Genomic DNA, 131,581 nt, shown 5'->3' with positions numbered 1-131,581 from the left:
CTGCTCTGGATCCTGGCTACTTTCCTATCGTCTCCTTCCTGGCCCCACTACCCAAAGCAAGCTTTAAATCATGCGGCGGGACTGAGAGCTTTCTCTGCGTCTGGCACCGATGTTCTCCCCCTCACCCCCCTGCAGGACAGACAGATTCACAGGGGCAGGTGCTGGAAGGACAGCAGTTCTGAAGGGACTCCAGAGCAGAAAAGGCTCTGTGCCCGCCAAGGGAACAGTCGCAGGCTTCAGGCCTCTGTAACCCCCAATTACTTCGGAGCCTGGATTAGAGGGGCAGAAAGGAGGATACCCTAGCATGGCTGGCGAAGTTGCCTGAGTTGAAGGCACTCTGCGATTCTCTGACAAACCCTTCGGATCTGTGAGACTCAGGAGCCTGGAGGAGCCAGTGTCCTGGGGGGATGAAAGGGCAGAGATGTAATGGGTTTTTACCCAAGCACTGATCCCGGAGAAGCCCTCCAGAGATTAAGATTTGCTACTTGGGCCTGAAATCCCCCTGCTACCCCCTGACCACATCAAAGGACATGGCTGTGGGGGATGCCTAATCCCATCAATGGAATCAAAGCTGGACAAGAAAGGAAATTCTGCAAATTTAGGGTAGCCACAGGCAGGATGCAAGACCGCAGTACACAAGAGAAGGGCGGCTACTGGGACTCTGGTCTTCTCAGTACACGGCCAGCACCCCGTCTCCACCGTGGTTCACACATGGACAAGGCAGCTCCCTCCCTCTTAGGGTGGCCCTACAGGAAAGCTGAGCACAGGGACGGGATGAAACCAGGCAGCGAGGCTGGTGCTGCCTCCAGGGCCAGCAGGGCACCCAGAGAAGGAAGGGACTCCCCCAAGTCTGCTGGCTCCATCTTTGCACGGGCTCCTGATGCCCCCTGCACCTCCCACCGGTGGAGAGAGGGGTAGGTTAAAACAAAACAAAACAAAAACCCAGCAGTGAAGAGTTTTAAATCTAATTGTTTTAAGTATTGGTGTCACCTGGTGTCCAGAGAGCAAAGAGCCACAAGAAACCTGGGCCCATGGACAGCATGGATCTCTCTCTCTCTCTCTCTCTCTCTCTCTCTCTCTCTCTCTCTCTCTCTCTCTCTCTCTCTCTCTCTCACTCATATTTAGCAATTTACCTCTATTCTCTTCTCTTGGCCCAAATAGTTTTATGAGGGAGAACCCCCCCCCCCCGCCCCAAACCCAGGAGTGAACCCTTTACATCAGGAAAACTCACTTGGGATCACAAGTTTTGTCAGCGTGTGGAACCTCTTTCAATTCCCCACTGCCCACGCAGACTTCCACGTGTAATTTCCTCCCTGGGGGCCTGTTTCCTCACTGACAAGTCGGGAAGTGTTTCCCTCTGTGACTCCCCCCCAGCTTGACTAGATCCAGCGGCAGGAAGGGTCATTGGTGACCCCATCCACACAATATTGCTGCTGACCTGGAAGTTTCTGAATGACTTTCTATGGTAGGTTGTTTGGAAGGTTCTAGAATTCTTGATGGAAGGCCAAGCCTTTGGCCAGAGTTCTACCAGTCTCTTCTTTGCTCTTGCCATTTAAGACCGATTTTTTTTTTTAATGATACTGGGAATGGAACCGAGGGTCTCATGATAAAACAGGTGCCCTAGCACTGAGCTCTATCTTTGTCTCTTAAGACAGTTTTTTAAATTTTCTTGAGACAGGGTCTTGGTAAATTGCATAGATTGGCCTTGAACAATTTTTTTATAGCCCAGGCAGTCTTGAACATTGGATCTTTCAGCTTCAGCTTTCGAGTAAATTGGGATTATGAGCCTGGGCCACTAGGCTTCCTGGAGGCCTGGCTTGATTCTTGCCTTTATTACCGCCCCCCCCCATGCTGTCTGTGTGTGTGTGTGTGTGTGTGTGTGTGTGTGTGTGTGTGTGTGTGTGTGGTGTTGGTCATTGTGACCTATTACCTTGTAGGAAGGGTATGCAACCATCCATGAAACTACCCTTTATCAGAACCACCTGGTCTAAAGTCCAGCTCACATTCAATAATCTATGGGGGACAGTCTTTGCCTCTGTCCACACCTGCTTCCTACCCTCTGGGCCTCTGCAGCCTTTGCCAGTGTGTCTGTGTCTCTTCCTTGGCTAGAGTGGCTGATTCTGGTGATTTTGGTAACTACCTACCTAGTTTGGTAACTACCTTGAGGTCCCTATTGAGTAGAGGTGTCTATCAGACAAGCAGAACTGGCAAAGACATGGATGCAAGAGTCAAGTAACAGTATCCAGAGCTTTTCTAAGAAGTATTCTGTTTCTCCTGGAGAGGGCTAAATTTGGGGACCGGAGGCGAAGCCTGGGTGGTAGAGTGCTTGTCAAACATGCACAAAGCCCTGGGATGGATCCCCAACCCCATATAAAACCAGGCATCGTGCTGATGTATCCATGTGCCTTTAATCCCAGTGCTGGAGAGATGGAGACAGAAGGGTCATGAGTTCAAGACTAGCCTCGGAGACATGAATCTCTGACTTGAAAAACAAACCACAAAAGACTTTGGGTAACCTTGAAACAAATCACTTCTCTTGTCATTTCTGAGGCTATAAAATAGCCCAATTGGCTAATAGCTTTAGGTTAACTTTTGTCTCCAAGGATGGGCTTGGACCTTCAGAGTCTGACTATAAACATCTGTAGAGAAGAAGTGTTTATATCTTTATTCAAAAATATATTTGTCCTGTAGTTTGTGGGAGTTGGGGAGTCGTATGAGAGGGGAAGAAGAGTACCTCTGCCTGCTTACACAGACCCTGGCTCATCATATTTGAGTATCAAGGATGGACCGCATGAAGACGAGCATGATGGCATACACCTACAACTAGAAACGGACAGAGTTAGGAGAAAAACCCCACTGATTGACAGGAGCTCGAAAGATACATTTATTTTAAAATAGACAAACAAGCCGAGCGGTGGTGGCTCATGCCTTTAATCCCAGCACTCTAGAGGCAGAGGCAGGTGGATGTCTGTGAGTTTGAGGCAGGCCTGGTCTACAAAGAGAGTTCCAAGACTGCCTGGGTTGTTGCACAGAGAAATCCTGTCTGGAAAAAAAAAAAACAAAAATAAACAAGTAAAATAAAATGAGATGGCCAAACAGATGCAAAGAACATCGACCAGCACTTGGGAGGAAAAGGCAAGCCCATTGAGAGCGCAAAGCAGAGGAAGACCCTGAAGCAGAGAAAATGGCTACTTGTGTTTCTGTGGTGGCAACTCGGAGGGGACACATGAAAGAGCTTTGCCAGCCTCTGCTTAAAGTCTCTGAATGGACAGGGACCCCTTAGAACTCATTAACACATCCACCTGATTTGGGTAGTTTGGGAATCTGTATTTCTTCGTACAATAAAAGATTTGAGACTGTGTCTCTCCAGGGGCAGGATATTGGAGGACAGTTCACAGCCGGAGGCATGAAAGATACAGTTGCAAAATTCTGCTTTGTAGTCAAATAGTATTCTCTCACAGGAAGGAAGAGGCCTGGCAATGTATTGTATTGCTTAAAATCTCCTGGAGGTCAAGTTGCCCACACACTATCACCGCAAGTGGCTCTCGCACTGCAGTACTGATGCTGTGGTTTGTTCTAGACCCTGAATACATCTCAGAGAGGACCCGGCTGGGGACTCAGTGAGGGAGAAGAGAGCCTGCAGCTCTAGTCCTGCTATCGTGGAGGATTTTGACTGAATTGGGGGCGGCGGTGGCGGCGGCGGCAGGCGGGGCGGGGGTGGGTGGGATGTAGTTCTTACCATGGGCTAACAATGGCTAGACGTGGTGGTACAGAGGGCAGTCATAAAGAGGTTGTGGGTTCTTGAGGTCCCTTGCTTGGCCATAAAGAGGTTGTGGATGCTTGAGGTTCCTGGCTTGGCCCCAGCTCTGAGGTGGGAACTAAGAATCTCAGACCACAAGGCGTTAGGAAAAGACCCCTTCCTTTCCTTCCTTGACAGGGTCTCATGTAGCCCAGGCTGGCCTCAAACTTCCTATGTAGTTAAAGATGACCCTGAACTTGGGATATGCCTGCCTTTGCCTCCCCAGGGCTGTGATCACAGGCTTACACCATCATCATGCTGGGTTTTGGGGGTGCTAGGGATCAAATCCAGGGCTTTCTGCATGCTATGCGAGAACTCTGCCAAGAGTTCTATTCTTGGCCCTGGGAAGCATTTATCAGCTTCAGAATTTAGCAATGGAAGTAACGGAAGCCCAGGGACTATGAGGGATTCATGGAGGTCATGCCATAAAGTCAGCAAAGCTGTCTCCTTTCTACTCCTGCCCTGGCCTGCTAAGCCTCCAGCACCCCCAGGCCAGTCTGGACACAGCTAACTTAGAGGGTAACTGCAAGAATTCTGTTCCTAGCTGAGACTCTGCCTTGCTTAGCTAGCCTCTGACCTCACAGACTTTGGTCCGGGATCCACATTTGGCCCCTGCCGCTGGCCCTTCACCTTTGGGGAAGTACATGTTTCCCCAGTATCTGTGTGTTGACCTTTTCTGTACCTTGTACCTCTGCTATTGACTTTGATTTGTCTCATCCCTCCCCCCTGTGGGGCCAGAATTCTGTTTCAGCTACTGCAGAAGAGCCCAGTCCAGCCTGGGAGTGCTTTCTCACCAGGAATCCAGGAGGGGCGGGGGTACAGGCTACACCCAAGACCACAGGACTGCCCTCCATCCTATCCCTGATTTCTAGGCTGGCCGGCTATGGCCTTGTCAGAAACAAATCCTCTTTGTATTTAGTAACAATTTCATGAAGACACTGACGCCTTCCAAAGCCAAGTGTTTCTTCCACTTACTAGGACCTTACTGTAAATATCTAATATCCTCAGTTCACCCCATGGTCAGCTAAGCAACAAGACCTAGGGAATGGAATATGCTTTTAGCTGGGGAGGAATGGAAGGGAGGGGCAGAGGGAGGAGCGGGGAATGGAATATGTTTTCAGCTGGGGAGGAGTGGGGAGGAGGGGCAGAGGGAGGAGCCACATTAACAGAAGTATGGGATAGAAATGAAGGGGTGGAGCTCTATTCACGAAACTGCAGTAGTATGTTCAATGCTAAGTGTTAGAATTGAAAATTTCAGGTTCAGGCATAGTAACCCGTGTCTTTAATCCCAGCACTGAGGAGGCAGAGGTGGGCGGAGAGTTCAAGGTCAGCCTGGTCTACACAGGGAGTTCCAGGCTAGTTAGAGCTACATCGCTAGACAGTTAGACCCTGTCTCCAGACCAAAACCAAAACCAAAACAGACAAACAACAACAACAATTAGCTACCCTTTAGCAAAGTTTCGAAGAGAGACCTCGGTAATCCTGGCACTATACGGGAGACCCTATCCTAAAACAACAACAAACAAAATGAGACCAGGAACCTGAAGCACTGGGTGTCCTGTCACGTGATATCAGGCTGTTTACCTTACTGATGACTTGGGAGGGCCACAAATATCTTAGGAGTGCCACAACTATCTGGAACGAGATAGAGAAGAAGGTCAAGTTCCCCGGGGGACAGTGAGTGATTCAAGTTGGCTGGGTAGAGGACAAAGAGGCGACATGCGCGTTGTAGGTAAGGGACGCTCAAGAATGAAGGCACGTCTCTCTCCTTACGATCCCGGACCGCAGCTGAAGGCACGGGTACAGGAAGACTCCTGAACAAAAAAGACGGGAGAGCGAAATTTAAGCGAAAACCACGGGAATAACTAATAGAGCTCTGCCGCGAAGCGCAGGCACGGACGGGGTTCGAACCCGCGATCTTCGGTTTACGAGACCGACGCCTTACCACTTGGCCACCGCGCCTGACAGCCGAGCTAGTGGTAGAGGCTCTCAGTGGAGGGGAGGTGGTACGGGCGGGGAGACGGCTAGGCCCCGCCCCCTCGCTCAGGCCCCGCCCCTGCGCAAAGCCCGCCCACTGAGCGGCCGTGACTGACGCTCTCCCGGCCGCCTTCCGCCCGGCGTCTGGTTAGCCCGCGCCCGCGTTTCAGGGGTAGCGGCCGGTGGAGCGCTCGGAGGACGCGGAAAAGCCTCGGTTACCCCGGGGCCTTCCTCTTCCCCCTCCGCGTCCCTGAGCCCGGAAAGACCGCAGAGCTGGGCGTGGAGCCCGGCCCGTGAACGTCTGCGCGTCCCCGAGAGCTGGGGGCCCAGCCTGCCGACCGCGGGGACAGGGCGCGGCGCGGAGGCCCGGGGTGATTAACGGAGGCCAAGCAGGGGAGACCACCGAGATGGGGGGGTGGGGAAGAAAGGACACCAGAGGGAGACCCCGATTGGGGGACAACGGGACTTTAGTTGGGTGAGGCTTTGTTCAAGTCTATGAAAGGAATGGGTGAGGCTTTGGGGGGTGAGGGCGTACACCGCTGCCTACTTTTTATTGGTCTTGTACTTTGTAGACGTTTATATCGTCATTTATTGCTGGAGACAGAGGCTCGCGGAGCCCGCTGACTTAACACTCCATACCCGAGGATGGCAGTGAACTGAGGATCCTTCTTCCTCCGTCTCCCACGGGTTGGGACTTCAGGCGTGGGCCACTATGCCCGTTTTACCGGGTGCGGGGGATCGAACCCGGGGTTCCGTGTGTGCTATACTAGCACTGACGACTGAGCTACATCCCTAGTTTTATTATTTAAATATTTAATTTAAAAATTAGTTTAAAACATTTTAGAGGAAATTAGGAGCCTGGGTCGTGTGGCCACTGCATCTGTTCCGAGAGGGAGGAGAAGGCGGCCAGGCAGGGGGACAGAAGCCCTTCTCTTGGTGCGGGGCTGCGATGCCCACAGGGCAGTCAAAGGCCTCATTTACCAGCCTCCTTAAGTGCCCACCTGCAGTAGCACACCAGAGCCAGGCGAAGGAAACGCCTCCCCACCCAAGAGGGTTCCTGCTGTGGCGAGCGCTGCTATAATCAGTACGTTCACCCTTATTTATGGGTAGAACTTTTTTAAAAGTGTAAAACTGGGGAGATTTGTAAAAAAAAAAAAAAAGAAAAAAGAAAAACTAAGGATTTTTTTTATGGATGTGTATGTGTTAAAAATACAGGATTTATCATAACTATGTTAAGTTTACATATAGTGTTAACTGGACATTTGTACCTTGTACAACACAGATTTTTTTTTTTTTTGCGTTTGTTTTGGACTAAACCCTGGTTCAAGTACTCTACCACTGACATTTATCCCTAGCTCTCCACCATACACCTCTCTCTCTCTCTCTCTCTCTCTCTCTCTCTCTCTCTCTCTCTCTCTCTCTCTCTTTCTCTCTTGCATGTAATCATGTGCACCAAGTGTGTGCCTTGCACCAGTAGAGGTCAGAAAAGGGCGTGGATTCCCTGGAACTAGTTATGGATGGTTGTGAGCCACCACGTGGGTAAGTGCTAGGAAAAGAACCCGCCCGGGTCCTCTCCATGAGCAGTAAGTGCTTGTTTGTTTGTTTGTTTGTTTGTTTGTTTTTTGAGACAGGGTTTCTCTGTGTAGCTTTGCGCCTTTCCTGGAACTTGCTCTGTAGCCCAGGCTGGCCTCGAACTCACAGAGATCTGCCTGCATCTGCCTCCCGAGTGCTGGGACTAAAGGCGAGCGCCATCACCGTCCGGCTTAAGTGCTCTTAACCACTGAATCATCTCTCCAGGTCTTTTTATAATATTTGGAGGCAGAGTCTTGGTGAGTTGCCCAAGCTGGCATTCTCCAGCCTCAGGGCTTTGAACTCCCTCTAGAGCCCAGCAGTCCATGAACGTGTGATCCAGGCTACCCTACAGGGCAGGGTGGGCGGCTTCATTTTGCACAACAGAAACCCTGCCCGTTAGACACCATTCACCTTCTCCCTAGGTCCCCGCCAGCCATTGTTGCTGCTTCTAAGAGGTTGGCAACTTTAGACATGCCACATAAGAAGAATGATGTAGTATCTGGTGGGGACTGGCTTACTTCAGGCAGCTCCTCAACTTTCTTGTGACTTCCAAAAGGATGTCCTGGCTTTGTAAGGCTGGCCCTTATTCTCTAGTAGGCATATGCCACATTCTCCTTACCTTTCATTGCCTGGTGGACTGTTTTGGTTTGGTTTGGTTCTTTTCCCCTGACAGGGTTTCTTTGTGTAACAACCCGGCTGTCTTGGAACTAGCTTTGTAGACCAGACTGGCCTTGAACTCACAGAGACCAATCTGCTTCTGTCTCCCTAGTGCTGGGAGTAAAGGTGTACACCACTGCCACCACCAGGTTGTCAATAAACCAAAAAAGTGCTTGAGTGGGAAGAGTGTGCAAGTTGATTGAGATACTGCGTCAGTTCTTTTGGCTACACAGTAAGAAGCGGCACTCCGGGTTATGTAATCCTTCTATTTTTAATTTGTTGGGAGCCAGGGTCTCTGTGTAGCCTTGGTTGGCCTGGAACTCCCGATTTGTAGACCCGAGTGGCCTTGAACTCTTTGAGGTCTGCCTTCCTCTGCCTCTCAAATGCTGGACTAAAGGCGTGCTCCACCACACCGGGCTTATTTTTAAAGGAATCTGCACAGTTTCCGTAACGGCACCACCATTTGACATGCCCACCACTGTGCCCAAGGTTCTGATTTCTTCACCTCCTTGCCAGCCAGCGCTTGCCACTGCATCATCGTGTTGTTTTGGAGAGTGGCCATCTTCACAGATGTGCTGATGTCGATGTGGCATCGCTTCCTGGGCTTGCTGGCCATTTGTGTGTCTTTGGAGAAATGCCCGTTCAGGTCCTTTGTAAATTGGGCTGTTTATTCTTTTTGTTTGTTTCTGAGTTATAGTTTTAAAAACATCTCTTCTGGATATTAGCCCCCTTTCAATCTGTGCTGAGCTAATTTTTGTATCGGAAGAAAGGGGAGGATCCCGCCCAGGCAGCCTTCTAGGAACTCAGCAGTGAGAGTGAGGTGAGCCAGACACAGCCAGCAGGGAGGGCCTGGCAGCTGAACTCCGACTTGGGAAATGTGAACCATCCTCACTGTGAACCACAGGGGTAATAGAAGCACACCGACGGGGAGGTCACACTCAGCCCATGCGCCTTTACGGTAAGTACATACGGTAAGGCCATGACCAGGTGTTAGCCATTAACCCTGGCCCTGCGGGAATTAAAAATAGAACCAGTAGCTGTGCACGGTGTATGACTGTAATCCTACCCTCCGGAGGTTGAGGCAAAAGGATCAGAAATTCAAGACCAGCACGGGCTATTTGAGACTCTGAAAAAATGGAAACAGACTAGAGGTGGCTCAGTGAGGAGAGGCATCTGATGCCAGGCCTGATGACCTGAGTTCATAGGAGGAAGAGAGCCAACTCCTGCAAGCTGTTCTCTGGCCTCCACACACTCCATGGCATGCACACACCCACACACATGCACACAAATAAAAATGCAGTTTAAAAGGCTGCTTCACTTCCCACTGCTAAGGTTAGTTCCCAGGAGTGGGAAAGGCCAACTTGACCCCTTTTCCTTTGGTACTACAGCAACCTGACACTTTTCCCCAGTGGTCAAATTTCCCAGACACCACAAGGCTCCAAGTAAGCCTGCTGATGTTGGGGCAGGGACAGGGTGCAACGTGCAGCCTTGGGAGAGTTGGTGGCCACACTTCCAGACTCCTGAGATTGCTTTTCACACTGTGGTGAGCATAGTTTAGTCTCTCCCTGACTTTTCTACTTAATGGTATGGTATTCGTTCTCTTCCACTGCCTTTTTAAGAAAGGGTAGGGAGGAAGGAAGAAAGGAAGGAAGAAGTTAGGAAGGGTCTCATGAAGCCTCGAACTTCCGATTCTCCTGCTTGCTTCAGCCTCCCTGATGCCAGGATCACAGATGTGTACCACCATTCCTGTGGTGTGTACTTATCAACATACTTAAAGGGGGAAAGAAGGGCTCTCAAGAGACCCAGAGAAGGCTTCTAGAATCCTCTGCGAGTATCACCACAGCTGCTACAGGCTCTGGGAGTCTTTCCCCGAATGTGACCCTGCAGTGGCAGACAGGACTGCTCATGGAGCTCCTGGACAGCGCGAGCTCAGCTCGCTTGACATCAGGGACCGTTGTGCTCAGGTGGGTTCCTTTAGGGAAAGGTGCAGCTTCGGAGGGGGAGTCTGGGGAAAGCCTGGCAAGCACGTGCCTGTGTGTGCCTGCACCATGCACATGTAAGAACACACATGTGCACATGCTATACAAACACACCAAGGAATTAACCTCCAATACGTTAAAATTTGTATTTATTGGAGGAGGGTTGAGACAAGGACTCTCTGTGTAGCTTTGCTTGGCCTCAAACTCACTTTGTAGACTGCTGGCCTTGAACTCACAGAGAGTTGGCCTGCCTCCACCTCCCGGTGCTGGGATTAAAGTCATGACCACCATGCCAAGCTTAAAAAAAGAGAGAAAAGAAAAGAAAAGAAAGAAAGAGAGAAAGGAAGGAAGAAAGAAAGAAAAGAAAGAAAGGAGAAAGAAAGAAAGAAAGGAAGGAAGGAAGGAAGGAAGGAAGGAAGGAAGGAAGGAAGGAAGGAAGAAGGAAAGACCAGTTAAACACAAGAGTCATGTTTGTAAGTGTCATAGTTCCCAAAACTGCAACACCAAAGTCAACTTATAAACCTGGAACTCAGAACAAGAACCAGGGCTGAGCAGGGTGGAAGGACTGAGGGGAAACCCCTCACCCCACTCCCACTCTCTCCTGGGAGCTGCCAGCCTGGCTGGGTTGCACTGGGCCCATCATCCTTCCCAGACCTGTTCTCCCTGAGCCCCAGGGACAGTGTGCCAACTCCCCACTGTCGCTAAGGGTGCCGGCCCCCCCCCCCGCCACACCCTCTGTACAGCCCTGTTGGGGAGGGGTGCCCCAACTTCAGGGCTCCACATGTGCTCTGCCGTCTTAAAGCCTCTCCAGGACAGCTCTGCCTCTTAAGGCCTTCCCTCACAACAAGTCAAGTCCCGCTGTGATGATTCTCCTTATCAGCAGAGCCTGAATTCTGGGCAACTGTGGCAAGCTGGGTCCCTGGAGTGGTTCGGTGTCATCTGGTGGTGAGCCAACCTTCCAAAAGCACTTCAACACTACCTGGCACCCCCTCTGTACCCAGCTTCTGTGAGCTCTGTGATGTAGATAAAGCAAATCATAGACTGAAAAAATCACAGGGCTGGCGAGATGGCTCCATGGTTAAGAGCACTGGCAGTTTCTTCCAGAGGACCTGGGTTTGATTCTTAGCACCCACATGGTGGCTCACAACCATCCGTATGTATCTCTAGTTCCAGGGGACCCAACACCCACTTCTTCCCTCGGCAGGCTCCTGGCATGCACGTGGTACATATATATACACACATAGGCAAAAACACCCCTACACGTAAATGTCCTTTGAAAACTTTAATATGGGTATGTGTGTGCAACAGCACATGTGTACAGGTTAGAACAACTGTTCAGTCAGTTCTCTTTCCATGGACGTGGGTTCCAGGGACAGAACTCAGTTGTCAGGCTTGTGTGGCTAGTGCTTTACCCAATGAGCCTTATTGTTGACCTGGAAATATTTACAAGAAAAATCTGGGCTGTGAGGGTTGAAGAGATGGTTCAGTTAAGAGCATGTACTGCTCTTGCAGAGGACCCAAGTTCAGTTCCCAGCACCCACAAGCATTTGTTCCAGGGGATTTGACACCCTTTCCTGGACTCAGGAAGGCACATATGCATAATAATATTTTTAAGGTTGTATTTTTATTTTTTTATTTTTTGGTTTTTTTCAAGACAGGGTTTCTCTGTGAAGCTTTGCGCCTTTCCTGGATCTCACTCTGTAGACCAGGCTGGCCTCAAACTCACAGAGATCCACCTGGCTCTGCCTCCCAAGTGCTGGGATTAAAGGCGTACGCCACCACCGCCCAGCAAAGTTGTATTTTTAATTATATGTATGTGTGTGTGGATATGTGCATGAAAGAGACACTCAATCTCCTGTGAGCTGTCTGATATGGATGCTGGGAATTGAACCAGGTACTCGAAGAGCAACCAGTGCTCTTAACTGCTGAACCATCTCTCCAGCCTAACAGCATGTATGTAGCCTTTATCTGAGACTACGTGTGGCCTATAATCCCAGCACTTAGAAGGATCTCTGCAGGTTGAGAGCAAGCTGATTGGCATAGCAAGCTTCAGGCCAGCCAGGGCTATGCAGTGAGACCCTATCTCAAAACAAAATCCCTCTATCTGTACAGAACACATATAGACTCTTCTCTGTCATCATCCCCTAACATAACACCATTTATACAGTATTTACTTTGTATTATTAAAAGTGATCTGGGGCTGGAGATGGCTCAGCAGTTGAGAGTACTTGCTCTTCTTGCAGAGGACCCAGGTTTGGTTCCCAGCACCAACTTGGTGGCTCACAGCCATCCATAGACACATATAAGGTGCACATATATACATGCAGGCCAAACACCCATACACATAAATCTCTAAAAAGTAATCTAGGGCCGACGAGAAATCTCAAGCTGGTAGAGGCACTTGCCAGTAAGCCTGACAACCTGAGTTTGACTCCCAGGACCCATACAGTGGAGGCCTCCAACTTAAACAAGTTCTTATCTGACTTTTACACTCACCATGACATACCCTCCCCCAAATAAATGTAAGAAACTGTAAGGGAAAGTAATCCAGGAGACCTTAAATGTTTGGGAGGCCATGCTGGGTTACATGTAGTTCTCCACCATTTCATATGAGGGACTTTAGCACCTGCAGGCTTGGGTGTCTGCTGGGGGCCCTGGAACCCGGGAGAGGGTGGTATGAACTCCCCCGGAGCCTTACGATGTAGGTACAGGGCCTGGGTCAAAGCAGGATGAGGCCTCGCACCCCCACCCTCGCACCCCCACCCTCGCCCGCCCCCATGGTCTGGAAAGGGCTGAGCACTAAGCTGGACTTGAGGCACAACCACAAGATGGAAGAAGAAGGGGACATGAGAGGGAAAGGGGTCCCTTACCCCCAAATCTAGTTTGTAGTTCTTATTGTCTGCATGGAGAAAAATAAAATAAAAACTGACAGACGAGATTGTGGCAGAGAAGTTCCTTCTCTGAGAAATGATCTACAGATGGGTCTCCTGGCTTGCCTGTGTGGTCTGTGGACATTATCAGCATGCCCCTCTCCTTAAACCTGAGCAATGTGCTCCAGAAACCACTGCACCATTTGCAAACAGAATTCTGAAGATGAGAAAACAGTAAACCAGTTTGTGTATTTTACTTTCTTTAAACAACCTTTTGTTTGAAGTTGGATGTGGTGGCACACACCTTTAATCCCAGCACTATCAAGCCAGAGGCCAGCCTGGTCTACCTATGAGCTCCAAAACAAGAACTGTGTTGAGAGTCTCACTATGTAGACCATGCTGCCTGTGAACTCATAGAGATCCATCCACCTGCCTCTGTCTCCCAGTGGCTAAGACTGAAGACGTGCCACCATGCCCAGCCTACACCGAACCTACTTTGTAAATGACTCTGAGCACTGTGACTTTAAAAGCCACACAATCACTCACACAGCTACTGTTAAGCCCCAGAGGCCCATCCCCTTCCCTTTCCTCTGAATGTCCAGGCTGTCTCAGCGTGTTAAGACCTCTGATTGCCATCTCTACTTAATAAACCCAGCTCTGTCACACGGACTTATCCTGACATTCCTTTCCGCCCAGCAGTGAAGATGCTGGGATCACATGAGCGGAGGTCCAGAGGCAGCCAACTCCTCATGCTCCAGGGCCAGGGTCAGGCTGCCAGACCAGCCACATGGAAGGCGCCGGGTGAGCCACGGGTGGGTCCATCTCCATCTGCCGAGCTTCCTCCCACGCCTTCTAGCACTGTAGCGGAGGTGGTGACCCCTTCAGTGGGGGCGACTTTCAGAGACAATGTACCTGTAAACTGAACGTGGCCTTATTTGGGCCCATGCAGATGTAAATATAATTCCCATTAGGCTCACTGGATTATTTGAGCTCAAGTTTATTCAAGTCAACTTTTTGGGGTTGTCCTGTATCCGCGTCTGTCCGGAGGCTCCAGGTAGTAAGACAAGACTACACTGAGGGGATAACGCAGAACTTTCAAGTCTGCCCTTGACATTGGCTCTATGGGCCCAGGAGGCAGGTTCATCTGTCCAGCGCAGAGCTGTCTGTCCACCCCAGAGCACCTGAGTGCACAGGGCCTGCATGGGGGGAGGGGGGAGATATATGGGCCAATTACCTGGCCTGGGTGACCAGTGACACCCTTTCATCCTGGAATTTCAAAACACATATAGAAAAAAAGGTAGAAACCTTGGGTCCTGGAGCACACAATCCTAAGCTGCCTCGTGACCCATGGCACAGCAGAATTCATCTTAGGCAACTGAAAGGAGTTGAAGGGGGGACCTGAGCCCGGTCACAGGGGCTGACATGGGAGGAGCATGGCCCAGGGACCCCTTGAGCCCTGGAAGGCCCTTGCTGAGGAAGAACACTACTGCACGGGGGCAGTTTTCAATCACAGTCCTGAGGCTGGAATGAGGGAACATGGGAGCTTCTGGGAGCCCCATCTCCAGGCAAAGCAGGCCAGGGCTGACTGGAGCCAGGCCCCGCCTTATTCTTCCTCTAGGGGGCAGCACTAGCCACCTCAGTTATTGCATCCCTAAAGAGATGGTTTTTCCTAAGGGAGATGTCACCCCGAAGCCAGGACACATGCCTGCCTTTCTCCCTCCACCTCCTCCATCCTCTTTCCCATTCCCTGTTCCCCACAGAAGTTCACACAAGTCAGGAACAAAAAGCCAACTCTTTATTTACACTGCTCTGTACATTACAGGTCTCGGAAGGTGTCTGTACTAAAAGCCTGTTTCAGGAGAGAACAGGCTGGAGGCAAACAGTTCAGGCCTAGGACTCACCCCTTCCCCCTCCCTGGGGCCTAGAGCGGACGTTCCTTTCCAGGCCCAAAGCTAGGGCCATTCGCAATGACTGGCTTCTGGAGCAGAGCCCCAGATGCAATCCCTGGAAAATCAGAACCTGTGGCTTCTTTCACCTGGTCCCTAGAAGGCCCAGCCCCAGAGCATGAAAAGCTGAAGCCGGGAGCCAGCAGGCTGTGTGTCCTCAGCGCACGCTGTCCCATCCAGGTCCTGACATCAGTCTGGTGATTAATGGCACTCTGGCCTGAGCACCAGCAGGTAGGGAAGGGCTGGACAGGTGATCATAGCAGGCAGGACAGTAGCAAATGACTTCCTCCAGCACACGTGGGGGGAGACACCAGACACAGTGGCCCTAAACCCAAATGTATTGCAAGCACTGGAAACCACGTGGCTGGGGCTTCCTCCAGAAGAGCCATGCATGGAGCCTTGCAGACCTGCAACCTCCCTGCTGGGGCCAGGTGGTCCGTCTTCTATGAACATCCACATCCACACAGAAGAGGTTTGTGGGAGAAGCTGGTCTACACAAAGCTGCCCTTGTCTGGGACGCAGGGCTTCTAAACTAGCTGCAGGTACACGGTGACTACGTGGTTCCTATGCTGAAGACTGTAACAAAAGATCCTGTAGAAAAGTTACCAAGTCAACAGAGGCTGGGGGACCTATGGGGAAGCGGGCCTGACTGGGGGTGGGGGGTGGGGGTAAAGGGTCTGCCAGCTGGCCTCAGTGGAGGCACATGGTCGCACACATGAGTACACACAGGACTGGGGAAGACCGGTAAGGGGGTGTACAAAAGGGGCAGCGGGTAACAGAAACCTGTGTGGTGGCCACAAGGGGGGAAAGGCACAAGGACCCCAAACCATGCAGACAAAACCCAGCCTGTGCAGAACAGGGAAGCAGACAGTCCCGACAAGAACGAGGCTGAGCCGGCAGCAGACCTTAGGCCTGAAGGAGAGGTGGCCCGCGATGCTGCCCCCAGCTGGTAGCCCTCGGGCAGACATCCCTACATTACAGTCACAACGGGAAGAGGAAGGAGCCCACAAGGAAGGTACGGCAAAGACACCCAGCTCCTGGTGGATAGGGTGACAACGATTGTCACCTTGCTATGCTTTCAGAGACAGAGCCTTCTAGAAGTGCCTATTTTCTTAGCGGAGCAGCTAAAAGATGACAGAGCCACAGAGCTGTCCTGCCCTGAAGCTAAGGCAGGCTGTGATGCCAACTCCACTTTCCGGACACACCCATCACATGCACATTCCACATGGGAGTCAGGAGAGGGAGGTCCTGGGAAGGTTCGGCCACTCCAACCTGAGGCCCCTTGGTGAGAACATGTTAGTGATGCCAAGCTGAGGAGCCACCAAGAGGCATGTCCTTGGGCCCCGGGAGGGGTTGGGGGTAGGAGAAAGATTGGGGAGAAGGGGCAGTGTTGAAGCCCTAGAGCTTCACCTGGACTTACACAGAGTCACTGGGCATCTGTCAGGCTGGTCTGCTGACTGCCCTAAACCCTTCCCAGATCCCATCAGTCATGTCCAGAGACAGGCGTCCATTTGCCAACGCCCCACAGGAGAGTAAGTCCTCCTGCTTCCTGGGGCCTTGTAGTAGAGCCTCCACATCCCCTGGGAGCCAAATGTGTAACGACACCCCCTGGACCATCAGAACCAGTATGGATCACAACTCAGACTAGCCACAGGACCATCACCTCGAGTCTCCATGGTGTGAACTGGGTGCTGATTTGACACTGACCGGGAAGTCACTGGGACACCCTGACTCCAGTCAGACAAAACCCACAGGCAAGTGACCAGAGCACCTGAAGCTGCCCTCGGGGCCCAGCTCTCAACCATCTGCCCCCACTTTGCAAAGAGCCGATACCCAGGAGAAGCCGGAACCTGCTCTCTGTGACTCCAGGGGTCCCAGGCAGGGAGCCATTAAGGGACACAGACTTCCAGGCTAGTGAGGGCAGCAGGACTCTCTCCTGGGGCAAGGACCACTCAGTGGCACAATTACCAAAGCCAGCCAGCCATCTTCTGGTCACCTCAAAGGCAAGCTTCTCCAGCCCTGCTTGAGCTCGGAGACATTTCATGTGGCGTCTCTACCTGAGCCTCCACCTTGAACTGTGCATGGCCAGTGCCGGGGAGGACAAACGCCGACGAATGTGGTGACCCCCGCCACCAGTTCAACGGGACCTCAGAGTCGGTCCGATCCTCAACCTCCTTTCATGCCGGGGACGAAACCTCACACTAAGCACCCGACCACTGTGCTACATTCCCAAGCCTGCCATTGTATGTGTTTTCAGAACCTCCTCCCGTGACACCAGCACACCGACAAACTGGCAAACCCAGTCTCAGGCCCTGGTGTTCTGCTTGGTTCTTGAGTTTTGTGTTTTTAGTGTGTCAGAAATAAAATTTTAAAAATGCAATTTCCTGCCGGGCGGTGGTGGCGCACGCCTTTAATCCCAGCACTCAGGAGGCAGAGGCAGGTGGGTCTCTGTGAGTTCGAGGCCAGCCTGGGCTACAGAGTGAGTCCCAGGAAAGGCTCCAAAGCTACACAGAGAAACCCTGTCTCGAAAACAACAGCAATTTCCTCTGTAGAATCTCAAGGGAAGCTACCAGTTTAAAATCAAATCTAGCCGAGTCAACGCTAGAAGGAATCATGTGACACAGGAAGACATTAGCCCATTCTGTTTGACTTCTAATGGAATGTGAGGATGGTTTAGCATCACATAAAAAGGGCGTCCCCTGCATGGCCCCCAACCTGCTGGGATCTTGGCAAGTTACTGCTGACCCTTCCCCGAGGGAGCTGTCCAGTTTGGCAAATCCAACACCCCTTCACAGGACACTTAGCTAAATTAGTTATCACCTGGGGCATTCTTAGAACATTCCAAGGCCCGGGCCACACCTGTACCAACTGTTAGAACACGTAAGGATCAGAATATTAAAAAGCTCCCGAAGCATCAAGTACGTCATGGAACATCGCGATTCTAAAAGCTAAAACCACTTGTTTGTCTGTAATCCCAGCACTCTGGAGGCTAAGGCAGGAGGATGACCTTGAATTCCAGGGCAGCCAGAGCGACAGTGTAAGACCCTGTCTCAAAAAAGAAAACAAAAACCTACTGCCACCACTACAAGAGACAATAAACACGATCTTAGGCCAAGTGGACCAAGTTTTCGGAGTGTATTCTGGCTGAGGAAAGGAAGAAGGCTGGCTGAGCCTGAGGTGTGTTGTATGGAAGCCAGCCCCACCCTCGGAAGTTCCTCTTCCAGAGGCCTACAGCAAGGGTCCAGGTCCACGGGGCTTCCAGACTTGCCGTTTCCTCCAGGAGTCCATTCTTGCAGCCCACCGTTGGCCAAAAGCCTCCCCTTCCTGGCATTATGCTGTGACTCTGGCCTCTGTGGCCTTCTCTAGGAACTTACACACCGTGACACTGGAGGCCCACACAAGTTCAAGTACAGAACACTCATCCCCGAGGCAGCCCCTACAGACCAGGACCGAGACTCACCTGGCCTCTGCCACACTCCTTCCAGCGTGGCACCTAGACCAACCTCAAGTTTATCTTCCCTTCATGTCCTCAAGACTCCCCACCTAGCCTTTCTCTATTCCGTCTTCCCAGACCCCAGGGAATGCCCAGAGACCTGCGCCTCAAGTCAAGCCTTCCCCTCTTCCCGATGTGGCTCAGCCAGGCAGCCCAGGGCAAGGCAAACCACCCACCATCTACGCAGCACCAGACAGCTCTGTGCGCGTCATTAAAACGGATCTGAAAAGCCAAGGAAAGCAGAAGCGAGCCGACTGAAATCAGACTGGCCACAGCCCTGTCTCTGCCAAGCAGGGGACAGGCTCCGGTCCCCTCCCCTTTACCCTCAACTGCCCCCCCCTTCTGCTCACTAGCCTCCCCAACATGCCCAAACCTTCCTTCTTACACAAGATGTGCTTAAGAAAGCAAGCGGAAGGGAAGACTTAAGACCATCCACGTTTATCTGGGCTGGAGATAAGGAAGTCAATCACGAGCCATATAAGACTCAGATAAAATGCAACAGCCCAGATGCCTAGAACAAAAGATTGCATTCTTAAAAAATCCAGGGGAGGAAAGGGGGGCCTCCCACCATGTAGTCACAGAACGGAAGACCAAGGTTGCTCCACAATGTTCCCCCCCCCCCCACCAGGAAGTCTGCTAACAGAGGGACCAGATCCGGGTGTGTCTGAAAAACCGTAAGAAGGGGTGTGGCTACCTCCCCATAGGAGTCCAGACTCGGCCTTAGAAACACCTCCCTAGGCTTGCCCTCACCAAGGCACATCTGTCTTAAGATGCAGCCATGGGAACACGTCTCTTCCAGGCAATCGCTCCTTTTGGCCCCCAGTGTTAACACCTGTCTTGGGCTCTCCACCCTTCTTCTTGGCCTTTCTTCTACCCCCAAGTGAATGCTGTGTGTATTTCCTGTCTTCAAAACAAACTGAAGGCCAACCAGAAAGGGGAGGTAGGAAACCAAGGCTGGAAAGGGCACAGAAAACTCAAAGGACTCAACCCAGGGGCATGGACAGTGCACGCAGCTGCTCTGTAAACCCGAGTCCACTGGACTCCATCTACTTGTACCCCAAAGGCTACCCACAGGGGTCCCTGTTCCTCCCAACCCCCCTTCCTCCTCTTTGAGCTTAAAAAATCTGGGTTTGAAAGGACACCAAATTATGGAGAACGTAACAGTTTTGTCCCTACTCCGAGGTGGGTGGGGGGACCATCTCCTGAGAGCTTCCTCTAACCCTTATCCACAGAGGTAGAATCATTTCATCAGTATCCTAAATGAAAGCTTCCAGTCCTTGCTGTCAACTCCTGAGAGTGTTCCTCCCACATCCAGTTCCCCTCAGCCCCTCACAAAGGGGCCGCAAAGTGCACACACAGATTATCACGGGTTGTCACCCACAGCCATGGCCCCCAGCTCACTCCTTGTCTGTGTGTGTGGTCTCCCGCACATACCCTAGCACATACACACAGGGTGGCTGGAAGCACATTTACAGAGAGAGTGTGGGGTCCCGCCTGCATCTTCCTCCTCCGGCAGGCCTGTCCCTAGGTCCCAGGTCCAATGGCCGCTCTGCAGCCAACCCTGGCTCAGTGTTTGATCTCTAGGATGGAGGGGTTGTGGTCCAGTATAGCCAGGATAATCTTGTCCATGTACTGTCTCAGTCGGAAGTTGATCTCCTCCTGTTCCTTCAGGGCTTCCATTAGCTGAAGAGAACGAGAAAGGCGGGTCAGAGGATTGGGCCCAGGCTGGGCTTCCAGGGGGCCGGTGACCAATGACAGAGGGACCCCAGATCAGCCTGAAGGTAATTTCACTGACTTGGGGAAGGGCTAAAAGCCTGGGGGAATTTTCACAAAGATTGGGAACACTGGCCAGATGTACTTATAATCATAGCTCTGAGTCTGAGGTGGAGGCAAGATTCAGGTACACGGGGTCTCAGTTTCACATTAGAAGGCAGCTGAGTATTTTTGTACTGGAGGTAGAAAAGATGGCCTATAGTGCTGGGGAGCCGGGCTCCTTTCCCACCGCTAGCCGCGTGGTTATTTCTACATGTGACAGGGAAGTGTTTATGAAGCTGTGAGCTAAGAGACCAAGTACACACGTGTGCAAAAGTCAGTGTTTAAGACACTCTGGCCACCATCGGGTTAAGTCCCAGGAGGATCTCTGACTTGAGCTCCACTCTGAGCCAGGGCTCCCGAGGAAAGAGGGCTAAGCTCCGCCCTGCGCTGCCCCCTGCTCAGCTCTGCGGTTAATGTGACAGCAGTAGGCCTGAGGAGCATGAGGGCCAGGCCTTGGCCTGCCTCAGAGAGCCTGTGTGGCCTGGGGTTCATGGTGGTGGGGGCCGGGCCAGGACCCACAGGATGGGGACCAGTCACCAATGTGAGAGTGAGCCCGAGGGAACGAAGGGACAAGGCTACCTCATCGCGAGATGCTGTGTCGATTTCTGCAGCCAGAGACTGGGCTTTGGTCTGGGTGGCAAAGAGGTTCTTCGCCTCGTAGAGGCTGAGGCTCAGGATCTGCCCGTTCAAGTCGTCGTTCTGATCCCGCAGCTTGTGATTCTCCTGTGGCAGCGGATCGGAAGCAACCTGAGCTAAGGGAAGCACTGAGCCCGCTGGGATGCACCTCTCCCTGTCTGTGTCCTCAGACCACCGTCATCCTCCCTCAGGGCATCATCGCTAGACAAGGAGGCCTACAGGTGACGTGGCCTCTGCAGGGCCACGGAGGTCAGAGAACTGAGGCATGGCCCAGAGGTGTGGCATGCCACAGTCCTCAGTCAGAAGGGGGAATTGCAGCCCTGTTTGGGAGAACCAGGCCGTCTTTCCCCTCTCGGGTCCTGTGGGGAGCAACTGCCAGCTCAGCCGGCTGTCCTGATGGGATGTCCCATCCTCACCCAGGAGAGGACAGGACTGGACCTGGCTGAGGCAAGCGCCAATCTGGATTCTCTGCGCAGGAAGGAGGGCTGGTTTCCCTTGCTCCTCCTACAGCCAGGTTCCGGAACCTGCTTAGTGGGAGCTATTTCAAGACAGCTTGCCCCGGAAGGCAGCTGATGTGGAAGGCAGCGGACACAGGTGCCCCCTCAATTCTTGCTTATCGCTCACCCCAGGGACCTGGGAGCCCCTCCTGGGTGGGTGATGGGTTAGCTGTACCGCAGGAGATGGCCACTAGAACTTCTACTGGGCAAATGCGCTCAGGTGTGACCCATGCCCAGAATCTGGCCCACAGGCCTGCCTGACTTTGGGTTTCACCCCCTTCTGGAGCCACTGCCCTTCCTGATGCCATGCTTAACCCAGGCTGCAACCACAGAGTGATGGGACACTGTGAGAAGCCGAGTCTCAGGCCTTAGGCCCTATATGCCAGAGGCCCCAACCCAGCCAAGCCTGCATCTGCAGGGTGGAGATGGCTTCCTCACCCCATCCTCACCCAGGACAGGACAGAGACCCATGAGCCCAGGAACCGTTGGCTGTAACCTGAGGTAAGCTGCTTGCCTGAGTGTGGGATGGGATGGCGGGCCCTGGCAACCAGGTTACGGAGAAGAGCAGACAGGAGAGGAGGCCGGAGGTGTGGTGCCATGCATGGCTCCCTCCCCATCACTTCTTTTGGTTTCAGTAACAAAAACTTCATTTTCTAACGGGTAATTTTTTCCTACTGCTTCGGTATTTTCCTCTCAGAAAACACAAGTCTTAGAACTGGATCACGTGGTCCTTTCTCTTCTTGTCTCCTCCCAGTTCAAATGCCCACATCCTCTGGGATCTGCAGTTGGGGTCGACGCACTCAAGCCTGAGCACAACCTTCTTTGTGGTTCTGGCCCTCTTTCGGAAAATTGGCTCTGTCTGCCCACGGTAACCACTCTGCTTCCGATCATAGCGCCGCTTTCCTTGGGCGTACAGGGAATCCTTGCCCTTCTTAGACCGGGCCACTCTGTGTCCCTCCCTATGACTTCTAAACAGAGGCCCACATGGCTGACCCAGCCGCCTCTTCAAAGCCACTGGACAGTAGCTCTAGGGCCTACCTGCTTCAGACGCTTGACCTCATGCTCAAGTTCCACCTCTCGGGCTCTGGCGTTGAACTCGCCAAGGCCAGATGAGCTGCGGCCCCGACCTGGCCGCTCACAGTCCAGCTTGTACATCTGCAGGTGTTCCAGCTCCCTCCGCAGGTCCTCGATGAGCTGCAGGGGAGAGAAGAAGCCTGTTGGCTGCAGCAAGGTCACGGAGAGAAGGCCCGGGGGTCCCGGCCCGTGACTCACCTCCTGCGTTGCCTCCCGCTCCTTCTGGAACTCCAGGCGGTTCTGCCGCAGCTTGTCCATCATGCGCTTGTAAAGGTCCATCTCATCCTTGAGTCGCAGGCTGGTGTCCTCCAGACGGTCAGACATGCGCTGCCGTTCCTAGAGTCAGGCAGACCTCATCAGGGCAAGCGTGCCCAGAGGGTCCTCAAGCTCTGGAGGACCTTGGTGTGGTAAATGGACAGGCAGAGCCACCACCTTGGGGAGTGCCCTCCCAGAACATTCTAGAAACATAGCAGGAAATGCCCTGGGCCCCAGATGTCCTTCAGTGGTGTCAGGCAGAACCCGAGAAGAAGCTGTTAGCCCAAACACCCTCTTCAAAAAAAAAAAAAAAATCCACAATGTAAGGCATTTACAATATATAATACAGATTATTTTTTCACTGTAGAAAACTTGGAAATTTTGTAAATTCAGAAATGAAATTCATTATTCACTTTCCCTCCCTTTTTAATTAATTAAAACTTTTATTTTTATCTTTAAGACAAAACTCTCATGTACCCCAGGTTAGCCTCAAGGCTCATGATGTAGCAAAGGATGGCCCTGAACTCCTGATGCGCTTGCCCCCACCGCCTGAGTGCTAGGATGGCAAGTGTGTGTCACCAGACCCTGGCACTTCTGTTTTCTCTGTGGGGAAATACTTCAGCATCCCGGAGACGACAATCGGAAGGAAGGCCTCTGACCGCCATCACCTCTACGGACTCAACACCTTGCTGGGACCTGCTGCTCACCTCATCTAGTTTCTCTGTCTGTGACTTAAGCCGAGTCACTGTGGTCCTCAGATCCGTATTTTCTTCTTCTAACTGTTGCACCCTGGGAAAGAAAAACGGCAGATCTGAGGATCTAGAGTGGAAATGACCTTACAGAGACGGCAGCCAGTCTCCGCTTCCGGAAGAGAGAAATTACCAACCGCGAGAAAGGTTAAGACGATTCAGGCCCAGCATCCTTAACCCAAAAACCCAAACTGTTCCAAAATCCAAAACTTTTTGAGCAATGACATGATGGCACAAGCCAAAATCTCCATTATCAGGGAACTGTTTCATTTGCAAAATTATTAGCCAGGAGTGATGGTTCATGTCTTTAATCCTAGCACTCTACAGAGCGAGATCCAGGACAGGCACCAAAACTACAGAGAAACCCTGTCTCAAAAAAACAAACAAACAAAAACCAACCAAAACAAAACAACATATTCATGTATATATATCTTAGAGATAGGACCCTATCTAAACATGAAATTTCCTTTCTTCCTTTTTTCTTTTCTTTTTTTCCGAGACAGGGTTTCTCTGTGTAGCCCTGGCTATTCTGGGACTCGCTCTATCGACCAAGATGACTTTGAACTCAGAGATCCGCCTGCCTCTGCCTCCCCAGTGCTAGGATTAAAGGTGTGCGTCATCATCACATCACCCCACCCCTTGGTTTCTAAAATAGCTTATAGGGCTGGTGAGATGGCTCAGTAGGTAGTGCTTGCCACAGAAGAAATCGAATCCTCAGAACTCATAAAATTAGACACAGCAGTGTGTTTTTGTAATCACAGTGTTCTGCTGCAGAGATAGGGGAACCCCCAGAAGTTGGAGGTCTAGCTGGCCTGGCAAAACCAGTAAAAGATCCTGTCTGAAACAAGGTAAAGGTGAACTCCATGCTTGCAATGTGGCACACAGGACCATGCACACACACCGTATACACATACATAATTTAAAAAGTATCTTACAGCCTGAAAATAATTACATATTTTATATATATAAAAAAAATGGGGGGAACTTGCTCTGTAGACCAGGTTATTCTCCAACTCAACAGAGATCCGCCTGCCTCAGCCTCCCGAGTGCTGGAATTAAAGGCATGTGCCACCGCCGCCCAGCGAATATGTATTTCAAAATCTAAAAATTTCTGAAATCTGGTCTCCACACGCATATACATGTGAACTCACATGTACACACACAATGAGGAAGGGTTTCCTCTAGGTGGTGGGGCAGTCTTCCTCTGTCTGGTATGCCCGGGCTTCTGTTAACATGTGCAGTTGGAGGCAGTGACCATGCTTTGCTCTCTCTTCTCCACCCCCAGGCCTGTCGGGAATCCCGAGAGCTCACTGCAGCCCTCTCTGCCTCAGAAGCAGACGGCTGTCCTGCAGTGACCCCCGTGGGGCTGCACTCAGGCGGTTTCACAGCAGGTCAGATGGCTGCAACTGTGCAGAGCCAGGTCTGATTCCTCCAGTACTTCCACCCCCGACACTGTCCCATTCTGGAGAGGTTTTTCTTGACCTTCAGGAGGCCCTAGACACCCGAAGGAGGCCTCCAGACAAGGGCCAGAGAGGAGTCTGGACCTCTGTGGTAAAGGGCATGGAGCTGGTGAGCAACTAAGGAAGAATCTGTGCCAATGGCCGGAAGTACCATGCATGCCTCCACAGGAGCAGGAAGCCCTGGAGCTGGGGAGAGTGGGACTGCTCTTATGACTGCCGCTCTTTCTATGATCCTTCCGCCTCTGCCTCTCGGTCCTAGCCACCTCTCTTCAGCCTGCAGTCACTAAAGCAGGAATACTGAAGTGAGACGGCCCTTAGGATACCAGCCCCAGAGCCAAATAGCAGCCTCCAGAGTCATGGTCCTCAACCTATGGGTCTAGACCCCTTTGGAGGTTTGCTTATTGGATATCCTGCGTATCAGATATTTATATTACCATTCATACATTAGCATAAAATGACAGTTATGAAGTAGCAGTGAAATAATTTTATGGGTGGGGGTCACCACAACATGAGGAACTGTAGTAAAGGGTCACAGCATAAGGAGCGTTGAGGACCACTGTTCTAGAATACCAGTCCAAGTTTGGCATGGGAAACTCTGTTTGGAAGGGATAGGGAGTCTCAGGCACAGGAGAGCTGGGTGGTCTCCTCACCAAACTGCACTGGGCTGGGCCTGCCTGACCCAGCCCTTGTCCAGCAACCCCTCCCTGACCCAGGTTGGGCTTAGAACCTTCTGCTTAAATACCTGGAGCCCAAGGAGAACCAGGACAGGTCATGGCCTCGTCACAGTGCACACTGTGTGGGCTGTGGGGCAGGCAGGGAGGGGGCAGTAGACAGGACCCGCAGAGCAGGACAAGCCAACGTGACCGGGGCAGTGGTGCTCTTCCCGCTCCTGGCTTGCCTGGGTTCCAGCATGGAAGGATACAGCGGGCCACAGAACCCAGGGACCTGGTTTTCTACTTCCCTAAGCCTGGGGTTCCAGGCTCCGTTTACCCACGTTCAAATGCAGGGGAGGATCTGACAGCAGAGGGCGCTCCAGGTCTAGATATCAGCCCCTGCCTTCTGCTCCACCTCTGCGGCTTCCTCCGCTCCATGACAGGGCTACAGGACCGTCCGTCCATCCTGCCTACTCCCTAACAACAGGCCTGTACAAGGCTAAAGCATCTGAAGCAGAAGTGCCAGAATGGGAGGCTCAGCTTTATTGAAAACGCCTGGGGCCAGCACTACCCACGGGCGGCCAGGGCCGAGGGGCCAGGAGGGGCCCGGGGGCAGAAGGCCTGAGGCCTACCTGGTGTTGAGCAGCTCCAGCTCAGTGCTCTTCTCCCGCTCCAGCTTGCAGTAGACCTCGCGATGCCGCCGGGCCTCCTCCTCCAGTGCCTGCTCTGCCGTGGTCTCCTGATCCTTCACCATCTCCTCCAGCTCATGCACCCTGAGGTGGGCACACACAGCTCCCGTCAGCACGCTCTCACGCACCCTCACCCCACTCAAGAAGGCCTGGACCCCGCCAAAGGCCCTCACATAGCCGCGGTGACGCGGAGGGTTTGCCAGGCCTATGGGCCCTGAGCTTGGCTGACGGGTAACTTAGGGACACTGTGACTTCTGACAAGAAGTGTGTCAACCATCCTCGAGGGAGAAGCAGATCTAGTGAGGGAGCTCCCTAGAGCAGCGAGGCCACACAGGAGACAGAAGGCAGCAGGCCCGGCCACAGTACAAGAATGGCTTCCAGACCTTACTCTCTCTTTAGGGACTTCCTACCCAGCACCTCTCCAATGACTTAGGCACATCCTGGCAAATGGCCGTAAGAAATCCAGAGCGAGGAAAAGGTCAGGCCCCTCTGGAGTCATAACCCAACCCTGACCACTGGAAGCCTGTGTCTGTCCAACTGTTCAGTCGCTCCATCAGGCTGAGCTGGGTCATACAAGAATGCCATGGGGGACCAGACCCAGACCCAGAGGAGTCTACCAAGTTTCTTGCACCTGGGGAAGCCAGCCAGCACGGGGTAGCATCCTTCCCAGTGTCCCTGTTGTCCATCCACACCATCACCTGACCATACGCAGTACCACCTGGGCCCTCCTGCCTTCCACTCCCCACCACAGGGCCTGTTCCCAGGAAGGGAGGTCAAGCTCTAGTTCTTCTGGTCCAGTGGTTCTCAACCCTCCTAATGCTGAGACCCTTTAATACAGTCCCTCATGTTGTGGTGACCCCCACTATAAAACTTATTCATTGCTACTTTAAAACTGTAACTTTGCTACTATTATGAATCACAACGTAAGTATCTGATGTGCAGGATATGTGACCCCGAAGGGGTCGAGACCTACAGGTTGAGAACTATCGCTCTAAGCAGCGAGAGTCACAGGCTCTGGGCTGTACACCCAGAACAGGATCTATCCGGTCTGGAATCAAGGCCAAGTGCCTCACTCAGAGCCAGGAAGACTGAGGCTTCTCTGCTGGCAGCGGCGACAACTTCCCCTTCCCCAGAGCAGAGCCCCGCGCCCTGACCTGTGCACCAGCTGCATATTCTCCTGCTTCAGCTTGCTCTTCAGATCCCCGCTGGTCAGGCTGTCATTCTCCAGCTCGGTTACCTTTTTTTCCAGGAAGCTCACCTGCAGCATGTGGGGTAACAGATTGGTAAAGGCTCTTGAAGCCACAGAACCGAGACTCCAGAAGAGCTCATGGCGAGGCTCTCCAACTAACTCTGCTAGAACAACAGTCATATTTGGGGAGGAAGGGGCCTATACCACTGCCCTTTCTCACCCTGAACTCCGAGGTGGGCACAGGATCCAAGGCCCCAGGGAGCAGCCTGGAGCCCCACCCCCACACATGCCAGGGACATGCACAGCGCCGCCGGGCCCACCTTCTCTGTGATGTCATTGTCACAGGAGTCGATGCTGTCTCGGAACAGGTCCTCGGTGCTGCCATTGCTGCTGCTGAAGTTACTGCTGTGCATGAGCTGCCTGTGGGGGAGGGCACCCGCCTGCCGAGTCTGCCACCGTCTGGGGCCCCCACTCAGGCTATGGGCTAGGAGAGTCTTCAGTCCCGGGGCTGCCCGGAGAAACACCCCACCTGACCTTCCCACCCCGGTGACTGTCTACGCCCCAAGCCCAGGTCCTGCACGGAAGGAAGGGAAGGCACCAACAGCCATGGGCTAGACTGTGATCCTCAGGGCGCCCTAGAAAGCCCACTAAAGCTGAAGCAGTGAGTATCTACAGATGCTGGCCCTGCTAAGTGGGAAGGAGGTGGCAAGGGCAGGAAAGGAGTTCTGACCCCCGGCTGGGGATGGCCTCACAGCGGTCTGCTGGCTTGGCTACATACAGGGCACAGGCTGATCTGGGCTGCCGCCATGGAGCCCTTGCCCCAGGACGGCAGAAGCAAGTGAAGGTAAAAAGCATTCAGCTCGTTGTCTCCCAAGGTCTTACCGTCCGAAAGCTGTGCTTGAGATCTTCCGGTTGGGGCTAGAGAGAGGGAAGACACAGTCACTGACCAGAGGGGCACTGGGTCTGAAGGGACGTCACTCATCAGCTTGGTGCCAAGATGCTGCAGGGGGAAACACCCAGTCCTCGGACACCCGGACACCCACACACAGCCTCTCTGGGCTGCGGCCTCACCTGTTGGCCTTCAGGTTTTTCAGCCTGGCCTCCAGGTCGTTCAGCAGGTTGATCTTCTTGCAGCATTGGGAGCAGTACACATCCAGCAGCTCACTGTTGTAGACATGCCGCATCTTCCTTGGGGTCTGCCCCGCACTGGGCCAGAGGAGGAGAGGGTGTCACTCTACGCTGCTGGCGGGCTTGCCCTGCCCACCCTACTGAGCTTGCTCTACCTAGTTCCCCAAGGCTTTTATTTCTGCTTTGGGACAGAGGAATGGAAATAAACCAGAGCATCCCTTCCCCATGGTTGTCAAAGGAAGCTAGGGAAATGATCCCAAGTAACAGACGAGGCAGACCGAGAGCTAATGTCACAGGGAGGAATGACTCAGGCAGGTTAGAAGGGGCCACTTTAGGAAGGAAACTCTGGGAAGCACGATGACAGACACCCACCATGACAGACACCCTCCATGACAGACACCCACCATGGGTCTGCAGACTCACAGACCAGTTAACTGTTTCCTCCCCAAGATAAAAGGACAAACCTGACCCCCAATCAGGAGAGGAGGAGGCACCCCACATGCTAGCAGAGCCATGTAGCCCCGGACAGAGGGAAGGACGGACTTTGCCTGTCTGACCCACTGGGATGAGGCTAGACTGTTTCTGCCATTTTCCCTGGACTCCAAATACCACCTCGGAGCAAAGGAGGCCACCTGGAAGACACTGACGATCCTAGATCTGAGTAGACATTGGTTCGGGTCTCATCATCAGGGCAGGGGCTGCTGGGGGCACAGTCCACGTCATCCCCCTCTCCATAGTCTTCAAATTGCTCCTCGTTGCTGATGAGAGAGGCGGTGGAGTGAGTGGAAAGGTCTGATGTGGTCATAGATGGAGTGAGGACCAGGGACCTGAGGGTAAGCACCCAGTTAGTGAAGGGCAGAGGGCCCGACCTACAGTTCCTGAGGGAAACCAGCCTGGCCCCTACAGCAGGAACCTGGCCAAGTCTAGACCTTTTGATTTGGGGGACCTCATCCTAAGGGGAACATCCTGCATAGAAATTTCCGCCATAGAAAACAACAAAACCTTGGCTACTACGATGGTTAAGCAACAGATAGATTAATATTACACTGTAATTATAGTTACTATATTAGAATATGTACCAGTTGATTCAAATTATTAAATTACGGAGTATCGATGCCGGTTGAAAGGCTTATACAAATACTGGCAAGAAGGCAGAGAAATAAGTATCAATGATAAGTTAGATACAAACTTGGAGACTTAGCAACTAATAAACTTTATTTATTTGGGTTTTTTCAAGAAAGGGTTTCTCTGCGTAGTTTTGGAGTCTTTCCTGGAACTCACTCTGTAGCCCAGGCTGGCCTCGAACTCACAGAGATTCACCTGCCTCTGCCTCCTGAGTGCTGTTGGGATTAAAGGCATGTGTCGCCACCGCCCAGCTTAAACTTTTTTATTTTGAGACAAGGTCTTACTATGTTGGCAGTGATGGTGCAAGCCTTTAATTCTAGCACTCAGGAGACAGAAGCAAGTAGATCTTTATAAATTTAAGACCAGACTGGCCTACATAGAGCATTCTAGGCCAGCCAGGGTTATACAGCAAGACACTGTCTTTAAAAAAGGAAAGAAGAATAAAAATACAAACAGTCACATGGTAACAGGGCTTGGGTTAAGGGCCTTGGTTATTTTCTCCCATTCTCACTTTTTCCAGCTTTTAATTATCGCTTAAAAAATTATTACTATTATTAGTATGTGTGTGTATGTGTGCACATAGGCATACCCATGCAACAGTCCATGTGTGGAGTCAGGGGACAGCAGTCTGTTTTGTTGATTCTGCTGCATCCTCCAGGCCAATTCGCCTGCTCGATGCTCCTGTCTCTCTGTAGGAGTGCTGGGTTTACAGATGCTCACCACTGCATCCAGCTTTGTACGTGAGTTCTGTACTCTGGTCATCTGGCAGCACCTTTACCCACTGAGCCAGCTCTCTGGCCTCCATTATCTTACCTCATGACAAGTAACAATGAGCTACCAGGTGAGAACCAGCCTCCAATTTATAAGGAGCATTTCTAGTCCAAAGACACTGAATTCTAAATCTGTCAAAGACCCCAGACTCTAGACCAGTGGGGTCTCAACCTTCCTAATGCTGGGATCCTTTAATATAGTTCCTCACATTGTGATCCCAACCACAGAATTATTCTCGTTACTACCTTATAACTGTAATTTTGCTACCGTTATGAATTGTAATGTAAATATCTGATATGTGATCCCCATGAAAGGGACATTTGACAACCCTGGGGTCTTGACCCACAGGTTGAGAATCACTGATCTCTGACCTCTCATGGGTAACCCATATGATATATGGAGGCCTGGTTGGGACCATCTACAACCTGAGAGGAAAGAGGGGCTCAGCTCACAGCCTTCCTGAATCTATCTTCCCACAGTCACAGCAAAATCCCTCCTCATCCACAGATCATTGCTATGAGCCACAGAAATATGAAGTAGGAATTCAGCTGATTATGACAGAGCATTTACCTGGAAAGGCCAAGGGCTTTTCCAGAGGAAGCCAAGACTCAAGGAAGTATTGGTGCTACTAGCTCTTGAACATATCAATTTGAATTTCATGTGCTCTATTATAGCTTCCCCAGTTGATTCTTTTTCCTAAGAACTAACGGTGTGGCTTGGTCATTCTTTGGGCATAGTTTTTCCCCATACAACTAAGGTATTTGGATAACAGTCACACAGACAAGGCTTCCTTTTTCCAGGCTTTTTTCTTCTTCTCTGTTTTAGCACTGGAATCATGTATCTCCTTTAGTTAGCATCCAAGGCCAGGGCCAGCTCCAGACAAAAGCATTTTATCTGAGCTATCTCTCACATATCCAAAGACAAAAAAATGGCAGATAGAACAAGCATTCCAGACCACCTGCTAGTCTCCTAAATTAAGGTAAATATCCATTTGATATTTAACATACCACCTAGGCCAGGCAGATGTTAAGTACATAACTTTTTTTCTTGTGCAAATTAAGCTCAGACCTTCCTTTCTTACACAGCCTTAGTGGTATCTCTAGATTTCCCTTCTTACATTTAGAACAAAAGAACCTTTCACATACCAGGTGCATCAAGTTATGGCTCCTAAAGAAAAATAGGTAGTTTTATTTTGCTCATGATTTATACTAACATTGTAGACTCTTAACATTTTATCTAACCACTTCTAGGAATGTAGTTTGAGCACATAAATTCCCTTTTCCTGATATACTAACCGATTTTAGCTCTTAGTTGACCCCACCTCCTTTAACCACTCCCCTTTTGGGTTGTAAAAGAAAGCCTGACAGTCACTGCCTGAGGAAAACTCTTATCTGCCTTTATGACCTTTAAGAATTTAAACCTGGGTGACTTGGCCTTGGCAGAGAATCGCTACTCTGTATGGGTCTATAACTGAAAACCTCAGTCTTGAGAGGACCGAAGAAGGACGATGAAGGAACTTAGAACGATGATGAGCACAGGAGAGCAGCTAAGTCTGAGGACGGAACTGAAGCTGTGCAGAGATTCTGACTTAGAAGAATAAAGCGGAAGTTAACTTTTTTATGAGGTTTGAGATGATTAGAAGTTGGCAATTTGCCCAGCAGTGGTGGTGCACATCTCTAACTCCAGCACTCAGGAGGCAGAGGCAGGCGTTGCGTTGAGACCAGCCTGGTCTACAGAGTGAGTTCCAGGACAGCCAGGGCTACACAGGAAAATACTGTCTTGAAAAACCAAACGAAACCAAATCAAAACCGTTGGCAGTTTTGTGTGGTTCAGCGACTGCTAGAGCTCCCGGCTTGCTCCCCCTTCCCCCCTTTTCCCCTCCCAAGGAAATCCCTTTTTACTGACACCAAACTGAACATCGGCACTGCTGCTCTACCAAAAAGCCAGGAAAATGTTCACCGTTTCCTTCTCCCAGTGCTGGGACTTGAACCTAAGGCTTTGGCTGTACAACACAATCGCTCCACAATGAGTTACAGACACGGCCCAGTCCACTCAGGCCTTACAACTGTTTTTAAAACACTTCTTCATCAACGCTGAAATATGGTCTATGGAAAGTAACTTAAATGATAAACCACACACCTCCTAGAAATCATCGCTGCTCAATTTTAAGATCATTTTCCCAGGCTGTAGTAGATTATTATTTTAAGGTGTGTAACTTTTGTTTGTGCTGTGGAATATTTGTTTAATGATGCAAAGATGTGTTGCCTTCTTTATGTTGCATTTGTTTAACTCTGTGAAGCTGTGTTCCTGTGCCTGTCTAAAACATCTGATGGTCTAATAAAGAACTGAATGGAAATAGCAAGGCAGGAGAAAGGAATAGGCAGGGCTGGCAGACAGAGAGAATAAATAGAAGGAGAAATCTGGGAGGAAAAAAGAAGGAACAAGAGAGGAAGGAACTGGACACTAGGGGCCAGCCACCCAGCCACCCGCCATGGAGTAAGAGTGAAAGTAAGATATACAGAAGTAAGAAAAGGAAAAAGCCCAGAGGCAAAAAGTAGATGAGATAATTTAAGTAAAGGAAAGCTGGCAAGAAACAAGTCAAGCTAAGGACAGGCATTTATAATAAGCCTCTATGTGTGATTTATTTGGGAGCTGGATAGTGGGCCACCCAAAGGAATAAAGAACAAAAAACAAAAACAAAAAAACAAAACCAGGCATTTCCTAAGACATCTTTTGTAATGAGCTTTTTTTTTTTTTTTTAAACACAGTGATGGAATCATATAAGTACTCTACCACTAAGCTACATCCTTGTCCTATACCTTCTTTTATTATTTATTTATTTATTTTTGGTTTTTTGAGACAGGGTTTCTCTGTGTAGCTTTGCACCTTTCCTGGAGCTCACTCTGTAGTCCAGGTTGGCCTCGAACTCACAGAGATCCACCAGCCTCTGCCTCCCAAGTGCTGGGATTAAAGATGTGTGCCACCACCGCCCGGCATGTACCTTCTTTTTAAAACTAAATGAGTTCATATATCCCACATCACTAAGCAACCATTAGAAGTAGAGTTCTGAAAGCCACAAATGTTGGTGCATGCCTTTAATTCCAGGAGACAGAGGCAGGCATATCTCTGTGAGTTCAAGGCCAGGTTGGTCTACATAGCAAGTTCTAGGTTAGTCAGGGATACATGCTGGAACACTGTTAACAATCTCCCAGACCCCACCAGAGAAAGCTGACTTTTGCACAGTGGCCTGAAATTCCAGAATCATCCCTACTATCCAGAAACCTGGGGAGGTAACATCTCGGGTGCTGATCCTGGCCCTGGGGTCACATGCCGACTCTGCTCACTCACTTGTCCTCTTGCAGGAACAGGCCCCCCAGTTCAGGCTCCTTCTCCTCGTCAGGACTCCGGACAGAGCCCTCCAGGCCCTGGCTGCTCTCCATGGGGCTGTCCATTTCTAACTCCTGGGGTCCCTCAGGCAAGGCCAGTGTCATTGCTTCCTCCTCCTCTTCCTGGAAGAAGCCGGGTTCCCTGGGGAGGAGCTCGCCATCAGCAAAGGAAGAGCTAGAGATGTCGCTGCCCTGGCAAAGACAGAAGGACAGAATGAGTGAGGTGGGCTCCTTGGAACTCAGCACTCCTCAGTCGATAAGGATATCTGCAGGGACTGGGGTTCGGGATGGCCAAGAATTAGAAACTCCGGATATGAGGATATCTGTCTGGTTAGCCGTGAGGGCCTCTCATGGTAGCTGACTCATGAGGGCCCAGTGAGGAGCTTGTCTCCCAGGTAGAGCCATCCTGAGAAGGGCCAACCTTTTGAGGACCAGTGGCAATGTTGGGGCCCTCATCACAGTCTGCACAGGAAGCCACACACCTTTGTGAAGGCTTCTGGTGATCTGCACTGAGGGTGGACCCACCCTAGTCAGCTGACAGGGGCAACCCTGACCTCACAGGAGGAACATGAGGCAAGATGCTGCAGGGAAATCTGCAGCTAGGGTGCACTCTCCAAGACCCTGCACTGCCCTAGAACCTCAGCGCCCTCTTCTGAAAATCAAGAGCGGCCATGGGCCAGGCCTGATGGTGCACGCCTTCAATCCCAGGTCAGAAAGATCTCATCTCTGTGAGTTTGAGGTCAGCCTGCTCTACAAGGGAGTTGCAGGCCGGCCAAAGCTACACAGTGAGTGTAGAGTAAAAAGTCTGAGCTCACTTTGGGGTTTGAAATCCCACCCATCCCTGAGCTCCCCACCCTGGAAAACTCCAGCCCCAAGAAACCCCGTATAAGCCTGCTTCTCAGATCTCTGCTGCTTCTCCCCTGAACAGAGGCAGCCACTGTCTTTCCCAATAAATCTCTTGCGTGAGGTTTGTTGAGCCGTGTGACTTTGTGGTATTCCTTGGCTCCCGACTGCCAAGAAACCTTTCCCTTCAGAGCTATAACACTTCCACTGGGGAGACCTTCCCCCCTCAGAGGTTTAACACTTACAGTGAGGCCCTGTCTCAAAAAATAAACCAAAGAATGGCAATGGGCCCTTATAGGACCTTTGTGTCCACTGAGTATTTCCTGCTTGCCCGTGGCACACAGTAGTCACACACAGTAGGCATACACAGTAGGCACACACAGTAGGCACTCCCAGCACTCAGAAGGATTGCTGCAAGTTTGAAGTTAGCACAATTTACATAGTGAGTTCTAGACCAGACAGGACTCTGCAGTGATATCCTGTCTCACAAGAAAGAAAATAAGAATTACTATTTTTTTGACAGAAGTCATGTTGTCAGCAGTTGTATAGCAGTTTCCTCAAAATTGAAACACTCCATCTCCCAGGTAACCTCTTTAGGCCAGAAAGCAAACAACTCAAAACAGTTTCAGGAACTCCCTGAAACCGACCAGATTCTCTAGGCCCCTCCCTCCCAAGACAACCGGCTGAGAGTCACTCAGACAAGCCAAGCTCAAACACGCACAGACCAGTTAAGCAGCCTCTAAGAGACAGACCATGGACCTGCCTGGAAGAGGCGAGGCCAACCAAGGTGCCTGGAAAGGCCGCTGTCCAACCTCCTGGGCTGCCTGTGGGCTGTGCAGTGTGCTCCAGGGTCCCAGATTTGGGGGGTAGACTTGTGGTGATATTTCCGTAAGAAACCCCAATAAAACCCATCGGTTCAGGAGATGCCCTTTGTTGGTCCATACTCTGGCCTGTCGTGGGCGTCCTATCTAGAGTAAATAGACAGAAGTCTGTCACACAACACCAGCCAGGACCTCTCATGTCTGGGCTTGAGTCAGACAGTCCAATGCCCAGACTACACCTTATATGCTGTTGGTGTACAAGATTTGTCTGTGGCCCTTGCCGACAACATCTTATACAAGAGTTCAGGCTTAGCTTATTTACCTTAACTGGAGGAGTAGGCACAGGAAACCACTTCCTGGCTTTTGAGGAGGTGGGCACTCCCAACGGCTCTGCTTCTACATGTCCTAGGGTATGATCCATGTCTAGGGCTGCCTGAGAACTCTACTAAAAATGTTTCCCGGGCTGGAGAGATGGCTCAGAGGTTAAGAGCACTGGCTGCTTTTTCAGAAGTCCTGAGTTCAATTCCCAGCAATCACATGATAGCTCACAAACATCTGTAATGAGATCTAGTGCCCTCTTCTGGTGTGCAGACATACATGCAGGCAGAACACTGTGTACATAATAAATAAAAAATGATTTAAAAAAATGTTTCCCTCATATCCCAGGGCTGCCAGGGGGCCAGAAGCATAGCCCTGAAGAATGTCCACAAGAAAAGGTTCCAAGACACCAGAGGAAGATACTTGGAGACAGGCTGAGCTTATGCCCTGAGGAGACCTGGGGGCTATGAAGAGAGGGTGATTAACAAAGTTGGTTCCTACCTGTGCCAAAACTCAGCTGACACAGACGGTCCAACGAAGTCAGCACCAGGCAGTCCCACGGGCAGAGATCAAGGGATGAACAATCGAAGTCATCCCAGTGTTCATGGGGTCTTCCGCACCAACGCATTACTATTCCATCACACGGGGCTCCTAACTCATCAAACCTCTCTCTCAGCACGCACAAAGCTCACCCCCAAACAGCGGAGACCAATGCAATAGAACAGCCTCAGGTGTACCAGAGACGGGTAGAGTTTGCAATGTCCTACTTTTGTTTGGGGACAACTCTCCAGGACGGCTGTCTTTACTCCCATTTTACTGATGGGGAAATGGGAGTTCAAAGAGTCACCACCAGAGTTCTCTGTCTGGTAGGATGGGCAGAGGGCCCTGGCTGCTTCTGGCTGCCATGTACTCGGTTTCCTTTATCACTGCTATCTTCACACTTACTGGTTTTCAGATTTGGGTGCGACAAGGTGGTGAGTCACTCTCTAGGGACTAGATGCTAGTGATAATGCCCCCTCCTGATGCAACATTCCACGTGCACCCTGCCACCCCATGGGAGATGCTGCTTAGCACGGACACCCAAGGGGTGAGTGAGGAGGTGGCCCATCCCTCGAGGGAGCAGTGTGAGTACTCTATGCCTTTCCCCACTATGACGACCTGCAAACTTCACCTGACAGGCAGGCAAGGTGAGCACGGGACAAGCTGCCAGGAGTGCCACCATATGCTTGTCTGGCTACAGGCGTGAGCTGCCGCTGACCTTCACCTAGCCCCAGGACCTCACCTCCTTTCACCCTTTCTAGCTGACAGGCCTTACCTGGGAGTCAGGGTGCCCTGTTTCACTAAAACTAAATAGGACACCAGTGCTCACCCAGCACCCCACGAACCACACAAGCTCCTGACAGGGTGGGAAAAATGGTCTCAAGGGGACTATCTCCATCACAGGACAGAAGAAAGGCCCTAGACACCCCTCCTCCTAGGCAGACTTTTGAGCAGAGCACACATCTGCCTCCTCCCGCACCCCCCCCCCCGTCATCTTTCACTGAGCGCTGTCCATCTCTCACAGCAGCCCGTGAGAGTGCCATGAGGTGTACAGGGCACAGATGCCCATTCCTGTCACATCTAATGCCTGAGAGAGATGAGGTTCAAAGCAGGCCAGGGGATGCTGAAGCCGCCGGGCTCACAAAAGGCTCTGCTAAGATCCGAAGCCAGACTCTGCTGCGCCAAGTCTGGAGCGCCATGTGCCTCCTAGCGCCATCCACAGGTGTATGCCCACACACTCGCTCAACAGCGTTTTATTTTAAAATTAACTTCTCTCTCTATTAACACCTTTTCATTCAACCCACAATTGTCTGCCTAAGGCAAGTGGAAATTTTAATTATAACTTCAAAACCGATTCCTGCAGCTTCCCCCCAATTCAAGTAATAGAAAGACAGCAAGAAGCAAGCAGGCAGGACGGGACTGGCCCGCGTCTGTCCCCACGCGGCGGCGTCGGTCCCCACGCAGCCCGGCTCACCCTGCAGTCCAGGCCCCCGAGCCGGGTCAGGAAGTGCTGGGTCAGCAGCTCCCTCCCCAAACACCTCAGAAGGGGAAGCAGCAGTTCTGGGAGGCACAGAGAGGCCTCTGACCCCCAACCTGTGCCCTCCGCTCAGGCAGGGACAACAAGTCACACAGGACCCTCTCCTGAGCCAGCAACGCTCCTTTACGATGATGCAGAGTGAAGGGAAGCTCTCCTAGGAATGTCATCACCCTGACGGGGTTCTCGGCTGACTGGGGGTGTGGGCTTGCAGAAGCTCTGAGCCACCCTCCAGCTATGCCTACTCAGGCCGGGACCCAGAAGAGAACCTGCTTCGTGTGGCTCCGGCAGAGGCCGCCTTGCTGTGCACTGGAGAGCTTTGGGGACCGTGTAGGAGCTGAGGATGAATTGCCTGGGGATGCCACGTAGATTCTACTCAGGCTGATGCAAGATGCGGGCCTCCATCCCGCCCTGCCCCATCCCGCCCTGTGGTCAGAGGCTCCCCCAAAAGTGCTATACGTGGGGAGATGGGAGACAACTGTCATCAGCCCACCTGATCAGCACACTGGTTGGAGACCCAGAAAGAATACACCTACACCCTGCATCTCTCAGGGTGCCCAGGACCCGCCCAGAGGGCTGGCAGGGCAGGGAATGGGTATCCCAGGAGACTGAGTTTCCAATGAGAAATGTCACTGCCCAGAGTAAGCTTCTGAGATTCTAGTCCCCAGATCTCTCCTTTCTTGTCCTGATCACCAATGGGGGGGGGGGGGAGGGTGACTACACAGGAGCATCCAGTCATCACGCAGTGGCCTGGGCATCCAGTACAAGTCCACGCCTGGGGCTATGGAGGCCTCCTCAGAGTCTGTATAGAAAGGCTATGTCTGGTCTTTAGGAAGCTTCAGGAGGGCAGTGTCCTCAGGAGGCAGTGTGGCTCTGTCTGGCCCAATCTAGCTCCCTAGGGCTCTGTCCCTGAGGACCAAGAGGTGACCCTAAGCAGAGCTCTTGTCCTAGGCCACAGGGACAACACCCCCATTAGACACCATGGCGTGCTTGTGTCAATCAAAACTATCTCAGGGACACCTTCTTTCCCAGCCTTGAGGTCACAGGGGTGGTGGGAGGTCAAGTTCATGCAGTATGCCGCTGTTAGCCCTGGGGAACCTGTGTGGCTGGGACTGGTGGAGGGCACAGCTCTGGGAACCTGTGTGGCTGGGATCGATGGGGGGCACAGCTCTGGAGCCTGAGCCATCTCTCTGATCCCCTGGAATTTCCCTTAGAGAACAGGGACTGTCATTTCTGCCCTAGAGACTGCATGGCAATTTATATAAGCACCAGTCAGCAGCTGTGGCAGCCTAAAGTCAGGCCTGGCTTTGGGAGAGGCTGGAGGCTGTGTGTTCAGAGCCTAGATCGTCCCACCCGCCCTGGATCCTTGGCTGGTCAGCTAGCAAGATCCTGACAGATCTTCATGGTTGGGCCGAGAGACTAATCCAAGGACGGGGGTTGCTGGAGTCTGGGTACTGAGTCCAAGCCTAGGGGAATAGGACCCAGCCGGCTGCATCCCCGGGGTGTCCCCACCTCCACTTCTCCACTTTGTCCTCAGCTGGAGAGGCTGCCAGCAGGCACACAGCCTGCCCGTGGAGCCTCTCTTCAGTCTCAAGAGCTGTGCTCACCCGTCAGCAGGCCCCACAGCCACCCCTTCCTCTGTAGGGAGTTGGAAAGGGCTGAATTCAAGGGCTGCTGAAAAGACCAAGTATCAATACACGTGGGGAGGGGGAGGGAGCGTCCAAGCCTCAGAGAGGCTCACAAAGGCTCACTGTCCCTGCGGGGTAGCCAGGAGGTGTCAGGACCCAAACTAAACAGCTTCATTTGGTCTGGTGTGGGGAGTCGAGAGGCTGGGGAGCAGACTCAAGGTTACGTACCCTGAGTTTCCTGGCAGCAGGCGATGTACAGAGAACACCGACTGTACAGAGTGACTACGTATTTCCGTTCCCCCAAAGAGCAAAGAGACTGGAGGTGTGGCCACGGGGAGGTCTACAGTCTGCACCCCAGCAGCCAGCACTGCAGAGGCACAGGGCAGGTGACGAGTGAGCACTTCTTTATTTGAGACAGCTGGAGAGATGGCTGTGCTGGAACTCACTCTGTAGACCAGGCTGGCCTCGAACCCACTGAGATCCGCCTGCCTCTGCCTCCCAAGTGCTGGGATTAAAGGCGTGAGGCACCGCCCGCCCGGCGAGTGAGCACTTCTTGAATCAAACTGTTTTGTGTCACAGAATCTGATGATCACCAACAAAAGAGCATCTAAGGCCTCATGCCGATTCTGGGGTGGTCCCTGCCTGGTACAGTGACTACTGGATGAGGCAGCCTCATCTAAAAGCATCCATGCTGAGCACCTGTGGCAGGCCTGGCACAGAGAATCTACTCTAGGACAGCACCTCACCTCTTAAGGATGCTGGAAACACAGCAGAGAGATAGATGGCGGGTGTGGAGGACATGATGTGCAGTGGGTTCAAGTCAGACGCCACCACATATGAGCACCGCGGCCTTTAGGTTCCTGAAGTACCCAGTGCCTTGGTTTCCCCATGTATGCAGCTGAGCTAACCACAATAAGAACTGAGTGAATTGGTAACTGTTCTAAGCAATCAGTCTTAGAATGTACCGGAAGGGCTTGATAAATGTGAGCTGCTACTGTCATCAATGTGTTCAAGGACGATACGCAGGGGTACACCTGGGTGTCTTGAATGCTCTCCAACCCCAGGGAGGCCAGGTCACTCCTCCTCCCTGCACCAGGGCCCTCTCTTGCCCACTGTCTTGGCAGGTCTGTGTGCACATTAGTCACACCCTGTAATAAGTGTTGAGATGAGATGCCGCCTAGGGAAGGGAGTCCAGGAGGCCCTGAGGCGCGGGCTCATCCACCCCCAGCCCTGGCAACGGGCTCCACTCCGCAGGCGGTGACTTGGAGCCAAAGCAAAGCTCTGTGGGGACAGAGCTGGGTAAAAATAGCCTGGGCGGGCACATCTCAGCTTCCCTTGAAACCAGGCACCCGTGGGTACACGTGGACCCCCCACTGCAGAGAAGAGGTTGTAGGTAGGCACAGGCCAAGCCTGACATTGAGGAGAAGTATGATGGCTGTTGGGCCAGGCCAGTAATGGAATCTTTTGTGTATCTGGCCACCTAACAGCCTGGAGAAATGGGACAGGCCAGGGTCATAATGGGGCTTTTCTTTGGGTGAGACGAGACTGCCTAGAAGGACTGAGGCCCTCAGAGCCCACCACGGCTTGGCTGGTCTCCTCACATAAACACGGTGGTGTTTATGTGAGGTGCTGGGAAGCATCCTGACTGTAACTTACTTCAACCGTGGCCACCAGCCCTGCTATCCACAGTGACCAGATGCTCATCAGTGGTGATGAGAAGCTTGCCCCCGCCCAAAGGGCTACCTAGTGCCAATCAAAGGCCAGAGGTGGGACCGAGGAGTTGGGGTTGGCATCTACACAGCAGACCAGAACCCTGACCTGCCTCCAAGGCCAAGGGACCTCCCGGGAGAGCGGATCACTAAGCCATCTCTGCTGCTCTGGGAGTGGCCTGATCCTGTGAGATCAAAGTTCTGTAGCCCTGAGCTTCCTGCTCTCATGCATCAGAGGTAGGTCAGACAACAGAACATACTACCAGGTTCCTTCCCAGACACTACCCACCACTCCAAGGGCGGGCAGCCAAGGCAGGGGTTGGGCCCTGGGTTCCATGTCTGCTCCTGAACCCCAAGAGAGGGTAGAGGGTCTCACCTTAGCTCAGCAGGAGCCCCCAGGAGTTGGTCTCAGTGCAGTAACTCCAGTGTTGCCGTCAACCTCACTGGGATCTGCAGTCCCAGGACCAGGTAAGTCAGCAACAATGGGCATCTCCTCATTGGTTTCATGTATGGAAGGGGAGACAGGGCTGCTCAGGCAGGCTCTATGTGGGACCTGTGCCTGGTGCTGAGTGACATCAGAAGAGAATGTCATGCCAGGGTTTCTCCGGCCTCCAGTGCTATTTAAACAGAGCACAAGCACTCAGAACTAGCCAGCCACTGCCCAAGCCACAGCCACAAATGTGGAAGTCCACATAGTCTTCCAGCCCGACTTCAACGGCCTTCCTCCCCAATTCCATACCACACTCAACTCTCACTTGCTGGCAGGAAGGGAAGCATGCTGTAGCTCTCAGAAAAACTTAGAGACAGCAAACAGCCCAAAGCAGCCCAGAGACGGGCAAATTCCCCACAGGAGCAGAGGCATGGGCAGTGCTAAGGGACCTAAAGAACCAAGTCGCCGGGCGGGTGGTGGCGCACGCCTTTAATCCCAGCACTCGGGAGGCAGAGCCAGGCGGATCTCTGTGAGTTCAAGGCCAGCCTGGACTACAGAGTGAGTTCCAGGAAAGGTGCGAAGATACATAGAGAAACCCTGTCTCGAAAAACCAAAAAGAGCCAAGTCATTAGAGAAGGGCCGGAGGAAGGGGCAGCATCAAGGAGGGTCTGAGGTAGGCCCAGGCGGTGCAGCTCTGGCTAGGGGTATGGTCTGGCTGACAAGCATGTCCCACTGCCTAGAAGGCTGTGTAGTCTGGCTCAGCCAGTGCCTGAGCTGGAAACCAATGCCAGCCAAACCTGTGACCGGAGAGAGTCCAGTGTCTTTGCCCGCATCCTTGGCCAGGGCACCTCTGGCACTGCCAAGGAAGTGGCTGCTGCTCTGGCGTTCTCTTTCCCTTCTGGTGCAGCAGAACTCAGGAGGGCCTCATGTAGGCAAGCAGGCACCCCGTCACCGACGGCGCCGTGTCCCTCGCCACCACACCAACCAGGGAAGCTGGCAGGGCCACGCTAATCTCAGAAGGACTTCAAGAGGTAGGAGGCACTTAAAAATGATGTGGGATCCATTTACCAAGATGTAACCCTCCCACATATATATTTATGCATCTCTTAGTGGTTTCAAAATACACACAGCAAAACTTCACAGAGCTGAGAGCTGGAGATGTTCAGTTTTCTCCCTCGGCATGGACGGAACAAGTAATGGAGGACTAGAGGGGAGACAGAAGACGAGAACACCAATCTATCGGGGCTCGCACAGCACACTTCCCAGCGACTGCCGGAAAAACAAAGCCAACAGATCAGAGGCTGATGGGAACCAGAGCACCCCACTCCCCACTGCAGATCACAGGAAAGCAGGTGACTGACTGTTCCTTTAACACAGAAATCAAACAGCATCAGCAATGGGAAGAGATGAACACTCATGTAGGTAAGCAGACACCCCACAGCATGAGAGTCTCAGCAAAACAGTTAATAAAAATGGCTAACATCTATTCAACCCCTAGCATCTAATTCACTCAATGGGAAGGAACATAGCACCAATTACATGTCAACTAAGGAAAAACGGACCCAAACCAAACTAACATAGTCCCTTCTATGACACAACTGCCTGGTGGACCACAGAAAGAAAAGGCCGCGGCACACACCTGCATTCCCAGCACTCAGGAGACTAAGGGAAGGGGAGCACTGTGAGGCCGAGACCAGCCTGGGCTACGGAGACAGTTCCAGGTCAGCCTGGGCTAGAGTGAAACCCTACCTAAAATCAAATAAAGGGAATGCCATGGAACCAGCCAGGGTCACATCAAGTCACACAGTGGGGCATTAAACTCAGATGAGGTCTGTCTCTGGTTAGGAGGTCTGGAAATGTGCACTTCCAAGTTGAGAGAGGTTAATGAAAGCATTTCTAACAACGTATTGGCGAGCTATAGAGATAGGGAGGAATATACTATAACCCTCGCAGAGCTGAAAACGTGACCAGGCCCTACCTTCAACAGCTTTCCAGGGTAGACAGTGGCGGCTGCACCATCACCGTGTAGGACATTCCTTTTTAGGGTGTGTTGGAAGCAAGCTTAAGGAGGGCTGGGGATGCAGCTCAGTGGTGGAACCCTTGTTCTCACCCTACGCAGGTCCCCACATTCAGTTCAGTCTCTGCATCAACCAGACAGCAGCCACAACAGCTAAAGTTGACAGGAAACAGGAAGACAGCTTGCCCTCAATGTGCTCAACTGATTATGGAAAAGCAGAAGAACTGTGCACCATTTAAAAGTGATATAAGCAGCTGGGCGTAGTGGCGCATGCCTTTAGTCCCAGCACTCAGGAGGCACCGGCAGGTGGATCTCTCTGTGAGTTCAAGGCCAGCCTGGTCTACAGAGCAAGTTCCAAGACAGCCAAGGCTACACAGGGAAACCCTGTCTCAAAAAAAAAAAAAAAAAAAAAAAAAAAAAGCACCAAATAAAGTAAAAGTGACATAAATAAGCAAAGCCACCCCAGAGTCAGAAAGCCAGAAACACCAGGCCCGGAGGACCAAATACCTGCAAGACTAACTGATGACAGACAAAGAGGCAATGATAGCTGAGGTGACTCTAATGGCCATTCCTGCCACCAATTCCAAATGGAGCATTTGATCCAGAGCCATCCCCAGCGGGCCCCTCCCTGGGAGGGGGGCTAGCTCCCTCCACTGAGGCTCTCCTGCGGTCTCAGGCTCCCTTCTCCCTCACTTCCTCTTCTCTCTGGGGGTGGGAGAGACTCCCAAAGCCCTCTTCAGCTACCTCTATCAATTTCTACAGAAAACTCAACACTGGGCACCTCAGAGTATGTTTCCGGTGTTGCTGGGGTCTGTACAGGAAGCAGCTAACTAAACACAAACAAGGTTCTCAGGGTGGGCTCTACTCCAACATAGCTGGTGTCCTATGAACATGGCGATCCATACCTGTGGGCCAGCTGGGTGTGGTGGTGCACACACACCTTTAGTCCCAGCACTCTGGAGACAGAGGCAGGAGTGCCAGGAATTCAAAGCCGTCCATGAAAGTGACACAGCAAGTTTGAGGCCAGCCCGGGCTACATGAGACCCTATTTTAAACAAAACAAATAAATAAAAAAACAACTCAAAACAACCAGGAGGGAAGACTGTCAAGAAATGAAAATGGAGGGGGAGGAGCGTGGTACCACACAAACAAGCACAGAGACTTTAGAAGAATCAGTTCTGTTGGCACCCTGGTCTCAAATGTAGCTTCCTGAATCCTAAGAAAATCTATTTCAAGTATCTAAACCACTAGGCCTGAAGTACTTTGATATGATAGTCCTTTTCTTTGCTTCAAGGGAGGCCTACAGGGATCCTCAATCAGTGGATGTTTCTGCCCAGCTCTCCACATGAGCACACCTATAGAAATATGTACACAGGTGCGTGCGTGCGTGCGTGCGTGCGTGCGTGCGTGCGTGCGTGCGTGCGTGTGTGTGTGTGTGTGTGTGTGTGTGCGTGCGCGCAATAATCAATCATAGATATTCAAAACTGATAGTGCCAAGGCTGAGAAGAGTGGTGTACACCTTTAATCCAGCAATTGGGAAGCAGAGGCCAGCAATCGCTGAGTTCGAGGCCACCCTGGTCTACAGAGTGAGTTCCAGGACAGCCAAGCCTATATAGAAAAACCCTGTCTCACGAGAAACAAACAAACAAACAACCCTGCCAGTGCCGTCAGAGTGTGCAGAGCAAAGGTGATTCTGTTTGTCCACAATCCTGCTCCTGGAGTTACAAAACAGATGTGAATAGTGACTGGTTAACAGATGCAGAAATGGCAGGCAGCCTCAGAACCACAGGCCTGTACGTACAGCCTCTAATCCTGGGGCGGTCACCTCTGTGGCCAGAAGGGCCTGGTAATTGAGCAAGATATTTCTAGTTTCTCCACTCCAGACAGTATTTCTGGCTACTTAAAATCCAGAGCAGATTTCTTCTCTTTGTTGTGGCCACGACAGGAAGGGGAGCCTCTACCACGCTGGGGACACGTGGGCACCCTGCTTAACTGTGATGCCAGCCTCCTGAGGGCCTTCCTTCCCTGCTCCCATGGCCGTCCAGGATCAGTGATGCTGACTAAAGAGACAGCAGAGGCTGAATCATCACCAAGAAAAATTCACAGGAGAGAAGGTGAACCCACTTTCAACTCTGCCCTGAATGAGGTGTGAGTGTCCCCAAACCCAGGGTCTCATATCCAAGCACTCCAGTGAAACTAATTTTTAATAAGAAGGATTCGAAGAAGATATCTGGTTTACCCCTTCCCTACTAGTCAGAGTCAACGACCTTGATTTTCAAATGAGCACATGGGCTTCGGAGGCAAACTCCCAGGGTTTGTGAAAACAGAATTTAAATTGCTTCCACATCTGGAAACCAAAGCGGCAGCTAGCCCCAAGAATTCCAGGCATGCCAGTCACTGAGAAGCAGAGGGTCCAGGGAGGCATTTCCTGTTAACCTGGGGTTCCCACACAGAAAATCGCCTCACACACATGGAGGGGGACCTGGGAAGCCACAGCCACACCTGGAGAAAATAAGACCACCCATGCCCACCCTGTTCCATGCATCACAGAGAATTCTTGCTTTCTCCCCTATAGCCTGTACAGAAACATCATCACTACAGAGAACCATACTCCAAGTGCAGTCCAGGCTTCCCTCAATTGATTGCTATTTTCTCTCTTTACATCTACATCTACCAAGGAAGGGCCACATGCACCTCAATCTGGACCCCCTGACCTCAGATACCCATCTAAATTATGTCCCTTTTTTGTTTGTGTTTGAGACAAGACATTGCTGTGTATGTACGCTTGGCTGGCCCGGAACTAACAAAAACCTGCCTGCCTCTGCCTCCCAAGTGCTGAGATGAAAGGCGTGCCACTACATCTGACCCCAAGCTCTCAAAAGAAAATTCCCCAGGCACCCTGGGAAGATTCTGTTCCCAACAGTCACTGTGCCCCAGGCTCTCCCTAGAAACTGTGGGCTGGGACAGCTCACGTGTTATCGTCAAAGCAAATGCACACTACACTGGAGCCCGCACAAGGGCTCTCCTGGCTCCTGGAACAGGCAGCTATTTTGGGCTACAAATTATAGCTTTGAAAGATGTGGCTGTTTGAAGTGAGGGCTTAATTATTCACATGGCCCAGCACTCTTGGGGCTGGCTTTGGGAGCTCTATATTTTATCACTGTGACAGGAGGAGCCCAGATTTCAGGTGAAGGTTTGGGAGGCAGTGGCCAGCTCTCTGCCCTCTGCGTGGGTAGTCTCAGGAGAGATGATGTGGAACAACTCCCAGAGAGGCCACTGCTGGGAAGTGTCCCCGGCTGGAGTGACACATAGCCTGAAACCTGAAGCCAAAGGGGACCAACCCTCCTCCCTGGGCCACAGAAACCCTCAGGCCATGGACAGCCCAGTGAGGTGCCAGTGCTCACCCACAGCTGCTGGGGAGGCTCTGTCTGGAGCAGACAGAGGAGCAGGCTCATGAGAGGGACGGCTGGTCCCACTGGGCTTTCCTCCCTTCACCACACCTAGGCCAGGGCCTTGTATCCAGAACCCCCGCTGCTCTGTCGTCCTGCACCTCATCAGCTCAGGGGTCCAGCATTCCTCCTGTAGGCTTGATTTGAGGGCCTTCCTGTCCTGTGGCCTCAGCTAGGACCCTCCTGCCCAGTATGGGGCAGGTAAGAGGACATTAGGTCTGAGTACAGCCATAGCCTGGGGTTCAAAAGGCTGAAGGTTCACAGGGGAGCCTTCACATTGGAAGCCTTCAAAGAACCTGCTCATAGAACCAGGGCCTTGCTCCTCAGATCTGCAGCCAAGCCCGTCCACAGGCTCTTCCTCTGACGTGCCCCAAGCTCCTGTCATCTCGCCCACCTTCCGCAGTACCTGGATGTTATGGCTACCACCTGAAAGAGGGGGCTGTGAATCCCTGACTGCCCAGAAAGTGGAGAATGGCTACCGGAACTTTAAGAGAAGACAGGAAAGGGTCTGAGAGCAGACCAGACCTAAGGAAACAAGCTCTGAAGCCACTTCCTCTTAAAGCCAGTCTCTAGCCAGCAGGGTTTGGGGGCACTGGACCATGTTAGGGGTCCTGGAAGACAGGTCTTGGGAACATCCATGGTCCACTGCCCCCAAACCCTGCTCCCACCTCAGTGAGTGTCCCGGCCCAGCTATCCACATTGTCTACCAGACTCGGCCCACTCTCCACCTCCATCCTGCCAGCATCTGAAGCCCAGTCCTCCCTAAACCATGGTAACTTGGCACACGGGGGTGACTGTACCACTGCTCCCTGCCCCCAGCTCCTTCATCTATCTCAGGGCATGCGATACAACAGCACCGTCTGCACCCTTCTGTGATCCCTGTCACTTAGGGAAGCACAAAGTCGTCACAACCAAGTGAGAAGGGCCATCTGCTAAGCACCTACCATGCGTCGTCTACTCAGAGGGGAAACTCAGACACAATCACAGAGCCATGAGGGCTGAGGCCTGAGATCAGGTCTGATTTTAGCACAGTGAGGAGGCCTCAGAAAAGTCCCCAAACTCTTGGTGACTGTCCAACACCGCAGTGGACAACTCTGGGCACAGGAAAACCCGAAATTGAGACACGCAGGCTGCCCAAACAGGAACCAGGAGTGTCGGTGGCACCGGGACTTGGGCAGAAGGTGCAGAGCCCACGGCACAGACCCAAGGGTAATCCTCCTGTCCCTCCCTTCCCCAGGAAACTCCCAAGACGCTCCATGTGGAAAGAGGGGAGGAGAGATCTTCAAGAAAGCTGCTGAAAGGAAGCATGGGCAAAAACAAAAGCTCAGACACCGTGAGAAAATGAGGGGCCGGAAGGGTCTGCCCACGGATTACACACTAGTCAAGGGGGCTAGAGAGATGGCTCAGCAGCTAACAGCACTTGGTGATCTTCCAGAGGACCCGGGTTCAATTCCAGATACCCACGAGGTGGCTAAAAACCTTCTGTAACTCCAGTCCTGGGGGATCCAGCGCCCTCTTCCGGCCTCTGCAGGCAGCAGGCACACACAATGCAGAGACATACAAGGGAGGCAAAACACCCACACACACTTTTTATTTTTAATTTAACTAGTAAAAGGCTCTGGTCACATCGGCGTCCCACTGCTACCTTGGGGAGGTCAGTAACAGCTCCCCGCTCTCATTCTTCTCTTAATCTAGGGGGAGAGGGGTGTGTAGACGATACCCAGCAGAAGAGAGTAAGCTGGGGCTGGAGAGATGGCTCAGTGGTTAAGAGCACTGACTGCTCTTCCAAAGGTCCTGAGTTCAATTCCCAGCAACCACATGGTGGCTCGCAACCATCTGTAATGAGATCTGGTGCCCTCTTCTGGCCTGCAAGGACACATGCATGCAGAACACTGTATACACAATAAATAAATAAATCTTAAAAAAAAAAAAGAGAGAGAGAGAGAGAGAGTAAGCTGACCAATGACACCCCCCCCCTTAATTACAACTAGGGGCTCATGGTCCCATGTAGTCGGGGAGGAACCTGAGTGAGGCTCAGACACACAGCTGCAGAGCCCACTGGGACCTGAGCCAGTGAGTCCTATGCAAGCGTGCCCATTTGAACCACATTATACCGTGCCTCAATCAATTCTGCTACCACTACAGGTGGCTCTCCTGTCCCTGCTCTGCAGAAACTGGGCAAATTATGTAAGTTCTCCAGAGGTTACCTAGTTTCCATGTTTCATTAAATCCAAGACACCGCAGTTTTAGATGCACTGTTCATTTAAGTGCCCCAAGAACGGAAAGGTGCTATCAGCTAAGTTTAACACACACCGTCAAGTGTACAACACACACCAATCTGAAATGTCAACATGCAAAAGGAAAAGGGTGTTTCCAAATCTGGCCTGAGTGTAGCGGGGTTGGGGATCCAGTGTTCCTTATCCTGTGTGTACCAACGGCGGTCGACGACTCCATTCATACTTGTGCACGAGCATGCACACATACATACATACACACACACACACACACACACACACACACACACACACACACACACACACATTCTCAGTGTCCCCTATCACTGTTGCTGTAAGAGCCTTCAAGCCTTTGCTAATAACTGGTACAGCGGCACAGATAACTACACAAAGATGTGCCGGCCAAGCCCGCCTTGCAGACAAGGACCTTGCTCCACCACATGGCCGTCACCTCAAGGTTATTACCCTGAATTGCCAGGCAGAAGTTGTTCTGACCACCACCCACTGTACCAGCCAAGTCAGGCCGTCTGGCTGCACTTCAGTGGAGCTGCAGAGCTCAAAGTGGCCAAGCTAGACAAGCAGGTACATCTGGCTCCCTGGAAGACTACCAAGGACAGTCGCCTAATGTGGCCAGTGGCTGCACAGCCTGCACCTTTTAGTCTGGCCCCTCTCCAGACTTCCTGCGGCCTCTGCAGCTATCTCAAGCCGCAGCATTGTAATAAGGCGGATTGTGGGCTGCTGGGCAGACAGTACTGCTCCAAGTGAGCCTTTACCCCGGGAACAGGTGCAGGCACAGACAGATCGCCCCTGAGTGAGGGGTGGTCTGGCGGAGGAACAGAGGGCCGCTCTCCCTTGTACACTACCGCAGCCTGTGTAGAGCTAGGCGGAGCGGGCAGCCTCGGAGAGCAAGGACCAAACGCAGCCCCACACCAAGCCCCTGGAGGGAAGGCTGTCACCTCAGAATGTGCTCTGCATCTCATTCACAGATTGCCACGCAGGCGCCAGTCACTTGGACCTCCAGGCTGATGTGCAGAGACCAAGCTGGTTTCTTTAAAAATGAAGGCAATGGGCAAGGACGCTGCTTCTCCTGCACAGATCCTCAGGAGGTGGCATACCCCCGACCCTACCTGATTTCCTGTTTCATCAAGACAATACCTGCTAGCCACCCTGTTGGGGACTGATGATCCCGAGAGAAAGCTGGGGAAGCGTGCAGGGTTTTCACTGCCAGCACCTACAGTCACCAGGCATTGCTGAGAGCGGGCAGGCATGCCTGGGAGGCAGGCACTTGTGGTGCCCTCACGCCGAAGCTGAGGAAGCTGAGGCAGAGAATCCAACAGTCTACCTCAAGCCGTGAGGGATGGAGCCAAGAGCCAGGTCTATCTATACTCAGATGTTCTCAGGCTCCCAAACCTATTTTTTCTACCTAAGCAAACAGGCCCTGGGGAGGTGGGTGTGTGAGGAGCAGGAACAGGCTGGGTTGACACAGGCATTTCTCTCAGGGAAACCAGTGAGCAGAAACAAAGGGAAAACTTCTATGCTCTCCTGCCTGAACACAGGGACTTAGATTGGGAACCAGGGGCAGACACATACATACATACATACATACATACACACACACACACACACACACACACACACACACACACACACACACACACACACCCCTACCTTTGGCTCTAACCCCTTTCCACTCCAGCGAGCTGGGCTACCAAGTGTGGGTTCTCTTTTTATGACTCCAGGCCTGGGCGTGGGGGCAGGGGACAAGATGACCAGAGAACACCCTGCCTTCTCCCACACCCTAGTTAACAGCCTAGTCCACGGAACAGTCACCAGGCCTTCCAGGACTGCACAGCGACGTGCTGGTTTTTGTTTTTTCTTCTGGTTTTTATTTTCAAAGAGGAAGACATCGCAGAGGTGAAGAGCATGCGCTGCTCTTCTAGAGGACCTGAATTTGGATTCCTAGCACCCACGTCAGGTGCTCACAGTTGCCTGCCAGTTGCAAGCACTTGCACTCAAGTGTACATGCATGTGCACACCCACTTAAAGAAAAAACTCGGGGCTGGAGAGCTGGCTCAATGGTTCCCAGCACCCATGTCAGGTGGCTTACAACTGTCTGTAACTCCAACTCCAGGGGAATCAGATGGGCACCTGCACTCACATGCATACACCCCCACACAGATACACATACCTACACATAACTAATAATAATAATAAACCTTAAAAACAAAACAAAAAATACTTAAAAATTTTTTTTTTTCAAGACAAGGTCTCTTTGTGTAGTCCTGGCTGTCCTGGAACTAGTTCTGTACACCAGGCTGGCCCCGAACTCATAGACATCCATCTGCCTCTGCCTCCTGAGTGCTGGGATCAAAGGTGTGCACCATCACCACGTGGCTTTAAAAAACTTTTAAAGATAAGGCTCCCACAGACAAAGACACAGATCTTAGTAACTGTCTGTCTTAGGGTTTCTATTGTTGTGAGGAGACACCGTGACCATGGCAATTCTTATAAAGAAAACAATTAATGGGGATGGCTCATTTACAGTTTCAGAGGTTCAGTCCATTATCATCATGGCAGGGAGCATGTCAGCATGCAGGCAGACATGGTGCTGGAGCTGAGAGTCCTTACATCTTGATTCAGAGGAGGCAACAGGAAGTCAACTGGCTGTCACACTGAGAGAAGCTTGAGAAGAGACCTCAAAGCTCGCCCCCACAGTGACACACTTCCTCGACAAGGCCATACCTCCTAATAGTGCTACTCCCTTGGGGGGCATTTTCTTTCAAACCACCACACTGTCAGATCTCTGTTTTCATTTGAATAATGTCGACCCGGCTGGGAAATAACTCGCTTGTCTGAGAAGACAATGCCAGTTGAATCACTTACATCTCTGACCAGCAAGGGAGCATCTCCTCTCTGCTAAAGAAGTCAAGTGAAGGGTGAGACATGTGGCCATCACTAGAGCCTACCTGCCGGACGACGCTGAGCTGGAGGTCATACAGACAGCTATGGCTCTGGGCCACTGTAGAGGGCCCTGACCTCCAACTGACCCTTCCAGGATACACACATCCCTGGCTGTTGCTTTTGCCCCATCGACCCCTTCCTAGGTCACTGGAAAAAGTGAGAAAGGGAACAACAGTCTCCCCTGGTACCCATGAAGGTTCTGAGAATCCACATTCTTGCTCCTTAACAAAACTGTAGGATCCTGAGTAAGGTTGGTTGGGCCACCCAGAATCCACCAGTTTTAATGGGCACGTGTGAACTGGCTGATGCTAAATCCATGTAGCTAAGAGTAGTATGATGAGGCCCTAGACACTTGGTAGTGACTGCTATGTGCCGACACCTGGCATGAGAAAAATGAGACTTCCAAGCCCAGGCTTTGGAGAGCATAATCTGACCCCCACTGTAGCCTCTGGAGCAGGCTGCTTTGAAATGAGGTCAAGTTAAAAGCTGCCAACAGTCCTGCCCAGGAGAAACAGCCACTCACTCATTCCAGCCACTGGGAACTCAAATGGCAGGCACCCTAACTCTTAGTCACACCCACACTGGGAAAATGGATGAGGAGAGGTATCTAAAACACATACTTTGAACCCCAGATAGAGATGAACCCCAAAGCTGTGTGAAGGCCTCTCTGGGATCCTTAAGGGATAGGTGCCCTGAATTATGTGGCCAACAGTAGACAGGTAGAGGGAAGTCTAGGGCACCTGGGGCCAGACAGGCTCTGCAGAGAGATGGAGACAGCCAAAGAAGACGTCAGCGTGTGGACTACTTAGTGGGTCTTGTAACTGGTCCTGCCCCACCTGATAGGAGCTGACCTGGATGAACCAGGAAATGGGCTCCAAGCAGCTATCTGCTCCAAGACACAGCTACCGGCGTTCAGCAGCAAGGCTTCTACTGGTTTCAGTTGTGTGGTGGAAAACACATGATTTGCAACCATCCACAGTCACGTGGACAGGCTTATCTGACCAGACTCAGGCTGAGGGCAGGAAGCTCAGAGCAGCATCAGTCACACAGACATCTCTCTTCCCCCAGAGATGCCATTTACCCCTCAACTCCAAGGACTGCAAGACAGCAGAGCCATGTCAGGCGTCCTGGGCAGCGATTTCTAGTGTCCAGGCCACCGCTGCTCTCACCCTATGCCCCTGCCGCCTGGCAGCGGTACCGCAGAGCTCATTCCCCTGCTCTGTCTCCGTGCACACACAGCTAAAGCCTGCAACCCTGCTGGACGCACCGTGCTAGACAGGCCGCACACTTCGGGGCCTCTACAACTGCTGTTCCCTCTGCCTGTTCCTCTTCTGTCACGACGTCCCTTCTCAGCAATGACTTCCCTGGCCACTGTGTTGAAAACCCGGCCCCCTCCTCCCTGCTTGCTCTCCAGCCTGTCTCACAGGCTGCCTGACTTCTGGCTGGTCCTGCCTCACTCCTGTAACGTAGCTCCACACCGCAGCAAGGATTCACATCCATTTCATTCACCGACAAGAGCCCCGACACTGCACACAGAAGCTGGCTTCAAAAACCAGATACCCAAGTTTCTATAGAATGAATGAACGAAGCAGCACTTGCCCTGTGCCGGTCATTGTGGGAAAAGTGCTCTGCCCTGAAACGCCACCCGACAGAGGAGACTGCCATCCAGGAAAGAAGATCACCATGCCCAGGGAAATGCCAGTCGGGCATGACGGAACAGTACACCCAGCTGGTCAGGGCAGGACCCCATTCATCTAGCAGTGATACCTGAGCGGCCTTCCTCATTTCACGGCCAGTGATTTGATGCCATAAAGACCTAGTTACTGAGCCAAGAGCCTGCAGAGCTGACCCGGGCCAAAAGGACTACCAGCCCAGGGTCCTGTGTACCTGGTGAGGCCAGGGCACTAGACTCACTAACGCCGGATGGTGGGCCAGGCAAGGAATCTTCCTTTGAAACACAAACCCTGTGCCAGCAGACAGCACGGGCCAGAGGGTAGAGTGGAACTCTCTGCCTAGGCTGTCCACCCCCTCCCAGAGATGCCCACCCACCTGCAATCTCATGGGAAATTCTCCCAGCCCAGCTCCTCCTGACCCTCACCTAAAATAAATACACTCAAGTAAAACCCTGAAATCCTCAAGGCAAGCTTCACTGTGGAGAAACCAGAGCCACACCAGGCTACCAAGAGGGACTGCCAGCCCCTGAAAACGAGGTACCTGGTCAGCACCACCACCAGACTGGGAAGGACGGAGGAGTGAGCTGTGACAGCCCTCAGGGAAGAGCTCAAGAGAAAGAGCCTCCCCGGACAGCAAGAGGCCGGGAGGTGCCAGCTTGCTTTAGGCCTGGCACAGGCAGTCAGAGGGAACCTCCCCTGCCCCCATGAAACGCCCTGTCGAGCCCCCCAAAAGACGGCTCAAACCACTGCGGTCCCTAACTTCAGCCTTTCCTCCTTCCCTGGCTAAAAGACCTTTCCAAGGACAGGCTCCCGGCAGTCTGGGGGCAAAGGTCAGACCTTCCAGCTGGCTTACCTGGCCTGGCGACTGAACCATCCCTGCCCTGAAGCCCAGTCTTATCTCTCAGGTTTCCCTTGTCATTTACTCTGATCCCGACACCTAAACCCAGAACCCAAATTCCCGAGTGGTTTCCACCAGACAGCCAACCCAACCAAGCTGTGTGGCTTACATGCGCCCGCCCGCCCCACATTCTTCACCAGCTTCCCCCACTTCCACAGGTCACTCTGTACTCGCCCTCAAAAGCACCCACAGGAACTGGCCCAAGCGTTCCAGATAGTTGGGCAGTGTCCGATTAGACCCAGGAACTCAAGGTCCCGGGGAGGACAAGGATGTGCCCCACATATAAAGTTCCCTAGGCATTTAACCCTGCATTTCCTGAGAGGCCAATGAGCAGGTTAAGGTCTGGGTCACTGTCGCAGTACCAGAACCTGGGGTGGGGGCGGGGGCTGAAACCTGAGATCTCAGCTAGTGGAGGTGGGTGGAGGAGATAGCCCAATAGCCAAAGTCTTTGCGGCTGTAAAACCCTCCCCATTGAGCCTCCTTTCCCTAGCAATCAAAGAAACCATCTTTCACCTGGGGGGGGGGGAGGGCCCTCGAAATTGCCCCAGGGAATGAGGGAAAGCAAGCAATTATCACCTGCCTCCCGCTCTGTGAAGGGAGGGAGGCAGAGGTTTACAGAGATCACCAGGAACCAGTGCAACCTGGGGCCCAACCCCAAAGGAATGTGAGAACCAGGCACAAGGCAGGACGCCGCTCCCCCCCCCCCCCATCCCTCTGGCTCCTTTGAGGGGGCCTATAAATCAATGAACACTGGCGAGTGTCTCGGAGTCCGGGGACAAGTCATTTCTAGCTCTTTTGGGGAAAAGCAGGACCAGAGGCAGGAATGGAGAGGCGTGACAAATGGTACGGATTACGGTCTAGGGCCCTGTTGGAACCAGGTTTACAGAGGCCCTGGGAGACACTTGTCGCAGCAGAGAAGCAGTTGTGTCAACAACTTGCACCGAGGTGGACTGTGGGCTTTTACTGAACTTGAGGACCTAAGCGGGCAGCCTGCGCACACCTCCACCCATAGCAGCATCTCGCTGAGGGGAAGCAGGTCCTGCCTCAAAACCCTTAACTGGCTGGCTTTATCTTCTGACCCCTCAGATACCCCGAGAAAGAGGAGCAGCAGGAAAGCGGCTCCGCGCAGTCGCCATCACCTACGGAAAAACTTCGCCACACACAGCTCCCTAGAGAAGCAGCCCAGCCAAGAGCAGGGCGCTGATGTGTGTGTTGGGGGTAGGCGGGGTGGGGTGGGGGCTGACAAGCGCCCTTCCCAACCCCACCAAATCCCCCTAAAACACTTCTGGAAACAGCGCCGCAGGGAGCGCGGCCACCCACCTTGGGCACCGAACTGGTTCTGCTCACGCTCCCACCTGGGCGCTGGGCAGAGGGCCCGGGGCGGACAGAGGGGTCGGTGGCTTCGCCTCTGAGCCCCCGCCAGACAGCGCAGGTACCCCGATCTCCCTGATCGGCGTGGAGAGGGGTGGACGCGACCGACGGATCCTCCAACTTCCCGGGTCCAGGCCAGGTGCGTCCCGAGACCGCCGCTTACCTGGCATCCGGGAGCCGGCGGGGTGTGCATCCCCCGACCGGCCGCAGGTCGGGCCGCTGCAGATGGACTAGAAGCCAGGCGCTTGTGGAGCCGGGTCGGGCGGGGCGCGCGGGGACCCAGCCAGCACCGTGCTCCGAAAACAATCCGGGCGGCGCGCTGCTCCGCACCAGTTGAAGCCGCCGGTCCCGCCTCCGCCCGCACCGGTTGCCGGGAGACCCGCGTGGGCCGAAGGGGCTCTTTGTATCAAAGCTGCCGTGACATCACGAGGCGCCCGTGCTCCCGAGGCTCTGGCGGCGGGGCCTCCGTGCAGGGGGCGGGTCCTGAGGCCCGGGCGGCTTGGGAACCCGAGACGCGGGGGCGGGGCCCAGGTAGCCCCGCCCACCCAAGGTAAGGGGCAGGTGGCGGAGGCGGCGTCCGCCAATGGCCTCCGGGTCGGCGCCTGGGTGGGTGGAGCTCGCCCGGGCGCGCCGCGGCTGCAGCCCCGGGTGGAGGCGGGTGGAGGGTGATCAAAGAAGTCCGGAGTTTGCGCTTACTCTCCCGCCGGCTCCGAAGCAGTGTCACTGATGTCACTGCTGGGCGAGATTCAGGCCGCACTGCCCGGCTCGAGCTCACGGACGGAAAGTCTGCCAAACCCTGCCCCAGCCTACCACCGGCTGGAGTCTGATCTGTTTAGGCTCAGTCCTACCTACAACTTTTCTCTCTTCACGCCAAGCGAAAGCTAGCCATAGTTCGTCCAGCACCGAGATACAAGTGGCAACAAGAACTGGAGAACACAGCAAAAGGGAGTGGGGGGGGCTTACATCGGAAACGCCATCGCGCCATCGCGCTCAGGCCTTCACATCGTTCAGGGTTTAAACAAGGCGGGAATGTTAGGACTAAAAGCCAAGCAGCAAAACGTTAAGAAGGAAGTTTCCCTTCAACTTCGTAGTGTTTCACGTAACTGGAGAAAGCAGATTACTCTCCTGACAGGCCTCAAGCCACCTGCCGAGTTCTTACTGCTCTACAAAGTGACACAAGCACTTGGGTATGGTTAGTATGGGCAGGGTGGCCTCACATCACATCACACACACACACACACACACACACACACACACACCTTTCTGCTGCTTGCCCACGTGCTCTGTCAGTGGTTCTCAATCTCTGGGTCGCCACTGAACGACCCTTTCACAGAAGTCACATATCAGATATTTACATTATGATTCATAACGGTAGCAGCAATAATTTTATGGTTGGGGTGGGGTCACCCCAACGGGAGGGACTGTGTTACAGGGACGCAGCATTAGGAAGGTTGAGGACCACTGCTCTAACCCTTTGCTCTCAGCTCACACACACACACACACACACACACACACACACACACACTGTGTGCCTTGCAGTAAATCCCGTTCTCCGTTACCTGCTCAAAGCCCACAGAGTTGCAGGTTTGCCTGGACAGCCTTAGCGGGAGAGTTCTGTGAGAGGGGGAAGTTCCTGCTAAGGTCTGTGAGAGGGGGAAATTCCATCCCCTGAGGCCTTCTCTAAATTAATGTCTTGTAGTTTCTGTATGACCTTTGGAACTGTGTGCAGACACCACGGCTGTTTCTCACGCTGTCTCTGTTTAAGTCCCTCACAGTCCTGGATACACAGAGTCAATGAGCTGTGTCTTGGCTTTGGAGGAAGGCAGGCCTGGGTTTGGGTCCTGTTTGTCAGCTCTTTGTCCTGGGAGTTTCCGTTACCTTTCTGAGACTCGGTTGAAAGAAGGGAACACCACATTCCACCTCCTGGCACACTGACTGTTAAGCCCTAGGCAAAGGCAGGACTCTCAAATGCTTGCGTGTTGGCCCTGGGACCTGAGCTCAGCGGCCTCCAGTGGTTTGGGATGTGGCTGAGTCCAGGTGATCTACCCTGGCTTCTCTTTGCTTCCAAGGCCCGCAGTCTGGACTACTCCAGAGAGCAGGACCCAAGGCGATCATTCCTTCTGGGACTCTGCTGCCATTCAACCAACACAGCGGGGAAAATTTACCTGGCGAGCCCCTCCTAGTTCACCCCAAGCCAGGAAACCCAGCCATGGCTTTTAAAATGTTTTAAATGTTAAGCATACACTCTTTTCTGATTTTTTTTTTCTTGGATAACATGTTTAAGACCTTTATGGAGTGGGTGATGTCAGTGGGGCCCTCTTTATTTTTCTCACAGGAAGTGGGTTAGGTTATTTGTCCTGAAAACCAAAGTGAGTTAGTTGGACATGGTAGTTTCTGCCAGTAACCCCAACAGAGTCTGAGGCCAGGGGATTGCCATGAGTTTGAAGGTAGTCTGTGCTACAAAATGAGACTTTCTCTCAACAACAACAAAAACAAAAAGCCAAGTGATAACGGTGCTCAGACGCACTGAACATTGCTACCGCCTTCTGTTACCAGCAGGAAGTTGCCCAATGTGCTGGAGCCTCAGTGTCTTCCTCTATAAAATAGAGATAAGACACTTCCTCTTTCAGGTGTGAGATTTGGATGAAACAACGAAGTACCTGTCGAATGCAACGCTTGTCATACCAACATTCCATCACCCCATATTAACATGCTGACAGCCCCCATGACCCGGGAGCTCCCGGCAGCTGTCTAACTTGGTGTTAGGGGTGTGGGCCCCAGAACCAAGGGCCATGGCTTAAAGACCTGAGCGAATTGTATTTAACTCATCTACACACTCTAGAGAACACCAGTAAGGCATTTGACATTTCAGGATTTAAGAGGTAACAGCAATGGGCATTTTAGATTAGACCGGTAATTTTAAACTTGTTTGTTTGGTTGGTTTGGTTTTTCAAGAAGGCATTTTTTTTCTTTTTCTGACGGTCCTGGAACTTGCTCTGTAGACCATACTGGCCTCAGACTCAGAGATCTGCCTTCCTAGTGCTGAGATTAAAGGCATATGCCACCACTGCCCAGCAATTCTACACATTATTAAATGTTGGGAAGCTCAAAATAAAACCAAACAGTTCTTAGCATGGGGCCTGGGACATAAGGCACTCGGTAAATAGAAGTCATTGCTAACTAACTATATGAGGGGTTAAGAGCCAAGAAGCTTCAGGCCACCTGAGAAACTTCCCTGCAGGAAGATTTAACATGCTCCCTGGGCAATCAGGAGCAGGGGGGCTCCAGAGCAGGGTCAGCATGCCAGGGGACACCCGGTGCAGACGCCAATGTGATTAGGGCCTCCACCAGAATTTACGACCTTGGGAAAGCGGAAAATAGGTCTGTGGTCGAGAATCTTTCCTGCCCCATAAAACTCCAAGCCCCATTCACCCAGGTGCACAGTCTCCACTCCCTGATGGTTCTGATTAAAGAATAATTGTGCAGAGGGGTTCCTCACCTCCACTAACCCACATCTAACTCTATCCTTCCGGCAAGGGGTTGAGAGGAGAACATGGAGGAACAGAAAGGACTTGGGGGGAGTTACCACTATCTTCCAGGAGAGGCCTGGCACCTGCCAGCAGGGTTCAGGGGACCAATGATGTTGAGGTCGAGGTGGTAACCAGACTGAGTAACTTCCAGGACTGAATAACATGTGGGAACCCAAGAGTTCGGGGCAAATCTCTGTGTCCCTGGGCCAAAGGGGGTTAAAGTTGTGATGCACTGTGTAAGCCCAGCAACTGGGAGGTAGAAGCAGGAGGATAAAGAGTTCAAGGTCATCCTCAGCTAGATCGTGAAGGGGTGTACCCTAACTCAAAAAAATCAAACAAACATAAAGAAACTATAACAAAACAAAACAACCCACAACAACAACAAGACACCTATAATGCCAGGAATGGAGGGGGGTGCCTATCGCTCCAATTTGTGGAGTTTAAGACCAGCCTGTGCTATGTGATACCGTCTCAAAACAATAACAGCAACAAAGCCCAGGATGGTGGTGCAGAGGCTTGTGATCTCTCGGTGTTCGATGCCAGCCTGGTTTATGTAGGAGTTCTAGGCCAGCCAAGGTAGCACCATGAGACTGTCTCAAACAGAACAAAAACAAAGACAATCAAACAACACCAAAGCCCCACAAATAACAAAAGACTGCAGGAATTAACAGAAAAGAACTGACAATGTGGCACCACTGGAAGATATCTTGTCAAGTATGCCCAAAGCCCTGGGTTCAATACCCAGCACTGGGTACCCAAGAGAGTACCCAAGAGTGAGTTAGCGGGGAAATACATTCTGCTCCTGAGCAGAGTACCCTGCCCCTGTCCTTGAGGCTGGGGACATCAGGTGTCTTCAGTTAGCATTCCCTCGTCCCTTACGTATGGCTGTGTTTTATCTATTGCGGAGTCAAACTGTATTAAGGTGGGAAACTGTGCATCAGTAGCTCCTGGACTCTTCTGCCCTTTTATGGGCAGAGAGACTGAGGCTCAGAGAGGGCTGGGGTCCCGATGCTGCTTGCCAGTCAGAGCCCTCGCCTTCCTGCTCTGCTTTTCCACCTGGCTAGCCCAGCAGACTGAGTCTCCTAAGGGATCTGACTGACTGACTGACTTCCTTCCTTCTTTTTCTTTTTCTTTTTTTTTCTTTTTTCTCCAGACAGGGTTTCTCTGTGGCTGTCCTGGAACTCTCTCTGTAGACCAGGTTGGCCTCGAACTCACAGAGATCTGCCTGCCTCTACCTCCGAGTGCTGGGGTTAAAGGCGTGCACCACCACTGCCCGGCCTGACTTTCTTTTTGAGGAGAAAAAACCAACATTCAAACCAAATCCTGTTCCAGACAATTCTTCCGGAGAATGTATCCAAGAATAACTTTTGGATGGCCCAGCCACTCTGAACGATTGATTCTGTCATGGGACCGACTTTCCTGTCGGGCTGGACACACCATACTCCTATGAAGTTGGATGCCAGAGTTGGTAGAAGCTGGCAGAGAACATACCAGTGAGCAGGAGTCCTGCCCTCCCGAATCACATGGCTTGGGTGGTATAGATGAAGAGAGGATGGTCAGTTCGGGTCAGTATGTTCCTCCTCTCCTAGAACCACGTTTTCTCCGCTGCCAGCACCCAGCAGGAAAGGGGCACATTATTACTTGGTGTTAACATTACCCAAGCATCTGATGCCTGCCAACCTTAGCTGAGCGAGCAGAGAGCAGCTGAGGGCTGACAGCAGATAGAAAACAGCCAACTACGTCTGGCCTCAGGGAGTGGAGGGTGGGGGGTGGCGATGGGTGTCTCACACTTGGTTCTTTGAACCTCCCTGGGTTCAGTGGAGACCCTGCCTGAGAGAGGAATCCTCTAAGCAACTGCTAAGAGGGAGAGTCGCTCCATGGTTAAGAGTGCATACTGCTCTCGCAGAGGTCCCCAGTTCAGTTCCCAGCACCCACAGCAGGAAGTTTACAACTATCTCTAACTCTAGCTCCGGGGCTCCGATGCCCTCTTCTAGACTCACATGTACATATCCACACACAGATACATATACGCATAATTTTAAAATTAAAAGAAGCCCTGCTTCACCAAGTTGCCTTCTGACGTCTACATGCACTTGGTGGCACACGCCACCCAGCATCATGCACATACAAGCCAACAAGCAGGTAAATAAGTAAAGGGCCAACAAGCTAGCTCCTCCAGTAAAGTCACTTGCCATGAAGACTGGTGACCTGAGTTCAATCCCTGGATCTCCCATGATGGAAGGAGAAAACTGACTCCCACAGACTGTCCTCTGCTCTCCACACACATTAAATAAATGTAATTAAAAAAAAATTAAAAAAACAACTTTTTGAGACAGGGTCTTTCTACAGAGCCCTGGCTGTCCTGGAACTCACTATGTAGACCAGGCTAGCCGGGAACTCTCAGAGATCCATCTGCCTCTGCCTCCCAAGTACTAGGATTAAAGGTATGTGCCACCACTGCCCCAATAACATTTCTTAAGATTAAAAAAATACGAGTTTCGCTTCTGCCTACCTGGCATATGGTCTTCCACGTGAGGCCACATTTACAACCTCTTCTCCCATGGAACCACACCCCGAAAGCAGCCCCAATTTGGGAATGGCTTTGCTCCTCCCTGCTGTCCAATCCACCTGTGACAGCCAGGATCGTAGGCAGGCTTCCCCTTCCCCTCCCAGTCTCGAGCGCTCCAGGATGGACATCAGTCATTAACCAGAACTGTCAACATCAGTCATGCTGGGTCACATGAGTGGGTTGCTTCTGTCAACACACACACACACACCCTGGACATGGCTCCTGTTCAATACAGTGTGGCTGTGCAGCAAAGCCTGCTGGGACTGTACCACACGCTCTTGACCTTTGTCACCTCTCCTCAGAGGTTTCTAGAGTCCACACATAGAAAGTGTCAGCTGTGACTTAAGTCTCAGCTTCCAGTCCCAGAATACAGTGGATGAATCACCATGGTCCAGTGGCCTAGGAAAAGAGGAGCGAGACAAGCAGGCAGGCAGAAGCCTAAGTGGCAGTGGCCTGTCCCCCCAAAGGAAAGTTATGTCCAATCCCCTCCTCAGGAAACCTGGGAGGCCCCTGGAAGCCTGAGCCTGACTTCCTTTCTATTGGGTTTGTGCCAGGGGCTGGGACGGGCCCAGCATCTCCCTGGGAAGCAGGACCATCCTCTCCTGCTCCCTATCCTTGGTCCACAAAGTCTCCCCTGCAAAGCTGGGGCTGCACAGCCCAGGTGCAGATTCCTCCACACCACACCCTGTGCTACCCCAGGATAGACCCTGCAACAAGTGTCTGTCCTCTGCAGCCATCAGGTCCCCAGGCCAGGCTCCCTCCTAACGTCTGGCCGGACCCTGTGAGGTTTGGGTGGGACTGGGTCTTCAGGGTACACAGCTCCATTTTCTTTCTTCCTTCCTTTTTTTTGAGGCAGGGTATCACTGTGTAACTCCAGCTGGCCTGGTCCTGGTACTCACTATGTAGACAAGGCTAGCTCCTAATGCACAGAGAGCTGCCTGCCTCTGCCTCCCAAATGCTAGGATTAAAGGCCTGTGCCACCATGCTGGGCCTGTAGCTCCAGTGCCCACATGAAGAGTGGGTTTTCTTAGTCATTCAAACCCAGGATAGTAGGGGATGATGGTGAGCAAAGCATGTTTCCTCATTGACACACGTCTCTGAGTCACACAGTCACCAAGAAGAGGTGGCTGGGGAAGGGAGAGGGACAAGGTTCCTTTTGATTCAGAATAGGGAGGACTAGGAGGGAAACTCCTTTCCTTCCTTCGGTGACATCAGGTAACTGCCCACCACACCCACGGCAATATAAATACTCCTCTTCCCAGACTCACCTCTCACCTTCCCTGGACTGGGGCTGGCTCACCCACCCCACCCAGATCAATTCACGGCCAACCTGGGCGAGCGTTCAGAATAAAAGGGAAAGCAGCGGCTCCTGACCCGCACCTGCTCCTTGATGACTCAGAGTCTACAACTGTCCACTGGCTGCTGGCAACTCCAGGCAAATGGCAAAGCCAGGTGCTCGTGGATGGTGAGTCCGCAGAAGGAAGGCATATATATGATCCTGGCTGAGGGTGTCCTTCGTTCCTTCATTCCTTCCTAAAGGATGAGGATGTGCTATGTGCCCGGCGCTGTTGTGGGTCTTGTGGGTGCAGCGGAGAACAGTGCAAAGTCTTGGTTGGGTGCTACAGACTGGCACTGTATCAGAGAAGTCAGGTGAGCAAGCATGAACTCTGAAGAACACGGCCAAGGCCAGCCTGGGCTACACTGTGAGTGCTAAGGCTACAGCCTAAGACCCTATCTCAAGAACAACATGGAAACCAACACATTCGAAGAAGGAGAGGAGCGAGGGAGGAAAGAGAGGCGGTAAAAAAAGGCGGGGTGAGGGATAGAGAGGCTGTGGGGTGCAAAGGCTGTCAGCCCCAGGATTTAGGCAATGCGTTTTTTGCCTCTGGAGAGGGTCACTATATATACCGACTTGCTGTCTGGACAGTTGTGACTCTGCTATCGTCAGGGCCGCTGCTAGCCTCTTTCTCGTCAGCTACAACTCTGGCAGAGGCCAGGCCTCCTTCACCTCAGGCTCTGCTTTCCAGCCCTCTGCTTCTCATCAGCACACCCACCCCAGGGCCAGGCCTGGGCACGTGGCTCCTCAAGGACTCTCACCCAGGGGTGTCGAGCTTGTGAGAGGTGAGTGGTCTTCAGGCCTGGCTCGGCTACACAACGGCCCCAGGGCGAGCAAAATACTGAGAGCCACAAAGGGCTGAGGTGTAGCTCAGTACAGAGCACTGACCTTGCACGTGCCAGACTCTAGGTTCAATTCCCAGTTTGTAAGAACAAATGGGGGAGGGGCGTGGGGGTGGGGCTGGTCTCAAAAGGGGTGGCAATGTCAAAAAAAAAAAAAGAGGAAATAGAAAGGTGGGGAATTGAAGCATGCATAAAAAAAAGGCTCTCCCCTAATCACAAAGCTTGGTTGAGGCGATGGGAGCAGACTGAGACTATTGCTTTATTATCAAATGTTTGGTCCTTTCTGGCTATCAGAAAAACTCCTGTTTATCCTGCAAAACTCCACTCAGCTGTCACCTCCAGATAAAGACTCCCCTGTCTGGTCAAGGGACAATGACTCCCTGGGTCACGATCACTATGCCTGAAGCCCAAGACCAGCTGCTGTGATGCCCACGGGGCGTGGACCCCAGTGAGGTGGGGCCTGGACCACAATGAGGATAATTTCCTTTTTTTTTAAAATTGCTGTTTTTTTTTTTTTTAATTTTTTATTTTATGTGTATTGGTGTTTTGTCTGTGTGCGGGTCCCCTGGTCCCTTGGAACTGGAGTTACAGACAGTTGTGAGCTGCCATATGGGTGCTGGGAATTGAACCCGGGTCCTTTGGAAGAGCAGTCAGTGTTCTTAACCGCTAAGCCATCTCTCCAGCCCGCTGTTTGTTTTTTGAGACAGAGTTTTTCTCTGTAGCTGGAACTTGCTATGTGGACCAGGCTGGCCTCCAGTTCACAGAGATCACCCACCTCTGCCTCCCAGGTACTGGATTAAAGGGTGTGTACGAGCACACCCCGCCCCTGGCCGCTTATTCTTAGTAAGAACTACCAATTATTGCCTGCCTGCCGTGGGCCTCCCTCTCCACGCTTTTCACTTTCACCAGCTACACAGCAGCGGTGGCTGATCCATACCACAGATGAGGCCTGGTGACAGGGCCTGGGGACAGAGCTGAGACCTGCCTCTGACCCGCCTGGGCCAGGCAGGCTTCCACTTCCCTCTCTGTCACCTGTTCAGGAGGTGTCCACTGTCCATCTGGGCGGCTTTTCAGCAGGCGCAGCTCACACCAGGTCTTGGGGACCTGCCCACTGTGCCTCAGCTGTGTCCACTTTCAGCCTCTCCTCAGTCCCATGGATGGATGCTCAGGCTTGGTTCTCACATGAGGCCCTCCAACACCCCTTAGCATGTCCCTGTCCTTTCTAGTCATCTGCCTCATTCTCAGCCCAAAATGAGGTCCTCTGCAAGGGACACTCCATGGGGCCTGTCATTACTCTCTCTCTCTCTCTCTCTCTCTCTCTCTCTCTCTCTCTCTCTCTCTCTCTCTCTCTCTCACTTACACACACACACACACACACACACACACACACACACACACACCCCAAACAACTACTGGATATGGATGAGCGTAGACTGATTTTTCTGGTCAGAAGACACTAAAAGGTTTATAATTCCACTTTCAAAGCAAACAAATCCCTGAAAATTGTCTCCTTAATCACCTCGGTGGAAACGCGCCCCCAGCCACAGCAGACACCAGGAGGCCTGTAGGCCTAGCTCTGCAGTAGAGCCACTGAGCCTAGGACCCAGCATCAGGAAGGTAGAGCCTGGGGCGACTCCAAGAGGCCCGGATGCCACAGCTTCCTTGGGCCTGTCCAATCTATCCCTGGATAAACAGAAGGCTGGTCGGAGAACTGGGGCTGGCCTCTCCTCTCTCGGCACACACACACACAAGCTCTTTGTGGCTTCTCTGCCAGGGCTGGGCTCAGCAAAGGGAAACCAAAGACGCCTGGCCTCCAGACACTGAGCCACTGTTCTTCCTACTCAAGGAGAAACCACAGCCCAGGGCTGAAGGAGCCACTGTGTTCAGGTGGAAACTGGAGAGGCTGAGCCCAGAGGAGGCCCGTGGGGTGGGGGGTGGGGGGGGAGTGCCCTAAAAAGAGGCTGTTTTCAGGCCAGGTTTCCTGCTGCCCTGACGTAACCACAAGGCCACATTCATAGGGGTGAGGTCCCCTGGCATCCACTCTGCTCAGGCTACAGCCCCCAACAGTCCCTCTGCTGTGCTTACCTAGTCTCTCAGCTTGGGGCTCTCACCTGAACAGTAGGGTGGACCGCAGTTCAGTCCCCTGTTGTGATTTTGGTTTTGTTTGCTCTTTGGTTGTCTTTAGTCTTCCATGGCTAAGCCATCTCTCCTGACCACTAGTTTGCTTTGGAGGCCTTGTGTATTCCAGGCTGGTTTTTTTGTTTTGTTTTTTAAGTTTTTTGAGATAGGGTTTCTCTGTGTAGCCCTGGCTGTCCTGGATCTCACTCTGTAGACCAGGTTGGCCTCAACTCACAGAGATCCTCCTGCCTCTGCCTCCCGAGTGCTGGGATTAAAGGCATGCACCACCACCACCTGGCAGCACACACTTCGGAAGAATGAGGGCCTGGAACCCACAGGGATCTGACCGTCTACTTCCACTTATTGGTAACATGGCCCCGGTATCTGAGAGGCATCCAAAGGGAACATATCCACATACCAGATGCCTGGTTTCCCCTGAAACCCGCTCTCCCTCGGTCCCATTCCCACTGCACTTAGCTAACTACCCAGGCATTCACCCAGAGCTCATTGGGAGTGACCAGCCCAGGAGGCCTCTCTCAGCCTCGGGCCTCACAGCGGCAGGTCCTGAGTCTGCCTGCACTCAATGGCTGTCACCACCCTAGGTCAAGCTACTACCCCCTCCGCACAAACTGAAAATATATATTGCATGTAAAATACATATCTAGTACCATGGCTACTATAGTGGAATAATTACTATCATGCCACACACACCCCAACCCCATCCCGAAAGCAACTTTAATCTCCTCTTGAAGTAAAATTCCTACGATTCACTCCCACCAGCCACAGCCACAGGCTCTGCAATCTGCTCCTCAACTTGTTCATCCTGTCAGCTGCTTTGCACCTGACCCACCTCTGGCCATCGATTCCCCACCCAGTCCTGGGAACGATTCTATTCTCCATCCCTACATAGCCAAGCTTTTCCTGTCATGGTGCTGGGCATCAAACCCCGGGTCTCAAACATGTCAGGAAGTGTTCCACCACTGAGCTACACCCTAGCCCAACCTTTAAAAATATTTATTTTTATGATTTCTAATTATGTGTTGTATGTCCGTCTGTCTGCATGTGGGTATGTACACATGAGTGCTGGTGTGCGAGGTGGCCAGAAGCACCCTGATACCCTCTAGTGCCAGGGTTACAGGCAGTTGTGGGCTACCTGACATGGGTTCTCCGTGAGAGCAGCTTAACTGTTAAGTCATCTGGCCAGCTCCTTGAAAAAATATTTTTCAAGTTCCATAGATAAGAGGGATCATGCAGTATTTTCTTTCCCGATGAAGCTTTATGTTGACAACCGTGACTAAGCTTTAGAGACCTAGTGTGACCACCACTGTGCTTGCTCTGACCCCCGCCCCCAGGGCAGAATTGGCTGCTTCCTCATGGGGCCCCCTCAACACCAGGCTTGGCCTGATCATCCCACCTGTCCAAGTCTGGCTTGCCTAGTGATGCACTCGCCCAAGGTCTGGAGACCTGGCCTCAGGCAAGGAAGCCTCTCCCTGCTTCAGGCTTGGCATCTAACCACCTGACAAAGCTACCTGATTTCAGATCTAAACCAGGCACAACCTGCAAGCAGCTTTGTGGCCGACATGACTGCCAGGTGAGGGACTCCAGTGCCTCATACTCCCGTCTATATAAAAAGGTGGGAAAAATAGCCGGGCGGTGGTGGCGCACGCCTTTAATCCCAGCACTCGGGAGGCAGAGGCAGGCGGATCTCTGTGAGTTCGAGGCCAGCCTGGTCTCCAAAGTGAGTTCCAGGAAAGGCGCAAAGCTACACAGAGAAACCCTGTCTCGAAAGACCAAAAAAAAAAAAAAGGTGGAAAAGTACCTACCACACAGGGAGCATTTAGGGTCAGGTTCCAGTCACATGGTGGTTACTGGCTGGAACAGCATTTGTCCCTTCGCTGCCCACCTGTAAGGTAGCTCCTTCCTCATGGCAGTCATGATAGCTGCTATCAACTTCCCCTCTGCAGGGCCCGTGGGAACCTTGGGGAGAGGCTTGTTCCTTTGTTACTGTTTGCTGGGGCTCACCGTAGGTCAGGTGCTGCTCTGAGCACAGGATATGGTAGCCCCCTCTGAGGTGAGACCACCAAGGCAGGGGTCAAGGGTGCTGTGTGTGTTCGATGGTCACACCCCTAGCTGGAGGGGTGACAGTGACCAAAGTGAGCGCTTCCCAGAGCTGACTCTGCAGGGGCTGGAAGGAGCTTGGTGTAAGTCAGCCTGCTCACCCAGGTCCACCCTGCTCACCCGGGTCCACCCTGCTCACCCTGGTCCAGCCTGCTCACCCAGGTCCACCCTGCTCACCCAGGTTCACCCTGCTCACCCGGGTCCACCAGACAGGGCTCAGCTAGCTGCATATGCAGTGCAAGTTTCCCAAGCTTTAGCTCCTAGACCTTTCAAATGCTTGAGAGGGGCCTGCCATTGTCTTCCCGTGCAAAACGAGGATGTGCTGCTGTGCCTTGACTCCAGAGAGCTGCAGGCTCCATCCAATGTGGGTGTACCTGAGTATATACTATTCTTCCCATTTCACAGGTGAGGAAGCCAGAGGACATGCGGGGCCAGGATGCTAGCCTGCCTGTCTTCCAAGCCCTCTGCACTCTGCACAGCCCCTCCAACTCCAGCAGAAGGGGCCCTGGAGAGGGTCAGTATGTGGCTGTCCAAGGAGCAGCTTTGCAGCTGTGTGGCCTTCTGTGAAGAGGGAGGGAGAGAGGACTTCTGATCAGAAGGGCCCCAACTCCAGAGTCCTTGGCATCAGAATCATGCTAGATCTGAGTCCTGACTCCCACCCCAGATGTACCGTCTGCTCTTCCAGTTTCTGAAGGCGCCATGCCATGGGAGGCACCATTCACCCTAAATAAACCTGCTTTCTGTCACCTTCCCCTTCCTGGGCCCATCCCCTGGGGCCCCATGGCCCAGTCTGTGTCTAAGAATACCAGGCTGGGGCAAACAAGAGCTGGCGCGCTCTCCGTGAGGGCAGGCTCTCTCTCCCTTGGCTGTTTGCAAGGGGCCAGTTTCGGCTGCCCAGGCATTCAGTTTCCTTCATTAGAATGGGCCCCGAGCTGGCTGCCACTGACCCCTGGACCCGCTCCATCACAGCAGGGACGAAAGCAGAGAAAAGGGTCGCAAAGGAGCTGCCCGTCCCGAGCAGCTGGGATGGGAGAGCAGTGGGCAGTGGGCGCAAGTGCTGGACGCTCCACGGGTGACCCAAAGAGACAGGACACAAAGCCCTCTCCGAGGGTCGTCGGGGACAAGCTCACAAAGGTGGCCCTCCACAAACAGAACACAGCATGAGAACCAGTCAGAGGAGGGAATGAAGGCCGAGGGAGACAGTGAGACCCTAGGAGCAGCAGCTTTTCGGAGCTGAGGCGAAGACGAGCACAGGGTCCTGGTGCACCCACCCACCCAGCGCCAGACCGGCCGGCCGGGGGTGAAGTTCGCAGGCCGCTGAGACCAAAGGCAGATTCCAAGTGTGAATTCTTCCAGAAACCGGGGAAGTTTTGTGTGTCGATGCACATTAGCATAACAAACGTCCAGCTTTCCAGACTGAGGGTGGCAGCTTCCCCTGAGGCCTTGTGTCCCTGAGGGACATTCAGACCCTGGGGAAGCTGAGCTCTGCTGCTCTGTAGGGCCACCTGTTTTCTCTAGACAGCTCCGGCCTGGCTGATGGGATTGGGAATTTGTCGGAACCCAGAGTGTGTGTGGCCAGCAAAGAGCAGATGGGAGGGAGCGTGGAGGGGCTTTCAAGGCCACGCTCTGTGTAAGCCACCAGCTGAGCTTCGGCTGGCCAGCAGGGCTGCCATGGCTCCCTCTCACAGGGCAGACAATTGATCAACCCCACCAGTCAGTGCCTGGGTAACCTCGGGAAAAATCTCTTCGCCTCTCCCAGCAACTTTTCAACCCCTACAACGGGCTCAACAGGCAGGTATAACCCTAGCAGCTCAGGAGACTGAGGCAGTTCAAGGCTAGCCTGAGCTACAGAGAGAAAGCCTGTCATAAAACACCAAAAGAAGCAGGAAGATCTCTGTGAGTTTGAGGCTAGCCTGGTCTACAGAGCGCGTTCCAAGACAGCCAAGGCTACACAGAGAAACTCTGTCATAAATAAATAAACAAATACATACATACATCTATACTATTTTTAAAGGTTAACATGTTAGGGCTTAGGAGATGGCTCATCAGGTTAAGAGCACTTGCTGAGGTCCTACGTTTGGTTCCCAGAACTCACATGCTAGCTCACAAATGACTGTAACTCCAGTTCCAAGGAGAACCTGGCACCCTCTTCTGGCCTCCACAAGCACCAGGCACACATATGGTGTACATGCATACACATGTGAAGGCAAAACACCCATACACATAAAATAAAAATAAATCCTTTCTTAAAATTAAAAATTTAAAGTTGGTATCTAACGTAGCACAGGTTAGCCTTGAGTTTTTTTTTATGTCTACGTAGCCTTGAACTTCTGATCCTCTTGCCTCTCGAATCTCACTCTCTAGTGCTGAGAATGCACCAGGCCTGGTGTGGTTTATGTCACACTGGGAATCAAACCCAGGGATTCATGAACGCTAAGTAAGCTCTCTACCAACCAAAACCGACTCTAAAATTCGTTTTAACAAAGCTAACTTTGGCAACAACACTTTCCCCTAACAGCAGGAGGGAGGGGAGGTGGTCCCACCCTCCTTCTGCAGGTGAGAAAAGAGAAGTCACAGAACCAGAGGCAGCAGATAAAGGCGTGAACTGTGAACCAGGTGTCTAACTGTCCCCGCTCCAGGACTGTCAGGTGTGCTGGTAAGTGACTGGGAGCGAAAGCAGACTGGCCGGGGCTGGGAGGCCCGAGGGCTGAATTTGCTGCAGGCCTGGAGACTGTGAACCTGGGGCGGGGGTGGAGGGGGTGAGGGGGGTGGGGGGTGGGGGGTGGGGGGGTGGGAGCACGCCCACAGCAGTGGCTCTAGACCTGTGCTCAGTCAGGCAAGCCTGGTGGGATTCCGAGTCTCAAGTCTACCCAGGGTTATGGAGCAGAGCATTATGACTTGCAGCCTGCACTCAGTCAGCCAAGGCGTGAGGACAGGGGGTGCCGCTCTCAGTGCTGGCCTGGCCACGGCTGGCGCAGGGCTGGGGAAGACCCCTGGTCTAGAGCAGAGTTCAAGGGAGCAACCTTGGAGAAGTTGTAGGTCCTCTAGAACCTCAGCTTCCCCAGCTGAGAGAGGAAAGTGTTACTGTAAGGATTCTGTAGACGCCCAGCTCGTGGGGGGGTCTCATCTGGCGCCTTATGACGTCATCATCGGGTGGCTGTGTCCCAGACTGAAAGCTGGATGTGTACCCACCCTCACGTGCTCTCTCCGTCTCTGTCTCTCTCTCTGTCCTGTCCCCTCTTCTCTCTGATAAAGCCCTTTCTAACTCTGGTGACCATGGCTCGTGATTCTTCCGCCGCTGCCGACCAAACCAGCACCTTATACCCTTTCAATTAGGGTGCCAACCACGGACTCCCTTCCAGGGCCTGGCTGAGAACAGCACCCATCGTCTCTGCCCCCGTGACAGGCAGCAGCGCTGAGGCTGCCCTTTGATTACACGCTCCCAGAGGGAGGAATAAAGAGAAACCGCCCTGTCAGGAGTGAGCCCCCGCGGGGGAAGGCCGCCACCAGCTGTGGCAGGTGAGGTGCTGCCTGGGGGGCCCTGGGGGACCAGGGAGTCCCTCACACAGGGCTTCTCCTAGCCACACTCACACATGAAGGGACAATGGGACGGCGGTCCGGCTGGGGGTCCAGCAAGGAGAGACAGATGGACCAGGAGAAGGTCAAGTGCAGCTTGCTCTGCAGGATGGAGGGACCTCAGGGACTGCTGCTCTCTCTCCAGCCAGCCGAGCACCTCAGGCCTCCTGCATCAGCGCTGACACAAGAGCCCCCAACAACTCCGGGACTCCAACCAAGCGCTACCCCGCCCCTGCCTAGACTCCAGGGTCTCCCTCAGAAGGGCGCTGGTTTTGTAACAGGAACCCCCCATGGGTTCCCTGCCCTGAGGACTTGAGCTTTACACTTCCGGGGGACAGTTTACTGGAATCCTGAGCTGGCAGTGGCCAAGTGCAGAGCTGACGTCATGATCAGGCTCAAACAAGGCTTTTTTTTTTAATTGGGGGGGAGGGTGTCCAAAAGCTAAGGCTAAGGGGCCAACAAGATAGCTCAGCAGGTAAAAGTGCTTGACGTGTAAACCTGGAGACCCGAGTTTGATCCCCAGTACTCATGGAAAGGCAGAAGGGGAGAACCTGCTCCCCAAAGTTGTCCTCTGATTTCCACATATACACTATGGCACACGCGTCCCCCCACCACGTCACACACACACACACACACACACACACACACACACACACACACACACACACACCGAGACTCGGGAGGAGAACTTTCCAGGCCATGGTGTGGCGTGAGTTATACCACCAGCTAGCACCGGAGTAGCATTATCCTGGTTCCGGCCTGCAACCAGCCAGTGCTGGGACCTGAGACAGTCCCCTGTTTTCCTCCGGCCTTACCTGTTCCAAGATTTCAAATTCAAATGGATCCTCCTGACCCTGTCCGCTGTGCACCCAACCATATAGCTTACTGCACCTTCCAATCACCAGGGCAGCTTGGCAAACTCCCACTGGCCGGTGAAACTGCAGACCCATTAAATCTGGAGGTTTTAAGGCTCCCCAGGTGAGGGCCCAGTGTGTGACCTACTGGAGTGCCCAGTAGACTGGGCATGTGCATAAACTGCCTGGAGGTCAGAACGCAGGAATTGGTGCATGCCCGGACTGGGTGGTCTAATTAGCTACCAGGACACACACATGGGTACAAGTCACAAGAGCAGAGGCGAGGCCTAGCCACGTCCCAAAGTGTGTTCCAGTGGAGAATGGCCTCCCTGGTCAATGTGAGTGTGAACGCTACATGCCCTCCCTGTTCCTTTCGACAGTCCAGAGAGGCTTGGTCTGTCACAGTGCTGAGGGGCTCTGTGCTGAGGAAACCAGGATTCCCAGAATGCCTTGTACAGCCAAGTTCCTGGAAGTATCCTGGGGTCACATAGTGCCTTTTAGCTGTGTGCTTTAGGGACTATCTGAAGGGTCCATGGGGTGCAGGAGGTGTTGGCAGTGGGTGGTGTCTGAGGCAGAGACCAGGCCGGGCTGGGGAGGGGTTTTACTGCCTCACCTGTACCTTTGGGGTGGGGCTGTGGGGAATGGGGACCGAGAACCTGGTGGAGAGGCTGTTAAAGCCTGAGGTGGGGACGGAGCTGTGGGCAGCAAGTGGCAGGGGAGGACTCAGCAAGAGCCCCAGCTGGGAGCTGCAACACAGTGCCGTCTCCCGTGGGCTACTGCCTGTCATAGTAAAACACACATGCACACACATGCACACACACAGACACACACACAGACAGACAGACAGACAGACAGACACACACACACACACACACACACACACACACACTACAGTGCCGTCTCCTATAGTCCCGTGGGCTAATGCCTGTCATAGTAAAACACACACACACACACACATGCACACACACACACACACATGCACACGCACATGCACACACACACACACACACACATGCCCCTGGTTTCTGTGGGAAACAGTCCTAGGGATAAAGCCACCATCTGTAGCAAGTCATAGGAGAAAGTGGAGCCAGCCAACAGGAAACCGAACTGAAGTATGAATGTTCACAGTCACCTACATCTCCCATCATACCTAGCACTGGAAGGGCCCTAGCTACACCTCCTAGAACCATTCCAGCAGGCCCAGGGGTGCAGGAAGATGGCACCCGCTTCCCAGACAAGCTGAGGCTGGGAGAGGTTGCCTGTCTTACCTGGATGGGCAGGCTTTGTTCAGACTTGGGCCTTTCTGACGGGTAGGGAAACTCTGCCCCTCCATCCAGGCAGGACTCACAGACATGGCTGGTTGCTCCCCATAGTCTACCCTAAACTAAGAACTTGAAATGCCCATTTTTCAAAAGCTAAGATGTCACACAGTCTCCAGTGTTCCTTCTCCATCTGACCCAGGACTACTCACTTATTTACTCACTTACCTTTTGGCTGTTGTTGGAGACAAGTCCCTGATTCCTAACCTGGGCTGGCCGGAACTCTCTACCTCCTGCCTCGGCCTCAGTGGCTGGGATCACCCGTACCACACACCCAGCCTGAAGGCAGATTTGTTCAATGGATACCTTACACATGAACTTGAAGTACCCTACCCCAAGCCCAGTAAGGCTGTAGACACTGGGCAGGGCCTGGGGAGGCGACAGCCACTAGTCCTGTCCAGCCCGGCACTGTGGCACTTGTCTAACTTTGCTCTGGGAAGGTGCACCTTGAAGGTGAAAATGCCCAGAATCAGGAGTGAGTCTTGGGACTCATTGATTTCGGGGCATCTGCCCTGACCCCCAGCTCTAGGAATCCCAAGAGGGCATGGCAATGATGTGTCCCTGTGCTCCAAATACAGAGGATGCCCTAGACAGGAGTGTCCTGATGCAGGGCAGGGCTGCTTCTGGTCAGTACAGGGGGTTGCAAAGCCTGCTGGGGTAGAGCCTGCCCCCAGGGAGCACAGCAAAGGCAGGAGGACTGCCTAAGAGAGAGGGAGCACCACACTGCAGGAGGGAGGACCTTGCTGCCAGAGACACTAAGTCCCAGATGGGAGGAGGTGCTGGGCTCTGTATGTAAGCCATAGATGGGTTCTGGTCAAAGGGACAGCCAGGGGCCTTCATCCCTCGAGGCGCAGATTGAACCAGAGAGAGCCCTGACCCCTGAAGCTCAGAATCTAGTGATTAATAACAATAAAAACAATTATAACCTGATAGGCATTTTATCACTATTTTCCAAATAAGGATACTGGCCTCAGAGAAGCTAAGTGATTTGCCCAGTACCATGCAGCCTACCCATCTCACAGGCAGGATTCTCCTCTCAGGGTCCCTGTATTTGTAGACGATGTTTGTAGTGAGCTGAAGGAGAAGGACCTAAGGGAAGAGCAGGGTAATGACACAGAGGAGAGGTTTGGGCAAGACCAGTGGGTACAGGAAGTCGGCTCAGGGGCTGTCACAGTAACCAGACAATAATCACGAAGGAAGGCTGGGCCTGGGACCGCCGCGTTCAGCAGCGCAGGTCGTGGACTGCCTTAACTCCCAGCGGTGGTATTCCCACAGACTGCCAGGAGACAGCTGTGTAGCCCAGGGGCTCTGTGGGATGGACAGACGAGGGAAGAGACGCACATGACTGATTGCGAGCGTGGAGACAAGGCCTTCGGTCTCTGAGTAATAGCTGTCAACCAAACCCACTCTGTTATCACAAGTTTTGTTTCCTCCAGGGGAGGAAGTGGTAGCTCAGGCCCAAACACATGGCACAACCCTGAGCCAGTTGGATGTGTGCTGTGGGATGGTCTGTATGTCAAATTACTCTGATTGGTCAATAAATAAAACACTGATTGGCCAGTGGCTAGGCAGGAAGTATAGGCGGGACTAACAGAGAGGAGAAAAGAAAGAACAGGAAGGCGGAAGGAGTCACTGCTGGCCATCACCATGACAAGCAGCATGTGAAGATGCCGGTAAGCCACGAGCCATGTGGCAAGGTATAGATTTATGGAAATGGATTAATTTAAGCTATAAGAACAGTTAGCAAGAAGCCTGCCACGGCCATACAGTTTGTAAGCAATATAAGTCTCTGTGTTTACTTGGTTGGGTCTGAGCAGCTGTGGGACTGGTGGGTGACAAAGATTTGTCCTGACGGTGGGCAAGGCAGGAAAACTCTAGCTACAGATGTGTATTTCTGCAGCAGAGATTCTGGGCTGTAAAGGGGTCCCAAGAGCCAATAAGGTTGGTAAAGTACCTCTTCCAGATGGGAGGTCCCTAAGGAGCCTAGGGTCCTTCCAAGTCCAGAGGCGTAGTGGCTCAGCAGATTAGAGATGCCACCAAGACCCATGACCTAAGTTTGACCCCAGGAGCCACATGGTGGAAGGAGAAAACCAACTAACTCCCATAACTTGTCCTCTGACCCCCATACGTGTACACACACACACACACACACACACACACACACACACACACACACACACACATAAATGTAATGAAGTTCAGAGGCCAAGAAGCCCAGGTCATTCCAGGCTCCCTGTAGAGGAGGCCCTTTCTGCGGTCTCTTATTTATATTCACCTCACAGTTCCCTGCTCCATAGCCAGACAAAGGTCTTCGGGTCAGGACCTCTGTGTCCAGGTAATGCCAGCAAAGCAGGCTTGGAGGAGTATTCATCCACCTTGTCACTCAACCTGGGGGCTGCTGTGATGCCCAGCTTGTCTCCTAGCAGCAGCATGCTCCTGAGGAGGGACCAGGACAAGCTCTGCAAGTCCTTCTTAGCACAGCTGTTCCTTTCTCCCAGGCTGGGACAGAGGGGCAAAGAGAGGCCGGGATGCAGAGAAGCCACAGGACACGTGACAGGAAGCTGGCTGGCAGGAGTCCTGGGTTCAGACAGGTGTGACCACCTCAGCTCTGCACACCAAATCTCTAAGCCCTTCCCCTAGATGAGGGCCTTAACGGCTGTCAGTGTCTCAGCTTCCTCACGGTGCAGCGGGCACAACTGGGTCTAAGCAGAAAGGATGGGTGGCAGTCAGAGGTCAGCCATGGACAGTGTGGGCACCTGGCTGGCACTGCCAACATCCCAACAGTCCACCCTGCCCTGTGTCTGCCTCTTGCTGAGACCTGGCTCCAAAGGGAAGGTGCCCTGTGCTCAGATGGAAACCGCAGAAAGACAGGATGGAGAGGGATGGGGGACTCGGCAAGGAGGGGAAGAGAGGGAGGAGAAATGGACAGCACCAAGTGTGTGGTTCCCTAGTGAGGCCAGGACAGCAAACTGACGTTCGGCCTCTGACTTGCTTCTTCTACAAGTACAGCCCTGAACAACCCCTCTGGGTCTCCTGGGGGGCCATGAGGTAACCCCTGTCAACTTCCCATGGGGGAAACGGGAGGCAGTAGTCATGGGAGACGGGCCCACAGCACTGACTGCAAGAAGCTAGGCCACAGCAACTGAGGCGGATGCAGGGTGAGGCCCTACAACAGGGATCCTCCTGTCCTCGCAGGTTAGGGAGGGCCAGCCTTTTCTCTACTCTACTTTCAGTTCACGAACGTGGGACAGCTGGGCAGGACAGAGCCCTGGTGAGGCTGGTGCCGCCTCTGCAGAGGGTGCAAGCTTGTCTCAGGGGCCAGTAGGCTCTGCACTTGCAAACTTCAAACTCTCATTCTTTACCTGGAACAAAGCACTTGCCTCCAAATTATTCTTGAGCAGGACAAGCCCACCCCCCACTGTCCTAAGAAGCCAGCCTCAGGGACACAGTGTTCTGTGACCCTGCCTCCTACTCCACCTAAGGCCACCTCCACCCTATAAAGGTTCAAATGTACCAAATGTGGCTCAGTTGGTAGAGTGCTTGCCTAGCATCTGGTGTGGTGGTAACATACCTGTAATCCTAGTACTCAGAAGAGGGGAGGGGAGGGGGGGGGCCGGCTTAGGACCATCCTTGGACGCTCGCTTCAATAGCACACAAACGAAAACTGGAACAATACAGAGCGGATTAGCATGGTCCCTGCGCAAGGATGACACATAAATTCATTAAGTGTCCCCCTTTTATTTTTTTCTCTCTTCAGACAGGGTTTCGCTGTGTCACAGCCCTGGCCATCCTGGAACTCACTCAGGCTGGCCTCAAACTAACAGAGATCCACCTGCCTCTGCCATCTGAGTCCTGGGATTAAAGGTGTGCACCACCACTGCCAGGCAAGTGTCCCATATTTTTAATAAAAGTATGTACCTTACCAAAAAAAAAAAAGTTTTAAAAGGTCATCCTTGTCTACACAGTGAGTTCCAGGCCAGGATGCCCACTTGAGACCTACCTTTAAAAACAAAAGGAAACCCCAAACCCCAAACCAGCTGCCCCTGGTAATGCTGGCAGATGCTGTTCGGGTCCAGTCTCGTCCCTATGGCAACAGCCTCTTCCCTGCCAAAGAGTTCCCTACTCCTTTTCCAACACACTCTCTTCTTCCTTAATTAGAACTCATTGTGGATTTTTTCCCCTTGACATCTGTAAAATTATTTACAATAAAAGACACATTCAGAGTGGGACCAACAAGACAAAAATAACCCACAGAGGAAAAGGAGGGCAACAGTCACATGACAGACAGCATGTGAACTCACAGACATCACAGGGAGAGCTCGTGTTAGCTGCAGTGATTCTCACTCTCTGACAACGACGACGATGAGGATTTCATGAGGAAAGGTCAGGCGCAAAGCAGGCTGTATGGAGAGAGGGCCCAGATACAGACCGGGCAAAGGGCTCCGGTGCCAGCTCTCAGGCAGTTACCACTCCCACCAGCAGGGCGATTCACACACAGTGATGATGGCCCCACGGAGAAGAGAGCGCCCAGACTACCAAGCCTGGAGCAGGATGTCAAGAAAGAGATGGGAGCCCTAAAGGAAGAGGCTCTACTTTGTCCCCAAGGTGTCCCATGTCACCTGGAGCTGAGCTCCTGCCTACAGTCAGGGCAGAGACCCTGCGGGTGGGAAGGAGAGTCACCTGCCACCTGTCCACGCTGACCACATGCCTCACCTGCCACCAGTCCACGCTGACCACATGCCCTTCACCTGCCACCAGTCCATGCTGACTACACACCCCTCACCTGCCACCAGTCCACGCTGACCACATGCCTCACCTGCCACCAGTCCACGCTGACCACATGCCCCTCACCTGCCACCAGTCCACATTGACCACATGCCTCACCTGCCACCAGTCCACACTGACCACATGCCCCTCACCTGCCACCAGTCCACATTGACCGCATGCCTCACCTGTCACCAGTCCACACTGACCACATGCCCTCACCTGCCACCAGTCCACGCTGACCACATGCCCTCACGTGCTCACCAGTCTACGCTGACCACATGCCCTCACCTGTCACCAGTCCATGCTGACCACATGCCCTCACCTGCCCACCAGTCCATGCTGACCACATGCCCTCACCTGCCCACCAGTCTATGCTGACCACATGCCTCACCTGCCACTAGTCCACGCTGACCACATGCCCTTACCTGCCCACCAGTCCACGCTGACCACATGCCTCACCTGCCCACCAGTCCACGCTGACCACATGCCTCACCTGCCACTAGTCCACGCTGACCACATGCCCTTACCTGCCCACCAGTCCACGCTGACCACATGCCCCTCACCTGCCACCAGTCCACATTGACCGCATGCCTCACCTGTCACCAGTCCACACTGACCACATGCCCTCACCTGCCACCAGTCCACGCTGACCACATGCCCTCACGTGCTCACCAGTCTACGCTGACCACATGCCCTCACCTGTCACCAGTCCATGCTGACCACATGCCCTCACCTGCCCACCAGTCCATGCTGACCACATGCCCTCACCTGCCCACCAGTCTATGCTGACCACATGCCTCACCTGCCACTAGTCCACGCTGACCACATGCCCTTACCTGCCCACCAGTCCACGCTGACCACATGCCTCACCTGCCCACCAGTCCACGCTGACCACATGCCTCACCTGCCACTAATCCACGCTGACCACATGCCCTTACCTGCCCACCAGTCCACGCTGACCACATGCCCTCACCTGCCCACCAGTCCACGCTGACCACATGCCTCACCTGCCACTAGTCCACGCTGACCACATGCCCTCACCTGCTCACCAGTCCACGCTGACCACATGCCTTTCACCTGCCACCAGTCCATGCTGACTACACACCCCTCACCTGCCACCAGTCCACGCTGACCACATGCCTCACCTGCCACCAGTCCACATTGACCACATGCCTCACCTGCCACCAGTCCACGCTGACCACATGCCCCTCACCTGTCACCAGTCCACGCTGACGACTTGCCTCACCTGTCACCAGTCCACGCTGACCACATGCCTCACCTGCCACCCATCTTCATAGCACTTGAGATTAAAAGCCTCCTTCTGGAGCTGGAGAGATGGTGCAGCGGTTAAGAGCACTTGTTGCTCTTGTAGAGGACCTGGGTTCAATTCCCAGCACCCACACTTGTGGTGGCTCACAACCATTCCTCACTCCAGTTCCAGGAGATCTGATGTCTTCTTCTGCCCTCCTTGGGCACTGCACACACGAGGTACAGGGACATACATGCAAATATGAAATACCCACACATACAAAATAAAAGTAAGTAAGCCAGGCAGTGGTGGTGGCTCACACCTTTAATCCCAGCACTCGGGAGGTAGAGCCAGGCGGATCTCTGTGAGTTCAAGGCCTGCCCGGTCTACAGAGCGAGTTCCAGGACAGCCAGGGCTACACAGGGAAACTCTGTCTTAAAAAAGTAAACCTAAAAAACAAACTAGTCCTTAGGAGAGCGCTCCAGTAACTCCAGTGCTGAGGGAAGACACAACTGGGGTGAGCAAGGCAGACACTGGAAGCTACGTCCTCGGGGCAGGCCAGACACTCAGCTTCCTACACTTTGGGCCATGGGACTTAGTTCAGTAGACATGGAGGCGTCTATGTGTATGAAGGGCCCGAGAGAGAGACTGAGGCAGGGACCTGATGGGATCAAAACACACCCCCAAATATACTACTTTGATACAGGATTGTTTTGTGGTTTTGTTTGTATGTTTTGTTTTTCTGAGACAGGGTTTCCCTGTGTAGCCTTGGCTATCCTAGAACTGTCTTTGTAGACCAGGCTGGCTTCGAACTCAGAGATCCTCCTGCCTCTGCCTCTTGAGTGCTGGGATTAAAGGTGTGTGCCGTCGTCGTGCCGGGCTGATACAGGATTCTTCTGAGTTAAAGACAGCAGAGGAACAGCAGGCACCATGCGTGGAGAAGCAGGTCAGACATCATCACCCTTCACAAAGAAGACTGAACCAGGCAGGGCGGTTCATGCCCGTAATCCCAGCCCCTAGGAGGCTGAGGCAGGAGGGTTGCTATGATGAGCTCAAGCCTGGCTTAGGCTACAGTAAGACTTCATCTCAAAAGAAGAGAGAAAAATAAAAAGTAAAAAAATCAATCAAAAAAGAGGAGGAGGGAAGTGATGACATGAATTTGTAAATTTGTGCCACGAGGAGAATAGCAAGGATGTGGATCTCCAGCCTTGGCTACGAAGCAAGTTCCAGGCTGAGGGCTACACAGTGTGTGTGGGAGCGGGGGCAGAGACTGAGACAGACAGAGAGACCAGAGGGAGGGCAGAGAGGAGAGAAAGAGAGAGGGGAGGGGAGGGGAGGGGAGGGGAGAAGAGGAGGGGAGAAGAGGAGGGGAGAAGGGGAGGGGAGGGGAGAAGGGGAGGGAGATTAAGAGCTACTGAGATTTCATTTGCCAGCTTCATTTGTGGCTCTAGATAGAGGGTAAGATTCTTTCTCCTCTACAGAGACCAGTCCTCCCCCGCCCAGTGTGAGGAAGGGCTAACCTGGCTAGTACCTGCACTGCCTTACCAGAGGTCCCGGGTCAGTCCCTAGCCTGCTCCCACACAAAGCCTGAGGCTTATGCCGTATCATAGCAATTTAAGCCATTTTTGTTTTCCTGGTCAAGAAGAATGCAGCGGGAACTAAGATGAGCTCAGCTTTTACCTCTCAGGAACTCAAAATATTTCTCCCCTGAGATCAGATGGTCCCCACCCTGCAGGAAGGCCTAAGGCCGAGGGAGGGGGACAAGGATGAGTGGAGGTCAGGGATAGAGGCCTGGCCACCGGAGGAGGTCAGCACCCCTGGGGCAGAAGATATCAGCCGATTAAAATCTGTTTTATAGCCTGAAATCCAGCATTTTCTAGGCCCTGTGCTCTGCAGGTATTCCTGGAGGGACACACCAGTGACCACTCCCGGTTAGCAAAGGATGCAGATGGAGGTTGGGGGTTTTGCTTTCAGCCCAACTAGTATTGGACAGGATCAAGAGGTAAACCCAGCATCCTCAGGCCCAAAGCCTTGCTCTCAAGTTTAGTTTCACAATTTGGGGAGGATAGATGGGTAGAGAGATGGCTCCAGTGGTTAAGAGCACTGGCTGCTCTTCCAGAGGACCTGGGTTGGATTCCCAGCACCCACATGGCAGTTTAGAACCGTCAAGAGATTACAGTTCCAGGGGATCCAATGCCCTCTTCTGGCCTCTGTGAGCACTGCACACATGGTACACATAAATGCAGGCAAAATACTTATACACATAAAATAAAAATAAATAAATTGGCTGGACATAGTGGTGCTTGTCTTTAATCCCAGCACTCCAGAGGAACTTAGAATCTCTGTGAGTTCAAGGCCAGTCTGGTTTACATAGTGAATTCCAGGACAGCCAGAGCTACATAATAGGGAGCTCCTGTCTCAAAAAACAAAATAACTAACTAAATAAATGAATAAATAATCTTTTTTAAAAAATAATTTTTCTTAAAAAAAAAAAATCACAATTCGGAACCCAGCATGGTGGTACATACCTATAGTCTCAGCTACTCTGGAAGCTGAGGCAGGAGGATTGCCCAAGGCAGAAGTCTGAAGTCAGACTGGACAACATGGAGACCTCCATCGCAAACAAACTAACACAAATGCTCACTTCAGCAGCACATAGACTAAAGCTGGAAAAATACAGAGAAGATTAGCACAGCCCCTGTGCGAGGATGACATGCAGACTTGTGAAGGATCCCATATATAAAACCAGCAAACATGAATGAACTCAGCCGCCAAGGCCAGTCAAACAGGCCTACATCTGTCTGCTTCCCCAAACCAAGGGCTGTCAACTGACTGGTAGGCACCGCCTTCTAATGCCCAGCAGTGACAGAGCCTGGTTTATGCCCAGGAGTCTGCTGAGAGGTAGAGAGAGAAAGCAGATCAGACCCAGAGGCGAGAAGCTGAGCACCGTTCCTGGCAGAGTCTGGGCTGTCTGTCACAGCAGCAGAGATGTGGGACAGGCATCCGGAGGGCCTCACTGCGTGTGAGAGTGACAGCCAGGCTGGAAATGACATGCTGGCAGATGGAGGGAGAGAGCAGGGGGGAGGGATTCCTCCAGCAGTGTCTACGGCATTTAAGGGTGAGGCCGGGAGAAGGCCTCCAAGTCACTGAGGCCCAGGTAAGGCTCGGTCAGTGCAGCCACTGTCACTAGAGATACCAAGAAAGGAGAGGATCCATGCGCAGGACAAAGTCTGAGCCAGGGGAGTAGCTGGCGGGGCGCTGGGCCTCTCCCTAGCTCTCTTTATGACTTCTTTCCCAAGCACTAATGCGCGGTGTGCGTTTTGAGATCGTTGAGCTTGTCTCTTGGTGCTCCTGGGTTTCTAGTTGGAACCAGTCCCTCCCTGGCACAGGGGTGACCTTCATCCACCCCACCAGTATGGCCGGCTGTGCACGAGGCAGGGTGCTGGTGTTGGAGGCACACACTCAGGGAACCAGGGGAGGTCCTGGTTGTGGACAAGAGAGACTGGAGAAATGAGCACACAATGTGATAGATGTGACCGGGGTGTGGACGGGCAGGGAAGGCTTCTCTGTGGAGGTGGCACTGGTGTTGGCACCTGATTATAAAGGGTAGAGGGACAGAGTTCTGGGTAGGAGAATCATCTGAACGTGCACATTGGTAAGCAGCATTCCTCCATGGCTTCTGTCCAGTCCCTGCCTGGAGTTCCTGCCCTGACTTCTCTCAGTGATGGAGTGTGACCTGTGAGTTGTAAGATGAAACAGACCCTTTTCTCCCTGAGTTGCTTTTGGTCATGGTCTTTATCACAGCAATAAAAGGCAAAGCAGGACCCCGAGGAAGACCAAAAGGCCAAAATGGCTGGGACAGTGAAAACCGGGAGAGGCGGCAGGGACCAGGTCCACGGTTCAGGCAGGAGCGAAACCTCATAGGATGTGGTGAGAAGGTAGGGGTGAGGACTTTATCCCAGGGAGATTGTAACAGGGACTTGGAGGCTGTGTTGTCAAAGAGTATCACTCTTCACTTGGGCCTGTAGGGGCCAGATGAGATTAACAGCAAGATCATGTTTGGCCTCTCTGCTTTATTTTGTGTCTGTCTCCTTGGTCTTAAAACTTTGGGTCAGACCTCTGCTACCCATCAGCATGTTAATGACTCAAGAGTGCCTGACTAAACAGTAGTGACACAAGGATGTCAGCTTAAGTAAGCCCTGACCTAACTTATCTTGTCCCTCTTTGAGACTCAAGGCTCCAAGATAAGAATAACAGGGAAGTTTGGCTGTTTGCGCATCCTCTTCCAGACCCCTAGAGTAGCTAGCGACTAGAAGTCTCCAGTCATTGCCCTAAATCTGGATTCTGGAAAAAGCCTAGTGGACTGATCATCTGTGATGAGCCTGCCTCACTCCTCCAAGCAGATGGAAACTAAAACTGCTCTTCCCCTTCTAAGTGGGAACAGCCATCTCCTGGGAACCCAGTTGCTCCCTGGAGCAACAGCAGGACGATCTCTGAAGCCACCTCTCAGTACAAGAGCTGAGATGATGGCCAACTGAGCCAGTCGGACCAAGACTAGCACACCCCCTGCTCTGGCCAGTTTCCTCCTCCAGGTCAACCTGCATCTCAGGGTAGCATCCTCGGGGGGGGGGGGGGGGGGGGCGCTTGTTCTCTGCTGTGCCCCTGTATGGCTGCATCACGCCTTTCCAGCATGGCTTTCCCTTTTGATTTCCCAGGCAGGTGGAAGGATCCGTGTTTGTAGGGAATCTGGCCTCGGACTCATGGGAAGGTCTTTTTTTTTTTTTTTTTTGAGACAGGGTTTCTCTGTGTAGCTTTGCGCCTGTCCTGGAACTCACTTTGTAGACCAGGCTGGCCTCGAACTCACAGAGATCCACCTGCCTCTGCCTCCCAAGTGCTGGGATTAAAGAGCCCCTCACTCTGGAGCCTAGCTCAAGGCTCTCCATCGAGAGGCAAGAATCCCCCCACAATTAACATTTGCTGTGGGGTTGCTGGCACAGTGTCACTGTCCCTTTCGTATATTGTGGGAGCCCGTTCTGGGGTTCCTCGTGGCTTTACCCAGCAGGTCCGAATAGAGGATGATCAGGACCACGGGCCTGAGTGCAGGTGTCTGAGATGGCCTGCACTTGGCTGTGCTGGGGGAGGAGGTCTTTTGCTCCACCCCTTGGCGTCTCTATAAAAACCCTGGACCTGAGACAGTCCGGGCCCGTTGGAATAGGTTCCAGGCCCTCTCGAGGCTATCCTTTATTTTCTATCTGTTTATCTCCGCAACATTCTCCACTATAAATCCTTCTATCTAATATTTCCTGCTGCTCGCACTCAAGAAAACTCTGGGAAGCTGTGGGGGTGGTGGGTAAACGCCCCACAGTATATGGACCTTTGATGCTAACATCAATGACTCTTGGATTAACATCAAAGCCTGGGTGAGCATGAGCAGGATCTCCCTCCTCCCCCCAGATGTTTTCCGGGGATCTCAAGGCTGTTAACTTTGCTACCTCCTTGTATCTCTATGACCCCACTGACTACAATCCCATCGGGAGTCCATCAGGAGCCATCCTGTGATCTCATTTGGGTTTCTTAGCAACCTTTTGAAGGTTGAGATAATAGTCTCACACCCCACCAAAGTCCTACCTACGACTATATAAAGACTATGAAGTAAGAGTCCCTCAGAGAACCTTACACCCGTGCATCCATCCTTATTTCTAACCAACCCCCCTCATAACCCTCATGGTTAAAATCTGTATTAAAAATGTTGTATAATAAAAAGATCAACTCTGTTTCATAGGGCTTATCCTGACATTCGTTTCTGTGTCAAAGCCACAAATCCCAGTTTGGCCTGAACGGAGGCCCTTAAAAGATTAGGGAACCCCTCAGGCTGCTTTGGGCAGAGTGGAGCTGGCCTCCTGCTTCTGTCCCCCTCCACATTTCCAGGTCCTGACTTAAGGGCTTAGAAGAAAATTCTGGTAGTTGCATGGAAAATTTGTCACAGAAAGGTAAGAGAGTATAAGATGTAGGTTGGGCCAGGTGGCGGTGGCGCACGCCTAGAGCCAGGTGAATCTCTGTGAGTTCAAGGCCAGCCTGGTCTACAGAGCGAGATCCAGGACAGGCACCAAGACTACACAGAGAAACCCTGTCTCGAAAAACAAAACAAAACAAAAACAAACAAACAAGATGTGGGTTGGAAGGCAGCTACAGGCTCTGAAAAGGTCGGGAGAAGGGCACAGGTGGCTGGAGACATATTCTAGAACAAATCCATGGCCTTTGCAGAACTCCAGAAGAGAGAGGAAGAAAAAGAGGGAAGGGAAAAGCAAGGATGGGTTGATTAATGACAACTGACCTTTGATCTGAGCAGTTAAATGGGGAACCTAAGAGGTCCATTCCTGGGGTGTAGGACTGGAGTAGACTGACGAGATCGCCCTCGGGCACATGTCTGCAAAGGCACCATCCGCCATGCTGCGGTGGGCACTTGCATCCTGTCCTATGACACCTCAGATAAGCCGCCAGACACAGGGAGGTCCCTGTGACAAGTCATGTCTTACAGTTTTCTATGACCTACTACAATACTCCCAGCTCAGCTCAGAGGAGGAGGAGATATGGCCCTGCTAGAAAGACAGTTCAGAACGCATGGCCCAAAGGAGGGTGGGAATGGACTCAGGAACTATTCTAGGCTGAAGGTCACTAAAGGGATGTGACGGCTCGAAATACTGTGAGCTTCTGGCTGAGGTTGGAACTAGAAGCTAGAGATGGGGAAATATGAATACAGATTATGGTAGATATTATGTCATACTCATCCTAAATTTCCTGCAAGTGACAAGATTGCTGTGGTTATGTGGGGGAAGACCCTTGGACTTGGGGACCATCGAGAATTTAAGGATTAAGGCCAGGTGAGGTGGTACATAGCACTCAGGAGGAGGAGGAGGCAGGAGGATCAACATTTCAAAGTCACCCTCCTCTATATAGCGAATTGAGGCTAGCCTGGGCTATATGAGACTCAGTCTCAAACAAATAACAAACTTTAGAATCAAATGTCATTATGTTTGCAACTTTTATGTGGCCCACCAAAACAGGTAAACAAATTTCCCAGCAATAAACACCACACACACACACACACACACACACACACACACCAATGTGCTAACTGCAGAGTTTAAATAAATGTATTTCTTTTGCTCTTATTATCCTTCAAAAAGTTGAAAATTTTTTGAATTAAAGTCAGAACGCAGCATCCCTGTGACTCCTGAAGTCCTCTGGAAAGCCAATGCATGGCTCACTGCACACCAGGAATGCTTCCTTCCTGAGCTAAGAATCCATTCAACTGGTTCTATAGGACTGCGAATGCTTTGGGCCAGGGTACAATCCCAAACTGTGGCCAGAGGATATCTACCAAACCACAGGACTATAGAAATGGAAGGAACTGGTGAGCACACAGCTGAAGCATGCCGTAGCCATTCGCAAGGGACAAGACTCTTCTCAGCACAGCCTCCTCTTCCATCCTCAGAGAAAGCACTGACAGGCACTGGCCAGAGGGCAGAGTCCATTGCCTTGGGGGACTTCAAAACACAGAGGTCGCCTCCTGGGTCAGAGGCGCAGCCTGAGTATGGGGACTCTCACAAGCTCCCAGGTCATTCTAACATGCCCCAAGGCTTGAGGACACTGGCTTAGACAGTGAATTTCTGTTAGAATTACCTGGGGAGTTGTGAGAGAGAGAGAGAGAGAGAGAGAGAGAGAGAGAGAGAGAGAGAGAGAGAGAGAGAGAGAGAGAGAGAGAGAGAGAGAGAGAAGGTAACTAAGTAAATGAGAATCTCTATGAGGAAGGACTCAGTTACCTGTGTTTTCTTGACAGCTCCTTCCTGATTCCAGTGTGCAGCCAGGCCTGAGAACACTGGTTCAGGCTGTGATGTGGTGTTTCTGAGAGCTAACCTCTGGCATGTGTGCATGCCTGTGCGACATGCTTTCCCACATGTGTCAGAGCTCACTGATGAGGGGAGGTAGGGAAGAGAGAGAGAGCAGGTTCACAGGAGAAAGGGGGTCAGAGTATGCATGGTCTGAGAAAGAACACATGCTAAAGGGAGACAACATGGCGGACACGTAAATGGTTAACAAAACCAAAACATTTCTCTCTACCCGGCTCAGAAAAGATGGAACCTATGTGCCCACTCTCTACAGCGTCATGGAGCCCTGCCATAGTCTAAGTCATAAAAATGCACCCGAACATCAGGGTGGGGCTGTCCTGGGCCACCTCAGGCCAGCTCAGCTCAGACTTCCCAGGGGATGGTTGGAGCAGGAGGTGAGGGGCTGGATGGCTGGGGGCAGCCCAGAGGGCTGGGCTGAGTGAATGAAAGGGGCCTCTACCTGTACTGCTCGGCCCAGCCGTCAGGCTCAGAGCTCGACTACTTCCTAAAGATATTCTTCTGGAAGCTCCGAGCCGTAGATAAAGCAGGGTTTTTTGTCTTTGGAGGGAACATTTGTGGGAACAAAGAAATGAAGACAGGGAACACACCCAAGTGGAAACGATCGAGGACAGATCCTCTCCTCTCATGCCACACCACACACATGGGATGCCACCTCCAACAATTTTTAATAGTTATGTAATTTTTTGTTTTTAATGAGTGCAGCCAAGAAGACCGTATTGATTGTATTTTACCAACTGTATGATACAAAGACGGTGTTGTATCCAAGTGCTGTTTGCTCGGTTCGATCAACCTTGCTGTCACCACGCCGCTGCTGCAGTCTCCCTCTCCTGTCTCCCCTCAACAGAACCACCAAGGCAACTCATTATTGCTCAGTATTCCCTGTGGTGGACGCACCCGTTTTAAGATAATGTTGAGGACTAACAGAAGCAATGTAATAATCATACTTAGACCCAAGTCTCTCTCCCCACAGTCCTCAAATGTTCTACAAAGCTGCAAGGTCCTGGCGTGAAAACAGACAGAGCAGTAGAACGAACGGGGAGCCCAGGGCAGGTCCACACATGGGCAGCCGACCTCGCTCCAGACAGAGGTGGAAAGAGAATAATAGTCACTTCAGTTTATGATGCTGAGAAAACTGGATAGCACATACAGAAAAGGGGAGAGTAGGAGGTGGATCAAAGACTTGACTGTATAAAGTTTTATTCGACTATGTCCACTTGCTTCTATTTGATTAATGTCTGTGTCTTTACTCATTTATTTACTTATTTGTTTGTTTGTTTAGAGACAGAGTCTCTATGTAGCGTTGGCTAGCTTGGCTATGTAGACCAGGTGGACCAGAGATCAATCAGCCTGCTCCACCTCCAGAGCTCTGAAACTAAAGGTGTGCACGACCACACCCAGCCCTAAGGCCATTTTTAAACCATGACAGCAGATGTGAGTTAGAAACAACCCTTGGTATCTGCAGAGGACTGAGTCCAGGACCAATAAGGACACCGAAACCTATGAGTGCTCAAGCGCAGTGTCTAAAATGGCATTTGTATACAGCCCTTGCACATCCACTGATGTCCCTGTTGTCACCCCCACGCTCCTCGGGATAACCAAAGCAATGCAGATGCTATGCAAATACTACAGCTCAGACTTCAGGAGTAAGGGCGCGGAAACAAGCCCGGGTGTGTCCAGTACTGCCGCCTTCTCATTGGGCTCTTTGCTGGTGTGGCTTGATGCTGGGAACCATCTTGAACCTAGGGCCTAGAATATGCTAAGCACATGCTCTCCCACGGAGCCACACCTCCAGCATTTGCTTCCTAACCATGCAATGCAAGATGCTGACGGTAGCTGCCTCTGCGTCTGTACGGCTGCAGAAGCTGAAATACGCACTGATGCTTTTTAAGGAAAGAGTCCCCTAAGTACAAACTGTTCGTTACAAAGGATACAAATATCAAGTAACCTGATATACCCACCAAATTCCTCTCTGAGAAGCTCAAGATTTCGTTAGATCCTTTTCAAAAATATTTCATTTTTATTCTGTTTATGTGTATATATGTGTGGGTTTGTACACGTGCCCATGGAGGCCAGAAGAGGGCATTTGATCCCCTGGTGCTGGAGTTACAGTTAGTTATGAGCTGCCCAACATGGAGGCTGGGAACCAAACTCTAGCTCTCTAAAAGGGCAGGAGGAGACCTTAACCACTGAGCCATCTCTCTAGCCCCCTGGTTTTACTGTTTTTACATTTATTTATTTATTTATTTATTTATTTATTTATTTATTGTGTGTGTGTGTGTGTGTGTGTGTGTGTGTGTGTGTGTGTGTGTGTGTGTGTGTGTTTTACACCTAGGCCACAGTGGACGTGTGGAAATCTGGGGACAGAGTCAGTTCTGTCCCTCCACCATGTGGGTCCTGGGACTCTAACTCTGGTTGTTGGGCTTGGTGGTGGGTGCCTTTACCTGGTGAGCAAGCACCCCGCCTCCTGAGCTCCCCAGCACCCCGCCTCCTGAGCACCCCGGCACCCCGGCACCCCACCTCCTGAGCTCCCCGGCACCCCGCCTCCTGAGCTCCCCGGCACCCCAGCTCCCCACCGGTTGACACTGGTGTTGCTGGTTTCTCCAAGTCAAAATTGAGAGGCTGAAGTTAGAACCCTTCTTTTGGATTGTAATAATGTTGGACGTTGGCAGGTCATGGTGGCACACGCCTTTAATCCCAGTATCTGGAGGTGGAAGCAGGCGAATCTCTGTGAGTTCCAGGCCAGCCTGATCTACATATCAAGTTCCAGGCCAGCCAAAGCTACATAGTGAGACTCTGTTTCAAAAAAAAAAAAAAAGTGACTTCTTGGTGTCAATTTTTGGCAGTTAAGAGATTTTTTTCCCCTTGGGGCTGGAGAAATGGCTCAGTGGTTAAGAGCACTGACTGCTCTTCACAGGACCCAAGTTTAGTTCCCAGCACCTATATGGCCTTCACAGCTGTCTGTAACTCCAGATCTGACACATCCTCTGCCAGTACCAGGCACATATGCAGCACGCATGCATACACACACAGACAAACACGTCTACATACAAAAGAAAAATAAGTAAATCCTTCTCTCTTGGGCTGCTGAGGTAGCTCAGTGGATAGCGTCTGCGGCCAAGACTCCCTGAGTCCCACCACCAGGACCCACAGGTAGAAGAGGGGACACCCCCATGGGTCGTCCTGAGGCCCTTGCAGGGTTGTGCTCACACAGCCTCCCTCCCCTAATGCACACAGTAGCAAAGCAGATGGGGGTGGGGGGCGGGCGGGAGGGGGTACAGGACTCGGACCCCAAATGCCTTCCACTCCCGTTCAGAGGAGACTTTGCCAAAGCCCATCTTGTCAGGACAGGCCTTTCTGCCCTGTGCCCAGCCTGGGAACACCTCAGATCCCTCAGCGTAGACCCTGAACATCCCAGACCACATCCCTTCACCCATCCACCCGGAAGCATATTCTTAAGGCCACTTAGGACAGACTGCACTTTGAAGTTCAAAGAATACTTTTTCGGAAAGACAGTACTGCAGCTCATGTATGCAGTGGCCACAGAGGTCAGAAGAGGGCACTGGATCACCTGGGACTGGAGTTAGAGATGGTTGTGAGCTGTCATGTGAGGCTGGGAACCCAATTCCGGTCCTCTGAAAAAGCAGCCAGTGCTGTTAACCACTGAGCCACCTCTCCAGCCTTACACATCTATTTTAAGTTGGATTGGTGGCTCAAGTCTATAATCCCAGGACTGGGAGGTTGAGGCAGAAGAATCACTGTTATTTCAAGGCCAGACTGGGCTACGCAGTGAATGCCAGGCCAGCCTGGGCTTCATACTGAGTTTGAAAATAGCTAAAGCCACAGAGTGAGACCTTGTCTCAAAGAAACAATAGCAAAAAATTCTGCACATTCTTTGCTATAATGATTCCGTTTCTAGTTATCTAATCTTCTAGATGCTTAGAGAAACACTGGAGGATCCAGGTCTCGCCCTGCTACTCTGGCATCGCTGTCACCCACAGTGCACACGGAACCACTTGAAGAGTAAGACTGAGGCGGTGACTGCCACCGGCCCAGGTCCCCAGGGAGCCCAGTGCAGATCCTCCTTCCGGATGGAGCAGAGGGCACCTGGAGAAAGGGATGCTGAGGAAGTTTTAAAACACAAATACCAGGCAGCCTGTGGCAGTGCGCAGAAGAGATGGCCCAGAAGAAAGGCAAACCTCACAAAGGTCTGGAGGTGCGACAGAACACAACCTCCCCAGGAAGTAAGGAGATGGAGGCTGGAGAGATGGGTCAGTGGTCTGGGGTGCTGACTGCGCGAGCATGAGGTCTGAAGTTCAGCTCTCAGATCCCGGCACCCACGAAATAAATGGGGCATAAATCTAACCACACCTGTGACCCCAGCACCCATTTAACAAAACGGGCATAATCCCACCCACACTGGTGACCATAGCACCCATATAACAAATTGGACATAATCCCAGCCACACCTGTGATCCCAACATCCATGTAATAAATGGGGCATAATCCCACCCACACCTGTGACCCCAGCACCCATATAACAAATTGGACATAATCCCAGCCACACCCGTGACCCCAGCACTGGGGGAAACAGAGACAGGAAACTCCAGCTCTTTTCAGAGAATGACCCTGCCTCAAAGGGATAACAGTGATCGAAGCAAACACTGTCCTCTGTCCTCCACCAAGCACACACACATTCACACAACAAAATTAAAGAGGAGAGGGTTGGCACCACCAGTTTTGGGTGTGAGACACACCATAGTGAGAAGCAGGTGGGACCAGAGGTATCATTTCATCCCATGTGAGGGGGGCCACATGCTGCAGCTGTGGCCTGGGGTTCTGGAGAGAGAACAGCAGGGAACCAGGAGGTGGTGGCTGGCGGTGGCTATGATAGAAGAGGGTTGTGGGGAGCAGAGTACTGGAGGCTGCAGCCTATGAGGGCACCAGGGGTGACTTGCTGGCCTGGGCTCAGGTGAACGGTAACACCAGATCCTGCCATTGGCACAGGAGGAGCTGGTGGCCTGACACCCTTCTGCTTGATGGGTTCCCTATTAATCTGCATCTCAGTGCTAAGCTAGGTTTTGCTTCACTGCCTGCCAAGGGGCGATGGCAGCCCCTGGCCAGCATCCTCTTACTTTGATACCTGTGGGCCCATGTCTCCCCAGCTCCCCTCACCACATGGAATGGGGGCTCCACAAAAGGCAGACCCTTGGAGCAGACTGGGCTCGGGAGGGACTTGTCCGGGAGACACCATCCCCGGACACCTCTGGGCACCCTCCCACCAGACCGGCATTCCCTGAATTGAGAAACACGTGCAACAGCATGATTGGCGGCACTCAGTGACCCTTTCCCTGACAGGTGGGACAGGCTCTGAGGACAGTCTTCTGCAGTCAGACTCCACTGCTGCACAAGCATGCCTAGAGAAACATCCAGAATGCACTTGCCCAGCTCAAAGACCCAGGGTGGTGCCCGGCATCTGGGGCTCCAAGGGTCCTGGAAGAAGGGCATGGCAGAGGCCTACCGCACAGCCAACGGGAAAGCATTTTACTGACTCAAGGTGACTCCAAGCCACGATGCTGAAAGTGACGTCCACACCCTAAAGGATTCACCTCCCTCTACTAAGGGTGCTCGGCTGCAGTCCTGACACCCAGCCATGTACCATCCTCTACCTCCCCAAGCCACACTGCTCAGATCTGTATTCCCCAGGGACACACTGGAAATCCAGGGGAACCAGAATCCGCTAGCTTCTTGGTCTTAGCCTCAGGCTGACCCCTAGGGGACAGCTGGGGTACAGCAAGGTGCTGGTTTGCCTCTAAATGACCCCCTCTGAAGATCCTGCCTCCGAAGAGCTCTGGTTTTGCCCCATCTGGCTGGTTTGGACACTCAGGAGCCCACAGGAAGGAGCTGGCCCAGGTCCACCATCCTGTCTGGTTCAGCAGAACAAACCAGGTCACCTACCATGTCCACCACCTCAGCTGGGTGCTCTGGCCAGCTGAGCCACTTGTTAGCCCCAGAGCCGTGTGGAGGACAGAAAGGGGGTTCCCCAGAAGAGCCCCAAACACACTCACATTACACAATCCCACGGGAAAGAGTGGGGGGTGGCTGTGATGTCTGACCTCCCTCTTTCTACCTCCCTGGAACCTCTGGATTTTGGAAAACAACAACAATACACCGCTTTACAAAAACATTCCTTCTTGGGGGGTCAGGACCCCCAACCCTGTTTCTCTTTACTAAATGTGCCATCTTTTCTGGCCTTGGTCGTGACAGCATGGGTGCCACAAAAGCAGCTGGAGCCACGGGAGCATGCCCCTGCGCCTGGGGAGCCCGGGCCTCAGTGCTCTGTTTCCCAATGTCTCAGCACATGCTCCGTTTTGACACGCTTTTGAAACATCGGAACCCAGGGGTAAAAGGGATGAAGAAGAGGCTTGGGGGTTGGGGGCAGAGGTTAAGTCAGACCTAGACTGGTTGAGCAAGTCTTGCTTCACAGCCAAGGAAGCTGCGGCTCTGATATGTTGAGGGGAACTTGCTGAGGCTGCATGGCTGGCCAGTGGCCAGACTGAGGCATGGGCCCCATTTTAAATGATGGTACAGCCTACTCACTCCTGCACCCTCCACAAAGGCTGGACCCCAAAGGACTCCCGGGTCACTTAGTGTCTGCCATGCTGGGGGTTCTCCCTCCCAGATCTGGTTCCACTGGCCCTAAATACATCCACTCCCATGCACTGGGCCCAGTAAGACAGACCTGGAACCCTCAGCTTACACAGGAGCCCCAGTTATCCTGGCCCACTTCGAAGGGGGTCTCATGTTGAGCACAGTCTGGACACCTGACCCCTACCCTGGCCCCACACAGGCTGTGGCTTTAGTCTCTGCCACCTGCAAACTGTTAAATAAAATTTACAGGTGGCCCCTGGTGTGTGTGACCAGGCCTCTGCGCTAAGCAGACCGGATCTAAAGAGCCTGGTTTGTGATGATGTTTCATGCCATTAAAACTGAGACTAAGCTCTGATGTGGCCTCCCCAGAAACCAGGAGAGTTTTAGCTGGCACAATAAGGAAATCCCCTGCTCCCTTAACCCTTTCAAAACAGCGGTCTGAGGCTGGCCAATCAGCTTTTTGTCCCTACTATTCAGTTTCCTTGTTCCTGTGATACCTAACACTACACGTGCTTAAGAGATCTATAAAACTTTAAAGCCTCTAACCTGTAAGCCCACTTGCCCAGGGAAGGATAACTTCCTGGAACCCTGGGGGCTGTTCATGTAAGACAACAAGCCGGTGCTTTCACTTCTGTACGGAAGCTTAGTTGCCCCAACTGCACAGGATGTGTGCTTGATCCCACGAAGGAGGGAGGTGCATAGGCAGGAAGTATGTCAGGATGCATGCTTGCCCCTGATTGGATGAAGGCAGGAAGTATGTAGTCTCCGGGTTTGCCTTGATAAGCCTCTGTCCAATGTAATTCAGGGCCATACTCTGAGCATGAGTCTCAGGTATGGACCTGGCCAGTATCCATGGTCCTAGTCAGTGTTTAGTAAAGCCTCTTACGTATTAAAATTTATTCATGGTCAGATTGGTGAATCTCTGAACAACCCCAGACCCGTAGCAGTTCCCACCTTACAAACTACTGTTCCTGCCCTGGACCTGTGTGTTAGACCTGCTGTCTCTGTGGCAGAGGCCTAAGAAAATCAAGAAAGAAAGGGAGGGAGGGAGGGAGAGAGGAAGGAAGGACTTATTTTGGCTCATGGTTTCGGAGCCTCCCTGGGATCCATTGTTTGGAGCCTGAGGTAAGACAGAGCAATGTGGTAGCAGGAAAGTGTGGCAGAGGCTGCAAGCCTCATGAAGGCCAGGAAGCCTGCAGGGATGGGGAAAGGTGTGTGCGGGGTGGGAACCTGGTCTGTCTGCTTTCCCCTCCCTGTCCTTCAATTCCAGCCTGTGGGATGGTGTTGCCCATTTATCCAGGGCAGAGCTCCTTTTAGTTAACACTCTCTGGAAACACCACCCTGTTAGGGTTCTGCCACTCCTCCAGCTATATGGCCACACATGTGCAGTTCAGAAGCTAAGCAAGGGGTCTTACATCATCCGTGCGCTGCATGATTACGTAATGTGCACAGCGTGGTCACGCAATCTGTGCATCTGTGGCGTAGCTCTGTAAACCCAAAGGAGCATGTGCAGGAGAATCCTTAAAAAGCCGGTCACAGACTCCTCCTCTCTCTTCTGCTCTCTCCTCCTCCCCCATCTCTCCCTTCTCCTGCACATGTCCTTCACAGGCCTGGTCACTCTCTTCTGTCCCGTACCCCCCCCCCCCAACCTCCTCCTAATTAAGCTCTGATACTGGGTTTTGTCGTGCCTCGTGACCTTTTCCCACGGTAACCAGAGCCATGTATTTAAAACCAACACACGCCCCATACATACACACACCCTGACATGGCCCTTCCTTATCTAGGTGCTTCTCAATCTGGTGAGGCTGACAGGATCAATCATGATAATCTAGGTAAACAATTACCACCAGGCTACACCCCAGCCTGATCATCACGATTGATCGTTAGATTATTTATACTTTTGTCTTGACAGTGCCTTGGCCTTCTCCAGCAGTCCGCTTGGCCACCCTCAGCATTGTGGGACCCCTTACAGGTCCCCATCCCCCAAGTCCTGCCCACCGAAGCTCACTTGGACTCCACCACCCGAAGCATCCAGAGGTCCTGGTCATCAGCTAGTGTGGTCTAGGCTTCTTTCATTTTCCAGGGGGAGTGGCCTCAGGATGAAGTACTAACCCAGAGCCAGACAGGTTTTGGGGCTGACTTGGGTGAGGAACCAAAACAGGCCTCCTCCAGCAGGAAGGTTCCCTGGAGACCACAGACAGTGCATTTTACAAAGCTGTGTTTGCAAAAACAGTTCAGTGACTCAGTTTCTCCTCAGCAACACCGGTAAGATGGAGGAAGATACTGCGTGGCCCGGTTCCTATTCCTCCATGCCTCCCTAAGGGCTGCACTGTGCCTGTCCCAAAGTGATGTCTCTTTTCTCGTTTTAGTTTGAGACAGTCTTGCTATGTAGCCCAGGCTAGCCTCAAACCTGTAGCAATCTCCCTGCCTCAGCCTCCTAAGGGCTAGGATTAGAGGCATGTACCCAGCTCTCCCAATGTGGGTTTTTGACTTTGATGCCAGAGGGCCATCGGGGGAAGTCCCAGTCCTTGGAGATGCCGCACAGCCAAGCCCCGGTGCCAATGGCAAGAAGGATAGATAGCCAAGCGCAGGAGGCACGGAGGCCATCCACGGCCCTTACCTGCTCCACACAGTCCGGGATCTCTGGGGAACATGGCAGGGTCCCCACGCTCTCCACTGACAGCACGTCCTTCAGTAGCTCCTCGCACCCTGTGGACAGACAGACAGACCGTGAGTGGTATGAGCCTCAGCCCGCATGGCTGATCTTCTCACTAATGGGCCTTGGGAGGAACTGATGGAGGACACAGGTGGCCCACGTCTCCAACACGGTGTCAGGGGAGGAGACTCCCAGCTATGCGGGGCTGGTTTGCAGAACGACACAAGGCGTCGGGAAGGCACCTGATGAGGGACTTCTTCTGTGGGACTAATCCCGGTGGGGACACAGAGAGGAGACACAAATGCAGAAGCAGGCCGAGTGCAGGGGAGCACCTAGGCTGGGAAGTACTCCCCTCTGCATACAGGGGCTACCTGCCACATTCCCTACCGACTCCCCCGCCCCGAAACTCTAGACAGGGCCTCCCTTAGGAGGTCGGCAGGCTCTTACACCCTGCTGAGCCCGTCACACAGGTGGACCAGGGGCCCAGCACAGGGCAGGAGTGGTCTGAGCCGGTCCACAGAACCAAACAAATCTCTGTAGAAATCTTAGTAGGCTTTCTGTGCTGCCTCAGTTTCCCCAGCGAACTCTGTTCCCCTCTCGCTTCTGCTTCAGAATTCTTGCTCCTTTCCTACTTCCTGGAACTCCGAGGACGCTGCAGGGATGTGCTCGCCCAGACCTCACCACAGAAGGGAGAGCCTGGCTGCCTTCACAGGTGACAGGATTTCTCTGGAAGGAGCTGCAAGTTCTCCCGGGGGCCAGGGGGAGGCCTCAGAAGTCCTCCTGGCCGCTCAGGGGCTGGAGGGAGTGTGAGGGAAGGTTGAGTACCAAAATTCTGATTTCTACGAGTTTCTCAAAACTGACCTTGGAATTTTGAAAAGGAAAAAAAAAAAAAAAGGAATGGGAGAAGGAAGGAATTAGGAAAGGTTAAGAGGAAAGAGGGCAGTTAATAAATAAGGGGCCCCTAAGAGAAGAGAGACATGGCAGCCAGCTCCACCCAGCTGTGGCCAGACCTGGATTCATTTGACTATTTTTCCCCTCCCATTGCTGGCTGGGGAGCCCAGAGCTTTGCACTAGTTAGGCAAGCTCTGGACCACTGACTGAGCAGACCCCAGCCCTCCCCCTGGAGTGGGAAGTTGGGGAAACTCCTCTGGAGCACAGCCATGCCAGCAGGAGAGGGTGTCAAGAGGAGAAAAGCCGAGAAGAACAGTTCTCCAGAAGGGCAGAAAGGCCGACCTGCCCCTGGTGATGGGGACCTGTGGCGGGGGTTCAGAGAGAGAGAGCCATGGCGCCATGCACTACCCACGCCCAAGACCTTTCCCTTCAGCCCGCATGGGTCACTAGGAACAGAGCCCATTTCTGGGACCCACCTGGGCTCTGGGACCCCCATGTGCTGGCCTCCTAGCCAGATAGGACCCCGAAGAGGACCTCACCTTTCATGGCGAACACTCCTCGGCAAAAATCCTTGAAGTTGATTCTGCCCAGGTCATTGGGATCCAAACACTTCACAAGTTTTTCCACCTTTGGGGAGGAAAGAGGACAGGCGTGAAGCACCCTGGACACCCCAAAGTCCAGGACACTGGGGCAGAAGGTGGAGCGGAGGGGGGTGGATCTCGACAATTAAGCCAAAGGGACACCAGTGTTACCAACTTGGTCTTTTCGCCTGGGATCATGTTATTCTCCTCTGTTTAAGATTCAAGTAAGAAAAAGTAAAGAGGGCCTCATCCGTGTAGGGTGTGGTCCCACAGGCTTCTCCAGACCTGCTCCAAAGACAGCACTCTGCTACCAGGTCACTGTTTGTCTATTTTGTAGACAGGGTCTGGCTATGTAGCCCAGGCTAGCTTAGAACTGAATTATCCCAGAGCTAGGTCTCCAGCCTATGAAGTTCAGCTTCTTGACCTTTTTTTTTTTTTTTTTTTTTTTCAGAATTAGCTTGTACCTTGGTAACAGCTTTCCAAAACACTCATTCAGCCATTTACTCATTCATTAAACAACTGATCACTGCGTGCCTCCTATTTGTCTGATACTTGACTAATGTTGATGGTGGTAGCTAGCTAGTTACACATGGTCACATGGATACACACCCACACTCATGCACCCCATTAGGCAACATTCCCCTAGTCATCATCATCTTCGGAAACCATCATCCATGGCAGGGTGAGGCTCTTGGTGATGCGGTGGCTCTGGGGTTACCCATGCTTTGTAGGTAAGCCCAATAAACTCGGTGGCTCCCTGGTGACCCACACCATGCAGAACAGGTGTTTATGTCTATCTTCCTCGGGAAAAGGTTCACAAAACAAGGACAAAGTTCTTTCTGGAATTCCCTCTGGCTGTGCTGCAGGTGATGGTATGAGAGCGTGCTGGGAACACAGACGTGGCATGCAGGACAGGGACCTGTTACTGTTGTGGGGTTGGCACCATCGCAGGCAGGCCTGTCCTCCAGCCCACTCTGCTTGTCACCTGTGGCAAAGCACAGGCAGGTGGGAAGACTCACAGACTGTCCTCCCGCCCATCCACAGCATGGCAGCTGCAGCAGGCATCTGAAGCCCGGGTCCCCGTAGTTAGTCCAGAATCAGGGACGGGGCCCAGTGGGCTTCAGTGAGCCCAGCTCCTACCACAGCTACCTCTCCATCCCCGAGCATTGGGGCTGTGTGCACTCTATTCCAGCTAGCCTTGCTTTTCCACTCTGCGGAGTCTGAGACTGGGGGATAACCAACCCAGAGGCTATGCAATGTCCTAAGATGTTTCTGAACCTGGTACCCAGTGGACCATCCCTCGGATCCAGGCATCCCCAACTCTAAGGGTAGGATGCTGTCGCAGAGGTCCAGAGAGACCCATAGCCCTGTGCGCTACCCGTGGCTGAGGAAGTCCCAGCCCCTTCCCCTCAGTCTCCATGGGGCTGTAGAATTCCACGGAAGAGGGAAGAGGCTTTTTGCCAGCTCAGGCCTGGCCAGAGCACCCCCACATTACAGCTGTCAGCCCGACCCCACCCCCACTACCACGGAAGCCACTGACATTGCCAGGCAATGACATGGCTTCTGAGAATAACGCTGCCCAGGTGCCACCTGCAGGCTGTGGGGGCGCTCCCCACAGCTCCAGCTGGCCACCCTCCTCCTCTCCTCCTGCCACCCTCCCCGCCATACAGAGAGCCCGAGAATGTAAGGAGGGCCTGGGACACCCTGGCCCCCGCCTCCCCCCTCCCAGCCTCTAGGACCTTACCCCTACAGCCCTCCCCAAGGTCAGGGGCTCTGCCTTAATTATTTTGGGAACAAGCCCAAGGCACTTACTTACTCCAGAGTGCTCAGTGGCTGAAGGGGAGCCCCAGCCTCACATGCTATGAGGCACAGCAGGGTTCTGTAATCCAGGGGACTGGGAGTCTTTAAGCCCCTGGGTCTGGAGACATCACTGGGCCAGGCTATCCATCCTCTGAATTCCAGAGAAAGCTAGTACAGAGGTGGGGGCTGGGGGGTGTCTGAGGACAGACAGATAGATGTGAGGGTCTAAGAACCACCAGATAGTCCACGGCAGTGGTTCTCGACCGTTCTAAGACTGTGACCCTTTAATACAGTTCCTCAAGCTGTGGAACCATAAAATTATTTCTGTTGCTACTTTGTAGCTGCCATTTTGCTACTGTTGTGAAGCATAATGTAAATATCTGATATGCACCCCTGTGAAAGGGTCTTTTGACTCCCCCAAAGGGGTCGGGACCCACAGGTTGAGAATCTATGGATATATTCCAGGCTACAGTTAGGAGCTCACAATTTCTATGACTCCCTTCTCTACAGCTACTCCCAAGAAGCTCTCAAGGATGGCAGTCCTAGGGAAGTGGCCACGTATACTATAAGACAGCGTTGTGGAGACAGTATAATCAGTAAATTTTTATATCACATGCAGTTAGCATCCATAAAGACCACAACAGTGGTTACAATGGCTTTTTAAATGAGACTCTAGCAGCGTTGTGTAGAAAGGGGTGAAAAATCCTTGCTAGGCCCACGAGGGCTCCCCGTGAGCCACTGAAACAGTAGCTGCTATGACAGTCCCCACGCTACGGTTGAGGACATTGAGGATCAGATAAATCAAGCCCCTTAGGCAGCCACCAGCAGTGGCAGCTACTGAACCAGGTCTTCCTGACCCTAGAGTATCAGCAGCTGAAATCTACTGCTACTCTGCCCTATGCAAGGTGTGTGGCCTCTGCTGGGCCAGAGCCAGGCTCTCCCCGGCCTGTGTGTGTCAAGTACTGATCCAATTCCCCTAACTCTGCCTATGAAGACAGCTCTCGGCTGGGGGTGTCACTGTGTGGGCATGGCATGTGCAAGCCCTGGCCTCTCTCCCTAAGATGGTCAAGGAAGAGAAAGGTGCTGTATTTGAAGTCAGCCTAGGCTACCAAAGAGACCCTGTCTCAGAATACAAACAAAGCCAGCAAAACCCAAACACACAAAACCCTAAAAACACACAGAAAGGGGAGCGGACCTGGGGGGTGGGTGCACGCCCGATTTTGACACTGGTAATCTGCACTGCATCTGGGGCTGTGTCTGCTGACCTGGCGAGGGAGCCAAGTCCCAGGGAGGGGAGGGGGCTCCCTCCTGGCAGGGAGTACAGCAGATGACACGGATACCCAGCGGGTGTGGATGTCACACAGTCCTGGGCGCCTCTGGCTCCCACGGGAGGAGAAAGCAAGCTCCAGGCCTGGCAGGGATGACAGGGACAGCTGAGTGCGCACAGCTGGACCAGCAGCTGGCTGCCAGGGGAACTGGTGCCTCTGCTGGCAGAGAACTGCGGGTCTTTCGTACTGGGAACCATCCAGTTACCAGGCTTCCCCCCACCCCCACCCCTTTCTATTGCTCCTCTCTTCAGGCTGAGTTTCTCCATTCATCCCCCACAGTCACCTCTTTCTGATGGAAGGATGCTGTGAAGCTGTGAGCCACACTGTGGTCTGCTTACCAGCAAGATCTCCTCCTGACCCTGGCTGGCCTCCCACACCTCCCCCATGCAGGCCTGGCAAGGCGGTGGCGAAGGCTAAGCAGCCTTGCTCCTGGAGGTCTCAGCCGCCTCTTTGAACAAGGAGATAAGCAGGCTTAGCTGTGGCTCTCAGCACCTCCAGGCGCTGAATAAATATTAGCCATTCCTACCAGAGCAAGTGCCAAGGAGCAACTGCCTTTGTGCCGGGCACTGTTCCGTCACTCTCTAGACAGAGTGGTTTCAGCCTCCCAGGCCTCTGGATCCCAAACAGAATTCTTGTTCCCATTTCATAGATGAGGAAATATGCAAGGCTCAGGCATTCCGGGGTAAGGACATACAGCCATGAGGAGGCAGCTGAGCCCAGGCGACCCCCAGTAATTATTGCTACTGAAATAATTATAATTACTTATAAGTTCAAGGGCTTGCTCCAACTAGAGAAAGAACAAAGCAAAGAAATTTTGACTAGAAAAACTGGCACCAGTACAGGGAACCCTTGCTTAAGAATTTGAATATTAAAGAAAAAATTACCGCTGAAAGAAAGGTTGCCAACCAGCATCCCAGACAGACTGCAGACTTCAAATCTGTTACAGGGATGCCCACATTAAAGTTGGAGGAAGAAGGGCGTGGTGGTATGCGCCGTGACCTCCAGCCCAGCCTAGTCCACACAGAGAGACCTGTCTCAAAGCAACCCCCCCCCCCCAAACAAATAAAATCAACCAAGGGAAGACGCCCAGCTCTGGGTGAGCCAGAGCAGGCATCCCAAATTCCATCTCTCCACTGCGGAGCACAGCATGGAGGACTTAGGGAGATGGGACTGTACGAGGTGAACTGAGGGAAAAGAGAAGCTTGCATGTGCGGGGGTGGTGGTGGTGGTGGTGGTGGTGGTGGTATCTTTACTTTTCCTATTTCCTGTGCCGCAGATGTGAAGAGAGAGGGTTCTAAAGGAGCCCTCTTCCTGATGCAAAGCTGGGGAAGGTCCTGTCCGAGACACAAAGTGAGGAAGACGCCCTAGTTGTTTCTTTCTCTCTCCTCTCTCTCTCTCTCTCTCTCTCTCTCTCTCTCTCTCTCTCTCTCTCTCTCTCTCTCTCTCTGTCTGTCTGTCTGTCTTGCTAGTTCGTCTTTCCCACAAGGCAAACTCAGGTGACAGCAGCAGCCACACAGTATGTGAGCATGGCGTGGTAGAGCAGTGAGGGATAGATAGATAGTCGTGGGGGGGGGGAGTAGGAAAAGGAGGCCCTGGGAACTGGACAGGGCGGGACACTGAGAAGGCAGAGCTCGGGAGTGGATGAAGACCCTTAGAGCGAGGCTGAAGTCCTGAGCCCCGCCCTGAGCTGCAGGGGTAGCGAGCTGGTCAGTTCAGCACTGAGCTGCTGACCGGGGAGTGGAGCGGCCCAGCCCCGGCGTGCATCCTTTGGGCCCTGAAGAGCCTGGCAAAGGCTCTGAGGCCTGAACTGGCTAAGTTAGAACAGCTGCTTAGAGGACGAGTGGGGATGCCAGGCTTCCACCTAACTGGACTAATTTCCTAATTAAAAACAAACCCACACCATTCTCTCTCTCTCTCTCTCTCTCTCTCTCTCTCTCTCTCTCTCTCTCTCACACACACACACACACACACACACACACACACACACACACACACTTTTTTTTAGGCTGGAGAGGGGACTCACTGATTAAGAACTGGCTGCTCATCCAGAGGAACAGGGTTCAATTCCCAGCACCCATATGGCAGGTCACAAACATCTGTAACTCCAGTTGCAAGGGATCTGCCATCTTTTTCTGGCTTCCACAGGTACTGGATATAAATGGTGCACACATATACACACAGGTTAAACACCGGTACACACACAATAAAAATAAATAGGGCTAGAGAGATGGTTCCGTGATTAAGAGCACTGGTTGCCTTACCAGGTGACCTGGGTTCAATCCCAGCACCCATACAGGGGCTGACCCATCTGTAACTCCAGTTCCAGGGGATCTAACTGTGTCTTCGGGCCTCCACAGACAACAGGAAAGTGGTATATAGACATACATGCAGGTAACACACCTATGCACATAATTTTTTAAAGAAAGTAAGGGCTAGAGAGATGGCTCATGCAGCTGCTGACCCTAATGATTCTGTCCTCAGAAACGCTTTGGGAGTAGGGGAGCAGTCAGAATGGAGGTCTGAGGACTCAGGTACCGAACACAGAATGGGGCAGCACCAGTCCCTGGACCAGTGGTACAGGGTGCTGGGGGCCAGCTGGCCGAGGGGAAGTAGGTACAGCAAAGGGGACAGGGAGAGGGGGGATCCAGCAGGGGCGGGTGGCCTGGGATGGCTGAAGCTAAACAGGACCGGTTGTCCCCGAGATCTGAGGCCGGAAGCTGGAGATACAGCTAAGATGGGAAGCTCTGAGTTAGACCCTCTGCATGAACTGGAAGTGGTGGCCCCTTGTAACCTCAGCACTCAGGAGGAGAAGGTCAAGGTTACCCAGGGTCTGAGGATCGCACTGGCCAGCAGGCTGGCTGCGTGCTTTATCCCACAGAATGACCTTCTAGGTGTCTGGCACCTCCTCTTCCTCTGAGCAGTGGTTCTCAACATGTAGGTCGTGACCCACCTGACAAACCTCTATCTCTAAAAATATTTACATTGCGCCTCATAACAGTAGCAACGTGACAGTTATGAAGTAGCCATGAAAACCCTTTTATGGTTGGGGGGGTCACAGCGTGAGGAAGGTTGAAAACCACTGGTGTAGAGAAACAGCTGGTCCTTCCTCTCTCCTGCCCTGGCCTCCTCCATCATGAGAGGAGGTAGAGGAGGCCACACTCTCAACACCCCTGGCCTGGCTCTCCCTACAGGCCAGTCTCTCCTCCTACCACCCACCCAGAGGGCTGCGGCCCTCCTCAGGGGCCTCGGGCCCCAGCTGCTTGTTTATCCACTTTCCCAAGCAGCCCAGCTGCCTGGTGTCAGGCACACAATGAGGCCTGTGTTCTAGAGTCCAGGAGACAAAGGGTGCAGGCAGCCACTGACCACTCTCTCCATTAATTCTCAGGGAGGGAAGGAGGGAGGGGGGCTGGGCAAGAGTTTCAGCAAAGCCAGGTGCAGACAGAGCGAGGGAAGAGTTTCCAAAGAAAGTTCTGCCGGTCCCTACGCCCCAAGCCAGGTTGAAGAGTCCAGTCATCCCGCTGTCAGGTCCTAATCACTGATTCCAAAGCCTGCTACATGCCACGAACACCGAGAGCATGACAACTGTGTGTCAACAGCCATATTAGCCCTCTAAGCCCATTTCTAACCGTCTATAGTGCTGATTCCCAGGGCCAGGGTGAGGATCAGCAAATAATGAACATTATAGACATGCTAGGCGAGGATGCGTCAGGAGCAAAGAATACTTGAGAGAGATGGAGAGTAACACATCCTGGAGGAACTGGCAGAGGTAGACCGTTTTATAACTCCGCCATCAATCTCCCCGAGGAGGAGTCTCCTCTCTCCGTGTGCCTGCCTCAGTTTCCCTGTTGCAAAATGAGAGCACTGAATAACACTAATACCAGTCTTGGGAGTCTAGGTGGTTGGAATGTCTCCCCGGGTCTGTTTGGGTGCACATGAGGCCAGTGAAGAGATGAAAACTATCGAAACAGGGAATGAGGGGAGTGGAGAGAAACCAACCTCTCCCTCCAGGGCAGCTGCCCTGGGCCCTGCAGTGACTACTCAACCAAAGCCCCAAATAACGACAAGAACCGAAGAGCCTGCTGCCCATCTTCCCTCCCTCCTGGGCAGGGCAGGGGCCCAGCTCCTGTTGGACCAGGTGCTTCAGGGTACCTCCGTCAGGGCCAGGAGTTCTGATTGGGCCAAACCTGTCAGGCGGATTCCTATCTGGTCAGTGTTTGGTTTAGGCAAATGTATGCTAAGCCTCTGGTCAATGAGAGGGGAAGAGAAATCTGCAGGGGGTTCTGATGGGGAAGGGGTGAGTCATACAGAGAGGCTGCATCACAGGCTACATGGGGGAAGATCAATGGAGGGAGGCTTCGTCCTGGATGACGCCTCTGAGCATCAAGGAAGTAGTCTGCTCTCTTGATATATAATGCATACATACACACATGCATGCATGCATGCAGGCCATTTGCTCAGCATTTGAACCATGCACGGGATTCTGGTTCCCAAAGCTGAGGGTCCCTGATGAAGAACTCTCTTTGGGCTGGGGAGATGGCTCAGTGGGGAAGAGTATCTGTTGCCTACACATGAGGACCTGATGAGCTTGGATCCCAACAACTATGTTGGAGAAAGCTGGGCATGGCTTGCAGTGCACCCCCAGTGCTGTTGGGGATGGAGTTGGGGGGATCACCAGGGCTTGCTGGCAACCAGCCTAGCTCCGGGTTCAGTGAGAGACCCTGTCTCAAAGGAATGAGGAAGAGCTACAGAGCAGGACACGCCCCTGCCTCCTCCTCTGGCCTCCCTGCACATGCACAGGATCTGGTCTGCACATTTGCGTGTGCACCCTTACACACACACACACACACACACACACACACACACACACACACACACACACACCAAGGGGCATTGGGGGCATCTCTGGCTAGGGTCAGGTATCAAGAAGGAGACTTGGTACCATGGCCCAGACCTGGCACCATGGCCACCCCGTCCTGGGCAGTGTAGCCTCATTTGAGCTACAGCTGGGGCCTTTTCAAGACTCCGGAGTGTCCAGGTGTGACCAGCAGCCCCTCAATCAGTCTGAGCTGCTACAGTGAAAGTCCCCCTGGCCACCCACGAGGGCTTTGTTTAGCGGCTGAATAGTAATGAGAAGGACAGACGTGTGGGTGGCCCCTGAAGAGGACTGCCTCTGCATGTCTCTGTCCGCTGTCCCTGCCTTCAGCAAACACTTCATCAGCCCCATGGGGAGAATGACAAACTCCCAGGAGGCTCCCAGGGAAAGGACCGATATCCTGCTGTACATTCTGAGTAAAATAAAAATAGGCCCGGGAAGCGCATAAAACATGTAGATGACTGATCATACTCCCCCATGTCTGGGCTGTATGTCACTCCTGGTCTCTGTGGTAGACGGAGCTGGGCTGGAACCCCCCCTCTTCCGTTCACCAGCTGCGTGAGCAAAGACCAATGACTCACCCTCGGAGCGATCTTACATGCGGGGATTTAGAAATATGCAGGCTCCAGGAAAGCAGCCCTACCGGGGCCACGGTGCCGCTCTCCGCATAGCTATCTCCACAGGCCGGGTGGCTAATCCTCCTGCTTCTTCCCGGGAGTTTTCAATCCGCTGCATTTAAAAACGGAATCGGATCGTCTTAAAACTCAAGCAGGGTGCGGGCGGGCGGCAGTAAAGCCATTTAATTCTTTGAAAAGGGAAGGCCCACAGTATTTCAGGCTCGATAAGACAGGAGCTGCCATAATGTAACCTCTAAGAGGAGATGGTTCCTGAATCCTGATGGCCCGAGCTCAAGGGAAGCGGAATCCAGAGGGCTGGGGACGACACATGGGGCCAGCCAGCAGAGGTGGCTGTGCTGGACCGAGAGGGCGGATGTGAAACATGCAGCCATGGGAAACGCCAGAGGGACCAGGGAAAAGATGGGTAGAACACGGGAGGGCTGGACAGTAGCTCAGGCAGGCTCCGTGGTACCAGTTAGTGGGGGCCCAGCAGCCACCTTAGTAGCTGGAGGACATGGAGGGCGGAAGGCTGGCCACGGAGAACAGCCAGGAAGGCACTGTCTCCTCTGGTGGGGGTGAGGGTAGGGATTAGCATGGGCCCAGGGACCCGGTTTGTACCTAGGAAGGTGCTGGAAGCTCATGATCGGAGGGGAGAAGGCAGAGAAACTACCACAGTCCAGAAGAGGAGCCAGCGCCATGTGGGGTTGGAAAGGAGAGTGCATTTGCCTTGCTTAGTCTGACGCACACAGGGAGGCCAGCTGGACTGCTGGGGGTCATTTCAGGGGTCTGAGTAGACAAGGAGATGGTGACTGGTGTGCCTGGGGGGCACTGGGTGGGTTTTGGTCAGCCAGGACGGTATGTCTGCCTGACCACGAATCCAGGTCCCTAAGGACTCTCAGATACAGGATGCTCCTGGCCAGTCTACCAGAAAAGCTCCGCCTCCATTTGCCTCACTAAGGACACTGACCTCTCTCCAGGGACAGATTGACAGAAGAGGGAACTCGTCTTAACAGGAGCACAGGGATGGCTCTGGCGGAACGTGAAGGAGCAGCTCTGTCCTCTCGGCCACAAGCACGGCCTCTTCTCCCAGTCACCCAGCCAGCACCAGGCCCCAGGTGTGCTATGAGGGCCACAGGGTGCGGCAGCTGGGTACAAGGCACAAGAACGGCCGAGAGCTCAAAGGCACAGGAACCAAGGCCTGTTCTCTCTGTGGGCAGGGAAGACATGGAAACCTCCACTCCAGGCTGCTGACAGAACAGAGATTGGAGACGCTGGACCTCTTGGCTGGGTGGAGGTTCCCGTTCTGCCAGGCTGGAGCCTGAGACTGCATTTCTGCCCTTTTTGGGCAGGGTCTCAGGTAGCCAAAGGTTGGCCTTGAACTCCTTATCTTGTGTCTACCCGTGGAGTGCTGGGGTCAGAGCTACTTGCCACTCTGTACCGCTCTGCTTGGCCTCGTGCAGTGCTGGGACCAGAGCGAGACCAACTGAGCCACACCCCCAGCCCTCCTGAGCCTGTCTTTCTAATTTCTCCTAGCGGATGCCAATCCCAGCCATCCAGGGCCGACAAAGCTCGAGCTGACACCTGTGGATGGACCTTTCTGAATTCTGAAGTCGAGCGAGTCCAGGAGAGCGCAATCTATGCCCGCTACTTGGATCTTTGGGGTGCTAGGAAGGCTAGAGGTGACTAGAGCAATGCAGTGCTCACCTCTGGGGACTCACCCTGTAAGGGGAGGGACACCTGTGCTTGGGCAGGGCTTCTGCAAGGGAGAGACACACTGGCGGCCATGGCATGGATGGTGTGGTTCCTGGTGTCCTGTAGCTCAGGGTCAGGGCCCCTGTGGACACTGCTGATTCTTGGAGCAGCTGCTCATCCTGGGCTTCTGCTGGAGCTTCTCCCAAACTCGAGTGAAATGCCCTCCCTGTGCCTTCTTTTCTTCCTCAGAAGCTGCAACTGGACCGAAGACCTCACGGCCTTCCGGGAATTATGTTTTTGCTTCCGGGGCAATGCAAATTATGGCAGCTCCAGCCAGAAGCTCTGGTGCTGTTCCTTCCATGTGATAAATGAAAGGCTACAGGTTCTGGGAGCCCACAGCAGAGTTTCTAAATCTGTGGGAGAAACATAGCCTCACCACCCACCCAGACACAAACACCAAAGCCTCCTTGAACCCCGGGGTTTTCTCCTGTGAAACGGGCAGGTTGCAAAGGCCACCTCAGACTGTTACCATGGAGACCAAGAGAATGACTTGAAAGCTATTGTTTATTAAGGGTCCTACAGGAATCAAGCAGGCCCCTCGGAAGGCTGTTGGGAGGAAGATGTTCTGTTCACCTGAAACCCCACAGGGGTTCTAGGTGGAACCGCACTGCCTGTAGACCAGGTAGAGGACCTGTCCCCACCAGTCCATGGGCCCAAAGGGCCTGTCCTAGTTACTTTTTGTATTGCTCTGATAAGACACCATGACCAAGGCAACTCATAGATGCAGGAGTTCATCTGAGGCTTACAGTTCCAGAGGGTGAGTCCGTGACTACCATGTTGGGAGCATGGCAGGAGGCAGGCATGGTGCTGGAGCAGTAGCCGAGAGCCCACATCCTGATCCCCAAGCATGAGGCAGAGGAAGTTACCTGAGAATGGTGTGGGCTTTTGAAACCTCAAAGCCTGCCCCCAGTGACATATCTCCTTCCACAAAAGTCACACCTCCTCATCCTTCCCAAACAGTGCTGCCAACTGGGGACCAGCATCCAGACACACCAGCCTGTGGGAGACGTTCTCGTTCAAACCACCAGAGGGCCCATTTCCGGGAACCTCTCTGTCCTATGATGGGTTCGCAACTCAGGCCTGCTGGGGACACAAAGGTGACACCTCAGACTTGCCAGAAGTGAAGAGAGACTAAGCTGGACCAGCAGTTCCCATCTGTCATCCTATGAGGCAAGGGGAGACGATGGGCCCAGTTTCACTCACGAGGCAAGCTGTGCTCAGAGGGGTTGAGCCCCTTGCAGACGGTCTCCAGGAGGCTGTGTCTTTGAGAAGGTCAAGGTATCACAGAGCAAAGTGTTCTCAAGAGGCTGGAGCCACGGCTCAGTGGCAGGGCACATGTTTAGCATGCAGGAGGAAAGCCTGGACTCCACCCCCAGCCCGACCACAACTAAAAGCCTTCTCTCAGCCAGGTGTGGCAGTGTGTGCCCGTAACTCCAGGGCTAGGGAGAAGAAGGCCTGCCAGCCCAGCCTAATCAGAGAGTTTCAGGTTTAAGGAAGGCATTGAACCCACTCTTAGTGACTTATTGCTACACCCATAGATCAGCGAATCTCTCAACCCTCATCTGAGAGGTTTCTTTTGTAGCAAGTGGCAATTAACACAGAGACCCAGGACCTGTCAGGGGGTAGAGCATAAAAGACTGAGCTGAAGCCGGGCGGTGGTGGCGCACGCCTTTAATCCCAGCACTCGGGAGGCAGAGGCAGGCGGATCTCTGTGAGTTCGAGGCCAGCCTGGGCTACCAAGTGAGTTCCAGGAAAGGCGCAAAGCCACACAGAGAAACCCTGTCTCAAAAAGCCAAAAAAAGAAAAAAAAAAAAAGACTGAGCTGAGCCCTAAACGGGACCCCTGTGTCACACCCCCCTCCTCCCAAGGCTCAGGGACCATTTTGGAAGTGGGGAGAGACTGTAAGAGCCACCGCCGCCGCGGTGGGTGACTAGGAGGAAATGGTGTTTCCCACCCTCCCACACACACACAGCAGGGCAGCTGCACACAGGAGCTCACAGTGGCTGAGACAGCGTGCACCAGACCTGTGCACGCTCAGGTCAGACAGAATCCCAGCAGGGGGTGGGAGAGGAGCCCAACCCTTAGCTGGGGAGCCATGGGCAACTCTAGCAGCTGGGACACTGGAGCCGCAGCTTTCTGTGAGCGTGTGGCCCCTGCAAGTGGATGACACCAGGAGATGTCCCCACACAAGAGTATTCAAAAAATAATCATAAAAATGTAAAAAGAGGGCACAGAGTCGGGCGGGCCTGGGAGGAGTGGGGGAGGGGGAGGTAAATATGATCAAATACACCACACGAAACTCCCCCCAAAATGAAACTATATATATGAACATGACCTCAGGCTTCAGCATACAGGTCCCCATGTGTGCACGTGCACTCACACAAACATGTGCACACATCTACATAAACAAGTACACACACACACACACACACACACACACACACACACACACACACACACACAGCCTTCTCAGATCAGAAAGTTTGAGACACACAAGGCCAGTCAGAGCCTTCCACTAGTTCCTTCCAGGCCCTGCTCACACGGCTTCCTCTCACTTCCAAAGGACAGGATTTCCATGTCCTGGGCACTGCCCCTTAGAGCCGGTCCCCTTTGTCCATGACACTAAGTGGGCCATTATGGTAGCAGAAACAGAATCTGGGTGAGGGGGGTTGCTGGTCCTTAGTGAGGACATACAATCCACTTGCCCATCCTCACTGCCAGCAACTCCTAGGGCAGCTTCCACCCCACACACACCTCAGGAGGACAGATTCTAGGTGGTCTCTGTGACCAAGCAACTTCCTCAGTGAAGAAGCTGGTGGTCTGGACACCCCAACATGGCCGCAAGGGACCAGGGCCAGGACCCAGGGCTGCCTCTTCACCTGCCTTTCTCCATAGCAGGAGGCCCCGAAGTCAGCTGGGAAAGCTCCTTAAGGACTAGGAAAGGTTCAGGTCTGTTCTGCAGATGCAAACCTTTTCCCAGCAAGTTCTGCAACACCAAATGGGCTGAGAGAGGCCTCATACATGATTTAAGCCTTGATTCATAATTCAGATCTCTCTCCCAAAGGAGGCATGTAGACTGGAGGCTGGGGAGGGGGAGGGAGGGCCAGAGCAAGAAGGTCTCAGGGACCAGAAACAACTAAGCTGCAGAGCTCCTGCTAACACACAAGGGCGCCAGCCTTAGGCCTTCCAGGCTGGGAGAGAGGCAAGCAGTGAGCTCCAGGCTCTCTGGGCTCTTGTGCTGAAGGCTCAGCTCTATGCTATAAATCCCAACTCAGATCTGCCCAGCCTGGCAGCCAGCAGGGAACCCCTGGAATCTGCAGGTTCAAAGCTCCCCTGTAAATCCTAAGGAGTTCCCTGCCCCAGAAGGGAACAGGGCTGAGCAGCTGCTGGACTCTGCCAGGCAGGGAGTGGCAGGGCTGGCCTCCTCTGAGGGCCCTGGTCGTTGAGCATACTCAAGTTTCCGGAGCTGACTCCAGGGCAGTTAGGTGTGGGGAGGGGACTAGTTCCAGCAGCAACAGAAGACAGAGGGGTGTGCCATCACCCGACTCAGCCACCTTCCCCAGGGCAGACTGCGACCCTCCCTCCCTCTCGGTATGCGCTAACTCACCTACTACCAGCCCTCCCACCACACCAAGCTCCCCAGAGTAACGTCCCCAGAGTCACAGCGATGATCACAATGACACAATAGTAACTGGCAACCGGAGCAGTTAGTCTGAGCCTGGCACTCCTAAGAGCACTGCCTGAATCAATCCAGATACACTCCATGAGCCTGTGGAGTAGTTTCTATTATTAGTTAGACCCATTGTCACTGATGAGGACACCGAGGACAAATTGTTACCAACTTGCTAGAAAGTGAAGCCGGAACTCACAAGAGCTATCTCCTCTATGTGACATCACCGATTCAACCTACCCTGCACTTGCCTTGCCCAGTGGTGGCACCACTACTACCACCCCCACAATCCACCTGGGTCATCTGGCTGGCCCAGCACAGCACCTGTAGAAAGTGCCACAGTGGCCCACCCCCAAGGGCCTGCATCCATCCTGTGGTATTGCCTTTCTAAATGTGTCTAAGGCCACGGCGACCACAGTGACACTCCCCGAACAAGGTGCTCAGGACATGCCACTTCTGTCCTGCGCCAAGCACTTTCACTCACCTGCCTGGTGCCACCTCACACCCCCAGAGGGGACCCCACCTCACAGACAAGGCGAAAGGACTGAAAGACACAGTCAGCAAGCTGGAAAGTGCAGAGTCCACTTGTCATTTCTCCAATCCCAGACCTCAAGTCCTGGACCCCCAACACCCTCTAGCCTCCCAAAAGCTTCACTGGTGTCTGGGGACGCAGAGGAAACTGCTTGTGAACCCCACATTGTCAGAACCAAACCGAGCAGGCTGAGCTCTGGGCTAGCCCTGGCAGTTCACCTAATCGCCCGCTCAGGTGTTCAGCCAAGGCTGGCCATGCCTTTGGTACATCCTGTGCTCACTCTCACAGACAGCGACCAAAGGAAAGCAATCCCCTGCTTAAAGAGCGTTGGGGCTGCCAGGCCAGGACCTCACACCTGTGGTTTCTGCCCAGCGCCACCTGGTGGGCGAACCCCGACTTCAGGTGTGTGAGCAGTAGATGATGAGAACTTTCCTTCTCTCTCTCTCTCTCTCTCTCTCTCTCTCTCTCTCTCTCTCTCTCTCTCTCTCTCTCTCTCCCTCCCTCCTTCTTTCTTTTTTCTGAGACAAAGTCTTGTGTAACTCATCCTGGTCTGGGATTTGATACACAGTCAAAGACAGCCCTGAACTCCCGATCCCGCTGCCTCCACCAGCCAAGGACTGGAGACACAGACACGTGCCCCCACTCCGGACTCACCGATTCTTTGCGTCAACTGAAAAATGGCAATCATGGCAAAAAACATTTAGTAGCTGTTGAGAAGTCATTTGCCACAAAGAGCTTTCTGCTCTGCAATAAAACCAAAGGAGGCCAGCGCTGGAGAAGCCAACTACCAACATGATACTTAATGGTGGTACGCTGAAGTCACCTCATTAAAAAATGTGTCTGTGTGTGTGTGTGTGTGTGTGTGTGTGTGTGTGTGTGTAGCTGCAAGGTCAGAGGTCAACTCCCTCCTGCCACCTTATACAATGCAGGGATGTGAGGCCTGCATGCAAGTGTCTCTACCATCTCTCAGGCCCACCCCCCTTTTCACATAGTAAGAAAAGAACGAACGATGGAGTCCTGACTGTCCCCACCAGCCCTCACACCTGCTGGCTCTCCCAACAGTCTGGACCACTGCAGAGGTCAGGGAGCTGCCTGGGCCCTACAGCTGCTCTGGATGCCCAAGGCCTACTCTGTACCCAAGGCTAGTGCCTGTCACCCAAGCCCAGATCACCCTGTCCATTCTCCTCCTCTGCACTTCTGTCCTGGATGTCTTGTTGGATGTGCTGAAGTCTCAGATCTGCAACAAAGACACCCGACTGCTTATTGCTGGCCCTCTTCCCATCAGCCCCAACCTTGGCAGGAGCCATCGCCTCCCGCCCACCGCTGCCTACTCCTCTGGCAGCGGGCAGCCCCCTGCCTGAGCCTCGCCTGCTCTCCTGACTCTGGATGGGGCCATGTAGCCAATGTCCCAGCATGCCTCTCTCCCTCTTCTCACAAAGGACATGCCTCCCATGTTCATCCCATCTCACATCTCAGAAGGAAGGGCAATAATTACCTTTGAAGAGGACAGGTTTACCTAGAAAATCCAAATAAATTAACTGGAAAATCACCAGAATAAATGAATTCACACTAATGGTGAAATAAGAGATAAACTGACAAAAATAAACCATATTCCTATATGCCTGTAACATGTAGCTAAGTAATAATAATAATAAATATAATAAATGTGTTGTGGAATGTCTGTTTAACTAGGCAAAGATATGTTTATGTTGTAGAATATTGCTTTAACCATGTAAAGGTGTATTTCATTTGTTTATGCTGCATTTGTTTAATGACATAAAGGTGTGTTGCCTTGCCTGCCTAAGGCACCTGCTTGGTCTAATAAAAAAGCTGAATAGCCAATAGCTAGGCAGTAGAAAGATAGGTAGGGATGGTGGGCAGAGAAAATAAGTAGGAGAGAAGAGAAAGAGGGAGGATGAGGGAGAAAGAGAGAGAGACGCCAGGGGCCAGCTGGACATGGAGTAAAGCATACAGAAGGAAAGAAAAGTAAGAAGCCCCAAGGCAAAATGTAGATGAAGAAAACAGGTTAAAATGTGTTATAAGAGCTAGGGGGATAGGCCTAAGCTAAGGCTGGGCATTCACAGCTAATAATAAGTCTCTGTGTCATGATTTGGGAGCTGGTTGGTGGCCCAAGAGAAAGCCTGCTACAATAACGGGGCCAGATATGGTGACGCACGCCTTTGATCCCAGCGCTTACTGTGAGTTTGAGGCCAGCAGGGCTACATAGCAAGACTGTCTCAAAAAAACAAAAACAAACAAACAAACAAACAAACAAATAAATAAATAAATAAACAATGGGGGCTGGAGAGATGGCTAAGCAGTTAAAAGCACGGGCTGTTCTTCCAGAGGTTCTGGGTTCAATTCCCAGCATCTACGTGGTGGTTGACAACTGTCTGTAACTCCCAGGGGATCTGATGCCCTCTTCTGAGCTCTATAGGCATTATGTGTACATGGTGGACAGATATGCTGGCAAAACACCCATACACATAAAAAGAGAAAATACATTAATTTAAAAATAAACAAACAGTGAAGAAAGTACTTTATTCTCAGTGGTAACAGCACATTAAATATTTAGCATTAATTTAGCATAGTCCTAAGATACTAATTTTTTTTTTTTTTTTTTTTTTTTTTTGGTTTTTCGAGACAGGGTTTCTCTGTGTAGCTTTGCGCCTTTCCTGGAGCTCACTTGGTAGCCCAGGCTGGCCTCGAACTCACAGAGATCCGCCTGCCTCTGCCTCCCGAGTGCTGGGATTAAAGGCGTGCGCCACCAACGCCCGGCAGATACTAATTTTTAATACTTTGCTCTTACGAGGAGGACTGGATATACAGAAAAGGCAGCACCATCTAAGTTAGTGGGTTGAAAATAATATTTATCAAAGACCCTGAAACAGTGCTATGTACTTTAAAATCTATTGATGGAGACAGGAGTGTGGTGCACACCTGTAATCTCAGCACTCAGGAGGCTGAGGCAGGAGGATTGTGAGTTCACAGTCAGCCTGGATGACACAGCATGGCTTTGTCTATAGATAAATATGGATTCCATAAATGTCAGAGAATGTCAGAGCCCTATCTATTATCTATCTATCTATCTATCTATCTATCTATCTATCTATCTATCTATCTATTTATCTATCTACTATCTATCTATCTTTGTGGTGTTGGGGGTCACAGTCCGGGTATCAAACACACTACTACTGAGATACAATTCTAGCTTCAGGGAGTTCTTTAAAAGGGACTGATGAAAGCACACGCCTTTAATCCCAGCACTTGGGAGGCAGAAGCTGGAGGATCTCTGAGTTTGAGGCCAGCCTGGGCTACAGAGTGAGTTCCAGGACAGCCAGATTACACAGAGAAACCCTGTTTCAGGGGGGAAAAAGCCTGGGTCCCATCTGCAGCACCTAAACAGAATCTGTAGTACATGCCAGTAATCCTAGCACTTGGGAGGTGTAGAAAGGAAGACTGGAAATAAAAAGTCATCTTTGGCTACAGTTTGAGGCCAGCCTGGGTCACATGAGACCCTGTCTCAAACAAAACAACAACAAAAAGCAAGGAAGTGACAGGTTAGGATGTGGGTCTGTGGTAAAGGCCATGGGTTCCATCCTTAGCACCATAAATAAAAAAAAAAATTATCAAATAAAAATATCAAAATGGCTGGGCGGTGGTGGTGCATGCCTTTAATCCCAGCACTCGGGAGGCAGAGCCAGGCGGATCTCTGTGAGTTCGAGGCCAGCCTGGGCTACCAAGTGAGCTCCAGGAAAGGCGCAAAGCTACACAGAGAAACCCTGTCTCGAAAAAACCAAAAACCAAAAAAAAAAAATAAATAAATAAATAAAATAAAATAAAATTAATCAAAATGTTACAACTCTACACTAAAACAAAGCGAAGGAAACCTTTGAGCATCCAGAAGAACAGTGACCTGGATTACAGCCTATCAGAAAGGAAAGAATCCATGCGCTGGGGTGTGGCTGAGGTCAGGGGGGAACCTCAGAAGACCGAGTGGGGACAGCTCAGCAGCTGACCAAGTTCTCAGCAATGCATGACTCCACACACGCAGGCATGTACACACACACACACACACACACACACACACACAGTAACAACAGTCACAGCAGCAGCAGTTAAACATGAGCGTTTAGGGCTGAGGGTGTGGCCCCACTGTCCCTGCTCTTGCCTAGCACGCTGAAGGCTCTGGGTTAAATCCTGATATGGAGGGGCGGGGGAGTGGCTGGCAGTGTGCATTCGGGCTCAGGGTCTCTGAGACACCCACACCACAGTCTAATCCTCTGGCTAGCAGCCAAGCACAAGGGACAGGAGCAGGCCAAAGGAGCCCAGCCCAGTGGGAACAGACGAGTCCTCTTTTCGGCCCCAGCTTCAGCTACAGCCCCACATCCTTCCGCCCTCTGGAGGGTGTCACCCGTGGAGGGCTGCGCCCTGGGACTTTACCCTGCCAGGGCCAAGTTCATTGAGTGACATCAGCCAAAGGGATCACTGTGGAAGGAGGGGTCAGGACGCGGCCCAGTTAGACAGGAGAACTACGCTCTGACCGTCTACTGCTTTGCAAGGTGACGGCAGCTATAACAATGCAACTGCACGTGCCAAGGTGCGCTTTCGATGTGCTCGCCAAATCGAAGCGCCGAGAACGGAGGAAGTGGGTTAGATAGCTCGATTAGCTCACTCCTCAATACATGTATGTACTGGAGTGTCACACTGCTCCCCATGAACATTTCCAAGTACAAATTGTCAATAAAAACCACACACTCACACACAAAAGTTAAAAAAGCCACCAACCCACCACCTCAAAAACAAACAAACACAAAAACCAACCACGCAGGTTTCTCCCCTAGCCTTCCTGCCCCGTTGGGAAATCTCTCAATGGAAAGGAATGTCTTGTTCATCTGTGGATCCTGTAGCCACCAAAATGTGACATGGAGCAGGCGCTAGAAAAGGCACGTGGAAAGGGAAACGGACACCCTACCCACCAAACCACAGCCTGCGCTCGCTCGGAGTAACAGTCACCTGGGCGCTCACTGTGTGACCCGGAAAGCATTGCGGTCAGCAGCCCCACGGCAGCAAGGGGGCGGAAGCACAGAGTGATTTCTTGGAGTACCACAGTACCACAGGGGAGGTGCCTGCTGCCGGCGCCCCTTCCCTCCTGAAGGGGGAGTCAGCTGGCTAGAGCTGAGACGCAGACGGCCATAGGCTGCCAGCTGAGGTGTAAGCAGGTGGGAAGGCAGAGAGGTGCTGAGAAACTTGAGAAAACCTTCTCGGGCCTGCTTGACCATGGTCTGAACCAGGACGGGATGTGGGCACCGGCAGCCCCCCCAACCCCAAGCCTCAAGTCCAGCGGCCCCTGGGCCTTCCACGGAGGCCAGCCTCCCAAAGGGCTCACACATCCCGGCCTATTTCCGCTCAGTCCAGCCTCCAACCGAGCCACTGGAGCCTCAGGAGGCCAGAGGAACCCTCCTCCGCTGCGGCTTCTCCCATCCCCCACCTCTGCGCGCCTAAGACCCCAGCTCTTGCAGGCAGTAAGGAGGCAGCTTTGGAACCAGAAGGACCTGTGTTCACCGCGGGTGCTGCCCAAGTCACTTCGGCTCCCAGAGCGTCTGGGATGAAGAAACACACAGGCTGGCCCAAGGGCTCTGTCTGTCCCTTATTCCTCCTGTCTACAGAAAACACCAGTGCAGGCTGGAAGAGCTCTGCTCTGCACCAGGGAGCCTGCGGTGGAAAGGACCATGCAGAAAGGGACGGGGGACTGGAGAGATGGCTCAGCGGTTCGGAGCACTGACCGCTCTTCCTGGGGACCCACAGGGCAGCTCACAGCTGTCTGTAACTGCAGTTCCAGGGGATCTGACACCCCCACACAGACATGCATGCAGGCAAAACACCAGTGCACGTAAAACAAACAAAAATAAACAACTTAAAAAAAAAGAAAGGGACAGAGGGGCATCCTGGGACCCAGGGCAGCAGAGACACCTCAGTAGTCCAGGGCACTCACACAGGGTGCAGTAAGCCTATGCTGGTGTGTGTGTGTGTGTGTGTGTGTGTGTGTGTGTGTATCTCCAGCCTTCCAAACAGCCCCTCAAAGAATGGCCTTGACCTCCACTTTATGAATCCTTTTTGAAAAGATTATTTTAAAATTATTTAAAATAATTTTAAGCCAGGCAGTTTGGCAAACTCTTTTAATCCCAGCGCTCAGGAGACAGAGGCAGGTGGATCTCTGAATTTGAGGCTAGCATAGTCTACAGAGTGAGTTCCAGGACAGCCAGGGCTACACAGGGAAACCTTGTTTCAAAAAAAACAAAAGACAAATCTGGGCTGGAGAGATGGCTCAGCAGTTAAGAGCACTGGCTGCTCTTCCAGAGGACCCAGGTTCAGTTCCCACCCATACATGGCAGCTCACACCTGTCTATAACTCCAGTTCCAGGGAATCCCATACCCTCTTTTGGCCTCCTTGGACACCAGGCAAATACACAGATATGAATGCAGACAAGACACCCATACACATGAAAAGCAATAAAAAAAATTTTAGGGGTTGGGGACTTAGCTCAGTGGTAGAGCACTTGCCTAGCAAGCGCAAGGCCCTGGGTTCGGTCCTCAGCTCCGGAAAAAAAAAAATTTTTTTTTTACATGTATGAGTGTTTGCCCGCACATATACAGGTATATTGTGTGCAGGTCTAGTGCTCAAGGAGGCCAGAAGAGGGTGCTGGATCCTGAGGAACTGGAGTTACAGCTGGCAGTGAGCTGCCATGTGTGTCTTCTGCAAAGGCAGTCATCATGAAGCCAACTCTTCCGCTCCGGGAGCTCCCCTTTACAGAGGAGCAGGCAGGTCCGTCCGTCTTAACAAGCTCCCCTAGAAAGAATCCAGGCTGCAGCTTTTCTCAGGATGACCCCAGCCCTACCACCAGCAACAGCTTGCGGAAGTGAGAAATTATCAAGATAGTTCATGCCAGCCAGGACAGCCTGTGCCGAGATGTTGCTGTCCTTCTAAACCTAAGAACCAGACAGTCCTGCTTCGTCCCTCTGGTCGCCATCTGCCCCTGTTCCGGCCTGAGTTCTCTCTCCTTGTCCTTCCTGTGACTTTACTACACAGCCGCTTGGCACCCGACGGAAATGCCAGGCCTACCTGAGTCTGTACTTGGCCTGATGCACCTACAGCAGTAAAGACTGAACTGGGGACTGGAGAGATGGCTCAGAGGTTAAGAGCACTGACTGCTCGTCCAGAGGTCCTGAGTTCAATTCCCTGAACCCACACGGCAGCTCATAACCATCTGTAATGAGATCTGGCGCCCTCTTCTATGTACATAATAAATAAATAATTCTTTAAAAAAAAAAAAAAGACTGAATTGGTGGGTGGATGAATGGACAGGCAGATGGCTAGAGAAGGGTGGGTGTCCTAGATAGTTTTCTGTCAACTTAACACAGCTAAAGTCATCTGAGAGGAAGGAACCTTAATTAAGAAAATGCCTCTAGGCTGAAGAGATGGCTCAGCAGTTAAGAGCATTGGCTGTTCTTCCAGAGGACCCAGGTTCAATTCCCAGCACCCACATGGCAGCTCACAACTGTGTAACTCTGGTTCCAGGGGATCTGACACCCTCACATAGACACACATGTGGGCAGAACACCAATACACATAAAATAAAATTTTAAAAATAAAGAAAATGCACCCCTAATATCAGGCTGTACAGAAGCCTGCAGGGCATTTTCTTAATTAATGATTGATGTGGGAGGGCACAGCCCATTGTAGGTTGAGCCACCCCTGGGCTGCTGGTCCTGGGTTGTGTAAGAAAGCAGCCTGAGCAAGCCATGGAGAGCAAGCCAGTAAGCAACACTCCTTCATGGCCTCTGCATCAGCGCCTGCCTTCAGGTTCCTGCCCTGTTTGAGTTCCTGTCCTGACTTCCTTCAGTGATGGACAGTGATATGGAAGTGTAAGCCACATAAACCCTTTCCTCCCCAAGATGCTTTGGTTATGGTGTTTCACCACAGCAATAGAAACCCCAGGACAGTGGATGAGCACACAGTGAATGAGGAATGGATGAAGGTCTTGCTGACAGGTGGCTAGGCAGATGGATGGATCTGTAAAGTAGGTGCCCAGATACTGGAAATGATGAATGGGTAGATGATGGAAGAAGGGCCAGATTAACGGATGCCCTAGTGAGTGGACTGGTGAATAGGTGGATAGAAGGATGAGCGGATGGAGTGCTAGGAGACAGCTCAGGTCACTGTATGAAAGAGACCTCAGACAGCCTTCCCTCTACAAAACGGCCTGGCTTTGGAAGTGGTGAGTCCCTAACTCTCCGCAGGATTATTTTCGAACAGTGGTTTTCAGCCTTCCTAATGCTGCCACCTTTAATACAATCCCCCCCCCCCCCCACCATACAATGATTCTGGTTGCTGCTTCATAACTGCAATGAGCTCCTCCCCTCTCAGGTTTTGTTATTGTGCAGATGAGCCTTATAGCAGCCTTGCCCAGGTACCGGCTTTAGCCTGGGGCCTTCTGGGGGACGGTGCCCACTATAGGCCACATGACCGGTGTCTAAAGAAGGCTGTCAATCTTTTCTGAGTTTGGTGCCTTAAGCTATGAGCAGTAAGATGTGGGCTGGACACAGAGCATTAGTCCAAAGGGAAGAAGAGACATTCTCGCAGCCATAACGTGGGCTGTGGCTACATGGAGGCCTGGTATACCAATTTTGGGGGCTTGGTTTCTTCTGCTACCCTGTCCCTGAGATCATAGAAGCTGTGAGTAATGGATCTTTAGCAGGGTCCCAAAGAGTGTCCACTTTTAAGCTGCCAGACTCTCTCTCTCTCTCATTCTAGAATTCACTAGGTAGATCAGGCTGGGCCTAAACTCACAGGGATCCACCTGCCTCTGCCCCAGCAAGCGCTGGGATTGAAGGCGTGGGCCAGCATGCCTGGCTGCCAGTCTCTTTTCTAGTCATGGCTCAAGCCCCATCAGCCCGCTGTTTCCCAGCCCTGGCACACAGCAGCGACACAAGAGGAGAAGGGAGTGCAAAGAGCCTCTCGCCAGAAACCTGCTAAGAGTGATGGTGTGGGAGACATCCTTCACGATCACTCTGTAGAGCTGGGCATGGCCACAGGTTGAAACCCCAGCACTCACAGGGTATAAGCAGGAGAATCAGGAGTTCAAGGTCATGCCCACCTACATAGTGAGTTGGAAGTTAGCCTAGGTTGAATTAGACCCTGTCTCAGAAACAAAACAACAACAAAAATCAAAAGCAGAATGCGTAGTCTATAAAAAATATGGGGTTACACACTCCATAGGACAGGGGTGGGAATGCATACAGCAGGGTGCGTCCAGGCCACTGCTCCCTGCACCTTGCCTGAGCTCTGCTCGGCTCGGCTCTCCATCCCAGACAGCTGTGCAGGGTACAGGTTCCCTTCTCTACCTTACCTGGTAGGACTGCTTGGGGTCGGAGGGAAGGAGCCCTCAATACACAGCCCAGAGTCAAAGCTGCACCCCTCCTACCACACCCCATATAAAGACTGGGGGACACCAGTGGTCCTGCCTGCAGTGGGTCTCAGTGCATGGGTGTCAGGGAGACCGGGGTAACTCTGTTTCCTTCCCAAACAACATGCTCGCCATGGCTCTTCCCTGACGGACCCTAGGACGGAGAGGCAGCCGGGGTGTCCCTGTGGGGCCGTCAGACCTGGGCACCCATAGGATTCATCCGGCCCAGCTTCGCTATCAGAGCTGCTTCTCCAGGCTAAGATCCCCTCCGTCCACCTCTTTCCACAGTCTCATCTCCTTCCTCCTCCTCTGCTTCTGGTTTCCGCTCAGGTGCTGGGGAGAGATCCTGGGCCTAAGCGCGAGACTGGGACTGAAGGCCGCTCCGCACCCACGCAGGATGTGGTGAAGTTCCAACCCACATGCCAGACATGCAGGGGAGCTCACGGAAGCCTCCTCACTTCAGGGCTCCCTACCCACTACACCCTCCGAGGGCACCTCTGGCTGCTTAGAAAGCCTGAAAATCAAACTGTCCTTCATCACAGGTCCACACATCCTGCAGAGATCCCAACAAGAGAGGCAGGGGCTTGCCTAGCACCTGCCAAAGCCCCACACCTGAGTGCTTCCTCCTGTCCATCGACAGAGGCCTCAGGGTGGCACCAAGACCTTAAGTCATCAAATCAGGGGACTATAGGAGACCAGTCTATAGGTAGACACACGCCGTGATCAATGAAGTCCATCCTTCAGACCTCCTGACTGTCTAACTAGTGTCCTCTTCTTGTCCTAGGACTCCATCCAGGATGCCACAAGACACACTCATCACTCTCCTTGGCCATTTTAAGGAGCTCTGGTCAGTGCCCGGTGGGATGTCCTCAGGTGGTGTTGGGGGTTGTCTGCTGTTTCTCTCGCGACCACCCTAGTTGTGAGCTGGGTGAAGCACTCTTGTCCCTTCAGTGAGAGCTGGCACTGACCTTGGTGACATTCTGGGGTGGCATCTGTCAGGTTTCTCCACTGTCAATTTCCCCTCTTCTCCCACTGAACTCCTAGGAAGTCAAGGCATAACTCCTGCCCAAGCGGTGAGGGGTCAAGTTCCCTCCTTGATGCGGAATTATCTCTAACAAGTCATATGTTTATTTAGTTTAAATGGGGAACGCTTCATGAATTTGTGTGTCATTCTTGCGCAGGGCTATGCTAATTTTCTCTGGATCATTCCAATTTTAGTCTATGTGCTGCCGAAGCGAGCACCTTTTTTCTTTTTTCTTTTTGAGACAGGGTCTCATTGTCCCAGGCTGGCCTCAACGCCCTATGTAACTAAGGATGGCCTTGAATTTCTTTTTCTCCGGTATATGTGGACATACAGGTGTCACACACAGCACATACGTGGCACTCAGAGGTTAACTTTCAGGAACCGGATCTCTTTCCTTCCACTGTGGGATCTAGGGGATCCACTCAGGCCACTTCCCAGCCCCAACTTTGAACTTCCGATCCTCCTGCCTCTACCTCCTAAGTGCTGGGTTTACAGGCGTGTGATGCCTTTAAAATTTTGTTTTATTGGCCAGGCGGCGGTGGTGGTGCACGCCTTTAATCCCAGCACTCAGGAGGCAGAGGCAGGCGGATCTCTGTGAGTTCGAGGCCAGCCTGGTCTACAGAGTGAGTTCCAGGACAGGCACCAAAACTACACAGAGGAACCCTGTCTAGAACCCCCCAAATTGTTTTATTAACCTGTATTAATATACATAATACTGGGATTTGTTATGATATTTTATGCATGTATGGAATGTATTTTGATCATTTTCATCCCCCATTAACCCCTTGTCCTCCACCCACTGATCATCCTCTTCCCAACAAACCACCTTTTCCTCTCATGGCCTCTCCCAACCCTGTTTCTCTTCTTGGAGACCAGATGAGTTTCATTAGGGTTGCTGACAGGAACATGGGTGAGAGGTTTTATTTACAGGAGCACAGCCACCTTACCAGTGGCTACCTCATTAAAGAATATGGCTCTTCCTCCGCCCAGCAACCATTAACTGTCTATAGATCTTTAGGGAGAGAAAGTCCTCACGAACCCCTCCCCCATGGCTACTATTAACTGCCTATAAATGTTAATGGAGAGCTGGGGCCTTGTGAGTTACTCCCTAGCCCACGACAGGATTTTGATGGGCCCAATTTTATGCAGCCATATCCTTCTTTTTTTTGTTTTGTTTTTAATGTAGTTCTGCAAATCAAATCCAGGGTTCATACATGCCAGGAAAGCATTTTACCTTCTGAGTATATTCTTGTCTCCAGGATTTCTCCTGTACGGGGGCTTTTTGCATTATTAATTCATTTACTTATTTATGCTCTCATGGATATTTATTTCATACTCTAAAACCTACTGTGCTTGATCCCGATCTGCCTGGTAGCCAGGGCAGTTAGTAAAATGTAGACAGTGAGCCTCATGTCTAAGAAATAATCAATCATCGTCTCTAGAGCACCAATGGGTTGGGAAATCAATGTCACAGGCAGATGTGTAAACAAAAACAGTCTGAGCCCACAGCATTTTGGGAAGGAACCCCATCTCTGAGGAACAGTGCTCTGCTGTATTTGAGAATTTGTATAGAGATAGCAGAAGAGCCCCACCGAGCCTCAGGCCCTGTCCGTGGTCCTGCCCTGCGTCCTTTCTCCCTCAGCCGGAGGATTCCCGCACAGACAGCAGAGAGGAAGGACCGAGGCGCTCAGGAGGAACCGCGACGAAATTGAGTAGGAATGTGGGATGAGCCACAGGCTTAGATTTCAGAAACTAACGAGAGACAAGAGGCCTGACCCCTTTAACAAGTCAGGATCCTGGAGGGGACTGTGCCGGAGTCACGTGGACTGGGTGCACTGCACAGTCCTGGAGAGAGAAAACAAGCTTAAAAAAATAAATAAATAAAATCAGAAGCAGGCATTTTGGGGCTAAATAGAGAAATGTGGAAAGGGTCTCCATAACAAATACGCTGATAGTTTATGTCAGCTCAAATGTGAGGATCATTTGGGGGAGGAGCTGGGTTAGAATGCATGGTGCAGTATGATCTCATTTCATGCAGAAAGCTACATGTAAGTACAGGGACGCTCTGGTCACCTCCCTAGGGGACAGGAATACAATAGATCTATTTTTGACTGTCCACCTTTGCAACCTACTCTAGTCCACAGAAACTCCGGCTATGATATAAGAATCATTTAGTAAATAAAGGAATCACTGGCCAGACCCAGGGTGGAGGATCGCTGCCTAGACAGAAGTTTTCTAACAGATCCCGGGAGGTTTTAGTAGCCAGACACTTGGTGTGAGTAGAGAGCCACTTGGTGTGAGAGTGGAACCACTGAAAAGGTACCCCCAGCCCCTGTGTGTGTTAACCAGGTCCAGCCCTATTAATGCTAGGAAAACAGTGAGACAATTCATCAATGACATCTGTAGAAATCTGGCCCCTGCCGGATGGGCTGGAAATGGCTTCAGGCTTCAGACAGGGGTGAGAGGGTAAGCAGGAACGGGGGCAGAGGAGTGACGTTTTCACATCGTTAAAGGCTACAGTGCAGAAGGGAAACCCAGGTGAGTCCCCGTGCAGAAACAGGACGACTAAGAGACGAGCAGATTTGTTTCTCAAGTGCAGAGGGAGCAGGGTCTAAGGACAGGAGGTGTCTGTCCAGCCTGGGGATATAGTCACAGGGCTCTGGCCTCCTGCCAGGGGTTGCAGGGAGGCCATTCCCACGCCTCAGGGTCCCTTGAATCTAGAATTCTAGGTTTCAACCAAAGCAAGGAGAAGGCTTCACACCAGCAACCTGCAGCCTCCTGTGTTAGGGGCTGCTCGGCCTGTGGCCTCCTCCTCTGTTAGAGGCTGCTCAGCCTGCTCAGGTGGGAGATGCTGGCCAAAAAGAGAGACTCTGCTAACCTCTGTAGGAGAAAGGCGGAGGCCGCCGCCGCAGCAGATGCCCCCAGCAAAGCAGAGATGAGGTCGAGAATGGGCTTCAACAGGAGGGAACAGTAGTAAGCTCCCTGGGATGGGGGACCCGAGTCCTCACACCTGCCTCCCTCCTCCACCTCCTGCTCTCGGGGATTCCCGGGTTCTGGCCAGTGCCCAGACACCTAGAAAGGGATAGTTACTACCTCCCACTTGTCAGGTGACAAGAAGGCACCAGGCCGACTGGTCATAGCCCAGCTCCTCCCATGTTCGAAAATGCCCCCCTGATCTGTCTGTCCTGAGAACAGAATGCCACCCAGTACACATCTGAGACCAAGGTCCCAAGCTCCCCACATAGGGCCTGAGGTCTCAGATGGCCTTGGGGACCCAAAGCTCAGCCGGAGCTTCTGAATCCAGAAGACGCGGACCACTGCACGGCTACATGAACCTGTCCTCCCCTCAGACACGGACACACGGACACACATCCTGTGTGGGTGGCAAGAGGACACTAGCCCAATGGGCAGTTATTCATGACACACTGGCACTTCAGATCCTGCCATTCAGACCGGCTAACGGCCCCCACAGTTCCGCTCTGTGCCACCCATGCGGCCCTACACCACCACCAGATGCTCAGCTCACCACTGCTCAGCTTGGTCCTGGCCGGCGGCGGCCAGCACAGCCCGCGGCCAGTCCGGCCTGCCCATCCAGCTTGAGTGGGAGGTCACCAGGACCTGGGCCAGACTCCAGGGTGGCCCCCAAGCAGCCATCTCCTGTTCTAGGTTGGGGAGGTGCAGCTAAGGACCTGTCCCTGTCCCCCCTAGGCCTGGTGCGGGGTGCACATACCCCTGCGACTGGATGTGTGTGGGAGGGGGCGTCCAGGGGTTCGATGTGAGAGCTCCTCGGATTGGGGACGGCCGGGAGGGAAGGGCAGGTGGTGGCCAGGCCGGCCACCGCGGGGGCGGGTGCCACGTGACGCACCAGGCCCCCCGGGGGTGTGAGCACAGCACGGGGTCCCCGCGGTTCCCCCCCCCCAACATGGGGACGCGCGCGCGCCAGCCAGCTCCTTACCTCCTCGCCTTGGCCGAAGCGCAGGCCGAGCGCCGCGACGCGCTCCACGCGCAGGAAGCCGTCGGGGTCGCGGCCGCACACCTCGAACACTTCGCGCAGGCGGCGCACGGAGCGCAGCAGAGCCGCGGGGGCGCCCGCCCAGCCCGCGCCGCCCGCCATCCGCGCCGCCCGCAGCTAGCCCGAGCCCCGCGCCGAGGCCGCCGCCGAGGCCGCCGCCGCCATGGCGCTCGCACCGCCCGGGTCTGCGGCGCGCAGCCTCCGCCCGCGGCGGCCGCTCGTGTCAGCCGCTCGTGTCTGCCGCGCGCCGCGGGCCCGCGTGGGGGCGGGGCGGGGCGGGGCGGGGCTGCAGACAAAAGGACCCGAGCCGCCCCAGGCCCCGCCCCTCCTAGATAAACCTGAACCCGGGGTGGGTGGGGGAGATGCGGTGGGGCGGGGGAGGTCCGGCTCCCCGCGCCGCCCGTGCACCCCGCGACTGGCCGGTGCACACGTCCTCTTTGTCGGTTCCGGGTGTTGTTGCAGGTGTTTCCCTACCTTAGTGCCTTTGGTTGCCACCATTCCCTTCCCGGGGAGCTGAGATGCTGCCTAGAGGCCACGCTGCTTGTTGAGGGCAAGGGAGGGACGCGGTGAGGATGCGGTGCGGGGACCCTGGAAGGGTGGCGGGTGGAGGGGACTAAAAGTAGGTGGGAGGAAGGAAGAAGGAGGGCTTCCGCTAGGCTTGGTGTCGCCAGGACCCCGGGATACCTATGGCTTGGGACCCTGGAGCGCCTGTCCTCTCGCGCTTTGCTGGCAGCTCCCCAGGCTCTAAGCTCAGAGCCCAGGAGTCCATCCTGAGTGTGGTGACCCAACCTGTATCTTGCCTCCTTGGTGAAGTTCAGCTGAGCTTCGCCAGGCCCTGCAGAGCCCAGGCGCAGTTTGGGGGGCTCCCACCTTGTTCAGCACAACAGCCAGCCATTCCGGAGAGGTTGTCCCTACTCCCGCACAGACCTGGCCTGAGCACACCTCCAGATCAGCACAGTGTTCTTCCTCGGGGAGGCCTTGTCTTTCTGCTTCACCTAAGTTCTGAGCCTTTCTTCCAACCCCCCACGTTTCTGAAACTGCTAGAGCGAGCATGCCCCTCACCGTGTGGGGGACACGCTAAAGGTCATGATAGGTCTTGGCCAGTCACCTCATGTCCCCGATCTCCAAGTGTGAGCCCAGAGCAGATAATCAGCCCCCTTCCCTACAGGAGCCCAGAGCATTCCGTGTCCCGGACAGGGGAGCGCAGGGGACTTTGATCCAGTTCTGCACAAGGACCTGCTGGTCCTCCCCTCTCTCAGCCTCGGTTTCCACTCTGACCTTCAGGGCGACTCTCAGATATGGATGTTGTGCCGGGATTGCTCAGTCTCCCTGGAGTCCTGACTCCGGGGGTGAAGCAGGCTGTTCCCAGCTCTTCTTCTTCTTGAGGTCAGAGCTCCCTAGGAAGAAAGGTATGAGGACTTGAGGGTCAGGGGGTAGTGTGTTCATGATGTCAGCCACTGGAGAGGGAGGTGTACTGTTCTGAGAAGTGGGTTTTTTTTCTGGTAGCTGGATGCTTCTCTGTGAGGTACTAACACATGTGTGAATGAATGGAATGAATGAATGAATATAAAATGAAAGGCAGGTGGCAGCTGGGGTTTGCCCCTTGGTGGGAGCTGCAAGAATGTCTCTCAGAGCCCACTCTTGCAACATGACCCCCAGAAGGGAGACCTGGGAAGCAGGAGGCCTCACTCACCTCAACTGGCTTAGGTGGGGCCTCAGGTCGATCCAAGGGGAACCAAGTCCGAAGCCCACGGCCACATTCCAAGTTCTCCACAAAGGCAGAATGGAAGCAAATCCCAAAGCTGCCCCCTTACCAGACTCCTGGGACAGTTTTGGGCTCTCTAGCCCAGGCTAGCTCCAAACTCACAATTTTCCTGCCATTTCTCCAGGGTGGAGATCAAAGGCCTTTACCACCCCACCTGACTCCTGCCTCTCCTTAACCATGGAAGCTCCCCAGCTCCTGCCTCCAGACCTGGGGGTCACTCACTCTTACCACAGGTTCTTCCACTTCCTGTGGCCAATTCCCTTCCAGATTCTGTGGAGGTGGCATCTCCTACAGGAAGCCTTGTCCGGTTGGTCGCATCTACGCGCTCCTTTGTAAGGGTCCCAACTGCAACTTCGTGAATCCTCGTGAAGGATCAGAGGCGAGCTTGACAACCTGAGACGGCGTTGTGACCACAGGTAGAACCAGGAGCTCTCCAGCCACAGCTCAGGAAGCCAGCAGCCACCAAAAGTTAAAGAGACCAGGGAGAGACTCTCCTGAGAGCCTCTGCAGGGGCGCAGCTCTGTCACCACATGCACGTGACCTCCTGACTTCCAGAAAGGAGAACACATTTCTGTTTTCTAAGCCACCAAGCTTGGGGTGGTTTGTGGCAGCCCAACAGCCACGGGCATTAACAGCACGCGGTGTGAGTTGTCCATACTAAGTCATATCAACAGCCGAGCCGAGCAGAGGTCTGGTCCTCTTTCAGCCCCATGATGCTCCTGTCAGGTTTCCTGTCTGGAAAGCAGAGGTTATAGTTTCTACTCTGCAGAGATCTGGGGGGTATTTCATGAGAGCTGTGTGCATTGTGTCTTGCCCAGGGTCTGGCACACCATGGCCTATCCACGTGTCCGTGTAGGCAGGCTCAGAGCCAGTCTACAGGGAATGTGTCGCTGAGACAGGATCTCATGTAGCGCAGGTTGGACTCCAGCTTGCTATGTAGTCAATGATGATCTTGAATTTCTGATCCCCCTGCCTCCACCTCCGAGTGCTGGGATTCCAGGCCTGTGCTGTCCCATGTTGTTGCTGACGCAACTCAGGGCCTCTTGCATGTTCTCCACCAACTAAGCTTCATCCCAGCCCCAAAGGGGTGCATCTCTGCTGCAGTCAGTCCACGAGTTCACTTCACCATCCAGGCTGCCCAGAAATGGGGCAGAACTCGCACGTTCTTCCTCCTCACAGCCTGCAGATATTTCTCAAACCATGAATAATTATCACTTTGGAGAGGAGAAGGTGGTAAAATTATTTCCCTTCGTCACCTGTCTTGAGCTGCAGAGCGCACACACACTTCCAGTCCACAGCAGGCCCTGGGGGGATGGGCCCTGGCTGGCCTGGGCTACACAGCTCCAGGGATTCTGGGGTTAAAGGCACGTGCTACCACTTCCGTCCCTTTAAAGATTCTAAGGGAAAATGGCAAAACCTTCCAAATTCTGCTCCACTGGGCTCTACACCCGGTTACCGGCTGCAGAGAGGGCCCCCGAAGGTGCCTTGTGGCATGGGACCCTAGCATTTATTTACCTCTAGAGTCTTCAGAGTTTCCCATGCAGATTACCCCTCTGCCCCCCTGAAGGCTGCATAGGTCTGCAGTCTCCTCTGTTGCTCCTTTGGCCTAACAGAAACCCCCCAAGTCCTCC

General features: G+C 52.8%; 1 protein-coding gene and 4 non-coding genes across 9 annotated transcripts; 2 read left to right on the top strand and 3 right to left on the bottom strand.

Moving 5' to 3' along the window:
• Nucleotides 1-5,689: 5,689 nt before the first annotated feature.
• On the bottom strand, nt 5,690-5,761 carry Trnat-cgu (transfer RNA threonine (anticodon CGU)). Its single transcript has one exon. It is a non-coding gene; the product is annotated as a tRNA-Thr (tRNA).
• Nucleotides 5,762-14,627: 8,866 nt separating this feature from the next.
• On the bottom strand, nt 14,628-128,302 carry Rab11fip4 (RAB11 family interacting protein 4). Of its 5 annotated transcripts, none has more exons than XM_042282477.2 (15): nt 128,129-128,302; nt 99,069-99,156; nt 97,603-97,691; nt 33,683-33,912; nt 29,071-29,265; nt 28,382-28,516; nt 28,193-28,228; nt 27,631-27,730; nt 27,276-27,379; nt 26,065-26,205; nt 23,278-23,359; nt 22,514-22,651; nt 22,280-22,435; nt 20,688-20,831; nt 14,628-19,976 (listed from the first exon to the last, which is right to left on the bottom strand). In XM_042282477.2, the coding sequence occupies exons 1-15, from the start codon at nt 128,285-128,287 to the stop codon at nt 19,860-19,862; spliced, it is 1,914 nt and encodes a 637-aa protein (XP_042138411.2). In that variant the 5' UTR covers nt 128,288-128,302; the 3' UTR covers nt 14,628-19,859. The 5 variants fall into 5 exon arrangements, with proteins under 5 accessions (XP_042138411.2, XP_042138412.2, XP_015851760.1 ...); XM_042282478.2 differs by having other exon boundaries at nt 29,071-29,196; XM_015996274.3 differs by lacking the exons at nt 97,603-97,691; nt 99,069-99,156; nt 128,129-128,302 and adding an exon at nt 56,310-56,565.
• Nucleotides 78,043-78,149, top strand: LOC121831856 (U6 spliceosomal RNA). Its single transcript, XR_006075459.1, has one exon. It is a non-coding gene; the product is annotated as a U6 spliceosomal RNA (small nuclear RNA).
• Nucleotides 83,061-83,167, top strand: LOC121831855 (U6 spliceosomal RNA). Its single transcript, XR_006075458.1, has one exon. It is a non-coding gene; the product is annotated as a U6 spliceosomal RNA (small nuclear RNA).
• LOC121831851 (U6 spliceosomal RNA) lies at nt 124,286-124,391 on the bottom strand. Its single transcript, XR_006075454.1, has one exon. It is a non-coding gene; the product is annotated as a U6 spliceosomal RNA (small nuclear RNA).
• Nucleotides 128,303-131,581: the final 3,279 nt, after the last annotated feature.

This window comes from Peromyscus maniculatus, chromosome 8 (assembly GCF_049852395.1).
Source record: "Peromyscus maniculatus bairdii isolate BWxNUB_F1_BW_parent chromosome 8, HU_Pman_BW_mat_3.1, whole genome shotgun sequence".
In the NCBI taxonomy this organism is placed as follows: Eukaryota; Metazoa; Chordata; class Mammalia; order Rodentia; family Cricetidae; genus Peromyscus; species Peromyscus maniculatus.
This window is presented reverse-complemented; position numbering and strand designations above follow the sequence as displayed.

What these genes read in the sequence shown, in the direction of transcription:
- Rab11fip4 (XM_042282477.2), bottom strand. Translation starts at nt 128,287, where the DNA reads ATGGCGGGCGGCGCGGGCTGGGCGGGCGCCCCCGCGGCTCTGCTGCGC. An exon ending in AGACAGAGAAACTAGATGAG is followed by an intron (nt 22,652 to 23,277) that starts GTGAGCAGCAGG and finishes GCCTGACTCTAG; the next exon opens with GAACGGCAGCGCATGTCTGA. An exon ending in AGGTCAAGCGTCTGAAGCAG is followed by an intron (nt 20,832 to 22,279) that starts GTAGGCCCTAGA and finishes CCGCTGCCACAG; the next exon opens with GAGAATCACAAGCTGCGGGA.